Source organism: Gopherus evgoodei, chromosome 4 (genome assembly GCF_007399415.2).
Source record: "Gopherus evgoodei ecotype Sinaloan lineage chromosome 4, rGopEvg1_v1.p, whole genome shotgun sequence".
NCBI lineage: Eukaryota > Metazoa > Chordata > Testudines > Testudinidae > Gopherus > Gopherus evgoodei.
The window spans coordinates 140529927-140673177 of record NC_044325.1 but is presented as its reverse complement, the minus strand read 5'-3'; the positions used below and the strand labels follow the sequence as shown (position 1 = coordinate 140673177).

Here is a 143251-nt window from a genome sequence, read left to right as displayed (position 1 = left end):
ATGTAACTACCAGAGGAGCTGTTCTACAGGATCTGCTAGCAGCAAGCACTGCTTTATAGACCAACTCATCTATCCTAAAATGGCTACAGCACAGAACCTCCAAAATTCCTAATCCAGATTGAGCCACTTTCTCATTCAGTGAGACCTTAAAAAAATATCACTTGTTTGTGCCTCACTTTGTCCATCAGGAAACCTGGGCATTAAGCAGAAAATACCATGGAAAACAGCCCCAATACCTGAGCTGTGCTCTCCTGGATAAGTACACATGGCTAGCCAATGTTTAAATTGTGGATTATTTTATTCACTGTGATTTACTTAAACACCCAATAGATGGCACCATTGCTATAGGGGAAAATAACAGAGTGCTTCTCATACATATTTCCAACTGGCAAACTGGATGATTGCATCGGACTGAGCTAAGGTGAGATAATATCTTTTATTGGACCAACTTCCATTGGAGAGAAAAAGATATTACCTCACCCACCTTGTCTCGCTAATATCCTAGGACCAACATGGCTACAACATATAGTATTGGACAGAGCTGTCACTTATTCCAATTTAAATATCCTGTTGTAGTAATTCATACACAGTCCCCGAGGTAGAAGACTGGATAGCAGAGGCAGTGAACTGCAACTGTTTTTTTTTTTTTTTTAGAGTGGTCCCTGGTTTCATTTATTTCATCACACAGATTAAATTAGGCAATAGCCTTTTCCTCTTTTAGAACATTGGTTCATAGACATATTGCATTAACTAAGAGTCTGGTATTGCAAATAGCAAGAAACTGCAAACAGTGATAAGTCATCCACAACACAGTGCGCCTCTGCTTCAAGGCATTTTGCATATATGAACTAAAATCTTCTGAAGAATCCAATGTTGTGTTATTTATTTGCATTTATTTCACACACAGGGTCCTATCATTAAATCTTATTCTATTTTGTAATTATATAATTCAACACTGAAGACAGCAGATTAGAAAATACATCTGCTATGGTCAAGTTAATGCTATAAATATTTAAGAAAAATCTATAATCAAGTGCAAATACTCTGTTATTTATACATATTAGAACTTGGCATTAAAAAATTGGGTCAACAAATGGTCTTTTTTATCCAATGAAATTTTTAAGAACTTTGCTTTCAAACTTGAACAGTTTTGACAAAATCTGAATCTTTTTTCCCTTCCTTTTCTTGTTTTTACCCTTTTCCTTTCTGCCCTTCTCCCTTCTTTTTCTTTCAAAAATGGCTAAAGTTTTATTTTCCAGTCTTCTCGTTTTGTTAAAAAAAAATTAAAATCACAAAAAATTCCAAGTGGTGACAAACTGGTCAATTTTGAACCCTGCAAAAACCAATTTCAAGGGATTTTTGGTGAAACTAGGTTCCCCTTCACAGACAAGCTTTAGTACAGATTTTTCCTACAACAGCGTTTTGTTTTCTCCAAGTAGTATTTGAATTCCCTTCTCCATTAATGCTACCACTGCTGCTAAATCTATTTTTTAATCCAGAAGTGCTTTAGACACAAATTGATATACAAATTATACAAACAGGATCAGATTGCTTCACCTTTCACTGAAAATTAGCCACTTCCAGTTGACAACAGCCATTTAACAGCAAACAGCAACACTACACAACAGAAAGTGTGTAAAGATATTGTTTCCCGCTGAACCTGCAGAGGAAGTTTAGGAAGGCAAAATGGAAGGCACCAAAACTGGAGTTAGGTCAAGACACTGGGGTTAGTACTCAGTCTGGTGGAAAGAGCAATGAAATACTTAATGACCATGTGTGGTCAGGAGATATATTTTATGGCTCATCTATGATGATTTTTGAGTTATGAATGTCAAAGTCACAGACTTGTGAGTTCTCAGTGAGTTCTGAATTTATGGAAGTTTTCCTGCAAATTCAAAATCCAAGGAAAAGTGAACATCTTGTGGATATGGACTTATACTGAAGCTACAGTCCAAAGCCTACAGAGGCTTCTGCCCTTGAGTCCAGGCAGGCTGATCACATGGCACTGGTCCCTGGTGCTCTGGTTTGCTATGAACCAATATCTAGGAAGAAAAATCACAGATGCTCAGATTCTGCAATAAAGGAGGCCATAGATAAATCTGATACTTTGCTTTCCTCAAAAATTAAGTTCTCTTTTGCCCTGACAGGCTGCAAGACACTCATTGCTTAGCTATATCCAAGACAATCCAAATCACTGTTCTCCATTAACTGGGTTTTTTCCTAGGTTCGTATACATTCCTGGTGCTATATGGTGCAAAAAGGTTTATTTGATGCATTCAGTGACAAGGTCTCCAGGCTTTGTAAGTCAACTGCTTTCTTGCCTTTGAGCAAAGATATGGTAATTATCTTTTGTCCGAAACAGATTTCCACTTTCCAGACTTGCTTTAGGGCTTTATTTTCTTTCACAACCTGGTTACAGACCTGCCTTTAGCAGAGTCACTAGTGTAATAACAGCAAAGGGCCTGAAAAGGCCACTGTCTTAAACCATAGCTGCTCCTTGTGGGTCTTAAAAGTCACATCTGCTGGCCTTACTGACAGCTGTTTGCTCTCTCCTCCCGCAGAACGGTTGCAGCGAGTGATCCAGATTTTATTCTGTCTTGTACATCATTCAACAGAATGGTCAGCTAAGTTCCGCCTGCAGAATGCTTATTCCCTGTGATGTCAGACAGCAGGAATCCGGCCGGATTTCTAGATTCAAGAGTGAGTTTGTGACCCCAGAAGTCAGTAAAAGTATCTTTTCAAGTGTAAACTGAGCAAGATTGATCTGGAAGTGATTGAGGCACAATAAATAGGTGACCTCATGGTGTCATTTTACAGGTGGGAGCATACGTGCTAGAGCACAGCACAGCCCACCACTGAAATGCAGCCACCTCTGTGGTGAACGGCAGCATTGGCCCACAGCACTACAAATTTTAGTTTGGAACACTGTGGCAGACTCCTATCCCCCCTTATGAAAAGAGCTATGGGATCAATAGGTCCTGGTTCTTAGCCAAGTCTTTACATGGTTTCCAATATTTTGAGAGCGCTTGACTTAATTGTAGGGAGCTGAGGGGCACTGATCATTTTGTCTTTATCTGACACAAGGGTGAGTTCCCTCAGAGAATGTACTGTAGGAACTCGTTAAGCCACATCATCTACTAGTGTTACAGGAGTGCTCTGTACTAGAGAGATGTCTGTAGTTATGCAAATAATTACTAGATAACATGCCAGTAGGTAGCACGCAAGATTATGTGGCATCATTTCTGGATCTTATAGGGCTAACCAACTTCTTTCTGTTGTGCACCATATTCTGCAGTTCTTTACAGGCTGATCTTAACTACAACAGGGCTCCTGCCAAGGATCAGTGAATTAAAAGTATAATTAGTCAAACAGAACATGTGCCTCAAGAAATGACTTTAGATCCTCAAAATCTTGTGATTCTGTGATCACCAGTGCAATTGCAAAACCTGCCCTTGAAAATTTAGGAAATTGAGTAAAATTCCTCAACGTGGCAAAATCCTTTAACTGCACAGACTGGCAGCATGCACTCCTCTCAGTTCAACACAGATGTCCTGCGTGGGTGTGATCAAAAATAAAGAGAAAGACTGAGCCCAGGCCAATGCTGAGCATCAATCTGCAGCCAGAGGCACATCCTAGGTCTACAGAACCCAGTCCAGACCATCTGCAGCCACCATGGGCCGGGCGTTTGTTTGGGTTGGTAAGTTTGCAACTGGAGATGAATTTATGTGGGATGTTATTGAACAGGATTGATGAGTTTTATGGGATTTGGATGTGAGACTGTATAATGTATTCTTCGCCCATAACATGGATAATGGCAGACATTGGGTTAGGCCAGTTGCATCCTGCAAAACACCCACTACTAAAAAGTGGCTTAAAGAAAAGTTTCAACCGTCTAAACTGAAACCCAACATGTCTTGGGTTAACCAATGCTGGGATGCTTAACTTCAGTGGTGCTGGTGGAAAAGAGGAACAATATCACCCCTCTAAGGCAAGTTTGCAGCTAGGAAAACTTTAAGGGACTTTCTGAAGGCTGTAGAGGCAGATGGTTAGAGCTAGTATTAGAACTCAGTTGTTCCTGGCTCTCAGTTTTGTGCTCTTAATCCACCTCTCCCTGCACACTAGTTAATTTACTTTTCAGGGTAGTTCTCCTGGGTAAGATTCTTGAGCAGAACCTAAGCTCTGCTCAACTATAACATGCAACTGTCTTTGCTGCCACATGCAGAGACTGGAGACTGAGAGCAGCTGTGTCTTTGGAACTGACTTTGCAGCATGTGGGTCTCTCTGGCTTTGACTTTATTTGCATTGCAGTAGCGCTTAAGTACCTCAGTCAGGAGCCAAGGTCCCATGATAACAAGTAAGGCAAGACACAACCCCTTCCCCAGGTGGAGAACAAGGAAGCAGAACAGAGGTGCAGCGGCATACGTTAGATAGTCACAGTGGTCTCAGCAATAATGGGTCCACGAGAATGTGTGTGGTCATTAGTTATGCAATGGACTTTAAACTTCTTTCTGGTAGGAGAATTTCTGCACATTTTAACCTTGTAACAGTTACTGCTAATGAACATGAGGCTGGATCTAGACTGTTCTCAGTGACAGCAGATGACAGAACAAGGAGTAATGGTCTCAAGTTGCAGTGGGGGATGTTTAGGTTAGATATTAGGGAAAACTTTTTCACTAGGAGGGTGGTGAAACACTGGAATGGGTTACCTATGGAGGTGGTGGAATCTCCTTCCTTAGAGGTTTTTAAGGTCAGGCTTGACAAAGCCCTGGCTGGGATGATTTAGTTGGGAATTGGTCCTGCTTTGAGCAGGGGGTTGGACTAGATGACCTCCTGAGGTCCCTTCCAACCCTGATATTCTATGATATTCTAGGCCCGAGGGAGGGATTTTTAAATAATTTTCTCTTCTGTTTTTATTTTGCTGTAGGTTTAGCTGTCTTGCTGTTTCTCCAATGCAGTAAGTCACCTTTTCCATGATCATCCAGTTATTAAAAGAGTCATAGGTAGTAGAAAAGAAATCCCTGTGGGTAACAGAATAAGGCCCAGTGTTTAGCTGGGATTCATTGAGCCATTTCCTTGTTCAGGGGTTTAATTTTTGAAGTGGTCTCTGTGAGCCTGATCCAAAGCCTCCTGAAGTTTCATTAACTTCAGTGGGGTTTAGATGCTACTAAAAAACTCGAGGCAGTTACCTACATGAAAGCTCTGTGAGCCCATCCCCAGCCTGCATGTGTGTAACTTAGCTGCGTTCAGATTGCAATGCTGCTTGCAGAGCAGTGGCAAACAGCTGCCCTCCCATACTGTTCCATATGAGCACAAGTGGCCCGTAGGCCGTGGGACACATTCACTTTGAGAACCGAGGCAATGGAAGTTGTTCCTACTTAGCCAACTCTTGTCCTGTCTCCATTCAAGGACCGGGCACAACAGACCCTCTTCTGGAGCATGTTTTAGATGGTCAAAGCCCTGTATCACTGCTGTACCACAATCCTCAGTGGGGCGGCCACAGGCCACCACTGTGGGACAAAGTACAAAGCGAAACAGCAGTGAGGCCTAGCACGGCCATTTCTACACCCAGGTGTGCAACTCAGCTTTTCTCAAAGCTTTCATCACGTCAGTACCAAAGCACAACCAGTCCCATTCCCCAGAGACAGGGAAGGAACTTAAAGGGCATTCCAAGTCCTTCTGGGTTTGGGGAACCATGCTAGAAGGAGCACGGTAATGGCCCACGTGGACTCGAGAGCTTGAATACTGTTCAATGAACTCGAGAGAGTCTGTGAGGCCCCATGCTATCAGCCAGCTGAAGGGGTGCGTAGCATTTTGATTCCTTGCCTCAGTCCTCATCGCATCTTGACACCTCTTTCCTATTTCCACAGGCTCTGCTTGCAAATTGGTCTGTTACTTTACCAACTGGTCCCAGTACAGACCAGCCCAGGGGCGCTTCCTTCCTGAGAACATTGACCCCAACCTGTGCACTCATCTCATTTATGCCTTTGCTGGCTTGGATGACAACCAGATCACCACTGTGGAGTGGAACGATGAGCAGCATTACAAGACTTTCAACGGACTCAAAAGGAAGTGAGTCAAAGGGGAGAAGGGCCTATCTGGGTTTATCCTGAAGGAGGAGGCAGACCTGGGATTTAAGCTAAGGCTGTTTCTAGCTTCACCGAGGGAGAAAACTCCTTTGGAATCATTCTTTACCATGTGCTCAGCTGTGTACAAGACCAAGTCAGTCCCTGGCCTAAAGACTTTAGAATTTAACCTATCCTCTCCACGAGAAGAAGAGCGGATGTGACAGTTTGAAGACTCATGTTGACATCACTATAGGTGTTAAAAAGCCCAACTGCTTCCATCTGAGAGGGACAGAATGTACATGAACAGATTTTCAGTAGGGTTATAGCAAAATTGCATTATCAAGCGTTGGGGCAGGAGCTAAACTAGAGGGGGGAAAACCCACCATTCAGTATCAGAGCATAATCTGGAGACAGTTCCTTAAACTTCAGGGAGGTCCCAACTTCTCCTTCCTCCCATTTATCTATAGGAAGGTTTGAGGGTGTTTACATTGTAGAAGTATGGAAGCTTTCCCCCAGATTAAGCCTCCAGATTATGGTTGTGTTTATTAAGATCGGAGAACACTTGCAAGTCCAAGTGCAAAGGATACAATGAAAGTGAGCTTTTTCAGCTGCTTTTAATGCCACCTTTTTTCCCACCCAGGAATCCTGGGCTGAAGACCCTCTTGGCCATTGGTGGTTGGAATTTTGGCTCTGAAAAGTAAGATGAGAAGATATCTTTTCTTCTGCATGCAAAGCATGGGGGGGGGGTAGTGAATTATGCTAAACCTCAAAATCCTGTGACATCCAGGAGAGTCAGAACAGTAGCATTTAGGAAGGAGATTGTGCATTCTATCTACCTACATTAGGCACTTATATGACCACCATTACCATAGTATCTGAGTGCCTCATAACACACCAGTAGTTATCCTCAACTCCTCTATAAGGTAGAGCAGGGCTGTTTTCCCCATTGTGCAGAAGAGGAACCAAGACACAGACACTACGTGACTTTCCCAAGGCGCACCCAGTCTGTGTCAGAGCAGGAACTGAATCTGGGTTTCCTCACTCCTAGACTACTGCCTAGCCCATTAGTATTATATTTCAGAGCTCAGTTTCCAAAGACAATCAGTATCAGCTGAACACCACCTTGTGGTGCCCACATCAATGTTCAGTACAACCTGGAGTTACCGGAGTCGCTCCATCTTGACACTAGTTTAAGAACAAGATCTTGCCTGTAGGTTATTACACCCTTTTTTGACTAAAATTCATCACTGCTGAGGTTGCCTCAGAAATTTTCGTTCTAGGCTTTTTGTCACGAAGAGGTGGTCTTGGAAGGCAGAAACTCAAATACTGTGTTAGGTACTGAGATTTGTGTGGTAACTTTTGAGGAAGTTTCCAAATCTCTCGTTCTCTCTGACAGCAATAGAGTTTCTAGCAGCTGTGAAGTCTTTGATATTGATAACAATTCATCTCATCATTGCTTAGCAACTTAGATTTTTTTTAATTCATTTGTAAAGCTGTAAACCTGAAGCTCTCCCTGAAAGCTGTCTCCAAAGCAAACAATATTCAGAATACTGTTTTGCAGACAGTCTCCTTCCTTCTCTGGATGGGACATGGGCTGGAATTTAAAGTGAACTGAGGCTGAATATGACCCTGCGAGGACCAGTGGCCTTTCCTCCCAGCTGTATGTAGCCCTCTGTGCTGCTGAGTTTACCTTCTGGACACAAACTCTAAACTAGCCCCCAAATCTGCAGTGGATGGTTAGCATAACGGACAGAGTAGTTAACGTCAGTGGCGGCTCCAGGCACCAGCGCTCCAAGTGGATGCCTGGAGTGGCAAGCTTTGGGAGGCAGCCTGCCAGTCCCCATGAGGGCAGCTGTCAGGCTGCCTTTGGAGGCTTGCCTGTGGGAGGTCCACCGGTTCTGCGGATTCGGTGGCAATTCAGCAGCGGGTACACCGAAGTCGCAGGACCGGCAGACCTCCCACGGGCAAGTCACCAAAGGCAGCCTGCCTGCCATGCTTGGGAAGGCAAAAAAGCTAGAGCTGCCCCTGGTTAATATGTCACTTCCATGCTAGGTTCTCCAGCATGGTGTCCACGCCTGGTAATCGGCGGACATTCATCCTCTCTGTGGTTGAGTTCCTGCGCAAGTATGAATTTGATGGTCTGGACCTAGACTGGGAATATCCAGGTGTAAGGGGAAGCCCACCTGAGGATAAACAGCGTTTCACTGCTCTGGTCCAGGTACAGTAAGACCGAGGAGTACAGCCCCCTTCTTCCATTGCCAAGGCAAAGATATAAGGATGCAGGATGTGTGCTTTGTCCTCATATTTCACCTGCAAACACTACCCAATCTGCAAAGTCAAAGTCAAAGCTAGGGCACTCTCTAAGGTAGAGACAGCTTACATCTGAAAGGGTCAGACAAGTGACGGAATCAAGTCAGCAGACTGTTTTGACCATCTGAACCATGCTTTTTTGGATCCAAGGTTTGGGCTCATCTCTAGCTCAGAGATCTCCAAAGAGTGGGGGAAGAGTGCATCCAAGGTGCATATAGGTAAGGTCAGGGATTGGACTTCCTTGTTTGCTGGCGCCTGGCTCAAGGAATCCCCACCAGATGAGGAGACACATAATGCCCCCAATGTCGGAAGATGCTGATCAGCCACTTTGATTATTTGCTTCCTGGAATCTACCATCAAGTCATGTGCCTTCCCAGAATCAAATCATTCACAGCATCAGCCCTGAATACGTTAATAAATTGATCAAATACGTGATCTAATTGGCATGACCCACAGCTACTAGAATGCTCAGGACCTTACTCTGTGTTTATCAGACATGTGTGCAGTCTCTCCTTTAGTTTAGATTTGCTTTTTCTGAAAGAAAAAAAAGATGGAAGGCACAATTAAAAAGAGCATAATTGATGGTTGTTTGGGGCTTTTATTATTTCCCCTCAGGAAATGGCTGAAGAATTCAAGGAGGAAGCCAAGAGGACAGAGAAAGAGCGGCTGCTGTTGACTGCTGCTGTGGCAGCTGGGAAGGAAAACATCGATGGAGCCTATGAAATTGAGAACATCTCAAAGTGAGTCTATCCAGCCACGCAGTTTTACAGAGGACAATCAAGCTACAGGACCAAATTCTATTACCCAGGATGCTTTGCAACACTTCTCTTGCAGAGGGAAAATCAATGTCATCTTGGTTCCTTATTCTCCCTTTGTAGAGCCTTAGACTTCATTAACCTCATGACGTATGACTTCCACGGTTCCTGGGAAAAGATCACAGGACACATCAGTCCTCTCTACAAAGGGAAGACCGACACTGGATCTGCTGTGTACAGTAACACTGTAAGTGTCAAAGAACTTTGTAGGTTACCCCTCTTTCTGACAAATAAATGGAGCTCAGCTGCAGGAAATGGTTGAAAAGTCACATTTCCAACTAACCTGCATGTATCATCCTTCCCCCTGGTGCAAGTATCAGAACTTGTGCCACAAGCCCCAGACAACAGACATTCAGTGGCTGTATCACAGTTTGATTGCAAACTCCAAAAGCTGTTCCAGCATCCCAGTTACATGGAGAGACTTCATGTCTGATCCCCTCATACAGGACTATGCTGTGACGTACTGGAGGAACAAGGGTGCTCCAGCTGAGAAGATCATCATGGGAATCCCCACCTATGGACGGTCTTTCACCCTCTCTTCCTCCGAGACAGGGGTTGGTGCCCCTGCCTTTGGGCCTGGATCACTCGGCCCTTTCACTCGAGAGGCAGGATTATGGGCCTATTATGAGGTAGGGAAGAACTCACTTTTCCTGCAAGCAGCTCATTAAATGCCTCTGGGTCTACTGTGATTTAAATATGGTGCCTTGAAACTGCCCCTTTGATCCTTCTATTGCCAAACATGCTAATATTCGTAAGATTATTAATTAATTCAGAGAGGCAGCCAATCTCAATGGTCTCTTCCCATCTCTCCATTTCTGTATTTTTTTCAGATCTGTACTTTCCAGAAAGGTGCCACCACCAAAAGGATCGAGGAACAGAAAGTCCCGTATTCCTTTAAGGAGAACCAGTGGGTGGGGTATGACGACCAGAAGAGCATTAAAACCAAAGTAAGCAGTTCCTATGCATTCTTCTTGCCAAACGTTGTGGAGGGCTGGAGGGGAGCTGTCAGAACCTTCCTGTAGCCCAGAGAGATGGGCTCCACTTTGTGTCATTGTGCGTATCGGCAGACAATGCTTTGTGTGTCCCTAGCACTGTGCATCTGAGAATCTCAATGCACTTCACCAAAGTTAACCTGTTATGCCTCCAGTCCTGCCTACCTTCTGGGAAGCCTAGTGTTATCCCATTTTACAGATGAGGAAATCAAGGCACAGCAAGGTAGGGTGACCAGACAGCAAGTGTGAAAAATCAGGACAGGGGATGGGGTGTAATAGGAGCCTATACAAGAAAAAAACCCAAAAATTGGGACTGTCCCTATAAAATCGGGACATCTGGTCACCTACAGAAAGTGAACATGACTCGCTTGAAGTCACAGCAAAAGAAAGATGACTTATGTGGTGTGCTGTGAATGGAAACATTGGCCCATCAGCAGGTGAATTCAGCAAACAGGCTCCCCACGAGCCCACACAATCTTTTCCTTGCGTGTAAAGTGTAGACGAGAGGATCCAGACAATGTTCTGGGGCAGGAAAGTTTCATAACTTGCAATCTGCTCCACCCTGGCAACAGAATCTTAAGGTCATATGAGATTTCAGACCAAGCAGGAAGCGGCACAGGGCTGTAAACATCCCAGGCGTGAGCACCCTTAACCCAAACAGGATTCCTGCCTGCATGGAGATTCATTGGTTCAAGCATAGGCAAGCTATTAGCATGCACTTGCCCCTTCTCCCATCCACCTCTCAACTTCATGGCAGGTTGTTTTGGACTTGCAAGAGGCTCCTTAGACGAGTAACAGTTGCTGGAGTTCTAACAGAGGCGAGATGTTTTAACTTCAGTCTCCCACCATCACCCAATATCACAGTTTCAGAGATTTTTCCTCTCCCAGGTTCAGTATCTGAAGAAGAAAAATCTGGGAGGGGCCATGGTCTGGGCCATCGACCTGGATGATTTCAGCGACTTATTCTGCGGCCAGGGGAAGTACCCTCTTCTGCAAACTCTGAAGAAAGAGCTGAGATGTGGTAAAGCATGAGTTAAGGGTCTGCCCCATACAGATAATGCAATATGTTTTTGACACATGTATTTTTTTTATTATTGGGCAAGAGAGTTTTAGGGGGCAGGGAGAGAGAATGAATTGCAAACTTGCACCACAGCCTCAGCCTCCTCTGAACGCCCTCACGGTCTCCAGGGAAAGCCCGAACAGCAAAACCATTTATGTAATACATCATTTTTCTTTTAAACACCCATGGCCAGCTTTTGGTTTAGAGCGCAAAGGCTGGAGCTGTATCACTGTTGCAGCCTAAAGAGGGGAGCCTGGGACACAAAACACCCTGATGAAAGTTGTCTGAAATTTTTGCATTAGGCCACGTTGTTATGCCTCCTAAAATTCACTCATGCAAGTCCATTGGGAATACTTGGGGAAAAGCCACGTAACTGGAGAAATATAGAGAATTGGAAGAGTTTGCATCTAAAAAACACTCATGATCTGAGCCACCAAACCTGCCAAAAGCAGGCTGGGAAATTGCACAGCAGAGATCTTTCCCCAGCAGCATAGCTTTGTATCTAATTAGCCCAAAGCTGATTCCTGTAATGTCACACCTCTTGTAATAGCATTATTTATTAGTTTCTCCCCCCAGGCCTGTTTCCATCTTGATCCCCATGTGCCCTGTTCTCTTTGCTCTGCCAGACCACCACCGTCGCACATTTGTATCCCTCTTGGAAACTCATCTCATACAATCCTCCCAATAAACCAATCCACTTTCATCCCCACCCTATTTAGATACATTATGAAAAAGATCAACTAGAAATACTGCCATGATTTGTGCATCTCTAAAGTAAATAGCCACATTGCATTGCTGTAACTTTTTTCTTCACTTATCCCATTCCCTTCTCTTGTTTCCCTCGCCCAGGTCATGGGCAAACTCTTCAGAGCAAGGTCCTAGGAGACTTTGGGGTGCTATCAATAATCTATCCAGCCACCATGTATTTACGCTTCAACATTAAGTCACCTTTAGTTTTACAGGTGTCTTGGACTTTATGCTGAGTCCACTACAACTGCTGTGTATCAAAAGGTTGTCCTATTGTTGGTTTGTTCTGCCCTAGAGAGCCACTGATCTAGCTATCGGCACCTTTACATCATCACTCATTCATATTTCCCAATAAAAAGCCCCATGTCACCTAATGACCATTTAAACCACCACCAAGCTGTCTAAAACCTCTGAGGGATTGGCCACAAAATGTCTCCCTTTGTTACATTTTCTTTCTGACTAGTAGATGCCAATAACATTGTTCTTTCTGCTAATGCCTCCACAGGGCTGGTTCAGACGATGCCTGTTCCAGAAACCACTACCACCAGCTCCACTACATCACCGCCAACTGTTTCATCCTCAACCCTCAGCTTCACTACACTACCATCCATCCCCGCCACAACTACCAACTCCACGACCAGCAGGTTTTGCCTCCATAAGTCCAATGGGATCTACCCTGTCCCCAAGGCTCACGCCATGTTCTACATATGTGCCAACAGGCGCACCTTCCGAATGTCCTGCCCAGAAGGATTGATTTTTGACTACTTATGCAAATGTTGCAACTGGCCGTAAAAGCAAAAAGCCTCAAATTACCCTAATGGAGAATGAAATAAGAGATCAATTTATATCAGCTCAGATAGTTTCGTTTCCTCTGCCATGAAATCCGAGCTTAGGAGATGGTCTACATTGCAAGTGTCCCCAGCAGCCTTCTTCTCTGTCCTGGGTGAATTACTTTCTGGGGCAACAACCATCACAGTAATGCAGGTCAGAGTTAGGGAGGAGAGTGAACAGAAGCAAAATATTGGTACTGACAAGCAGGGCTGATGCATTTTTCGTTTTGCATTGGTCTCTTTTAGAGTCTGGCTTCATCCTCTGTCCTTATTTCATGTTTGTTTGCTCCAAGAAAATAAAGCTTTCATTTCTAAAGGAAGTTGTTGTACTTTTCTTATATTGGGTAGAAGTGTCAGGCCCTATAAGCTACTGAAAAATGGGGTAGGGAGAAGGGAAGGAATCAGGAGATTTATGGCCTTCTTACATCAATACAATATCCTAGAGTTTGATGTGTGGTTCACTAGACAATATAGTAAAGCATCATGCATTATCTCAGCTCCATATTATCCCTCTTGGAGAGCTCAGCAAGATACATTCAAGATGTACTGGAGTGTCTGTAGAAGAACACAACCTGCTATTAGTCCACTCTGCCACAGGTGTCAAAGCTGTTTCTTCATCTTGCATGCTTACTCAGGAAGGTTCGACTCAGACAGGTTATATGGTTTTCAAATCATGCACAAGGTGGTCAAGTGATCTTTCTGATACCAAATAGAGATACCCCCTCTACAAACCTAGGTCTTCCATTGGCCAGGACTTTGCTGTTACCACTGGGCCATTGACCCTCTCAAAAGCAGAAATCCTGAAGAGTCATTAAACTTAGGGATAGATTCACAATATTTTCAATGCCAGATAATAAAGGTGGCCTTACATCTGCTACAGGAATGACTGACTGACTGGGACTCCTAATACATCAAAAGCATCTGATTTCTTCCTCTCCAACGAGTGCAAGGGCTGTGGTTTTTATTTGTCTTTGATATTTGGGAGGCACATAACTTGGTAGCTAATCACGAAGCCTTCACAAATTCACTTACTGAAGAGAACAGAGAGGCATCGACAGACCAGCCTGCAGAATCTAACACAAGTCATCCATCATTGCCCATGTGGACTGACCCAGATGAAATGAAGTTTAGGCCTTACCTACACACAAAGGTGGTCACATTAGTGGGGCAGAGATCTTTCTGAATGATTAGAAATACAGGCAGCAACTGTCAGCAAGTGCTAGAGTAAGTGATTCCAAATGCATTTGGTCCCTATCACTCTAGTGATGATTCATCCAGCGCGTAAATTCATTCCCGGCCTAAGACCATTCAAGCAAACAGAGTTACTCTGTGGACAGACTTGGCTCAGTTGCTGCTCATCTTAAAAACCAAACAGGAATTTTTGGAAGGAATATAAACCTTCCTGCTTCAAAGCACAAGCTGACCTTGAATGGAGAGTTATGGGGAAAAGATAAACAACTTCCCCCAGGGATAGGTTATCCCATAACTGCAGGGTTTCTCACATCTTCCTCTGAAGGAGCAGATGTTGGAGACAGGACACTGAGCTAGATGGACCCATGGTCTGGTCTGGAGCGGCCATTCCTCCATCCTTGGAGAGTCTGGCTCCAAAGGTGCTAAGGGTAGACAAATATAAATGCATTAAAACATTCCCACTGCTCTGTGAAGCAAGATCCCCATTTTACTGTTGGGACCTCAGCAGCACAGAGGAAATGAGCCAAACAGTTTCTCGTAACACCCTCCCTTTGGCGAAGTAGTCACAATAGCAGAAGTGAAAAAAAACTAGGAGGCTTATCAGGGTCTGAGCCCCTTTGGGGCCACCCTCACTGCAATGGGAGCTTGCAGGCAATGATAAGAGAATGAGGCTTAGAGATAACGCAAGTCTATCCAGTACAATGAAACTATTTAAAAAGTCTTTGCTCTACATCTTCAAGAACAGTAATAAACCACAGAAATGTGTACCCAAGGTCTCCCGCTCCTTGCCTCGGCACCATTTGTGTTTGCACATCAGGACAGAGCCAAGTTGATGGTAGGTGTTGCAAAACCTACACAAGCGCACACACGCTAAAATTGCACAAGAATTCCTTCACTAAAAATAACCAGTTGAGTTCTCAGAAAGACAGAGTAAATAAGACTGTTCCTTTGTGAAAAAGAACATGCTGAGTTCTTGTAAATCAGGGTTATTGTGTCAGACAGGTATAAAAAGTGACAATGAAAAGCAGAGACCAACCATTTGGCAGTCAGATACTGTCTCCTCCACACCACAGTGACAGAATCTGGAGCAGAGCTGTATGATCCAGCATGAGACAGGCAATCATTTGGGCTGGTAAGACTGGGGCTGGTGAACTGGTTTAACTCTTGTGATGGGTGTCATTGAATAGTCCCTAAATTGTATGGCAGTTTGGTGAAGTGGACGCAATGGGATTCCCGGCTGGGGAAATCTCAATGAAATAGGCACTTGAGGTGAATGTATTTTGGAGACTCAGTTGTTAATGGCTTGTGACAAGGGCCACCACAAAGCAAATTTTAAAGCAAGACAGTAACTGAAGATGCTTTAAAAAAAATCTAAAATTTTGTGAAAGGCCAAGCAGAAGAGTTCTTAAACATTCAGAAGAGATTTTAAAAAGAGAGATTTCCAAATTCTGCCTTTCATTTTCGCATCTGCAATTTGTGCTTGCAATCAAGTGCTTCGACATTTAAGTGGCCTAAATTGCACCCACAAATAATTGTAGGCACCAAACTGCAGGTGCAAAACGAGGTGTGGTTAAGGCCATTGTGAAGATTTTTTAGACATGTGCATATACCTCTTTGGAAGTAGGGAGGTAGGGCATTTATCATCCAAAGCACCAATATTACTTTACTCTCATACAGTCCACAGATCTCAAAGATAGGTCAATAGTACACTTCACCCTTGTTCTTGTATTTCTCTAGGTTTTGCTCTCTTGCTGTCTCTACAATGCGGTAAGTAGCCAACTTACATTATCACCTGGTTTTACAGAGGCCAATAGAAACATGATCGATCACAGGGGATGGGGAAAAAAAGTTGCTGGGTTTTAGTAAGTGCTCCAGTGCGGGTGGGATTTTTGATGCTTGTACTGGGCCCTGCAATTCAAAAGCAGAAGAGGAAAGTCCTTCTTCAAAACAGCTCCAAAAAAGCTGTGCCAGGCCTGTTCACATCCTGCAAAGGCATCAAGTCATTTGAAAAGGAAGGAGGGAATTTGCAAGATTAGGAGGAACTGCAGGGGTCATTCTGGCTGCACGTCCACTGCCTCCCTGCCTGAGACCACTACCAGCCAAAACTGCCCCTTCTCTGCCTCCTCTTCAATCCCAGCTACACCCATGGCAGAGACACAGAGGCAATCCACTTCTTCCAGTGATTAAGTGTTTTCCTGTAGAGCATGGGCAGCCTAGCGTTCCCACTTGAGTGCTCTGTGGTTAATATCGACTGCTCCATCTTTGGCTTTCGGGTATAAATACCCGATCTCTGCAGGCTACAATCCTGTCTGTTAGCACTGTGCAAAGGTGCACCATGATGCTTAATCATGGAGGAAAGGAATGGATCACAGAGCTGCTTTCATCCTTCAGAACTCAAGTCAAGTCATGATTCCTCCTCCTTCGGCTTTCATTCATCTGGTTCTCGCATTACAGGAGATGCACCTTCTAGCATCGCAAGCTGCCATAGGCACGATAAGGCTCAATATATATTGATTCATCCTGCGGATCACAGCTTGGTTATTTTACCAGGTGGGGCCTGGCTGCCCCCAGGAAGATTCTATCATGGTGCTGCCCTGTAAGGGTCATGCCATGTTACAGCCTCTCATAATAGAGCACTGTCTGCCCGAGGCCCCAAAGTAAACACAACAGAAACGGCAATCCACTCACAAAGCTGTATTGATATTAGAGGACTAAGAGGCCATTTGGGCCCATTAGCTGTTGTCTTGCTGGGAGATCCCCGGGAGGTGGCAGAGACAGCACAGCAATCTCAAGTTTACATGGCACCCAGTCCTCTTGCTGTCTCCCCAGATTCTGCCTCTAAGCTGGTTTGTTACTTCACCAACTGGGCCCAGTACAGGCCTGGGGAGGGGCGCTTCCTCCCCGATGACATCGACCCCCATCTCTGCACCCACCTCATTTATGCCTTTGCCAGCATGAGCGACCACGAGATCACCACCGTGGAGTGGAACGACGTGACACTTTACGAGGCTTTCAATGACCTTAAAGCCAAGTGAGTAACATAGGGGGCACGCCTGCATCCCTGCAGCCGGGGTGTCGCCATCAGGCTGACTGCAGGAGGGAAGGCTCACCCTCAGGTCGAAGGGTGAGAGTTTCCCAGGGAGCATCGTGTCATCCTTGGGGGAAAGAGGGGCAGTGCATGTAGCCAGAAAGCAGCAGGAAGCTTCCAGGGGGATGGAATTAAAGCTCTGCTGCTGAGCATTCATATCAAACCAGTTCCGTGACAGAGGATGAGGGGAGCAGCTGCTTCCCACATTTTGCCAGCAGCCTATTCTGAGCCAGATTCGCAGCTAAGCGGAGCCTGAGAAGGCAAGTCACCCAGCTTTCCACTTATCCTGGGTAGGCCGGGCCTGAAACTGCCCCAAGTTTAGATCAGTGGTCCCCAACCTTTTCCAGGTGGCGGGCGCCCGACGACGAGCCACCGAGGACCATGGCCGGCAGAAATGCATCCGCCAAAATGCTGCTGAAAATCAGTGGCATTTTGGCGGCAATGCCTCTTGATGACACCGCTTTATGGCAGCATTTCGGTGGATGCTTGTCCACCAGCCAGTACGCTGGCACACATAGATGCCCCGCACCGCATTGGGGACCACTGGTTTAGATAATCCTAAGCTCTCCAAACTACATTAGCTATGGCAGTCCCACAGGGCCCACTGTGCTAGCTGGATCCGAGTGCCATGCTCTCCCTTCCTTTCCCCCAACACCCACCTCCATGCAGACAGGAGGAGTGGGTGGGAAGGGAACTAAGTCTGTCAAGTGAAAGATTTCCCATAGGACAGCCAAGCCAAGCCAACCATCCTTCATTTAAATGCACTTTTCTCCCCTCAGGAATCAGAGTCTGAAGACCCTGTTGTCCATTGGAGGATCAAGCATGGGAACTGAACGGTAATACTGGGATCTGCAATACTGTTCCACTTCTGAGTGTGGAAGTTAATATACCCTTGTGACACACCTGCTTTGAACAGTGACAGGCTTGAACCCACCACCTCCAGCTCTGGGAAATCTTTTAGCTTATAAACATGGAGGTTGAGGAAGGGGGAAATTGGTTCCCGCAAGAGCAGAAGTAAAGGAGCATGGGCACGTCTCATGTGCTTCACTGCTGCGTTATTACTGTCTCTGTAATGGACAGTTTGCAGCTGTGAAGTCTGCATATTGAGAGTAGCCAATATAAAAAGTACTGAGAATCTATACTACGATATATGTGATACACGAAGCATGTCACTTCCATTCCAGCTTCTCCCACATGGCTGCTTCGGCTGCTAATCGCTGGACATTTGTCCGCTCTGTGGTACAGTTCCTCCGGACGCATGACTTTGATGGACTAGATGTAGCCTGGATTTACCCAGGGACGAAGGATAAGAGACATTTCACTTCTCTGATTCAGGTACAATAAAACCAGGGGATGTGGTCACAATTGAAAAAGGGCTACCCAACAATGGCAGAACATACATATCAAGCTCACAGCCTACTGCAGCCAGCACATCTCACCCTCAATGGAGCTAGATCTCTGGGGAGGTGAATTCTGTCTGTCTTTCATAAAGATGGAACCACTTTCAGAAAGATTTTGGACATAAGGGAAATTCAGAGGCACATGAACATTTAGGAAGTATCACCTGGGAGAGCAACAACACAGTCATGCTGTGTCAGACTTTGGAAGATCTGAACAATGCCCATGAGATCCTGCTGCACAGGATCATAGCTCAATTCCTTTCCCTCCAGGCACACTGTTGCAGGAACCCTCCCGTGTCTCATTTTCACTACAACCCATGTGCTTCAGCCTGGGGAGATGGAGAAACATGGACTTAGTACAAAAGACTTGGCACATTGATCCTGATCCTAAGAACATCCAGAAGTAAACAAATCAGGTTTAAAAGAACCCACCAGGAGTTTCAGAAAAGATCTAAACACTCCTAACTTCAAATCAGAAACTAAGCTCTGAGATGCTAGATAGGAACACCCATGGAACTGTCACTGCAGGGTTCCTTGCACATTCCTCTGCAGCAGCTGGTACTGATCAGTGTCAGACAGGATGCTGGGCTGAATGCTCCCCCGGCGTAATCCAGTGTGGGAAGTTCCTATGTTAATTCAGATATTCTTACTTATACCCTCTAGGAACTAGCAACGGCATTTGAGAAGGAAACTCAGAAAACTGGAAAAGAGAAACTTCTACTTAGTATTGCAGTGTCCGCTGGAAGGATAAATATTGACACAGGCTATGATGTCGACAAAATCTCCAAGTAAGTGTACCCAGTAACACTACTTTACAAAGGCTTCTAGAGAAGCTGTAACCAATCAGGAAAAATACCTCAGCATCATCGTGAACAGCTCAATGAAAATATCTGCTCAGATAGCAGCTACCAAAAAAAGCAAAACAACGTTAGGACGAATGAGGAAGAGAATCATCCTGAACCTGGCTTCAGTGATATTATATAATTCAGTGGTACATTCTCATCCACACTACTCTGTTCAATGCAAGTCACCTTCTTTCAAAAAAGGATGCAGCGGAAATAGCAGGGGTTCTGGCAGGTAGTATTGCCTAGTGGGTAGAGCACTGGACGGGGACTCAGGAGAGCTCAGTTCAATTCCCAGCACTGCACCTGGTTTGCTGGGTGACGTTGGGCAAGTCATTGCCTTTCTGTGCCTCAGTTTCCCAATGGGTAAAATGGGCATATAACAATATTGACCTCCTTTGGAAAGTGCTTTGAGATCTATAGATACATATGCATACAAATATTTATATATAAAGAGATAGGCAACAAAAAACTAGACACCTGAAGAGAGTTTCATAGAGAAACATTGGAGACCTGCTTAGAGAGATGAGTAACAGGAGTTATGAAAGAGAAATAAAATAGCGAATGGTATAGAAAAGTTGAAATTGACAGCTCCTATTTACCATCTCATCATGCAACAGAAGGGGAACATGAAATCACATGAATGCCACTGGAAATTTTACAGTATAGATTAGCCTGTGGAACCCATTGCCTCAAGATAAAGGACAAGAATTAGACTACATTAATGTAGCTTTTTATTTTGAGAGCTATAAATCTTCACAGCTCAGGCCATCAACCAGTCATCAATTGACAAGGTTTGACAGAAACTTCCCTTAGAGCAGATTCATTCCACAGAATGTCCCCAATGGATTTTCTGGCAGCTTTCCTTAAAATATCTGGTGCCTACCGCTATCAGACAGGATAGTGACTAGATGGACCCTGAGTCTTATTCAGTATGACAGTTCTTAAGGTACATAGTCAATATACTTGGCCGTGTACAGTTACCCAGAATGTTTCATATCATTGTCTGCTGTTAGAGGCGTTAAAACTAGAACCTGGATTTTGAAACTCAATCACGTATCAGGAATGCTCCTGCCACAAGAGTTTTGTTTCCATGTTCAGTGAACGTGGAACAATGGAGCAGACTCCCAAGGGTCAGTCCTAGGACCAATCCTATTCAACTTATTCAGAAATGATCTGGAGAAAGGGGTAAACAGCAAGGTGGCAAAGTTTGCAGATGATACTAAACTGCTCAAGATAGTCAAGACCAAAGCAGACTGTGAAGAACTTCAAAACAATCTCACAAAACTAAGTGATTGGACAACAAAATAGCAAATGAAATATAATGTGGATAAATGTAAAGTAATGCACATTGGAAAAAATAACCCCAACTATACATACAATATGATGGGGGCTAATTTAGCTACAACTAATCAGGAAAGAGATCTTGGAGTCATCATGGATAGTTCTCTGAAGACGTCCACGCAGTGTGCAGCAGCAGTCAAAAAAAGAAACAGGATGTTAGGAATCATTAAAAAAGGGAGAGAGAATAAGACAGAATATCATATTGCCCTTTTATAAATCCATGGTACGCCTGCATCCTGAATACTGCATACAGATGTGGTCTCCTCATCTCAAAAAAGATATATTGATACTAGAAAAAGTTCAGAAAAGGGCAACTAAAATGATTAGGGTTTGGAATGGGTCCTATATGAGGAGAGATTAAAGAGGCTAGGATTTTTCAGCTTAGAAAAGAGGAGACTAAGGGGAGATATGATAGAGATATATAAAATCATGAGTGATGTAGAGAAAGTGAATAAGGAAAAGTTATTTACTTGTTCCTATAATATAAGAACTAAGGTCCACCAAATGAAATTAATGGGCAGTAGGTTTAAAACAAATAAAAGGAAGTTCTTCTTCACACAGCGCACAGTCAACTTGTGGAACTCCTGGCCTGAGGAGGTTGTGAAGGCTAGGACTATAACAGAGTTTAAAAGAGAACTAGATAAATTCATGGAGGTTAAGTCTATTAATGGCTATTAGCCAGGATGGGTAAGGAAAGGTATCCCTAGCCTCTATTTGTCAGAAGGTGGAGATGGATGGCAGGAGAGAGATCACTTGATAATTGCCTGTTAGGTTCACTCCCTCTGGGGCATCTGGCATTGGCCACTGTTAGTAAACAGGATACTGGGCTGGATGAACCTTTAGTCAAACCCAGTATGGCCATTCTTATGTTCCAAGCCAGAACCAGAAAGGGTCCATGTTCTTTTTTTCTTTTGAGTACAGCTGAGTTCGTGGCAGAATGACCTCACACTATTTCTACCTCTCAAGATAGCAGAAGTCTCAACAGCAGAGAAAGTCAGCAGATCTTGTTAGATGAGACATGTTGGGCTGAAATCTTATGAGAACAGTTTGCAAAAGTTTCCACTTTATCAGTGAATCCAAACCCACACACTCATTGTGTGAGAGGCTCATGGAACTGGGCTTATTTAGTCTGCAGAAGAGAAGAGTGAGGGGGGGAGCTGATAGCAGCCTTCAACTACCTGAAAGGGGGTTCCAAAGAGGATGGAGCCAGGCTGTTCTCAGTGGTAGCAGATGACAGAACAAGGAGCAATGGTCTCAAGTTGCAGTAGGGGAGGTTTAGGTTGGATATTAGGAAACACTATTTCACTAGGAAGGTGATGAAGCACTGGAATGGGTTACCTAGGGAGGTGGTGGAATCACCATCCTTACAGGTTTTTAAGGTCAGGCTTGACAAAGCCCTGGCTGGGATGATTTAGTTGGGGTTGGTCCTGCTTTGAGCAGGGCGTTGGAGTAGATGACCTCCTGAGGTCTCTTACAACTCTAATCTTCTATTATTCCAGTTCAGCCTCAAAACAATTAAACTTAATGCAGATCCAAATGTAAATATTAGGTTGTCGATCTCTCTCCACATATTATTCCTGTGTGCCATTTTGGGGATGTTTATTTTGGATTATGTAATTTAGCTCATTCTCTTTTTCCTTTCCTGCAGGATTGTGGATTTTATTAACCTCATGAGCTATGACTTCCATGGGGCCTCCTGGGAGAAGACTACAGGACACGTCAGTCCTCTTAGCAAGGGAAAGAAAGACCTTAGAACTGCTGCATACAACAACGTTGTAAGTGACAAAGATCCTTTGTCTCTCCTCCCTTCATCCACCTAAAGTTTTAAAAGCAACACAAGTTCTGAAAGCGAGGAAGTGACTTGCTTTGGAACTGTTTCCACAGTAACTGAGCTAGCTACCAAGTAGTTAGAGAAACTCGTGACTGTGAGCGATGCTCGACAGACACCACTCCCCAACTCCTCCACATGCCTCAGTACAAACAGCCCTGTACTTTGCCAACATTCCTACAATGTGGTAAGGCAGGTCAAGGGGTATTCAGTGTTGACAGATGACTGGGCACATGAGATGAGGTTCATCAACAGTATGACCACATCCTTCCAGCTCTCCTGAAGACATTCGGACGCCGGTGTTGGGCTAAAACCTGCTGCCCAAAGTTATGTGATGGCAGATAGCGTAGGACAGCAGTGTGTCTTTTTTAAAAACTGTATTTAGTGTCTCCAGGTAAGTCTGGTGTGGTCTGGGGTTTAAGTCTGACTTGGATCACACCGGAGAGGAGTTTGACAGTCCCAGCATAGATGCGAGCTGAAAGTCATGAGTAACTCCGTTGAAGCCCAAGAGTGGCAGTTGTCTCAAAACAGCTTTAAGAAAGAGAAGAAATCTGGCCCCTTTGTTCTAATACAGTTTTTCTTAGACTGGGGTCCATGAGGGTATTCCAGGGGGTCCCCGGGCCCTGCTATACAACTCCTCCCCCTCCCTCCTAAGAGGCATTGGGAGGAAGGGAGAGGAGTGGGGACAGGGTGCGCTCGGGGAGGGGGTGGAAAGAGGTGGGGAAGAGGACTTGGAGGAGCAGAGGTGGAGCAAGCATGGGAAGAGGTGGAGCGGGGGCAGGGCCTGGGGCTGAGCAGGAAACTTGGGGATCCAAGTAGGGTTGCCAACTGTTTAATCGCACAAACCCAAATAAATACCCTTGCCTGGCCCCTGCCCTGCCCCTTCCCCCAAGGCTCCACCATGCCCTGCTCCTTCTCTGAGCTCCGGCCCACTCACTCCATCCCCGCTCCCTCCGTTGTTCACTTTCCTCCACCCTCACTCACTTTCACTGGGCTTGGGCAGGGGGTTGAGGTACTGGAGGGGGTGAGGTGTAGGCTCTGGGAGAGATTTTGGGTGCAGACGGGGGGTCATGGCTAGGGAAGGGAGTTGGGGTGCAGGGTCTGGCCAGAAGGCACTTACCTTGGGCAGCTCCCAGGCGGTGACACAGTGGGGCTAAGGCAGGCTCCCTGCCTGTCCTGGTCCCATGCCACTCCTAGAAGTGGCTGGCACATTCATGCAGCGCCAGAGGGAACGGTTGGGTGCTCTGCGCACTTCCCGTGCCCACAAGCACCACCCCCGCAGTTCCCATTGGCTGCAGTTCCTGGCCAATGGGAGATGCAGAGTCGGCATTGGGGATGGGGGCAGCACACAGAGCCCCCGGCCCTCTGCTAGGGGCCACAAGAATGTGCCAACTGCTTCTAGGAGCAGCGTGGGGCCAGGGCAGGCAGGGAGCCTGCCTTAGCCCCACTGTGCTGCCAGAGTTTCAGTGCCTAAAATCTCCCAGTTTGTCTTCAGTAGCCTCCGGGAGATAGGGCCTGATTCCAGGAGACTTCCGGTAAAACTGGGAGGGTTGGCAACCCTAGGTCCAAGAAAATTTTTAAATCAAAATGGGGGTCCTCAGATTGCTAAAGTTTGAGAACCACTGTTCTAATACACAAAATTATCATATGATGTAGCAGCCCAAATGGTGAGGCCAGAAAGAGGAGATGACAGGGTGGCAAGAAAGAACATTCTCATCTCCCATCAATAAGATCCAGGAGCAATTCCATTACTGAATGTAAACTAATGTAGAAGTCTCCGAGGCAAGATCAGGACCCTAATGGCTGATTCTTCAGTAGAGCGGTGTCACTCTGGCTGACACAGCTCCGGCCTGCATCTTTTGGGGGGACCCTTGTTAGTTTTTATCAGTCCTCTCAGCAAAAAGACACTAACTAATAGAACTGAGCCCAGGTCTTTGTCTCCCCCTTCAGAAGTTCTATCTTAGGTTTGTCACCCTAACGACAGAAATAACAGGGGAAACGGATGCGTCTTAGCCTGACTGTGAAGAGCCCCATATTTCCTACAACCTTTAACAGCTGTCACCCATTTCTGGCCCACTGTAGGACCAGCCTAGTAGCTCGTGAAATGTCTGATCACTTGGAAAATTGAGGTTCCTTGTGCCCTCTTCTCAGTGGCTATCATGCCATCTGCAGGATGGTTTCCAGTCCCCGGGAATGGAGTCCACTATAGCCATGGAGCAGGCTGGAACTGACACAGACCCTTTGCATGGAGATGTTCAATGTCCAGAAGCATGTTGCTGGAAAAACAGAGATGTGTAGGCAGCCACATCTTGGGAAGCCTTAGAATTTGTACCAAAGCACCGCAGGGCAGTATAAAAACCAGGTCTCAGTTTAAGCTGCCAAATACACGTTTAATATTTTCCTTCGAACAGGACAATGCCGTGAGACACTGGAAGAGAAAGGGCGCCCCAGGGGAGAAGATCATCATGGGAATCCCAGCCTATGGGCGGAGCTTCACCCTTGACACGCTGGATACAGGAGTCGGGGCCCAGGCTTCCAAGGCAGGACTCCCAGGCCCTTTCACTTCCGAAGCAGGATTTTTAGCCTATTATGAGGTAAGGAGCGTATTTGTTCCATCCGGGCTTACTTGGGGGGAAGCAGTCGTAAGAATAATCTGTGATTTTGCATAATCAAAGGGTATCCGTGCTCAGTTTTCTAACATGAAAATGGTTTCAGTCTGCATGCCAAAGAAGAAAAGGCTACTTTTCATTTCCTCCCCATCACACTGGCTCTTACCAATACCCACAGCCTCATCCTGCCTCCAATATATTTTGTTTTAGATCTGCACCTTTAAACAAGGTGCCACCATGGAGATGATTGAGGAGCAGAAGGTCCCTTACTCCTATAAAGGGAACCAGTGGGTAGGGTACGATGACATGGAGAGCATTAAAACCAAGGTAAGGAGGGTCCCAACCATTTGCTTTGGGCCGAGAGTGACCCAACGTCTGGCACCAATAAGCACAGGGGTGGCTCCATGTATTTTGCTGCCCCAAGCACAGCAGTCAGGCGGCTTTCAGTGGCACGCCTGCAGGAGGTCTGCTGGTAACGCAGATTCGGCGGTGCACCTGCAGGAGGTCTGCCGGTTCCACGCTTTTGGCATAGCCACTGCCGAATTGCCGTCAAAACCGTGGGACCAGTGGACCTCCCACAGGCACACCGCCAAAGGCTGTCTGACTGCCACCCTCACGGTGACTGGCAGGCCGCCCCCTGAGGCTTGCCGCCCCAGGCACGCACTTGGTGCACTGGTGCCTTGAGCCGCCTCTGAATAAGCAAGACACCTACTTTCCACTGAGAAGTATGGCCACTCACCCAAGTCACATGGCAAGACTAACAGCTTCATTTTGGGCAACGTGCATAGGGTTTCATCCACCTTATCTGGCTCCCATCACCACTCAGGCTGAAGTTCTCCCAGCCAATTCCATATGGGAACATTAAACAAAAGTAGCTGGAGGAATGTGACTATTTGAACAGCTGTATTATCATAGCTCTATTGCTACGACAAGCAAACACCATTGGGGCGGTGGAAGCTGCCTGGTCCTACTTTTCCATTCTAAGCTTTCATATACTTACAAAGCATTTCAGGGAAAATATTGTTCTTCTGGACTACAGCTTCTTGTGTCCTCAGCCCAAAAGGCAGCATAAAAAACAAACAGAAATCAGGAGTTTACCTGTTTGAATTCTGCAGAGGGTAGAAAGAATTGTCACCACCCTCCTCCCCAAAATATTGTAACAATTGTGCAGGTGCTCGCAGGCCTGGATACTTCTAAATCTTCCAACTTGCCTTGGATCAAGTATTCAAATCAGAACTGAGGAAACAAGTTCTAAGCATCTGGGGCTGGGGACCAGTGGGGGTGGCTGTGTGCATGACACACAGTGCAACATGAGGAGGACTGTCAGTATCAAGTATGAGGCCATACGGCTCTCTAAGGACAGGCAACAAAAAACAGCCTGGCTTGATGAAAAGTCGGATAAACCTACAACAGATAGGTCAGCTGGTTGCTCTGTATGAGAGTCATGTGGGGAGGAAGGTCATGCTTTTCTTGTTGTCTTGAGAGAAAGCAAGTCTCCACTGAATGAGGAGTTAGTCTCCCACCCCACACACACACACTGCAGCTGTGACTGCTTAGGATCAGTGTCAGACTGAGCTACATATTTCTGCCCATCATGTTTAGGGGGAATATTCTTTTCCCCAGTCAGTTAAACCTGGATCACACCGCAGACTGCACTTTGGAGCTCTTGTTGCTTTTTGACAAGGGATGTTGTGCTGTAGCCAGGCCCCACCACCACACTGGCATCTGGGACCAGAAGCCCTATTTTACAAGATAAATTGCCAGGGAAATAATGCAGCTCTCAGAGCCGGTATTTAAGTGTAAAAAGCAGATGCTGGAGAGAGCTCCCAATACCCGCTGCACCATGTGGGTACCAGACAGGACCCAGCCAAGATGGTCAGGGATGCAACCCCATGCTCTGGGTGTCCCTAAGCCTGACTGCCAGAGGCTGGGACTGAGCAACAGGGGGCTCACTTGATAATTGCCCTGTTCTGTTCATTCTCTCGGAAGCATCTGGCACTGTCTGCTGTCAGAAGGCAGGATACTGGGCTGGATGGACCATTGGTCTGATCCAGTATGGCCATTCTTATGCTGAGTACTCACTAACACAGGGGTTCTCAAACTGTGGGTCAGGACCCCAAAGTGGGTCATGACCCTGTTTTAATGGGGTTGCCAAGGCTGGCTTAGATATGCTGCAGCCCAGGGCTGAAGCCAAAGCCTGAGCCCCACTGCCCGGGGCCAAAGCCAAAACCCTTGGGTTTCAGCCCTGGGTGGTGGGGCTCAGGTTACAGGCCCCCTGGCTGGGGCTGAGGCCCTTGGGCTTAAGCCCAGCCCCCACATATACACACTTGGGGGGCTTGGGCTTTGGTCCCCCCTTCTGGGGTCATGTAGTAATTTTTGTTGTCAGAAAGGGGTCATGGTGCAGTCACATTTGAGAATCCCTGCACTAACACAATGAAATCCCTCCCTTAGATCCCAGAGGAAGGTCAACCAGGGAACAGGTGTGAAATACAATTCACAAGAAAGCCTATTTCAACAGGCTTTTGCCCAAATGGAAAGAGAGTTCAGGATCTTAGAAAAAGTTTGGAGAGAGAGAGGCTGTCCCATTCACCCCTCTTGCCTCGTCAGGGCTATTTCTCACTTTAGTAACATGTTGAAAGGAGATGCCCACCTGATGGAGCTGAAATAGCACAGGGGCATCTAAATGTCCGTTTCTCATTTCACATCGTCTGTTTTTTCCCCTTTCCCTCACTTAGGTTAAATATCTGAAGCAACATGCTTTGGGAGGGGCCATGCTTTGGGCCCTCGATCTGGATGATTTCAGCGGCTCTTTCTGCCATGAAGGAGCTTACCCTCTCACACAGACACTGAAGAGTGCGCTGAACGCTGGTAGACAATGAGTGATTGCACTGGAGTGCAAAAGTTTCCAATATATACAAGGGAAGTGATCACTGTAGGTTTTGATTTACTTTGACAGTAAATCTGAGCTTTGCTTGGGTGTCTTTAAGATAACAATTGTATAAAATTTGAACGGCAGCAGCAGTCTCCTTGGGACATGAGGAAAAACTGTTAATCAGAGACAGTAACATTTGTTATTAAATCTGTGCATGAGTGGCTTCTTCTTTTCATATTTTTAAGTGATAAGCGGCTGCTTTACTGCTAAAACTGTCCACCATAAAGAGAAAGGTAGGGACCACAAACACTGTATCTGGGTTTAAATTTTCCTACTTATATAGAATAAACTATATGCCAAGAAGCCCAAAGATCTATACTTGCTTAACACAGAATCACTTGAGTAAAAATCAGCATCTGAAGGCCACACCCACAAAATGGGATCAGAGGCAGAGACTTTGCCTCTTATCTGATCTGATCAGCTGAGCACAATTTCCCATAGGACAAAATTTCCTTTGGGGGATTAAAAATTTAACTCATGATGGATGCAGCTGTCAAAGATTTAATGTGGCCAGAGGAGCCTTCTCAACAGCAAGCCCTAGGTGCTGAACTCACTAATAGGAGATAGGATGATCCTTGCACACTCACAAGGTGACCCTTGCACTTTGAACTGAAGGTTACAAGAATGAGACACACACCCCCCTCCTCAAACCATTATTCCATGAAACAGAATATCTTGCAATGCACTCTAAGGTGGAGACCAATGACCATGTCACAAAGCAGGATAAAGAGAAAACTGACTGTCCCTTCTGTCTGACTTTCACTGCTCCTTCATATTGCACAGATAGGATGATAGGTACTTTACAAACATTGGTAGATTAAGAGGTGAGACATGCCACAAAAGACACTTTTTTATGGCTCACAGGAAACATGACACAGATGTCAGTGTTTGTAATAATCTGATGCTATTGCAATTGACAATCTCCCCATCACAAACTTTGTCCATTATATCAAAGGAGTGATTGTCCAAAGGAAAACCTTTTCTTTCCGAACCAGTGCAATTGGCTGTGAATACAGTCGGTTATTCCAATGATCAGTTTATTAGGCCATGCAGTTTTCCTGTCTGTACCTGCATTTCCTCAAACGCATTTTGAGGATCTAGCCTAGAAAGAGAAACTTTCTGGGACTACAAAGAAGTCCAGCCCTTATCACGGCTGCTAAAACTAACAACTTAGCTGAATATTTCAAGATTTGTGTCTCATCTCTAGTCAATGGCTTAGCATAGCTATTTTCCAGAGTTTTCATTCTGCAGGCCATTTTATGAGAGAAATTAATTTAAGTATAAACATTAGGGGCCTTATATCATGGATTGTATTTCTGAAAGAGCCAAAACTCAGGATCTGGCTGGAAGATAAGGTCCATTTGGTAGCTCTTTGTTTTCCTTATCTCAACTATGGATAAAGATCATATGGTTCTATAGCTGCCTACTGACACTGCATTCTAGTCACTGCCTAGATGTGACTTGCATTTGTCATGTCCCACTGATCTTTTATAAAGACTAATATACACAGCATGGCATTGTAAATCTACAGAAGGCTCTGGACAAGTTCAGGGTCTTGATTTGCTTTGGAACAATGAATGGTTAGCAACCTCTAGAGGCGCAGCTTCCAAGGAGCCAAAGCTGGGACTTGAACCACTGTTTCTAGTTGTACAGAATATTTCTTCTACCTGCTAGGGAAGGTCTCTTTGCCACATTGATATAGAAGAGCAAGCAACACTAACACCTACTGGTTGATGATTTGAATTGCACAGACACGCCCATTTCTTTCAATCCATAGCAAAAGCCAGGCAGGAGGGGACTGAGGAGGGTTGAAGGCAGAAAGTCTACAGTTAAGTGAGAGAAAAAGAAAAATAAGTCTCTAGGAATAATACTGTTTTCCTTATCCCAGTAAGTGTGTCTGTTTAAGGTTATAAAAAAGTGGCTTTATGATTCATCATCATTGTGGCAACATCACCCTGTTCACAGGCTTGTTGGTAGATAGTTTACTTCCCCATATGCACAGAGAAACATTCCTTTTCCTTGCTTCTTTCTCTAAGTGTTCACAGGAGTCTTAAATCCTCCCTCTGGCAGGGAGTCCCCCCTGTTTTATCCAGTTATTTCCCCCCTTCCCTAGCTTTTAAAAGACACCCCTTTAAAAACAAAGTCAATTTAAAAATTTGTGTAATTTAGGAAAATGTGGGGTCCCTTGACACAGATTCTGGGGATGCCCCTCAAGAGCAGAATCACATTCTGCAAGAGTGTTTTATGGATTGCTTATATTTTTAGAGTCAAGTTGTTTATCTCCACACCCTACAACTTCAAAGCCACCATCCTCCTCTCACCCCACGCACCCCTCTCCAGATTCAAACTGCATTTCTACACTTGTGCTTTCATTTTGTCTCCTGTAGTGATAGATCAGTAAGCATTTCAAATGCAAACCCAGGAAGCACACAGCCAAAGGAACTTTCCCTTTCCCCTTACAATTAGGTGGACCCTGAGATTGTTATTTGCAGTAATGCTGAGTTTATTTTGCAAGCGGACCGATAAAATAGAGTAAAGCTGGATACTTGTTTTGTTTGTACAGACCACCAACTCAGCCAAACCTGGGTTTTAGATCAGGTGATAGATCACGGTGGGTTTTCAGGGCATTCAATACCCCTCTGGCTACAAATGAGATTAGTTTTCTATAGCTGGTTTTCCTCACAAACATCCCTGGTGAATGGAGGAAGGAAAATCTTTGAATCAAGAAGTAACTGTCAAGTTGCCTCCAGCATCTGAAACATCCCCTAGTGACAGTATAGGACAATGATTTAAAGAGAAAGGAGAGTCATATTTTGCAATCTGAGTGGTCTCCTCTATCTGATGAAATCAAAGTACTATCCACAGATGACTTAAGCCTCACAGCCACTCTATGTTAGTTCCTTATTTTTTCAATGACCTTAAATAGACTTAGATTCTTACTCTCCACCCTGAGTATTAGCCCCCTGCCATCCTTGTTCTCTTTGTTACAAACTTTATATGTATTGGTCTCCAGTGATTTTACAAGAATCTGAGTTTTGCCTCCAGTTCCCCACCTCCTGACTTAAGAGATAAGAGGAGAAAGGCCTCTAGCCAACCAGTGAGCAAGCATGTAGACTTACAAATCAGTCCATAACATTTAGAAAGAGAACACCTGTTGGCAGTGCAGAGAATAAAAATAAGCTTGCTTTCTCCTACATTAAACTACATTCCATTTTGCTGTGCACAACACAGCTCTAACCTCTCATCCTAAGCTTCCCTAACAGGCCACCTATGTGGAGGAAGGAGGAAGAAAAGACACACATACCCCACATGCAGTCTTTAAAGCCTTCTGATTTCACACACCCACCTTCTCCACCAATCACTGCTTGCAAGCTGCTTCCTCACCCTTCCCTTTGCAGCCAGGGAATGAGACTTACCCCAGGTGTCTTCCATTAGGGTCTCTGGTACTCACTTCAATCCTGTGGGTACACACAGAGACACACACACAAGTGAAAAGTAAATTAGAGAAAATAGTATTTTCTAAGTTAGCGGATCTTAACCTTTCCAGACTTCTGTACTGCCGTCAGGAGTCTGATTTGTCTTGCATACCTCTAAGTTTCACCTCAATTAAAAACTACTTGCTTACAAAATCAGACATAAAAATACAAAAGTGCCGCAGCCACTATTACTGAAAAATTGCTGACTTTTGGATTTTTACCATATAATTATAAAATAAATAATTTGGAACATAAATATTGTACTTATCTGTATGAAATTTTAGCTTGGCTGACTTCACTTGTGCTTTTCATGTAGCCTGTGGTAAAACTAAGCAAATATCTAGATGAAGTGAAGTACCCCCTGGAAGACCTCTGCGTACCCCAGGGGTACATGTACCCTTGGTTGAAAACCACTGTTCTAAGTGACAGATGAGAGTAGATATGGGCCAGAGCCACAACATGGGGGCAGATATGAATTTCAGAGGGGAGAGTATTGGATCAAATGATCTGATTCAGATCTGTCTCCCATTCAGAGGGCAGATTCCCACACACGACTGTATCAGCAAGCTGATGCCTGTTCTCCCGCATATCAGCAGACCTCAATCTACATCACCAAGTCATGCCCCCAATGAAGCACAGACAATGACATGGTTCTATTCCCTGCCCTGCCACAGTGCCACTGGGCTGCTGGGTGAGGCTGGGCAAGTCACTTAACTGATCTGTGCCTTGGTTTCCCCATCTGAAAATTGAAGTACTTGATGCCAATAACTTCCTTTGTAAAGTGCTGTAAGGCCTAAGCAGGATGTGGGGCATGTGGAATTTTGGCTGCGATATGTGGGGTCACATGCACACAATACACACACACACAAAACAAACAATTTTTGGCTTGACATTTTTCACGTTTTGATTGTCTTAGGACTGAAGAGAATCTCTTTGGGAATGCATGAGGTTAATCAGACAAACAAGCTGTTCCTGATTTCTGAACACTTAGGGTGTGTCTACATTGCATTTAAAAACCTGCCGTTGGCCCACATCAGCTGACTCTGGCTCACAGTGTTCGGGCTGCAGCCCAAACTCTGGGACCGTCCCACCTCACAGGGTCCAGCAGTCAAAGCTCCAGCCCGAGCCCGGAAGGCTACACGGCAGTTAAACAGCCCCTTAGTCTGAGCCCCGTGAACCCAAGTCAGCTGGCACGAGCCAGTCACGGGTGTCTAAATGCACTGTAGACATAGCCTTGGTGGCCTTTCACTTTTTGATAACTATTCTATAGACTCTAGCCACTAGCTCTAATAATACGGAAAATACCATACTTCTTTATGTACATGATCAGATACACAACCACAGCTGATCAATTTCCATGACCATAACAGGATTAATACCTGCCCATTATCCACATGTGGCATTCCAGCTTTCCATTGCTATGCCTTTAATCTTGAATATTGATAAACTACATCACTCATTTCTTAATGACTCCTAGAAGTTATTGTGGTCTAACTACCTAGTTACTGCCTTGTGACCAGATTGCTAAAGCCTTCCTACCCCCTGACACTCCCTCCTTACAGAATTCTGTGGGGTACTGTATTTTCGTGCTTACTTGTTTGCGTCTCATAATGAAAGTTCAGAATTTGTGATCTGGGCTTATCTTCTTGGGCCTACCAGCTTTTAGCTAAGATTCAGCCTTTGGTATGACTACAGCCACAAGGCCTCTCACTAAAAAAACCAAGCCTTTAACCATAGAAAAGTCTAAAAACCCAATTATGTGTGTTCTCTTACTTGCTGTCACAGACTTCATAACATGCTAAGCACGCTTAGCAAAAAAATTATATGTTACCCAAAACTATAAACCCTCCAAGATCAGGTCAGGGATCAATAGTCAACAGGCAGATACTCACAGGGAAATTATAAATGCTTTCAGTAGGGTGTGACAGAGTGGACAGATATGGGATTCCAGGCCTACTTTCCTCTGTAATTTCTTAAAGGTGTCTAGCCCTGTCATTTGCAGGACCCGGTATAGTGCTCTGTTCAGTTCCCTCTCCAGATGAGCTCTCAAGCTAAGTAAACAAGCACAGCTCCTTAGTTAGTTATTAAAAGGTCTGAGAACAGTAGACTTGATTTAGCTGCTGAAGGTCTCCATGGACTCCTGAATACAAGAGAACTAGAATTACTGTAACTCTTTGAAATCTGCAAACTGAAGCTGTTCCTTGAGAAGGTAACACAACCAGCATTCTCAGTCTCATCCTACAAGTTGCAGATAAAAGATTTCTCTTTCTAAGCACCCACCCCTTGAGAAGATGGAGCGGTGACTTTCTGTCTAATACTGGATCCCCTAAAGCAGTGGTTCCCAAACTTGTTCCACTGCTTGTGCAGGGAACGCCCCTGGCCGGCCGGGCCAGTATGTTTACCTGCTGCATCCGCAGGTTCAGCTGATCGCAGCTCCCAGTGGCCGCAGTTCTCTGTTCCAGGCCAATGGGAGCTGCAGGAAGCGGCGCGGGCCAAGGGACTTACTGGTTGCCGCTTCCAGCAGCTCCCACTGGCCTAGAGCAGTGAACCGCGGCCACTGGGAGCCACGATCGGCCAAACCTGCAGATGCAGCAGGTAAACAAACCGGCCCGGCCCTCCAGGGGCTTTCCTTGTGCAAGCAGTGGAACAAGTTTGGGAACCACTGCCCCAAAGGCTTTGCAGACAAAATTCCTGGTTCCACAGGCTGGCAGTGTAGAATGGTGAGAAGAAACTTCCAATCCTTTCTCTCAAGAAACAAGCCGAGTCTTCAAATGAACCAAACCACTCAGTGATTATTGTCTGATATTTTAGATTGCATGCTCTGCAGTCTAGTCATGTTGCATAGACATATGAAATTCTGGGCCAGATTTCCAGAAAAGTTGGTGCATAATTGCACTAGCTGAAGTGTGTGTGAGCGTGTACACCTAATTTGCATATGTCATTGCATAACCACTCCCAGCGTGGTTATGTATGCATACAGATAGCCAGTTAGATGAGAAGGGCCAGATTCTCAGCTGGCAAACAGCAGCGGTGCTCCATTGACTTCAATGTAGCTGTGTCCATTTACACCAGCAGAGGAAATGATCTGAAAATAATCTAGTTTTGTTGTTTCATTATTCCCGGAGAACTGGAATTATTGCAGTGTTTTAACAGCTGTCAATTGGCACTGGGACGTGAGAGGGCAGCAGCTCCTGACTTCAGGATCGTACCCTAAGATCTCAGCAGTAAAGATTGCCCTTGGTGAATAATCCACAACAGATTTAACAAGGAAACAGTCTCTAACTTCATTTTCCCAAGGGATCTTACTAATATGCCCCTATATGGTTTGGAGTAAAGAAAATACCATGTGAAGACCATCAGTGCTTTTGGCATTCGCTGACAGCAGTTTGGATTTGCAAAGGTCCTAACAGGGGACTCTCTTAGGGTGGCATTAATAAATATCTATGTTATGGTATTGTGCTAGGAGCTGTACTACAGGAGACATAAACATAGTCCCTACTACAGCTGGCCCAGGGATGTAGGGCATCTGGGGTCTACTGAGCACTGGTTCTCCAGCAGCTGGTCACATGGGCTGCAGGAGAATCCGGGAGCTAGCTGGCTAGACATAATTTTTTTTAAATATCCATTCCATGAAAATTTTTGCATATCTGATGTTTTGTTACAGTTCCGGGCAAGCCTTCTTTGATTCGCCCACAGTACAGAAATGCTGGTTCCTGCTCAGCTCTAGTTCCTACTCCAAAGACGTTACAGTCTAAATTACTTAACAGTGATGACCCCTGGGATTTTCAAGGCTCCATTATACTTCTCCATGGTCAGAGACCGTCATTGCAACCTTAATTTGGCCTCCTTGTATGTATGATAAGTCTTTAATGACATGATCACCTATTATATTTTCCACAGGACCTCTGCCTCATTCAGTGCACAGGATGGATCTGCTCTGGGGGTGGTGTAGTGAAAGGGGCTGATGCCTGGAGAAACCCTCCCTCATTTGTCATAGAAGTCAGAAGGTGTGTGTGAATGAGGCAGGGGACTGCAGGACGAGAAAAGAGGGTCTCATGAGGAAGGCAACTGTATACTGCCCTGCAGAATTGAGCTTTATCCCTGCTTCTGCCACAGAGTTCCCATATGTTGCTGGGCAACTCCCTTAAACTGAACTTTTCACACCTCCGTTAACAATGCCCATCTCAAGACCCTGGGAGTGAGCATTCCCAGCTGCCACTGACGACACTGGGAGCTGTGCTTTGAGCATGCACCATGCTATTTAATGCTAAGTCCTCTGACGTATCAGGTGTGACGTGCCTCAAGTAGATCATCCAGAATTAGTGGCCACTTTTGACCTTAATTTCTCTGTGCCGCATTTCCAGACCTGTAAATCAGGGGTAATAGTATCACCTCGCTGCATAGGGTATTGTGAAAATCAATCAGTTAATGTTTGTGACATTCTCAGCTGATGAACACCATAGAAAAGGCCGTGAGGAAATTAATAATTCTCTATTCAGACCAAGGTAAGTAAATAAGGCTTCAGGCCACACGCTGAGTAAGGAGGAGAAAACAAAATATTGAATAGCTGGGCATTCAGTGAGCACCATTCATCTTGTGCACTCAATGAGGCAGGCAGGGGAAAAAATAGTATGTGATCATGTCATTGAGGACTATATGTAATGCATATACACAAGAGGGCAGAGTTAAGGTTGTCAGGTCCACCTTAATTCTGGCATTTCCTAACTTTTGAGTGCTTGCCTTTGAAACCTTAGGATTCCATTATGTATTTTTTGCTGTATGTATCATATACAGTGAAAAGTGTTGATGCTAACAATGAACAAATGCATCCTGTGCAGGGAATCTTGTGTAGTGGTTACAGCAGGGGACTGTGGAATCCGCACTCCTGGCTTCTGTTTGTAGCTCTGCTACTGATTAACAATGTGACCTCAAGGCAAGGTGCTGATCTGCAAGATAACCAATGTTCTGTTTCAGTTTTTCCATATGGGAGTGACTTCCCAAAAGGCATGTGGAGAATGGAAACAAAACAAGATGGCGACATCTCCACCTGTCCTGAAAGGAGATTGCGCAGTCCTTCCCATATTGGAAAATCCCTTCATGACAAAGAGGAAGAACTTGTCTCTCCTATTTTATTTCATGGCTTCTGAGTTCCTGTAAACTGAGGTGGGTGTAACAGCCACAAAGGAACGTCAAAGAACCCAGATCCATTCTCTGGGCCACCACAAGCAGAGCAATTGCAACCAGCATGGATCACACCTTCGTTTGGGCTGGTAAGTCTGGTGAGGGTGAACTAGGGTTTGGAACTGTTGCGGGTTTTACTGGAGAGTTCTTGACGTGCAGGATATTTAGATAAGTCAGATGTTATGGAGGGATTCTGTGCTGGTGATGTTGCTAAGGGTGAAATGGGAGCAGGGAATGAACAGTAACTTGGAAACCAATAGTGCACCCTCTTGTACAGGTGAAAGTGACGACTCAAGATGCAGGGCTGTGAAGAATCAGTCCCAGTCCCTTTTCGTAGGGAAAGAGACGCATGTTGAAAAAGATGTCTGTTTCTCAAATTACCCAGATGTCAGGCACATTTGGAAGGGAGATGTCTCCTTAGTACATGGCTGGATCTCATTCTCCTGTATCACCTGTTTGACACAGTAGCTCCATTCATTCCAGTGGAATTAATCCAGGTTAAAACTGGTGTAAAAACAAAGGCAGAATCTGTCCCTGAGAATGAAACTCCCCAGTCCAGGAGCAGCTGGGGGCTGAACAAAATTATATTTTTTTCCATCTCTAGTCAGATCAATATTGAGTAAAGCTGGTTGGAAAATGGGTTTTGCTTCTGCAGAATGTGTCAACAAATCCAAACAAAAATAATTTTGTTGGACTTCTCGATGGAAAATTTTGACTTTTCAGCAAAAAAAAAAAAAAAAAATTAAAGAAAATCTACAACTGAAAAGCTTGCAGGCTTTTGACAAAAAGTGGGGGGGGGATCCAAGGACAGCAGACAGTTGAGTGAAAAATTTCATTTAACCAAAAACCCAGTTTTCCACTGGAAAAAAAAGTTTGGATGGAACTTTTTTGGCCAGCTCCATTCTGAAAGCTCCACTCTCATGGGTATGGAATTGTTGGCCAAAACACATTGCTAGCTGCTAGGAGCATATCTGACCTGAGATCTCATGCATGGCAGCATCTCGCCAAGGTGCAGATCTGCTGGAGCCAGCAAATTAGAGATTCAGAGACCTCAGAGGATTAGATTATCACTTACTTCTCTCCTGTTGTTTTGCCTTAGGTTTAGCTGCCTTCCTTTTTCTTCAGTGTGGTGAGTTGCTATGTCCTTCTCAACTGCATTGTAAAAGCTCAGGCTGGATTGAAAGAGAATGCTTGTTCTGAAGAAACACACTGGGACCTTGGAAGTCATTGCTCCTACCCAGTTTGGAGACAGACCTGTTGCCGAATGCTTTGATTCAGGCCCTAAACCAGGGATAATCAATTACTTTTTGTCAATGTCCAAATTCCTCAGTCAAGGTATAGTCAAGGTCCAGACTTCAGAGAAAATACAGAAACAACAATAATGATAATAATACGTCAATAAAAAGATGTCAGAGTCCGTTCAAAAGTGTCTGGCAGTCTGGATTCGGCCCACAGTCCAGCTCTTAACAACCCCTGCCCTAAACAATGTCTGAGTCTGTTCTCACTGCAGAATTAACACAGATGATTGGCAGCCAGATCTAAACACAGAGGTTAGCCTAGCCCAGGTCTGAACAGTCACACCACAAAGCCCTGCCCAAGTGTTTATGTCCCCACAACACGCATCGCCAGGACATGGCCCTTTGTGCTGCACTAAGCTGAACTGCTCTCTGAGTCTTTCCAGCAAACCATAGGAGAAGCCGCCTGTCCTTCTGAGCACATGGGGAGAATTGTGGGAAGGCATTGGAGGACTATGAGCACTCAGATGGTTTAGCCGGCATCCTCACTGCAAAGTGGGAGAGTGACCCACTCAAGTGAAAGTAGCACCCAAGCTGTGGGGTGTACCAGCAGCCAGGCCAGTTAGCCTGGGTAAAAAGCACCACTAAACTCACGTGAGAAGGTTGTGGGTGTGTGGATGGGAGCAGGGTTCCATGCGACACCCAGGTAAGAGTCTGAGCTAACTCTGCTGTGAAGACAGACCCTTGGACTGACTCCCTCTCTGCTTCCTTCCTATCTGTCTGAACAGATTCTGCCTATAAACTGGTTTGTTACTTCACAAACTGGGCCCAGGACAGGCCAAGTGAGGGGCACTTTGTCCCTGATGGCATCGATCCACATCTCTGCACCCACTTCATTTATGCCTTTGCCAACATAAGCAAAGATGAGCTCACTACATCCAAATGGAATGATGCCACACACTATGAAACTTTCAATGGACTGAAAAGCAGGTGAGTCCGGTAACGGAGGAGATTCCTGCTTCCTGACTGCAATGTTCTTCCAACCACAGCAACTTTTGTGGATATATAGAGGGACTTATTTTGAATTGGGAATACTGCCATTGAGCCATATCCAGCACTCAGATACATCCAAAAGGCAGGAGTAAGTCCATTGGATATAGGAGCCAAGATGGTCATGTCTGCAGCATTGTTAAAGGGGAGGCCGCCTTTGAAAAAATCTGTCATTCCAGAAGATGAGCGTAATTAGAGACAGGCCAAAACTGGAATGATTTATCTGAATGGCCTCACATTTTTGAGGTTCATCAAATAAATAAGTCCTGGATGAGAAACAACCCTTCTTATATTATTGCAACACAAAACTACCCGAGATGGATGAGAAACAGATATGCACAGAAATACTAGATCAGAGACAGTCAGTGACAGAGAAAAGTTGGCAAACACAATAATAAAATTCAGGACCTCAGTCTCTTCCTTTTGCTTTTGTTTGACTAGAAAGCGCAGCACAAAATAATCGGTTGTGCTGACAGCAGTGCCGAATTCTCCTCTGTGTAGGCCCTGCCATCGATAACTGAGCAGGCTTGGCCCAGCATTAGACTCCACTAGCTGATTATTGGAAGTGGAAGCCAGACAGTGTAACCAACTTCTGCTCCTTTCATGCACTTTTCTCCTCAGGAGTCCTAGCCTCAAGACTCTCCTGTCCATTGATAGAGGAAAAATGGGTCCCGGCAGGTAAGACTAGGGGTATGTCTACACTATGGAATTATTCTGATTTTACAGAAACCAGTTTCTTAAAACAGATTGTATAGTCGAGTGCACTCGGCCACACTAAGCACATTAATTTGGTGGTTTGCATCCATGTATCGTGGCTAGTGTCGATTTTGGGAGCGTTGCACTGTGGGTAGCTATCCCATAGCTATCCCATAGTTCCCGCAGTCTCCCCTGCTCCTTGGAATTCTGGGTTGAGATCCCAGTGCCTGTGGGGCAAAAAACATTGTCGCGGGTGGTTCTGGGTACAGCCTCACCCCTCCCTCCATGAAAGCAGCAGACAACCATTTCGTGCCTTTTTTCCTGGGTTAACTGTGCAAACACCATAGCACAGCAAGCATGGACCCTGTTCAGCTCAAGACAGCAATCATGGACATTGTAAACACCTTGCACATTATCATGCAGTCTATGCTGAACCAGGACCTGCAAAATCAGGTGAGGAGGAGGTGGCTACGGCAACACAGTGACGAGAGTGATGAGGACGTGGACACAGAATTCTCTCAAACTGCGGGCCCCTGCATTTTGGAGATCCTGCTGGTAATGTGGCAGGTTCTAGCCACTGAACGCCGATTTTGGGCCTGGGAAACAAGCACAGACTGGTGGGACTGCATAGTTTTGAAGGTTTGGGACGATTCCCAGTGGCTGCGCACTTTCATGGAACTTTGTGACTTGCTTTCCCCTGCCCTGAAACGCCAGAATACCAAGATGAGAGCACCCTTCACAGTTGAGAAGCAAGTGGCAATAGCCTTGTGGAAGCTTGCAACGCCAGACAGCTACCGGTCAGTCGGGAATCAATTTGGAATGGGCAAATCTACTGTGGGGGCTGCTGTGATGCAAGTAGCCAAAGCAATCATTAAGCTGCTGCTACGAAAGATTGTGACTCTGGGAAATGTGCAAGTCATAGTGGATGGCTTTGCTGCAATGGGATTCCCTAACTGTGGTGGGGTGATAGATGGAACACATATCCCTATCTTGGCACTGGAGCACCAAGGCAACCACTACATAAACCGCAAGGGGTACTTTACAATGGTGCTGCAAGCACTGGTGGATCACAAGGGATGTTTCACCAACATCTATGTGGGATGGCCGGGAAGGGTTCATGATGCTCGTGTCTTCAGGAACACTACTCTGTTTAAACAGCTGCAGCAAGGGAATTACTTCCCAGACCAGAAAATAACAGTTGGGGATATTGAAATGCTTGTAGTTATCCTGGGGGACCCAGCCTACCCCTTGATGCCATGGCTCATGAAGCCATATGCAGGCAGCCTGGACAGTAGTCAGGAGTTGTTCAACTACAGGCTGAGCAAGTGCAGAATGGTGGTAGAAAGTGCATTTGGCCGTTTAAAGGCGTGCTGGCGCACATTACTGACTCGCTCAGACTTCAGCCAAACCAATGTCCCCTTTGTTATTGCTGCTTGCTGTGTGCTCCACAATCTCTGTGAGAGTAAGGGGGAGACCTTTATGGCAGGGTGAGAGGCTGAGGCAAATCACCTGGCCACTGATTATGCGCAGCCAGACACCAGGGCGATTAGAAGATCACACCAGGAAGCGGTGCGCATTAGAGAAGCTTTGAAAACAAGTTTCATCAAGGGCCAGGGTACAGTCTGACTGCTGAGTTTGTTTCCCCTTCATGACCCCCCCCCCTTGATTAACTCATTCCCTGTAAGCAACCCACCCTCCCACTTCGATTACAGCTTGCTTAAGGAAATAAAGTCACTATCGTTTAAAAATCATGTATTCTTTATTAATTCATTATAAAAAGAGGGAGAGAACTGACAAGGTAGCCCGGGTGTGGTTTGGGAGGAGGATAGGAGGGAAGGAAAAGCCACTAAAAAAATTTCAAAGTAATGACAGCCTTTTGGTTGGGCTGTCCACTGGCGTGGAGTGGGCGGGTGCACGGAGCCTCCCCCCACGCGTTCTTACACGTCTGGGAGGATATGGAACATGGTGAGGGGTGAGGGTGGTTACACAGGGGCTGCAGTGGCACTCTGTGACCCTGCTGCTGTCCCTGAAGCTCCACCAGACACCGGAACATGTCAGTCTGATCATGCAGCAGCCCGAGCGTTGCATCCCGCCACTGCTGATCTTTCTGCCTACAGCTCTTATCTCGAGCGTCTCTCCTGTCCTCACGTTCACTGGCATCTTTCCTGTACTTTGCTACCACGTCCTTCCACTCCTTCAGATGAGCTCTTTCATTGCGGGTCACTTCTATGATTTCCGAGAACATTTCATCTCGCGTCTTTTTTTTCCGCCGCCTTATCTGAGATAGCCTTCGGGATGGAGTAGGGAGGCTTGAAAAATTTGCAGCTGCATGAGGGAGGGAAAAAAGGGAGAGAAGTATTTAAAAAGATACATTTTACAGAACAATGCTTATACTCTTTCACGGTGAACAACACTATTCACCTTACATAGCACATGTGATTTCACTACAAGGCCGCATTTTGCATCTTAATATTGAGTGCCTGCGGTTCTGGTTTTAGAGAGATCACAGACGCAGGTCCAGGCATCAGAATTTAGCTTGCATTCATCCATGGTAAGCCATTGTCTTTCGGCTTCTGCGGCCTTCATATACACAGTGCCCTCCTTTCCCAAATACCAAGCAAAGCTGTTCAGTGCTGCTACTTTCCTGTTAACATGCTGCAGCAGCAGAAACCACGCCCCCATCCAATTCTCTGGGATGATCGCTTTATCCCTCCCCCCACCACGTGGCTGGTATCATGGAAGATCACTGCTAGCCAAACACGAAAAAGCTCAGAGCCAATCACCCCCCATCCCTCTGCTTGGCTACCTGCAAGGAAGGATTTCTTTTAAGCAACAGGCAAACAGCCCAGTAGGAATGGCCATCTCTGTCCCCTTAATTAAATTCCTGAATTTCAACTAGGTTACCATGAACAATATCACTGAGGATAACAGCGAGATAAAGAATGGATGTTGCTTGAATGCTAGCAAACATCGGGACCATACGCAGCTATGCTTTGTCATGCAATGATACCAGGTTACTTGCTACATGCATGGCATGGTCAAGTGTCCTACCATGGAGGACGGAATAAGGCTGCCCTGCCCAGAAACCTTCTGCAAAGGCTTTTGGAGTATCTCCAGGAGAGCTTCATGGAGATGTCCCTGGAGGATTTCCGCTCCATCTCCAGACATATTAACAGACTTTTCCAATAACTGTACTGGCCGCGAATGCATCCCAAGTCCTCAAGGCAAATTAATCATTAAAAAACACTTGCTTTTAAACTATGTTTTATATTTACAAAGGTACACTCACCAAAGGTCCCTTCCATGGCTTCATTGTGTAGGATAGTGGCATGGGAAGGCCGGGAGGGTAATTCCGTCAGGGTGAGAAAAAGCTCCTGGCCGTTGGGGAGAACGGAGTGCTGTGTGCTCTCTGCAAGCTCGTCCTCCTCTTCCTCCTACTCATCTTCCCTGTCCACAGAATCCTCAGCCATGGCTGAGATTACCACCCCTACCTCGGAATCCACGGACAGGGATGGAGTAGTGGTGGTGGACCCCCCTAGAATTTCATGCAGCTCAGCGTAGAAGCAGCATGTTTTCGGCTCTGCCCCGGAATTTCTGTTTGCGTCTTTGGTTTTCTGGCAGGCTTGTCTGAGCTCCTTAATTTTCACACGGCACTGTACTGGGTCCTTGGTGTGGCCTTTCTGCATCATGGCCTTGGAAATTTTTTCAAATGTTTTTTCATTTCGTCTTTCGGAACAGAGTTCTGTTATCATGGAATCCTCTCCGCATATAGCGATCAGATCCAGTACTTCCCGTGCAATCCATGCTGGAGCTCTTTTTTGATTCTCAGGAGACTGCATTGTTACCTGTGCTGGTGAGCTCTCCACATTAGCCAAACAGGAAATGAAATTCAAAAGTTCGTGGAGCTTTTCCTGTTTACCTGGCCAGTGCATCTGAGTTCAGATGGCTTTCCAGAGTGGTTACAATGGTGCACTGTGGGATACCGCCCAGAGGCCAATACCATCGATTTGTGGCCACACTAACCCTAATCCGACATGGCAATACCGATTTCAGCGCTACTCCTCCTGTTGGGGAGGAGTACAGAAACCGGTTTAAAAAGCCCTTTATATCAATATAAAGGGCCTCTTTGTGTGGATGGATGCAGGGTTAAATCGGTTTAACACTGCTAAATTTGGTTTAAACGCGTAGTGTAGACCAGGCTTAGGATTGTCCTTCCTGTTTGGTTCAAGACCATGCTAGTGAAACACAAATCAGTCTAAGAGTAGTCAAGAGGCGCAGAAAAGGAAGATGACGGTGTTGTTGATAGATCCCCTATGACTGTTCAAATGATCTGTCTCTGCTGGGGGAGATGCTCCAAAGAAACCTGGCCATGGGATTATAAAGGCCAAATGCTGCTGCAGCAGGCAGGAGGCATATGTCCCACAATTAAAAGAGTTATTGCCATCTCTGGTCAAAATGTGTCAAGGGACAATTTGGATCCTTATGTTTAAGAGAGATTGGTGAGTCAAGTATTTAGAACTGCTATGTCCAGATGGCCATCTTTCCATGACAGATAGCAACTTGTATTGTCCAAATGCTGCTGGTATTATCTGAGGCAGATGTGGATTATCTGGTTTAAAATAATCATTGTAGGGAGGATCCTATGAGCTTCCACTGTTGCTGAGATAGAAAACACTTGCAGAACAAGGCTTTGCTGACAGGTGGTTTGATCAAGCTGGGAACTTCCTGGAAATGTTATCAGGTTATTCTAGAACTGTTGTGGGTGACTAACTTCCCCCCTCTAACCACACTTCATAGCTCTCAGGCTCCCGGTTTCCCAATAGCAGATGCTATTCTAAGGGTGGTTCACACCTGAATGCATCAGCACATGCAGAAAAGTGAATGGGCTTGATTCTCTTCTCGCTCTAACCAGTTCTGCAGCAGTATAATTCCACTGATGTCAGGAGATACTAAGGCAAGTGAGAGGAAAATCAACTCTGAGATGGCTGTACTATGATAGTTTGAGCTGGTGTGTTTATATTCTGATTGCAGAAAATATAAACTGTGACATGGTCCTGGCCTTGTAAACTTCTTTTCACCTAAGGAAGGTCTTCTGTGCTTGATGAATTCTATTGAATAGCACTGCGTTCCTTTAAGAGCCACTCCTGTTCCTGTCGGAGAGGAGGAATGCTAACGGGACAGGACTGGTTTTTTTGAATCTGGGAGGGTCAAAACATTCCTTTAACTCTGACAATATCTCGTATGTGTACCAGCTTTTCCAGAATGGTGTCTTCTCCAGCCAATCGCAGGACATTTATCTGCTCAGTGATAGAATTCCGGAAGATGAACAAATTTGATGGCTTCAGTCTCTGTTGGATCTACCCAGAAGGGAAGAATAAAGGACATTTCACTAGCTTGATCCAGGTGTCTTAAAATTGAGGGATGAAATCCTCTTTATTCAACTATGCTCATACTTGGTAGGGGTAACGACACAGGAACAGAAGAGCTGGAGCAATTGACTTCATTAAAATGCACTATACTGAGATACTAGACTTTACTGCTGCATTTGCAAAATCTGCTATACTCGGAAATACCACAAATGCTGGGATCATTTTAACTATCACAGGTAGGGTGACCAGATGTCCTGATTTTATTGGGACAGTACCAATATTTGGGGCTTTGTTTTATATGGGCTCCTATTACCCCCCCCCCTTCCTGATTTTTCACACTTGCTATCTGGTCACCCTAATCACGGGTTATTAAAGAGACACGGTGGGTGAGGTAATATCTTGTATTGGACCAACTTCTGTTGGTGAGAGACACAAGCTCGGTCGAATAAAAGGTATTACCTCTCCTCACCTTGTCTCTCTAATATTCTGGGACTGACACAGCTACAACTACACTGCACACAACAACGGGTGATGAATGCTGTTTTTGCTTTAAATTATGCTTATCTTAGGCTCCCCTCTCTTCCAGTAGAATCACATTGGGCTTCCTGATTCTTCAGACTCCTCCACCTTCTCATTTTGGAAGTGCAACTGGCTGTCTTCCCCTTCCTCTTTTAAAAAGCTTCCTCCCCACCATGACATATCAGGGCACAGTCCAGACTGATAAGCAACTGTGTCACCCCTGCCCTGTAACTTTGGGTGTCTTAAGGTGCTTTGCTGAAGTAGCTGCCACCTGGGCCACTCACAAACAGCCTGCCAACATGAACGCCATACTCTGAGTTTATGTGTAACTGCAGCCTGCCAGCCACACTTGGGTTACACTCTGGCTCTCACTAGCCTTGGTTATACTGCAGGGTGACCTCAACAAATCCCAGTCTTAGATTTCCCACCAGAAATGTATGTCCTGTACTGCCCAGCCCGCTCCTGGACAATACAAGTTATATAAAGTCCATTGTTTCTTTAATAGAAATAATATGCACACAACTTGCCATATCAAATGGGGTTTCCCAGACACTTCAATTTAAGCACACTGAATTGGATAGCTACCAAGAGACAGATGTTCAGTGAGTATAAGTAATTAGGCATAAAAGTAAAAAATGGCTACAAGAAAAATAAAGATAAAACTCTACTGGTGCCTAACTTAACAAACTATATTAAATTCAAAGCAAGTGTTATCACCACATGGTTCCAGCAGTCTTACTGACAACATTTCTTAGGTCAAGACTTTTCTCCCCATCCAACAGCTATTTCTTTTATCCCTTCAGGTGCAGTGAATCCCTGGGCAGATGGGTGGGGGCCTTACGGTGTTTCTTCCTCCTTTTTATAGTTTCCGTCCCCCTCATGAAAAACATTTCCAGCTGGGTACCGGGAGAAAAAATGTCTATGTGGAAAGATGTCCCCTGCTGCTTTTTACTCACCTTTCTGAGCTTTTTTTGTTTTTCTTCCTGCTTGATAACTCTGTTTACTGCTTAAATGCAAAGTAAGCAGAGCCCACAATCTTTTGTTTGAAATAGACTTGTTTATCAAGCTGAGTTTGGAACATGTGGTAATAACCTCATACAGTAGAATCTTATAACTTCACAAACAATGTTGCCACACATATGTTATCAAGATGAGACTGATCAGCAAATTACGAGTTTTCAAATTATACCTTAACAAGGTTTTTACTTTGTTAAAAAATGATGACACTAGTGTGTAGGGTGTGAATACAGAAGTACATTATCTCACATACCCCACACACACAGACAGATTTTAGTTGATTTTTCAGACATAGATGATTGCTAGAGATAGACAAAATTTTCTGGATTTTTTCTTCTTTTTTTAGTTAAAAAGTGGCTTTTTAAAAATGAAGCTCGTTGAAAAAAGTTGTTGACATTTTCTGGTTTGGGCAAAATTTTGCATAATATTTTACCCAAGATTTTATCAAATTGCTTTCAAAATTGTTACTGAAATTTTTCTTATTGAAAACTAGGTTTTTGTTAAACATATTTTCAGAAAGTCTTGTGGCACCTTATAGACTAACAGACATATTGGATGCATCTGACAAAGTGAGTGTTCACCCACGAAAGCTCATGCTCCAATACGTCTGTTAGTCTATAAGATGCCACAGGACTCTTTGCTGCTTTTACAGATCCAGACTAACAGGGCTACATATTTGATACATATTTTCAGAAAGGATTTAAAAAATGATTTCAATAAATTCTTTGGTACATGGTATCACAAAACATTTTGCAAAAAATGACGAATCCAATTCGAACCCTGTGATACTTTTTGTTCAAAAATGGATAATTTCAAGCGAAATTAGGCTAATTATTCAGCAAAGATAGATGTGCAATGAAACATTTTTAATGCAAAAATCCCACATCATGAAATTTCACAGAAAAAAATAAATGTTTGCAGGTGCAAAAGCACCATTGTTTGTAATTCCCCAAAGTCTAGGGCAGGAATATAGCTGTAAGGCATTTTGGATATTCAAGTGAGATATTTGTCAATGTCTTGTCGGAGATGGCAAAAGCGTTTCAGGAGAAAGCTCAAAAAACAGGGAAGCAGAAGCTCATATTGAGTGCAACAGTGAGAGCTGTGAGAGAACTAGTCCATGCCAGCTATGAAATCGACAAAATCTCAGAGTGAGTATACGCAGCCACATATGGATTCTGCACAGAGTAATTAATCCACATGGTCAGCCATTATCCAAGATGCTTTGCATTTGCACTGTTCCCCAGGCTACCTTCTCATTCTGTGCTCTTCTCTTCAGGGCTGTAGATTTCCTTAACCTCTTGACCTTTGACTTCCATGGTTCCTGGCAAAAAGTCACAGGACATGTCAGCCCTTTCTCCAGGATAAAGAAGACTCCAAATCCTCTTACTATAATGTTGTAAGTTATGAATTTCTTGGGAGATTTCTGGTACCATAACAAATGGATCAGGGTGTTGTGGGATCAGGAATGTGAGTGATCAGTGTTCCAACAATAAATCAACATTTATGAGCCTATCCCTTTCTAAAATCCTTAGGAGTTTGTGTGTCACAACCCCAAGCAAATAGAAATGAATGAGGAAATTCTGCATTTGTTTGTGCCATCTCTGTGGGTGCAGACACCCCTCTGCAGAATAGTTTTTTATCTCCAGTAACCAGAAATCCCATTAACATTACAGAGTGGAATTAACATCTAGGGGCAAGTTATCAAGTGGCCCATCAAGAAGGCACGTGCAAAATTTGCAGATGCAAAGTTGATGAGTTTGCACATGCTGGCTGAGTAATTAGCCATGCAAATACACAGCACAAAGAGACCAAACTGGCACACAGAGACAGTGGGATTCTCTCTGCACAGGAAACCCTTTGCCACTTCAACCTGTAGGGAGTGTGCTCCCTGACCACAGAACCATTTGTCACCATGAAGAGGATCCATGCCCAGAAATATTAAGATGCAAGTGGTCATAGAGCTCTGATTAGGATCTGTAAGAGGTTTTTCATAGCGGAACAAGAAGCCAATCATTAAGCAAATGCCAGTAATGCTACCTTACTGTAAAATCAGCTTACAGTGCAAAATATATTATAAACTACATGTAATACCCCCTCCTACAGGACTATGCTGTGAGATACTGGATTTTTGCCATTGCTCCCAGGAAATCACCCTTATACACTATGAATATGGCATAATGACTATCGTTTCCAGGTGACCATCAGGTTTTCCAACAACACCTTGAGAGAGACCCAGCATTGACATTCCTCTCTGATCTCCAACTGGTGGTGTGGTTTTGTTTGTTTTTTAGATCTGTACCTTTACATCAGGTGCCACCACCGAGCGAATTGTGGAGCAAGAGGTCCTGTATTCCTACAAAGGAAACCAGTAGGTAGGGTATGACGACGAGCAAAGCATTACAACCAAAGTATGTTTAAGGAGGAGCAGGGCAAAGTCTGCTCTTCTTACGGTTGTGACCCCTCCTCCCCCATTGCCCTCTCTACATAATCTATTCCAGGCTCTGGTTAAAAACCCATCACCAAATGGAAGGGAGGGTTGGGTTGGTTTTTCTAGCTGCTAATGGAGTCAGACACACCTGGATCCACATCTGGATCCTACCAAGGTGCTCCCTGCCACGTCTAAAAATACAGTGGGAGAACAGTTGTGGAATGCATCAGCCTGAGGGGCGCAAAATGCTGATTTGTCCCCAGCCCACCAAGGACCCACTGCCAAACCCAACATCTCTTTCTAGGCACAGTTTTCTTTACCAAACAAAGGTGACAAGCACAAAAAGCAATTTCTCAGCCCATACAGCATCCAGGGGCTTTTCCCCTTTGCCTTTCCCAGTCCTTCCTGCTTCATGGCCTTTTGCAGGATTCTTCCCTGCCAACCTTCTCATCCCTGGGCTTCCTCCCCAGAGGCCCTTTTCCCCTAACCGGGTCCCACTGCCTCCCATCCCAGGGAACTCCATGCTGCTCCTAATCCTCCTTCCTCACTGACATCCCAGCTTTTTCTAGGGAACATCTGTCCCCTCTGCAGCTGCACCTGCTTAATGAGAAGTGCTGACTAGCCCCAGGCCTCCAGCTCTTCAAGGGGCAGGATACCCTTTGACACAGGAATTCACTAGAAAAGTGCTCATGGAGGAGATTACTCCATCACTCCTTCACCTCCCCACCCCACACAGTGAGACACGCTATACCCTGTGCAACAATATACATTGCCCGTGAAGTGCCGCCAGTGGCGCAGCTTCCTTCCTTGGTAAAGAGAAAAGGTTAGTGTTCAAAGAGGAAAATGGAGGTGAGTGGAGGAGATGCTGCCCAGTGCACAAAGCTAGCATGAGGCTTAACATTTAACTCCATTGAAGCTTCCAAAATAAGACTGAAGTAGGACTTGACAGCAGCGATGTCATTTCAGAAAAATTCAGGGCGGGGGGAGGGCAGTAAGGCTGGGGGATGGGAAGAGTTGTGTCAGCCTATAGAGCATTATATGTGATTGTATTATATCCAGCAAGGGCAGGGGGAATGGATTATGGACCTATGATAAGTCTGGGAGGTGGGCAAACCAAGATCTGGGGAGAGGGCAACAGCCCTCGTTGCCCCATAGCAAATGATGCCCCTGCTTGAGACTGAATAGGCCTGAGGCTGATGGATTTTACCCATAGTGCAGAGGGGTCCAAATATTGTGTATCGCCTGCACCTAATCAGGTTCTTTGTGGGTTTTCTCCCTGCCCCCTCTGTTAGGTTCAGTATTTGAAGAACAACAAGTTGGGAGGTGCCATGATTTGGGCAGTGGACCTGAATGAATGAATCCACTTTCTTTCACCAGCACATCCACTGGTGGTTTCCTCTCCTCTCATTTTGTAATAAAGCCATGGACAACAGGGCCCCTTCACCTCAGAATTGCCCAAGGCAGAGAGCATCACAAACACCCTCCTCACCCCTTTTCACCTTACTGTGTATTGTGTCACCCAAGGGCAGGGCCGGCTCCAGGGGTTTTGCCGCCCCAAGCAGCCAAAAAAAAAAAAAACAGCAGCGATCGCAATCTGCGGCAATTCAGCAGGAGGTCCTTTGCTCCGAGTGGGAGTGAGAGACCCTCCGCCGAATTGCCGCGGAATATCTGAAAGTGCTGCCACCCCAAGCACCTGCTTGATAAGCTGGTGCCTGGAGCTGGCCCTGCCCAAGGGACCCAAAACAGCGGGAGTGAAAACTGTTTAAATGAAGAAATAGGAAAGGAGATGGACTGGCTCCCTCCCTGCCTACCTCTGCTTCTTCCTCAGAAATGATGGTGGGTAAAATGTCCACCTCAAGCCTCCAACACAGAAAAGCACAAGAATCAGTTGTAAATGGTGCAGGAACCTCCAGCTCTGTAAACACGAGCTCATTAACAGCTGAAACAGTCTGATTACCACATCCCAAGCCCCATTATTATTCCCCCTGCCCCCCTGCAGATAAGCTTCATCACCTTTCTGCAATTTGGGGTTACTCCACAGCTGGCCCATAACTATATCTTGTCAAGGTCTTCAGCACAGTCTTAGCCTGGTCGATTCAGTGAATGCTTGGGGAGAGATTTCCAAAGGCAAAGGAATGCTGGCAGTTCCCGTTCCCCAGTACCAATTCCATTGAAAGCAGTGGCTAATCAGTCTTCTTTTAGAGCTCAGAAGGTAAGCAGCTAGCAGGATACAGGTAAAAGCAGGGATATGGTTCAGTATATCAAAGATCTATGGAGCAGTCACCCACTAGTAAACTATAATTCAGCTAGGGGAAACTATGTGTCATATTAACCTCTTCTGGTTGCCAATGGATCTGCTGAGTGGGAGGTATGCCATGTGTGCCCCTTAGACTTTCAATGGACAGTCTCCATCTACCCAGCTATACTCACTACTCCAGGCTTGGAGAAAAACAATGTATTGCAACACTAATTTAAATGGAAAATGCCACCACCCTAGTATTCAGCATCAGTAATTATTGTCTGACCTGCCCATAACTTCCCACAACTGTGAACATTTAAACCAATAACAATAAAAAATGCTCAAACCTCATCATTTTACACTACTGTGAAAATGTAAATAGATTAAAACAGAAAAAAAACGCTTACAAATAAAAGTTGATATATATATCAAAATGATTTTAAAAATATCAAATTCTGCCAAGGATTGTGATATTGCACTGAGAGGCTCTTTAGAAGTAAATGGACAACATGTTTTATTTTCTTGTAAAGTGAGAGAGAGATTCACATACATACATTGGACAAAAAGGTTGGATATTAGGAAAAACTTTTTCACTAGGAGGGTGGTGAAGCACTGGAATGGGTTACCTAGGGAGGTGGTGGAATCTCCTTCCTTAGAGGTTTTTGAGGTCAGGCTTGACAAAGCCCTGTCTGGGATGATTTAGTTGGGGATTGGTCCTGTTTTGAGCAGGGGGTTGGACTAGATGACCTCCTGAGGTCCCTGATATTCTGTGATTCTGTGAAAAGACGAGGAACCATGTTTCTGGAATAACTCCTGTTAGCATTTGCTGTTTTAGCTGTGAGCCAGGTTGAAATTCACCCCATTTCCTGTACCAGGCACGTGAAAACCCTTACACAAGCTCACTGAAAGTAAGTGATAACCATGGCTGAAGGACATAGCTGGTCAAACTCAGAATTTCCATTTTGCAGGAAATTCTGGCATTTTTATATTTGTTTTCATTCTGAATTGTGGAGGAAAAAATAAAAAGGAAATTGAAATTTCCCGTGAAATAAATTTTTTTTAAAAAATTTTGTTAGGTCACTCGAAACATTGCATTTTAAATAAAATTTTGTTCTATTTTTGACTGTTTTCAGTCATTTTGAAATGAAAAACTGAAACATTCCCATTCTGATACGCTCAAAACATGACTTTTCCAGATGGAATTTCACCAAAATTGATATGTTCCCACAGAAAGCTTTGATTTTGATGAAATGGCATGATCGGAGAGAAAAATGTTCCATCTGAAAAATTCTGACCAGTGTTATTGTAGAGTTGGTTATTCCCCCATTTCCTGCCTTCCATCCTTCCCCCACCCCTGTGTAGGAGTCCTGGGAATCTTCCAACCACCAGGAGCCAACCATCATCTTCTGTCTGGGTCTCCCTTCAGAACCTACTAATGGCTCATAGCTAGTGGTCCCTGGGGCCAATGAGCCCCACAAAATAATGGGAAAAGGGATAGACACAGAGTAAATTCAGCAGAGGGCAAATGTGTTTGCCAGGCTGCTCTGTTATCTGTCGTCTCTGAAAATAGGCTTACGGAGCCCCTTGCAATATCATTCCTCCTGAGTTGCATGATATTCTGACCTCTATAATTACATTGGCAAGCTCCCTGTTGTAACATATATTTGTGAGGTTATTGCGGTTTCCTTACATAATACCCAGCATGTTGAGATCTCCAGTGGTGGGATTTAACCTTTTGTGGCGGTGCGGGGGAGGCCTCCAGCACTTCACTTTCAAACCAGACTGCCTTATCCATCAAGCTTGATTACTGGAAATTAGAAATAAAGGGACTACTCAGAGTGAGAGGCAGCTGGTGGTGTGAGGTAACTACTTCAGTTTAGTCCACCTGGAGTTACAGATTAACCTTTTGTTTAACGTATTGGATGGGGACACATACTGGTGTCACGCGTGTAGCTGAGGAGGAGCGGAGAACATCTTGTAAAAGGAAGGCAAGTGCTCAACAGAGCTAGTACACAGGCAACAAAATGGGCAAGCTATTTCTTCTGATGGGTGAGTATCCTGAGAGACTCAGTTACACAGTGAGTCTAGGGAAAGACGACTTCTTCTCTTTGTTATTTATAGAAACAGAATAATTCTGGTAATGAAACAGATTTCCTTCTCATCCATGTCTGTCTGTCTAGCTAGCTATTATCTCCCTCAATAGTCTCACAAAGCTAGCTCTGAGAGGCAGTGGGGCCTAGTGGATAAAATAGAACACTCCTCTGGAACTCGGGTAGACTTGGGTTCTAGTCCCATCTGTGCTGCTGGATGATGTTAGGCAAGTCACATCACCTCTCTGTGCCTTGGTATCCCCATCTGTAAAATGGGGCTATTGATACTGACCTTCTTGGTAAAGCTCTTTGAGATCTTCTGTTAAGAAGTGCTGTACAAGAGCTAGGTATTATCACCTATCTGTTTAGTTACTTACTCCTCATTGCTGTAGATTTAAGAGCATATGTTCTTCTAGAAAGCAGATGAAATAGAGAAAATACGTTGGACTGGAGTAAACTCTTTCTTGGTTGGGAGAGGCCTGGGGAGGACATAACACTTGATGAATAAAATTATTGTTATTGATTATTATAGAAAAGTCTTGCACTAATATGGGTCAGTAACATGGTGCAGTGGATAATGACATGAGAAACAGAGAGGTGATTAAATGAGAGAGATATATAAGATCTAGCATCAGTTTAATATTGGATATTTCTTCTGTCAGGCCAAATTCAGAGGTGATATATAAGGTAGCTTAGACTTCCTAGACCCCATTCTTCCCTTGTTTAAATGAATGCAATTCCTATTGACAAAGATAAGCCTTGTTACATTAAAAGTCCATTTGATTCCCTGGGCCAAACTGAAGAGTGATTAGGGAGAGATGAAAATTACACCCCGGTAATTAGGTGCAAGTCTAGGGCAGCCTGACTCCTCTCGCTGTTGCCGACAGTTAAGTCAGGAGTAATGGGGTTAGACTGCTCAGTGCCAAGGAGTCTAGAGAGAGACAAAAATGGTGGAACTCTAGGAGGCTGGAAGAATAAGTTAGACAAACTTCGACTCGTCTCTGGTCTTAGCCCTAGATCTGGCTCTAACTAGGGGAATAAACCTGATTATCTAGTAGGCCTTGTCCATCACTAACTCCTGTGACCCTATCCTGACTTACAGTACCACCCTTCCCTACCTCCTGTAAGTAGCAAGCAAGGCAAGCATTCTGAGATCTCAGCATACGGTGGCAAGTGTTCAGCACCGCAGGAGGTTTGATAGTGGGATGGATCTTTATATCCCAAAGAGCTGAAAAGAACTGGAAATTAGTAGGCCGTCTATCATCTCAGCAGCACAGTACACAGGGGAAAGACCACAGGCAGCTGAAAATGCTGAAAATTGATGGAATTCTTATCTTGTCTGTCTCTAACTTAACTCTGAAGGGCCCCAGCTTGCTCCCTGGGGTAAGAGCAGGCTGCTAGAGAATCACATGCCTTGGGTTTGAGTCTGAGCAATTCATTATGGAACTTCTCCTTTCCTTCACTAGGTCTGGCCCTTCTGCTGAACGTGCAGCTGGGTAAGTGCACATGTGTGTTTTTACTCATAATTTTCACGTCTGATTCACAGGGGGCTGAAAGACATAGCCCCACCTGCTCTCCCTGCATGTTATCTAATAACCAAGACACATGCCCCGATCTTCTTCTTCTAAATTCCAGGCTCACCTACCAACATTGTCTGCTACTTCACCAACTGGTGCCAGTACAGATCTGGAATTGCACGTTACATGCCCGAAAATCTTGACCCATGCCTATGCACTCACATGATCTATGCCTTTGCTGGCATGGCCAACAACCAGATCCAGACCATCGAATGGAATGATGTGGCACTCTATGCTGGCATCAATGGACTCAAGATCTAGTAAGCACTATTTTATTCAATGAGTTTGTGAGTTCTCAGTGATGACAATAATTAGCAGTTACACAGTGTTTTCACACACCCCACCCCCAAAGGATCCCACAGAGCTCTGCAGATTGTATAGCAGTTTAAGTCGAACGATACACAGGGATCACTGCATCCACCACTGAAATGAAGCCAAAGGTAGGGTGGGATGGGATGAAACAACTGTTCAACACTGGACAACAGATTAGGAGAGGAAGTGGAAAGAAAATGCTATTCTGAATTTGCTCTCAGATACCCCTGTGTAATTCCATTCGTTTTTGGGGGGATTCATAGCTGTAACTGAAGCGGAATCTGGTCCATTATGTCCAAAGGAATTTGAGTAACAACTACCATAATCTCTGTTGCTATTCAATGTCCTTTAAAATGATTTGTTCACAGTAATCCTGACCTGAAAACCCTGCTGTCTGTTGGAGGCTGGAGTTTCGGGACCCAAAAGTAAGGACCCTGTATCCAGCCTGAATTTATGTTTTTCCCCTTCTTTCTTTTTCTTTTGCACCTCAGTCCCTTCCTTCTTGCCACTAATTTCTACTTCCTGACCTGCATATTTACACAGCACATACCTCTAGCCAGGTCCTTCCTACCTTCTGCTCCGTAGTGGAGTGCCACGTGAGAAACACTGGTTGGGAGTGAGGTCATTCAGGAGATGACCTTTCACTGCATTATCTGCAACCAGACTGCACAGTGGTTCTGTATCCAACCCATGTTCTGCATCCAATCCATGTTCTGCTAAATTTCCATTTCTCCTGTAGTGAGAAGGAGAGGGATTAGGCAGAAGCAATCAGAGAAGCCTCAACGTTAAATAATGATGCTCTTCACCCACTCTTTACTGGACTCTGTAATATGCCAAGCAATGTGAAGCCCCTATCTTACTTTAACAATCTTCACTATGGGCTTTCTGCATGGTCAGAATCTCGGACCTTCAGCACCAAATCTTTAACCTCTACCACGTCAGCTAAATGAGTAGCTCTGTTAACTGGTGACAGTAGCAGCCTGTTATCCTCTCTGTAGACTAGCCACTAGCATGCTTTACAAGCATGTTACACTGTCACTTGCTGTTTCACATGTTTGAAATTCACCATTTAGCCATTGTCTTTTTGTCTTTTCAGGTTTTCTGACATGGTTTCCTCTGCTCAGAACCGCCAGACCTTCATCCAATCTGCCATCACCTTCCTGCTCAAGTACGACTTTGACAGGCTGGACATTGACTGGGAATGCCCTGGCAACAGAGGCAGCCCTGCCGATACCCAGCAGCTTTTCACTGTCTTGCTGCAGGTCAGCTTTTCTTTTTGCTAGCATTTCATCACAATTCCCAGGCCATCCAAGCTAGCAAATGATACAGCATGTACACACACAAATCCATTCCTCTGATAAATATTGAATGACTTGGGAAATCTTTTCCTCCAAAATCATTCAGTTCTTTATCGCAGCCTTCAGCATGTGAAAGCTAGTGATGTTCAACCTCTCCTTAGAGCTAAGACCCTTGTGTGGTGTATTCCAGGAAATGTATGAAGCTTTCGAGCAAGAGGCTGCTCAGAGCAACAACCCCAGGCTGTTGATTTCCACAGCTGTGTCGAGTGGCACAGGCACTATCGAAACTGCTTACCAGATCCCACAGATGTCCAAGTAAGTGTCTCATTAATTCCTAAGCCCAGTGGGAAACCACTCAGCCAAGACCAAACAATGAAGGGAAACTGGTGCAGTGGAAATCAAGAGAAAAGCACCTGGCACAGGTAACGTGTGCTTTGTCACAATGTGTTTCCGGCAGAGAGTTCCATCCAGCTCTTGCAGACAGAAGAAAGTAGCAATAACACTGGACAGCAGGGAAGATTCTACATAAGGTTTAAGTGGGAGATTCTAATAGGGCATGTGGGGCTAGAATTGGCCAATGGTAAAAGTTCACATGTGCTCTTTCACCTCTCGCTTCAAGTTCCTGTTGTTCTATCAATTGCAAACTTCTGCTTTTTTTAGCCAGCACAAGTGCTCCCTTTTCTTCTATAAGGTTACACAGTAAAATGCAGAGCTGCACAATCAGGTTCCAGCAGCTCCCACCCATGCAATCTGTGACACACACAGTTGTGCTCTGTCATTTCTTAGGCCCACTCTGTGACAGATTTCACCAATGATGAAAATCCACTAGCTTGAGCAGAGTTACACACAGGGGGAGTTTGACTTCTGACTCAGCAATGCACTGTTTATAATTTTAAAATTCAACTGGCTGGGAGCCCTGAAGCTATCCATCCTGGCTGACGGCATTAGATGGGGTCATTGTTCAGTGCACAATCTTCAAAGGTGGGGAAATAAATCCCTAGAATGATATTTCTGTTCACTTGCTTTTCCTCAAAAGGTACATGGACTTGATCAATGTGATGACCTATGACATGAGGGGCTCCTGGGAAGGGTTCACAGGGGAAACAGCCCTCTCTTTGCAGGGCCTGCTGACCAAGGCTCTTACATTTACTTCAACGTGGTGAGTAATGACACAGAAAAGCAGATGCTGTTTTCTTCCTCCCATCACATCATTCCACTAGGGGAGGAGGTTAGTTCCCATGGCTTGGGAACATCTCCCTGACAGCCCTGGCTGGGATGATTTAGTTAGGAACTGGTCCTGCTTCAAGCAGGGGATTGGACTAGAGGACCTCCTGAGGTCCCTTCCAACCCTGATATTCTATGATTCTATGATTCCCATGGCTTGGGAACATCTTTCTGACTGGATCACTGTGCCGTCTCCTCTAAGACTGTGCCATGAACTACTGGAAGGACAATGGTGCCCCAGCGGAGAAGCTGATGGTTGGATTCGGAGCCTATGCCAACACCTTCACCCTCAGTGACCCTTCCAACCATGGCCTGGATGCCTCAACCTCTGGCCCAGGTGCCCCGGGAGCTTACACTAAGTCAGCCGGGTCCCTGGCCTATTTTGAGGTAAAACTATAAAAATAGATGCAGCAAATCGGAATGGTTGTTAGCTATGGGAGTTCACACAGTATTTTTACTGGAGGATGTGTTTACAAAAACAATGTTTCTGACAGAGACTCTCGGGAACAGAACAACACAGCCTCGTTTTATAACACACATGAGCTTAGGCCATCATCGCAAAAATTTAACTTAGCTGCTTGAGGGGTTGTTTGCTCTGGTGAGTTCAGAAAGTTTTGCCAGCAGACTGGTAACCCCTTCATTGGGTGGAACCATGATCACATTTACTTTGGCTGTAAGTTGTTTAGGGCAGGGACCATCTTTGTGTTTATACAGCACCTAGCACAATGGGGCCCTGGTCCATGAATGTGCTCCTAGGCTCTACCACAAATCAACTACTAAATAATAATGTTCAGTTTTGATTCACACTGTCAGCAGTGCAATTCCACCAGAGACTGCAGAATTGTCGCCCTGTCACAACCAGGTTGTGAGCGGTCAGGCCTAATGACTGGGACAGGAGTCAGGCCTAGTGGTTGGAGCAGGACTCAGGGAACCGGAGACAGGAAGCACTGCCCAGGGTTTTTAAGAGACCCTCTCCTTTTCCTAATGCAATGTAAGTGACATGAGGTTCTGAATCACAGTGGCCTCTTGCCAGCAGCAGGGAGACCTCCAGTGGATGTCTGCAGCTGAAGGTATCCCTAAACATTAAAACTAGCCTGGTCGGACCTACAGGATGCAGTGTGCTGGGTCAGTCCAAAGAGTCTAAGGAGTTGGAAGAACAGTCAGATATAGACCTCTAGATCAGTTAAGATAGAATCACAGACCTTCCTGGACCACATTACAAACATCTTTGATGTCCCAGGTCTGTACCTTCTTGAAGAATGGAGCCACCGTCATGTGGAATGCTCCTCAGGAAGTCCCTTAAGCCTACAAAGGAAATCAGTGGATCGGCTATGACAACTCTAAGAGCTACGCCATTAAGGTAAACCTGTTGTCTATCATCTCTTTGTGCTCTGGGTCAAGGCTTTCACCCCTGTATCGGGCTACAGAGCTACACTGCTCTCTGGAGGGTGCGACAGAGGCCACTATTCCATACTGATCCTTCCCAGTTAACGTCTTACAGGATCTCCACATTGCTTCTTCCTCAGCCTAGAGGATCCCACTATTGACTGAGATAAGAGTGAATTCCCCTCTGTTTAGTCACACTTCTCAGGACTGGATGGGAATCGAGACACCTTGATATTCCTTACAGGTTCCTAGGATCAGGGAGAAAATGACTGGGATGCCAGCACTGTAGGGTGTTAACACCTTGGGATAAAATACACAATTTACATCCGATACATATTGCTCTAGTTCGCAGTGAACCGGACTCAAAGCCCACTGAAGTCAATGGGAGTCTTGAATAGACTTTGCATCAGGTTAGATGCCAGCTCTGTTGCTATTTAAAGACTTAGCTTGCAGCCCTTATTCTATTCTCATTGACTTCCAGTCTTTTTAATGTGAGCAAAGACTGTTGGCTCAGGCCCTGAAACTTGCAGATAAGAGATACTTCACCACAAGGGAAGGCATGGTTTAGAGTAGCTTTACTGATGCGTTTACAACTCTGCTTAAAAATCTTCCCTCACAGGCAAAGTGGCTGTTGGAGAACAATTTTGGAGGCGCCATGGTTTGGGCTATTGATCTGGACGACTTCACTGGCACATTCTGTGGAGAAGGCAAATACCCTCTGATGAACTCCTTGAAATCTGCCTTGGGCGTCACCACTCCTAGTAAGTGCCACCCCAGTGCATGGAGTGAGATGACCAGCACTCATCTGAACTCTTCTCCAGGCCTGCATCTCCTCCTGTATTACCTGTTGCAATCTGCTCCTCTCTGGCCATGCTGACACCCACCTCTCCCTCTCAGATCTACTCAAACAGCTGCTGTTGAGACCATCTTCCTGGCATGTCATTCTGACCACGCCAGCCCCCCGCTCTGAATCCCTCCTCTAGTTCTTCTCTCCACCACACCAAATTCAAGCTTTTTGTCCTCCCCTTGAAGGCCCTTTACAGCTCTGTTCCTCATCTTATCTGCTCTCGCATCCTGTTGTGTTGCTCCCTCTGCTCGGCCAGTGAAACCAGCCTTCAGTGCCAGCTTGCTGCCTTATCCCACATGCACTTTTGCACTTGCTTCCACATCCCCCATGCAAGGAAAAACCTACCCAAACACCTCTGGGAAGCTGCTACCCTGCCCTCCTTCAACTCCTTCCTCAAGAGGCACATCTATCGCCATGCCTCAGATGCTTAGAAGAAAGCACATTCTAATGCCTCCCTTTGCATTTATTTCTTTCAGACTGCAAGATTCCAGCAACCACCCTGGGTACTAGTGCTAACCAACCAGACACGGCTGCCCCTTCCAAAGACAGTGGGAGCTCCAGCGGAGGCAGAAGCAGCAGCAACTTCTGCTCCGGCAGAGCCAATGGCCTCTACCCAGATCCCAGTAATAACAACGCGTTCTACCACTGCGCGAGCGGGAAAACCTACCTGCAGTTCTGCCAGGCCAGCCTCGTCTTCGACTCCAGCTGCTCCTGCTGCAACTGGGCATGAAAAGAACCCCCACTAGGTTCGCAGACCTCACAGCAATAGGTGCAGACCTCAGACGATAGAATGATCAATAAACGTGCATTGCATTACAATAACAATGTGTGGTCTCTGTCACTGCATACCACAAGGGTAGCGCTGGGGTAACAGAGCAGAGTTTGGCCTCTTGGGCAACATAGATTAAACAGCCATTAGATAAACAGTTTTGTGATACACATTCCCACTAATATGGAATCTGAAATGAAAGAGGAAGACTGCTGCCCTTTCCTGGCTTGCTGAGAAGGGAGCTTAAAGGAGACACTCTGGCCTACTGGATAGAACACTGGCCAGGGAAGCTGGACTTGTAGGCTCTGTTTCCAGCTCTGCCACTGACTCATTGTGTGGCCTTAGGCAAGTCACCCCAGTTCCCCTGGCCTCCATTTCACCATCTGTAAAATGGGGATAATGATCCTGGCCTCCTTTGTAAAATGCTTTGAGATCTACAGATGAAAAGTGCAATGTAAGAGCTAGGTGTTGTTTTGTATTATGGCATTAAGATTCAGCCCAGAACACATAGACACCCTCTTTGCACACAATAACATTATATCTTTAAAGCCTCCTTGGAAATAGACAATAAAAGTAATTCCACTAGTCCTTCTTCACTTACTCCTCGTATGTTCCAGACTGAATTAAAGCCTTCATGAAATCTCCATGCGACACTACCTGCATAAAGAACTGGAACACTAGGAATACTGGCAGGCTTCACCATTATATGGTTAGACCAGGGAATGAACAGAGAAAGCTTTATTATTAATAATGTTGTCACTTTTGGCCCAAGCAGTTAGCCAAAATTCAGGGTCTGACAAGTTGTTTTGGTTAGGAGGAGAAATTGATGACAGAGTCAGGTACCTGTCATGCCATCACCGCTTATTTACAAACAATGTACAAAGTTTTGTTTCCTTAAACAGAGTAGGACCCAAAACAGCATGAGTCAGTTTCTCTGCTCCCAGTCCCAAGCCCCTTTCCAGCAAGTACTCTGCCCAAAAGCTGTCTGATCTTTTCCCACAGTCACAACACACATGTGTCTCTGGCTGTATTTTTGCTTCTTTCTCTGTCTGCTCCACTGGTATTTCTGCTGCTTCTCTCTCACACACAACTGCAATCCAAGTAATCTCCAACTCTTTGTTTGTTCTCAGATCCATGAGAAAGCCCTTGGACCATAGGGCCCAGCCACTGCCCAGGGTAGCATGCAGTGTAGTCATTGGTGTTGGTTTTCCATTGTTTCTTCTACCACCAAACAAAGGGACATTTGTTCCCTGGTTTAGCCTGAATGGAAGCCTGCTATCACACCCACAAGTGGTGCCCAAACCCCAGCATAACAATAATATTGATTACATGTTATTAATATAGTGCCCTATGTATCCATGGCATGGTATATTTGCTTATGAAAATCTAGGCTTGACATCTACTATATATAAAAATGAAGCAAAAATTCAGCAGACAATGGATAAAACTAAGAAATATTGATGGGAGAAAGCAGAGAGTGGCAGAATGGGCAAGAAGTACAAAAGAGAAAGAGGAATTCTAATCTCCAAAAGTACATCACAAAGCCATACCAGACTCTAGTTATGCAGATTACAATTGTCTTTAGACCAAGAACACAGAAAATCATCAGGAAACCAACTTTGGCTCCTCCCCCACGAGGGCAGCTAGCCGTCGGACCAAGCAGTATTTCAATCATGTCAATAATTTTTTAACTTGGTTCTATGAAGATACATTGATAGACACCATGTGCTCCCTGGCTGACTTGGAGCATCTGCTCCATGGCTTGATTATTCTCAGTGGAAAGAAGCATCACTTTCATTCCATGAAGTCTGGCCCTTGTATAGAATCAGTGTGTAACCCTTGCTCTAATACTCAATGCACAATCAAACAGTCCTGTGGCATCTCTCCTCTTTTTCCCTTCAGAATTGTCTATACCTCAGTAGGGCCAACACCTTATTGTTTCTCTTCCTCACTGTTTTGGAGCCGTGGGGAAAGTCTGCCTGACGGATCTGAAATGAAGCGAACACCAGAGCAAAGCAAAAGGATTTGTTAGTGGAGTGGCATATTGCACAGCAAAATGTTGGTTCGTTCCAGGCCGTCCAGCACAGTCACTGGCCCCTGTAATGCAGTTGGGCAGATGAAAGGTAACTGCAGTGCAGGAAGCTGAATACTTTGCACACTCTGCAGTGACCTATTTTGCAAGTGAAGCGGTGTATTTTGAGTGTGTGCAATTTCAGATCTGAACACTCTTTGAGCACAGGGGAAGTTGGAATTTAGATTCGGACCCAGACTTTATTTCAGCTCTTGCTAGGCTGGGCTTGGACATCTCCAAAGATCATCTAAACCTTGGGGAGATTTAGATTGGGTTACTGAACTCTGCAGCTTGGACCCATCTCTACTAACTACTGTGGATGCATTCTTAATAAGACTCCACATTACTTGTTCTCTGTCTGTTACCATTTATTTTTGGAAGGGGAAAAAAGGATTAAAGTTAAATACTGATTCAAGCGTTGCCTTTTTTTCTTTGTCCTCAGTGTGCAACTGGTGCCTAAGTCCTGACTGAGTCCTCTAAGCATTATTGTTAGTAGAAGCCATGCTTCACATTTCCACCTTCCTCTGCAGCATGGGGTGTGGATCGCCTGCTGGGAACAGCAAGGCATGTCTCATTGCAGAAATCACAGGCATCGGTGATGCTTTCGTCTCTGCCTGTGGCACACCACAGTTTCATTTCCCAAGGATTAAAAAGTTTTAGTTTAACTAAAGTCATTGAGCTCAACATAGGGGCATTGGGGTAAAAATTCTGGTCTGTGCTATATCTGTTTGATAGCATCTGTATCAGCACCACCTTCAAATGCATAGATTGGCTTTGAATTCTGACCTATCCAAGCCTGAAGAACAATATTTCATATACCTCTGTATCCTTCATTGTACAAAGCCACTGCTGCCTTCATTGACCTTCACATCTCTCCTCATTTACCTTCCTATAATCATAAAATCCTAGAAATACAGGGCTGGAAGGGACCTCAAGATGTCATCTAGTCCAGCCTGCTGCGCTGACGCAGGACCAAATAAACCTAGACCACCCCGACAGGTGTTTGTCCAACCTGTTCTTAACCTCCAATGTCAGAGATTCCACAACCTCCCTTGGAAGCTTATTCCAAAGCTTAACTACCCTGATAGTTAGAAAGCTTTGCTTAATATCTAACCTCAGTCTCCCTTGCTGGAGATTAAGGCCATTACTTCTTGTTCTACCTGCAGTGGTCGTGGAAAACAATTGATTACCAGACTAATCTCAGTAACAAGGGCAGATGGAACAAAAGACTTACATAAAGCAACAGACCTTATACATTAAAGTTACTGGTATTTTCCCCAATACTTCTTTTTGCACACTGCTGATGTTACTGCACTGCCTGAGAAGCATGATGGGAAAAATTTCCCAGGAGGCTCTGTCCTCTCACCGCCATTAGATAAAAATAATTTGAAAGGATTGCCTACATCTTATTCATCTGCTCTTGGGTGAGTTCAGACTCAGCATGTGATATGGTCCTTTGTGGGTTTTTCCAGAGTCTTGTGAAACTAAATCTAGATGACCTGGTGGAAATTCTGTCATTTCATTTTACAGGTAGTTACAAAATGTTTCAGGGCACATGGACTTGGGGGTCTCTGTGCTATGCTTTTATAACACTATTTTCACTACCATTGCAAGTGTTTCACGCTCCCAGTGTCTAAACTTGGCCAGAAAACAAAGACCAATGGTGCCATCTGGTCTAATAGTGGGATGTTGGGAAACGCATGGAGTAGGGGACAAGGAGTCAAACTCCAAATTCTTTGCTGGGGCAAATGAGCAAAACTTCACTGAAGTCAATAGAGATGCACTTGTAACACCAGCTGAAAATTGGGCTCCTAGACTTCTGGTTCTGTTTCCAGCTCTGGCACTGATTTGCTGGGTGATATCGAGTAAGTCATATGACCTCTCTAACAGCTTTCTGGTGGCCTGTGTGAAATGAATTAGCAGGTCTCAGCCTAGTTCCTATCACAAAAGCACCCTCTTAACTGGCACTTGTAAGAGATCGGGACATAGGTGGTGTGGGCTGGCCTAGCAGTCATAGCTGGGCCGGTGTCCACACATAGTCAAGGGTAGCCACAAGACAGTAGGGGCAGGAATCAGAGTAATTACTAGAGCCAGGATCAACAGGTAAGGGTTGGGGTCAGAAACCAGAGGGGGTTACCGTGCTCAAATCAGGAGGCAAGAGTCAGGGTCAGAGTCAGGCTGGACCAGAAATCAGAAAACAAGGTGAACTCTGAAGTCAAAGCAAGCCCATGATCTGAATGGTTGCCCAAACAGCTTCCTGGAGTACTTTGCAGGGTTAAATAGTGTGCATGGGCCAATTAGAAGGCTGCAGGGTGCTGTCTCTCTCAACCCTTTGGGCGAGACCTCTACAGTGCTCTATGTAGTCTCCTTATGGCAATGTAGGAATATCAGCTGGTCTAGGCTTTTAAAGACCCGGGTTCTAGTCCTGTGGATTTTTACAGCACCCTCTGAAACATTAACTAGCCAAGGGTTGACTGGGCCATAATGAAGCTGGAAATAAGCTACAGGTGTTGAGCGGTAAATCTTTGTTCATATGGCATAGCAGGGAAGGGGCATGTCTTCCACAGATGCTGCAAATACATACACCCATTATGAACACAAGACATAAAAATGGACACAAAGTATGGTGAAATATACCCACAGCTGAGACTTGGTCAGCAGGACACAGGAGGAATACAGGCCAAGTGACCAACAGGTATTGGAACAGACTCTTAAAACACCACTCCACCAGAAGAACCAAGTGCAGGGCAGTCTCTTGTTATCACAAGACACACTCTGACTCTAACATCAAACTGCCTGCAAGTATACACAGGACTTTGTGCAATAAGAGGAAACTACCTTAGTTCCCAAGCTAAGAGAAAAGGAGTTGTTTTAAGTTATATATATGATGAGAGAGATTTTAAGAAAGCATAATATGCATCGATATTTAACATTCTATTATGGTGTTCACGTTGAATGTTGCTATCTCAGAGGTGAGAAAAGGGCTATTTCCATAGCTTTCCAACAGGGATATTGTGGTAAGACTGTATGCATATGTCTAGGAACTTGGAGAACTTTAAGAAAATGCTCTATGAGAAAAATAGTACATGTGGAGAAAGGAATAAAGCCTGAAAGTTGCACTGTCTTAGCTCTCTTTTTTTATGCTCCATCACTGAACATGGTGCCAGAAATGAGATGGCTACTGCAGGCACACAAAATCAGAGGGGGTCAAACAAAGAGAAAGTCATCATAATCCTCATGGCAGCATATCAGATTCCTGTCCCTGAGCATAGGAACATAAAAGGAGATGTATTTAGCAATGGACTAGCCTGGTAAGGTAGTTAATACAAATGTTCTTTTTACTAGAGTGACCAGACAGCAAATGTGAAAAATCAGGACAGGAGGTGAGGGGTAATAGGAGCCTATATAAGAAAAAGACACTAAAATCAGGACTGCTCCTATAAAATTGGGACATGTGGTCATCCTACTTTATACTCACTTTAAGGTCCTTTTACACTGGTCATGTGGTATCAAGTGGGCTTAGTGTCAATGAGAATCTGGCCCATCTAGCTTCCAATAAATCAAGCAAAAGTCACATCTCTCTACAATAAGCTTCTGTGTTGCAAACGTGAAACGTTCCTATTTCAACACCACCTTCAAATGCAACGTTGGCTTTTCATTCTGACCTTTTCAAGTCTGAAAAACAACACTCCCTATCACTCCGTCTTATTCATAGAACAAAGCCATTGCTATGCTGATTGAGCTTTACATTTCTCTGCATTTACCTTCCCACAATGTCCAGGCTAATATCAGTAACAAGGGCAGGTAAAACAAAGGATTTCTATAAAGAAACAGACCTTATATGCTAAGGTTACTGGTATTTTCCCAATTTTTGTTTTTGAATCGCTTTTGTTATCACACTACTTGAAAAGCATGTTGGAAAAAATTTCGCAGGCCACTCTGCTCTCTTAGCTCCATTACATAAAAATAACTTCATCTTATGAATGTGCTTTTGAGTGAGTTCAGAATCAGCACGTGATAGGGGATGGTTTGAAAATTCCTTTGTGTTTTTTCCCCAGGGTCTCAACCTAAGTCTGGGTGACCTGGTGAAAATTCTCTGTCACTTCATTTTATTACAAAACAGTGCATAGTACAGTGTTGAGAGTGTCTATGCTCAGGGCTGGCTCCAGGCCCCAGCGCGCTAAGCGCGTGCTTGGGGCAGCATGTCGCAGGGGGTGCACTACCAGTCGTCGGGAGGGCGGCAGGTGGCTCCGCTGGACCTCCAGCAGGCATGCCTGCGGAGGGTCCGCTAGTCCCGCTGCTCCGGTGGAGCATCCGCAGGCACGCCAGCGGGAGGTCCACGGGAGCCGCAGGACCGGCAAGCGGCAGAGTGCCCCTAGTGGCGTGCTGCCGTGCTTGGGGCAGCGAAATGGCTAGAGCTGGCCCTGTCTATGCTGGTTTTTTATGCCACTATTTTCACTAATATTGCTTGTGTTTCATGTTCCAGTGTTTGAGCTTGGACATTGGTGGCTATTGGGCAAGGAGGCTATATGGACCTGGCTACTGCAGTCACCACAAGGAGCTGGTGACTAGTTATCCCATCCTGAAATACCCCGGTGTGAATGAAGAGGCAACCATATAATGTGAGGCCAGTGAGATGAGGCTTGGAACAGCACACATATAAAAGGGACAACTGGTAGTTCTGTGTCATGGTCAGTATCACCAACTGAGCAGAGAGATGCCTAAATTGAAAAGCAATGTTTTGCAATAGTATTATCTTGTCAAGAGTTTGACCAGTATGTTCAAGGATGGGAAACCATTCAAGTAGAAAATGACCTGAAGAGCATTTTTAAAAAATCATCTCTAGTGGCTTTAAAATACCTTCACCGCTTCTACTGAAAATACATGTAAATTGTAGCATTGCAAGCCACAAGAAAGGGACTTCTTATCCAGAGCAAGCCTTCTAGCATGAAAATATGATCACTGAACAAGAATGTGAAAGCCTCAATCTGATAGCAATACAAAAATCATGGAAAGACACACAAAGCATTGACCAAGCAAGGCATGTGTTAGTTTCAAGGCAAACAAACTTTACAAGACTTGGAAGTACTCATGTCTGCTTTCTGTCAGGATGGCCAGACACCAGGGGAGAAGTGCCACCTACAACCCAAGAATACTAGAGCTAGGGATCTGAGCTGAGCATCCAAGATAGCATCATAATGCCCAGATTTCTGAGAACAGACACTCTGTCAAGAATCCAGAGCCACTCTAAAACAGCAGCCTGTATCTGGGATGCCAAAGATATCATGTACCAGCCAAACACGACGAAGGATATCTGACACTTGGGGAGCAGTTGTGATACATCTAGGGAAATGCAGGCCAAGCACCAAAAAGGGACCATTAAAATACACTGCATCCCCCACAGACCTTGGAGCAAAGTAGGAATAGACTTCTTCACTGCAAACCACACTCAGAGCAAACTAGGGCAAGTGGTCTAGATGAAATTACTATGAGATGGGTTCAAAACTGGTCCATACTTACAGAATAGTTATCACTGACTCACTGACAAACTGGGAGAGTGTATCTACTGGAGTCCTGCAGGGGTCAGTCCTGGATCCAGTACTATTCTATATTTTCATAAATGACTTGGATAATGGAGCAAAGAAAGTGCTTATAAAATTTGTGAATGACCCCAAGCTGAGAGGAAGTGGCAAGCACTTTAGAGGGCAGGATAAGAATTCAAAACTACCTTGACAAATTGGAGAATTGGTCTGAAATCAATAAGATGAAATTCAGTAAAGACAAATGCAAAGTTCTACACTTAGGAAGGACAAATCAAATGCACAAAGTGGGGAATAGCTGGCTAGGTGCTAGCACTGCTGAAAAGGATCTGGGGGTTATAAATTACAAATTGAACATGAGTCAGCAATGTCATCCAGTTGTAAAAAAGACTAATATCATTCTGGAGTGTATTAACAGGTAAGACATGGGAAGTAATTGTCCGGCTCTACTTCACACTGGTGAGGTCTCAGCTAGGCTATTGTGTCCTGTATGGGGCACCACACCTTAAAAAAAGATGTGGACAAAATCAGAAAGAGTTCAGAGGCCAGCAACCCAAATGATTAAAACAAACGAACAAACAAACAAGTTAAAAAACCTGACTTATGAGGAAAGGGTAAAAATACTGGGTATATTTAGTCTTGAGAAAAGAAGACTATGGGGGGATCTGACAGTCAAACAAGTTACGGGCTGTTATAAAGAGAACAGCAAGCAATTGCTCTCCATGTACGCTGAAGGTGGGACTAGTAGTAAAATTGGCACAATCTTCAGCAAGGAAGACTGAAGATAGATATTAGGAAAATCTTTCTATTATAAGTATAGTTTAGTACTGGAATAGGCTTCCAAGGGAGGGTTTGGAATTCCCAACATTGGAGGTTTTTAAAAACAGGTTGGACAAACTTGTCAGGGATGGTCTATGTTCACTTGGTCATGCCTCCGTGCAGAGGGCTGGACTAGATGACTTTGAAGTCCCTTCCAGCCCTACTTGATGCCCAAGCTATGGCAGAAAACTAGGGCAATAGCTATGCCAAAAACTAGGAAAGGACCACTCCCTCCCAGCTAACTCCTGGCAGATATAAATTCTGAGCTGTGCTTACAAACTTCTCGAGAGACTAATTCTGCAATGAATCTTTCCCACAGCAGAGCAGACTCTGAGTGATGACCAAGCAGGATTTACACCTAATGGGAACACTTGTGACCAAGTTCTTGCTCTTGCCACCTGTATAGAAACAGCTTCCAGAAAAAGGAAAAGACAGGCCTGTGTTTTTTGATTTGCCAGCCGCATATGATACCACCTGGCACACTGACTTGCTGGTCAAGACGTCATAGATGGGTTGTTACACTTATGAAAATGATGCTTCAAAAACAGACAATTCCAAGAGATGCTTGATAATAAATTGAGTACACGGAGGATCCAGAAGAAGGGACTCCCTCCGGGACCTGTCCTTGCTCCAACTTTTTTCAACATATTGACTAATGAGGGGCCCTCAACAATCTCATGGCCATTCAAGTATGCAGATGACATCTGCCTAGCTTCAAGAGACAGAGCCTTTAAGAAGATTGAAGATAACCTGAACCAAGACATAGCTACCATCAGTGGCTGTTGTAAGAAGCAGAGACTTAAGTTCAGTGTGTCAAAGACAGTGTTGTCATGCTTCCGTCTGAGTCACGCCAATGCTCCATGAGAATTCATCATCTTCTAAAATAGAGAATAACTGGTACATGATCCAAAGCCAGTATATTTAAGAGTGATCTAGCTCATACACTTAACAAAGAATACTTCACCAAGGTAGCTCAGAATATTAAGAGCAGAAATGGCCTTTTAAATAAACTTGCAGGCTCAACTCGGGGAGCTAATGTGCAAACATTGCACAGCTTGGCGCTTCCTTTTGGGTGCTCATCTCATGTTAGTTTATCAGGAGGACTTCCTAGACTCCACACTGCTGACCCCAATGCTGTCGTGTGTGATGTCTACTTATGGCCTTCTAATTATGGCCTTTATCGTATCACTTGTGTATTCACAAAATAAAAAATAGCCTCTTTTTTTATTCTTGAACACTACCCTGTCACTGCTGAAGATGGTCCATCCAGTACAGCTCTAAGGCATTCTGGTGGGTCATGTGGTTAAATCTTGTCCTGCCGCTTCCCATGTCCTGGTCTGTGGACCAATATAGGACTTCAGTCTCCAGACCTGCCAATCGGTCCCTATTCCTCCAGCAAGAAATTGATCATGTAAAGAAATATTTTCAGGGATTTTTTTAATGCATTTTTTTTAATGTCTGCAGTAGAGGGCCTGATTCTGCTGACATTTCTACCAGTTTGACACCAGGGTAGCTCTATTTATATCAATGAAGTCATTGTTGCCCCTTTTTGACCCAAGTGGCTAATCAGATTTCCAGGCCGTGGGGATGTTCCCATTGGAAGTCTGGTATTCTTTTTGATGCAATCTTATTTTTTAACAAGGTGTCATGGGGGCCTCTACTCACCACTCGTCAGAACCTCCTCCTGGCCACAGTGGGGATTTTCTCTTTCAGCCTGCCTTCTCCTTGTAGTTCCTCAGCCTGTCGTCTCGTTTTCTCGGTCTGTGGACCCTCTCTTGATCCTCAGGAGCTGCAGCATCTCATCTTCATGGCTTAGCCCTCTAGACAAGTCACAAGATTCCTCCCCTTCCAGGGTAACATCAACATCTTTCTTGCCATCCCAGGGAGTCCTTAAGCCCACTGCCCTGGCCAGGCCACTCCCGCAGCAGCTAGAAAGCATGGCCCCAGACAGCATCCAAGTTCACTGGCCAGATTGTGCCACTCACTCAGTGGCTGATAGGGGAACCCAGGCCCATTCTCTACTCAGGGTTCCAGTCCAGAGCCCTATCTCCAGCAGCAAAGGTCTGGGCAACCACAAACCTTCCTGCACCTCCCCTAGACTACGTCCAACCTTGCTTACCCCAGGCTCTCATTCTCCACCATTCTAGCCAGTCCCCTTTCCTCTGGGTCTGCTAGACAAACCCCTTCTTTTGGATCCAAATCCCTTTCTTTTGCTTTGTTGTAGGAAAAGTAATTGCAGCCCCTTTCCTCCTACCAGTTCCCTGCTTTCACAGCAGCCCCCCCATGTGCCTGCATAGATGAGCTTCAATTAATTAGGGCTCAACTCTCAGCCTAAATGTCCCCGAGCTTGCAGCCTAATAGGTTAATTGGCCCCTCTGGCCTACGTTAACCCCTCCATGGTGAGTGTGGGGAGCACACCCCCTCATACGAGGAATGGACAAAGTCCTGCTTCTCTGAGTGCAGGAGGAACCACGAACAAAAGGAGCAATTTCTGAGCTCACAGGCTCAAGCCTCTTTAGCCAACAGACCCCAAAGCGTTCTCTCTAGCTTTTTCTAGGGTCACATTGGAAAAGATCTATGGCATGGCTGCTGCTGGCCTGGGTCAGCTGACACAGGCTGGAGGGGCTTGAGCAGTGGGGCTAGAAATAGCTGTGTGGATGTTCAGGCTCAGGCTAGAGCCTGAACTCTTGGGACCCTCTATCTGAGTCGGGCCAGCTGCAGGGCCACCCAGAGGATTGAGGGGGCCTGGGGCAAAGCAATTTCAGGGCCCCCTTCCATTAAAAAAAAAGTTGCAATATTATAGAATACTATATTCTCGTGGGGGCCCCTGTGGGGTCTGGGGCCTGTGGCAAATTGCCCCACTTGCCCTCCACTCCCCCCAGGGCGGCCCTGGCCAGCTGCGGGTTTATTATCCCAGTGTAGACATATCCACTGTGCTCACGAGCTACTGCTTGGCTTTCTTGCTTTTTGCCTCTTTCCGTTCTTGTATGTGGTGTAGTTGTAGCCTTGACGGTCCCAGGATATTAAACATACAAAGTGGATGAAGTAATAACTTTTACTTGACCAACTTCTGTGGATGAGAGAGACAAGCTTTCGAACCACACAGAGCTCTCCCTCAGCTCTGGGACCTGAAGAATCAAGGACTGAACAGAGACACTGGATTTACAGCTTATTACAACCGTCTGTAACCCCCTAACCCTCTACTGACTGAAGAGGTATTAATGTGCCACTCTACCTTGAATGGTCCTTTAGAATATGGGCTAACTAGGTATGCTCAACAATCTGTTCCACCTTGCATTTAGCTGTGACCCTCAGGGTATCTTTTCCAGACCTAACAAAGAGCTCTGTCTCTCTCACCAACAGAAGCTGGTCCAATAAAAGATATTACCCCTCACCCACCTTGTCTCTCTCTCTTCTGGTCTGTTCTCAGTTTCTGTGTGTTCTCGCACACCTCCCGCACGCCCAGTCCTGCTGACAACTGCTTGCCTACATGGAGGTAGCTTCTGGGTCTTGTTTTAGCTGTGCCAGCCCCCAAAGCTTTCTTACAACTATCTTAAATGAATGGCGCAATCACACATCAGTTTGAGCAAGGCTTTAACTCAACCCACAACAAAGTGTCACCCAGCTCATAACATTATTCTTGTCTTAAATAGATTTAACTGAAAGCAGAATTAGACCCTAAGTGCCTTTAGTTGGCAAAAATGGTTCAGGTGAGCTGGTTAACTAAATTGTGTATAAAAATCCTACACTTTCTTGATTCCAGCCAGACTAGAACCAAGACTAGAAAATTCTTTGATACGCAGATTATATAACACAATATCTACTACCTACACACAATGTGGTTGTACAGTAACTATTTAGTACTGTGTAATCTATTATATAATCTAAAATCAATCAGTAGAATAAGAATTCCAAACAATGGTAACACTGTAATCTATTTCTACCAGGGTCCAGCAGCTCTGTTAAATATAAAGACTGATAACACTGTTTTCTTAGACTCAGATTCTCACACGGGGCCATTGTACCGCAGATACTGGTTTCCATTTTAGAATGTGTTACATGTGGCTAATCATCAAGTGCCACAATCTTCCCCTGGCTTTGGTGATAGTAAGATAACACAGCCCAGAGGGAAGCATGACCTAAAAGCCAGAGAGAGGCAAGGCTGGATCAGTACAGAGGCAAGATGGCCAAGTTGATGCTTCTTACCAGTAAGTCCAGCTCTGTAACTTCTCTTATAGTGGGATGTACTTGGGGCAGCTAATCACTCCCACCGCTCATGATAGAGCTAGTGCTGTTTTTAGTGCGTTCGCTCTATCAAAGTGAACACGAGCGTGTCTTTTCCAGCTGGGAATCACACTCTCAGCTCGAAGTGCAGACACACCCAAAATGACCTGAGATGCAAAGGGAGGAAAGGTGAGTGAGGTAATATCTTTTATTGGACCAGCTGCTGTTAGAGAGAGAGAAAAGCTTTCCTTTCATAGAATATCAGGGATGGAAGGGACCTCAGGAGGTCATCTAGTCCAACCCCCTGCTCAAAGCAGGACCAATCCCCAGACAGATTTTTGCCCCAGATCCCTAAATGGCCCCCTCAAGGATTGAACTCACAAATCCTAGTCCTGAAGAAGAGCAATGTGTAAGCTCAAAAGCTTGGCTCTCTCACCAACAGCAGTTGGTCCAATAAACGATATTACTTCACCCACGTTGTCTCTCTAATAGCCAACACAGCTACAACACTGTATACTGAGATGCAAAGGACAACAGTCTGATAGGATTTTGAGAGAAGGCTCAGGGGTCTTTCCTGCAAAGTTAAAGAGTGGGATGGAGTAACCATAGGTGCCTAGCTAGCTGAGTTCCTGTGAAATGATTAATTTAATACCGCTGGGATTTTACTGTATTATTATGTGAGTAGTATATTGACCTCCCCCTAAATGACCAGGAGATTGGTGGAAGAGACAATGAGCATGATGTCATTAGAAGCACCTCAGCCGGAAGTCCTGCCTCACCTTGATGTCACAGGCAGTGACAATGCACTGGAAATGATGATGTTACCTGCCATGATATTATGGTCTAAGCCTTTGCCTTTCTGCAGTCTGCCCCTTTTGACACCTGACTAGCGTGACCAGGCATCCTGACATTAGAGGGTTTGTCTTATCTACCTATACCCCTACCCTTCCGGGAAAAAAAAGCGTCCCAATTTTTCACACTGGCTATCTGGTCATCCCTGTCCCCCAACCAGAGGGTCTACCTGACCTGGGGAGGGAAACTCACATGATTTGATGTATGGCCCAGAACCCCTGTATCAGGGAATGATAAGTAGCACTGCCCCTACAATTTAAAAACAAGTGCAGCAAAAATTCTGAGCAAAGCTAAAATGTGAAAAGAGAGAGATGTTTTAAAAGACTTACAAAGAGACTAGTTAAAGGGAAATGGAAGTTTGTAAATATAAGTGTTAATTAAAAACACAACAAGATGTTTTCCCACATGCATAATTGTCTATTGCAAGGGACAATGAGGGAGGCAGTGTTTCCTAATGGATAGAGCACCAGCAAGGCATTCGAGAGACCTGGGTTCCATTCATAGCCCTGCCATGGCCAGCTGAGTGACCCTGAGCAAGTCACCTCCTCGCTCTGTGCTCTGATACTGACCACCTTCATAAAGCACTTTGAGCTCTATGGACGAAAAGTGCTTTATAAGAGCTAGGTTTTAACAATAATGATATCATATAATAATCTGTGATATGAGTTATATATATTTTATTAAACACTTGCTGTTAGAAAGCAAACATTAGAAAGCAAAAATAAACACAATTATTGATATTCCCATTGTTTTATTTGCATTACCAGTGTTGTTTACTCAGCTGCTGAATTGTAAGATACTCTTCAAAAGACTCAAAAGTTGTCAATGAACCAAAAGGAGTTGCTTTCTTTACCACTCACATACTTTAAAATGCACAGTAATGGGATACAGGAGATATTTTAGGTGCAGCCCTGATACCAGTCAAGTAGTTGCATATTCCCAGGTCTAATGTTGTAATTATTCTCTTTTTCTTTAAAGGTTTGGCATTCCTGCTGAATGCACAGATAGGTATAAGGTGTTTTTTTTCTGAAAACACATTATGATTTTTGTTTCCCCTTTGGGAAAAGAGGATATTTTAATATATTCTGTATTCTTTTAGTTTACTCTTTCAGGTGCCTTTAGATAGATAGATAGATAGATAGATAGATAGATAGATAGATCATACAATCAATGTATGCCCTTTTTATCTATTGAAGTTAATGTATTTAACTTATTAAAGCATTATGTATGGCTCATACTAGAATCTGGTTGGTTGTCAGCTTTGAATAAAACACTAGAGTGCTGAGTAGCTTTCTTTCTAAGGCAGATTAAGAAAAGGTATAAAAGAAACAGGTACCATTAACAAACTAAGGGAGCTTCCCCGAATCTCTGCAGGCTTCAGTAGTGTCCCATCAGGGATGAATGTGGCCTGTTATGTTGTAGAACAAAAAGAGGAATCCACCATTTAAATAAAAACAAAGAAAATTGGCATTTTGCTAAGCCACTCAGCAGCAGCCTCATAGAAACAAGGTCAACCACAAATCCCAAACCAACACTCTTAATTTCTGACAAGGGTGTGATGAAAGAAGGGTGTGATGAAAGAAAAGTAGAAGGAAGATGAAATCAAAACTTTTTCTCAGAGTCTCGATTCTCGTGTAAGGTTGAACACCCTAGTTTAGCCTGTGAGTGATGTCTTAGACCGCAAAGAAATTTCCCATCAGTCAGTTTAGATAATCTGCAGCTAGGACTGTTTATCTTTATTTACTAAATTCTTAATACAACCTACCTCAGTGGCATTGTCTCTGAGTACAACATAAAATGACCCTGGAAGATTTGCAACATACACTAAGGCCTAGTTGGTACTTCCTGTCTAGTATAGTGAAGAAGAACCAACTACAATTTTTTGCAGGGTTGGGTTTTCTCATATTATTTTGTTCTGCTCTTCATGGCAAACTCCCCTATGACATCTCCCCCCTGCTCTTCAGGCTCTGCTTATCTGCTGACATGTTATTTCACCAACTGGGGCCAATATAGACCAGGCCTTGGGAAGTTCAAACCTGACAACATTGACCCATGCCTGTGTACTCACCTGATCTATGCCTTGGCTGGAATGTCCAACAACCAGATCACCACCATTGAATGGAATGATGTGACACTCTACAAATCCTTCAATGGCTTGAAAAACCAGTAGGTATTTAGTATAAAGAGGAATCCCTTGTCTTGCTTCTTAGGGGCAAGTAAGTCACAGACCAGCTCTACAGTGGACAACAATAATACTCACCCACAGATGTACTGAGATGTTCATGTAGCGACCTCCCTGTTCCAAAACGGTCCAAGTCTAGAGGACCATAGGCAACAAATCACTCTCCATATAGACAGAGAGAGCAGCTTGATCAAATGCAGATCAGTGACATTTCTAGCTCAGGCGCTGGTTGAGAGAATACAAATAAAAAAAGCAGACAGCAAAGATGAGAGTACATGTCAGCTCACAATTATCGAGCCACTGTGGATTTAAACGTGAGCCTAAATCTAGTCTCCGTTTAGTCATCAGACCATGTAACAAGGGAATAAAGCTGAAGACGGCAAATAGGTCACTCATTATTAAGAGTGGCAAGAGGGCAATTGTTTAAATTGGCCCTTCCTTTATGACTAGAAATAGGCTTAAATATTTTTACCTGTTTTGAAACTCTTTTTTTTAAACCCTCCCTTTGTACGAATGGACAACTGAAGACTCTCCTGGCTATCGGAGGCTGGAATTTCGGAACAGCACTGTAAGTCCAACCCATTCACTTTCTGTGGCAGCATCATGGTATTGCAAAGATAGATGGAAACAATCAGCAGCTTCTTCCACTGACTCTTTTCTTCTCTGCTTCCCTAGATTTAGTGCAATGGTTTCCACACCTCAAAACTGTCAGACCTTCATCAACTCTGTCATCACATTCCTGCGCCAGTATGAATTTGATGGACTAGACTTTGACTGGGAATACCCTGGCTCCAGAGGCACAGGACAAGGCTCTCTTCACCATCCTGGCCAGGTAAGGTGGAAATCAGACATTAGCTAATGAGAAGCCAGAAGGAAATTAACGTGGAATGACATTCAGGGTAAGGCAGAGCAGATCAGAATATCAGTGAACCAGATTCTGTGTTAATTCAGAAGAAACCTTGGATGAGTTAGATTTATTGATTTAAGACAAGGTACACATCTGCTTTTCATAAGGAAGACCACTGAGACAATCTCATTGCAGCTATCTCCACCACAATACAAATAACATATCCTCACCTGATGTTTCCATTAGCTGACTATCTGGTCATTAGTGTAAGAGACTCCAATGAAAATAGCTGAAAACACCGAGAGTCACAATTTCAGTATATTTGACAGTAACAAGGTTCTTTCACCTAATAGATTAAAAGTTCCTAAAAGCAGACAAATGACTTTAATTCCATCCCTGAATATCACAGTGTGAAGCAGGCTTTCCTTTGGTTGCACTGGATGGGAGGGTCTCAAGAACACAAACTAGAGACAGAAAGGGGGTTGTAGGCTGTTTGAGCACTTCTATGTTCAGAACTTTGAGGGCCATGAGGACTCAGCCTTGGTGGTGGTAGGGAATCACTAACCTTTTCCTTGCCATCTCCTAGGAAATGCTGGAAGCCTTTGAGCAGGAAGCAAAGCAGATTAACAAACCCAGGCTCCTGGTGACTGCTGCTGTGGCTGCTGGGCTCTCTAACATTGAGTCAGGCTACCAGGTTCCTCAGCTCGGCCAGTGAGCACAACACTCTCAGATGGCTGGGTTGTCTCCTTTTTAAATCTTCTTTAAAAAACATTTGATAAAGGCAAATACCCATCCTATGGCTGCTCCCCAGGAGGGGTAAGTAGGTCAGAACTTGACCTCTATCTTAGTCATTACCAACACTTGGATACTGTTATGGGGACAGTTCCACTTCAGAAGATAAATTGACATCCTAGACATCGGCACAAGGATCTGATGTTCAGATGTTGAATAGCAGGGCAAGTCATTAGGTCACCCCTGATCTGGTATGTGCACTGAGCCTACAATGGGTTTCTTCGGAACACACAACTGCACCTACCACCTAGTTCTAAGCACTCATTGGCACTGTGGGTTAAATCCTTATCCCATCCTAAGGGCACACAAGACCCAAAGAGGAGTAGAACCACTGTGCAGGAGAAGCGGGGTAGGCTGTTGGGAAGCCATGCATGCAGGAAGTGGGAGCATGACCAGTGGCACCACTGTGGAGCCAGCAGTAATAGGACAATGAACCATTCAGTGGGGTTAAAAAGGATTGGAGATAAAGGGGGGATAGTTAAAAAGGTGGGAGGGATAGCTCAGTGGTTTGAGCATTGGCCTGCTAAATCCAGGGTTGTGAGTTCAGTCCTTGAGAGGGCCATTTAGGGAACTGGGGTAAAAATCTGTCTGGGGATCATTTCTGCTTTGAGCAGGGGGTTGGACTAGATGACCTTCTGAGGTCCCTTCCAACCCTAATCTTCTATGATCCCCACAGGTATCTGGACTACTTCCATGGCTCGTGAGAAGGATATACTGGAGAAAACAGCCCTCTCTACAAAGGCACGGCTGACACTGGTAGCTATGTCTGCTTCAATGTTGTAAGTATATCTTGAAAGCTTAGGGCCAGGGTCCTTTCTGTCTGTAATGACATCAGACTTTACAATTGTAGAGATATAAGAATTAACATTGCAGTCTGCAATTCCCTGGAGAGACTAACTTGTTTGTTGCCTATAGGACTATGCCCTGAATTACTGGAAGAACAATTTGCCCCAGCTGAGAAGCTCATTGTTGGATTCCCAACCTACAGACACACCTTCATCCTGAGCAATCCATCCAACACTGCTGTCAGTGCTTCAACCTCAGGAGCGGGGCCTGCTGGACCTTACACAAGACAATCTGGGTTCTGGGCTTACTATGAGGCATGTGTGCTCGCTCATCTCACACAAATATTAAATCACTAATAGACACAGAGAACTGTTAGCCAGTGAGTCATAGGCTGAAATGAATTCTAACAAAAGATCCTATTGACTAACTGCAACTAGCTAACTAATTCATAAAAAATTATAGTTTGTTCATGGACAAAGAGAAGAGAAACAAGGATCTAGATTCACAGAATACCTTATTTTTAGTGATTTATTCTACTTGATTTAAAAATAGACTATATTACTCTAGCTAATTTCAGCTGAATGTGTCAGAAACAGAATAAAATGCACCCTCATCCTTGCACACCATAAATGCCTTATTAAACACAATGGGTGAATTAACTGATTATTAATTACTGAGTCCACAAGGTAAAGCAATCAGGGAGCCTACTCTAATTCTTTTCCCTGTAGTGTGTCTAATTCTTCCACATCACCTCTTGGTGTTATTTAAATTAATGTAAATGAAGCTGATTAAGGAGTACAAATCCTTAGAGATGATACTTAGGGTCATAATTAATGAGTAAGTCAAAGAAATTGTCACAGTTTGGACTTGTCTTTTTTACAGGACGCTTGTTAAAATTCTCACTTCTACTTTACTTATGTAACCCTTCTGCTCCTCTGAGTTGGCAGCAACAGGGCCGTGTTCAGTATCCAGGGGTTCCGTTTCAATAACCCAATGCCAAACCAGCTCGTGCCCTCACCCAGTGACCTGGGAAAATCTTACACACACCCCTAGGTGCCTCAAAGAGGCAATGCTTCCCCTCTCACAAGCACAGAGTTTCGGTGTAGCAGAAAAGGTTTAATTACATGAGATAAACAACAAGCACTAAATTGGGAAAACACCTCAACTAGAGTTCCTAGACCAAACCATGAGCAAAGACCCACCCCAGGAAATTGGGCTATGTCCTTTTCACTGGGCTCTTGAGTCCAGCAACCCCCAAATCACCCACAGTCCCAAAAGTCCCACAATCCAAAAGTCTCTGTCCTGGGTCAGTGCAGCCCCAAAATTCAAGAGTCTGTCTGCAGAGGTCCCTCCCCCCAGCCTGGGTAGAAAGGGGCACCTTACGTGGTCCGCGGCCAACTGCCCTGCCTCTCCGTGGGTTCTGCTTCCACCATCTCCACAAACTGCTCCGCTTTACCAGCCACTCCACTCTGCTCCTCCAGCCATCCCCACAAACTGCTCTGCTCCACCAGCTGTCCAGTGAGCTGCTCCAGTTGTCCCTGCAAACTGCTCGGCTCCGCTCGCTCTGTGGGATGCTCCACCTGTCCCACAGCTACTCCACTCTGCCAGCCGCTCTGCTCCATCAGCTGTCCCGTGATCCGCTCCAGCTGTCCTCACAAACAGCTCGACTCTGCCAGCTGCTCTGTTCCGCAGTATAGCTTCAGGCTCCCCCACTAGTTAGCACAGTACTCAGTGCTCTCGGCTCAGTAATTTCAGCTCTTTAATGATTTCAACTCTTAGTGATCTCAGCTCATAGTAGGGGAGCCCCAGTGCTAGTGCACCAAAGTGAGTTCAGCTCAGTAACCTTTATCTAGATTCTTAAGGGAATAAAAAATCAACTCTGACATTCCACAGTGGAGAGAGGAGGGGGTGGAACTGGTGCTTCTGGCTCCACAAGGAGCCTGCACCACCAGGCACAGTTACCTGTCCCCAGCCTCTCTCATTTCACTGGGTTTTGGAACCCATGTCCCTTGTCTAGCAAGTACCATCCAACTGAGATTGAGTCATTTCTGTCACAAAGCAGTCCCACAGCTGGGCAGCCTGGGATGGGGTAGGCGTGCCTATGCAAATACACACTCTGAAATTCTTTCCACCAGATGTCAGGGTAGAGCTTATCCTGACTCTGCTTACACTTAGATCTGCACTTTCCTGAAGAATGGAGCCACCCAGGCTTGGGATACCCCTCAGGATGTCCCCTATGCCTACAAGGGCAACGAGTGGCTTGGATATGACAACATCAAGAGCTTCAATATCAAGGTATGGTGACACCTTCTGGTGTAACTAGTGCCAGATAAGGCTTCCATTCAGCATTAGCAGCTGGGCTGATTTTAGCTTCTTTCCTGGCACTTAACAGGCTCAGTGGCTGATGAAGAATAACTTTGGAGGCGCTATGGTTTGGTCTCTGGACCTGGATGACTTCACTGGCACTTTCTGCAACCAGGTCAAATACCCTCTGATCAACACTCTGAAGACCGCTCTTGGACTGCAGAGCACTAGTGAGTGATACCAGCAGGACGGGCTCCCAGAATTAACTCCCTGGTTGCACAGAGAGATGAGAATCTGCACGCTAACAGGGGTGTATAATATTGCTTTCGGCCTGATTCAATGTACCCCCAAATAACCACTCTCTCAAGAGTAATAAGATATAGAAAAGTGACTATCCACAACTCCTTATTGTAGAACATTTCTACCCTTTCCCCTTTGCGGGAATGCCACAGAGTTAGGTGCAAAGTCAGATGGTAAGTGACACAGGGGACTAACTCCTAAGCTTTTCATCTCCCTGAGACTTAGCTCAATCCACGTCATGATTAATTATATGAAAACATGGCTGTCAGTCTTCTGCGATGTGGTCCCAAGGCAAAAACAGGTCACGGTTCAGTACGATTGATAATATCTGCCTGCGATTAGACAGGGGCTGGAACAGCAGGATTGAGACTGAGCTCTACTAACAGACCTGTGGGGAGGACATAGGACTGGGGAAGACGGAGCTGATGCAAATCAGAAGTGAATACACTTGAACTTTGGGAAGCTGAAACTGAATCCAGATCTGAACTTAATGGTTTAGTTTCCTGTTTATAATGAAGCAATCAGAAGCCCAGATCTGATTTTAACCTAACTTCAGCAAATGTGAATTCAGGAACTAAAATGTATTTCTTGGGACTCCTTCGCGGCTGAAATGGTGGGGCCATGAGAATGGGTGGGTCGATAGACAGCTCATCCTGAATGAAGTGCAAACCTGGCCCATTTCATGGTAGAATCATCAGGGGATCCTAATGATCTGCTTTTCTGTCAGGCTGCACGGCCCCTGCTCAGCCCATTTCTCCAATCACAGAAGCTCCCGGTAACGGAAGTGGAAGCGGGAGTGGCAGTTTCGGTAGCAACCCCAGCAGCGGTTCAGGCAGCAGTTCTGGGGGCACTGGCTTCTGCGCTAGCAAGGCCAATGGCCTTTACCCAGATCCATCTAACAGTAACAGCTTCTACAGCTGTGTGAATGGGAGAACCTACCTGGAAAATTGCCAGGCTGGCCTGGTCTTTGACTCCAGCTGCTCCTGCTGCAACTGGGCATGAACCAATCAGGTTATCATAACTAACTAGCCATCCTAATCTGACCAAAATTCCACAAATTCATTATGATGAAATAAAGCATTCAGCAAAAACAATAGCCGCACCCTCTGTGGTTTGTTAACTCCTCTAGCACTTTCAGTGCTTCTATAGTGCTATGTGGTCTGGTTGAAATTACCCCTGACACAAGGATGGTCATGAATCCATCCATGGGATCTCCACAGTCAGACATCAGCAGTATTTGGATCCCAGACCCAGTTCAGAAGCTGGACGTCTCCTATATTTATTTATATGGCACCCAAAGTTGGGCTGGCGCTTTACAAGCAGGTAGACAGACAGTCACACCGAGGGCATGAAACTATTACAATAAAACGAAGTGGATCTCCCCTGCAAACACCTTCCTTGTCACTTGCCTTCCCTTTGCACATAGAGACCAGGGATGAAACACCTCTGACCAACAGGTCTGGAAAGTCCTTCAGTTTGACCAAACATATACAATCGAAAGAAAATTGCTGACTTCTTATGCTGGTTGCATTCTTACTGATAACATAACAAAACCAGCTCAGCATTCCAACAGCTCAGAAGAGCTGCATTCATGAGCAAGACTGTTCAAACAGTCCTATAAATTATTTATTATTATGTATAATAAAAAGCAAGTATAGAGGGATATAAATTTACATTTATACACAGGGTGATGCATTTGTAGACTTACCATCATGTGACTAGGTTCCCATATCACTATGCAATGCTTTGAAAAGGGCTTTTAAAGGTACTGTGCAACTGAGCTGCATAAATACTGTAACCTGGTAAGACAAGATTAATGAGAGCAGACAAAGATCAGTAGCGCGGAAAAAAACCCAGTTCCTGCCTGGGATGAAAAAGTCAATAACTGGAGCCAAGGAGAAAGAGGCTGTGACATACCAAGGTACAATGCAGAGTAATGAGTAGCAGTGTCACCCCTGCCCTGCAACCTTGGGTGCTTTACAATGCCTTGCTGAAGTAACTCCCACCTGGGCCTCTCATAAACAGCCTTCCAGCAAGCCATGCCCTGAGAGTCTGCGTGTAACAGCAGCCTGCCAGCCACGCTTGGACTACACTTTGGCTCTCACCAGCCTTAGTTCTACCCACCAGTCGCAGATTTCCCCCCAGAAACATGTGTCCTGCATGGCCCAGCCGTCTCCTACACAATACAAATATTGTAAGTCTGTTATTCCTTCATGGAATAATACACCAGTTTATTATCTGAAATACTTCTTCAGATACTTCCGTTTAAACATACTGGATTAGATAAAACAGTAAAATAAGTTTATTAACTACCAAGGGATAGATTTTAAATGAGCACAAGCAATGAGGCATAAAAATCAGAAATAGTTAAAAGAAAAATAAAGATAAAATGCTTACTAATGCCTAGCTTAATAAATTTTATCAGATTCAAGCAAAGTTTCTCACCACATGCTTTCAGCAGTCTTACTGACCAAACTCTCCAGTCAGGGCACCTCCCTGAGTGTCCAACATACGCTTCCTTTGCTTCTTCAGGTGGTGCCTTGGGTGTTTGCCCCTCCTTTTTATTATTTCAGTGCCCTTCTTGAAAAACATTTCCAGCTGGGCACTTAGAGACAGAGTCTGTGTGGAAGGATGTTCCCTACTTTTTTTTTTCACCAGTCTGAACTTCCGTTGTCTTCCCTTCCTGCTTGATGACCCTATTTACTGCTTAAATGTAAAATAAGCAGAGCACACACTCCTTTGTTTAGAACAGACCTGTTTGCCATCTTCTGTTTGGGCAAGGCTGTGGGGTTCAGAACACAAGAGAAATTTTATAACTTCACATACAATGTTGCCACACATATTTTACCAGGACAATAATGATCAGCAAATTATGAGTTTTCAAATGATCCCTTAAAAGGCATACTTTGTACAAAGATTATTAGAATACTGTGTAGGGTATGAATACAGTGGTGTACTCTGTCACAGAGAGCTAGAATCTAAACACAATTAAATTATTACTGTGCATTCCCTGAATGTTGTCTCTTCAGTAAATATTCTCACAGGCCCTGACACACTCCTGAGTCCTGCAGAATGGGCAATAAAGCCAGTCACAGTCCCTACATAGGCTGCCCCTTCTGAGACCCTTTTCTAGTCCCAAGTGTACCTCTTTCAAATGACAAGTCCATGCTTCCACTTCTTTTTGGGGTGGGACCCCTTGATTCAGCCACTCTCCAGCTGAGTGTCCAGGTTACATCTGCTAGTTGCCAAATATATTCCCAACAGACTCAAGAGGCTTGGCACCTGCAAGAGTTTCCTTTCAGGGGTCTGGGAACAGTAATAGTTTTCGATGACAAATTAGCAGCTCGTTCAAAACCAAGTATGATTTATTGGCCAAAAGGTGCAAAGCTCCCAGAAATAAAACAAGCTAGATGCATACTGTGTTACCTATACTTGGCGTTCCCCTCAAACCTCTAGGGAGGCATCATTTAGGCTTGGTGTGATGCCCCCTGTTTTCTTGAGGGCCAAGTTACAGCCTGCTTGCTGCAGACTAGATAGCTCTGATGAAGAGTCTTGAGCTCCAGCTTCTGAGCCCTGGCAAAACAGCTATGATATAACCAGTGTTGGGGCCCAGAAGTTGCCTCTTAAAAACTATTCACCTGGTGATTGTGCTTGAGTGTTTGTTGGGATGCTCCTTCTCTAGCCCACTGTGTTGCCTTTCCTGCTTGGTCTCTTTAACCAGCTCCCCTTTTGATCTCACTCCAGAGAGCGAGTAACCCCCTCTTCCCAAACAAATACACCAATACCTGCACAATATTCATAAACCATCTGACAGATATTTCCCAGTTCTCCATAAAACTCAAAGAAGCTTTCATCGTCGGAAGTAAAAAAGAACAGAAGGATTTTCTGGGCATGAAGAGATCGATTGGCCCAATGAGCAATTCCCCTTTTCTCACTCCCAAATCCCTGCTTTCTCACCTTTCGTCCCTTTTCTTTCCATAACAGTACCCAACATTTAAATACGCTTATAGCCATGGCCTTGGTCTGCCCCTCTTGCTGGGAAGAATTTGTACCCAAATTCCAGTTTCACTCTTATTTTTCTAAGTCTTCGCTGTCTCAGCCTCTCGTTTCTTTTAGCATTTAGGCTATGTCTACACGAGGAGCGAAGGTGTGATTCCCCTCCCTTCTTCATCAAGCTAGCCTGACTATTAATAGCAGTGTGTCCTTAGTAGCAGCGATAGCACGGCTGAGCTGTGCCAAGTACACAAACCCACATGACACAGGTGCGTACTCAGCTGCCAACCCCGGAGCTACTGGGGCTACAGTGATGTTGATACTCAGGCTAGCTTGATGAGAGCTAGCACAAATATGTGCACATGAGCAGTGTCATCGCACCTCTTACTCGTAGTGTAGATGTAGCCTTAGAGTCAGTTTCAGCATTATGAAATACCTTGTTATGTACTATTTGTGTCACTGTAATACCCAGAGACACCATCACAGATGAGGGCCTCATTGCACTGGGTGCTGTATATACACAGAGTAAGAGACAGATCCTGCCCCAGAGAGCTTACAATCTAAAAGGGCAAGAGAGAGAAAGTGAGACGTACAGAGAGAGGTGAAGTGACTTGCCCAAGTCACAGAAGCCGGTCAGTAGCAGAGTTAGGAATAGAATCCATGGACCATGCAGCCGCTCTCTCTTTTTCTTGGCTTTCATTAGAGGAAGACTTTTTCTCCTTTACTGTACACGGCTTCAAATGTCCACTTTTTAAAATAGACAGCAACAATCTTGTGCAGTGTTTGGTCCCATTCACGGAGGCTGAATTCCTGTGAAAAGGAGCCCCGGCACAAGTTTATGCATCACTGCAATCCTCAAAATATGGCTTACGTGGGGCTTGTCAGAGGCCTTGTGCTGGCCTTCTGCACAGGAGTGAATTTCACACAGGGAGCACTTCACCAGCACTGGTAAAATACTTCCTCCATGGTAAAGCACTGTGTGGAATTTTCCTTAGCTGTGTGGGACCTTCGATTAATGGATACTAGGAAGCTGTAATGCCTGAGCTCGGGGTTCAGGCACTGCTGTAACAACGTCCGTGCTTTGTGGATTTGCACATTTGCTTTAAAGCCCCATTGTGTGACTAACTGCATCTTCTTTAAGAGCAGTGGGGTCTCCTCAAGCAATCTGCCTGCATTACTGTAATATCCAAGTGCCTCACAACCTTTAATGTAGCTAGCCTCACAACACCCCTGTGAGGCAGGGTGGGGCTATTGTCCCTGTTTTATAGATGGGAAACTGAGGCACAGAAAGATTAAATGACTTGCCCCAGATCATACAAGAAATCTGTGGTGGAGCAGAAATTGAACCCAGATCTCCCAAGACCCAAGCAAGCATTCTCACCAAGCTCACGTTAAACCACTGAACCTCCAGCTATGCAATGCCAGTATACCACATATGTCGTGGTAGCGGACTGCACATTGGTCACATTCATGACATTATCTCCATAGACATGCAGGGACATCTTTTTGATGGGACCTTCAAATAATTCAGGGATTATTATTGTTTAACAGATTGCTACGGGTGCTAAGCAATTTATTTTAATACTTCAACTACCTCAGTCAAATCAAATCATCAGTAGAAGACCTTGGTCTAGTCCCAAAGAAATTCTATGTGTGTCCTGTTCTGCTTGCTCTGCAGGTAATCCATCACCACTCAGTGTGGTACTCTGTCCCCCTCTAGTGGTGTCTGGGCCACAGTTAGGGAAGCACAATACAGCATACACACAATGATCAAATCATGCACTTTCAAAGGATTTTTATTATGGGTTAAAAAAAACCCACCAATGAAGAAAGAACAACAAAAATCGCCACATGTGACAGAAGGCAGAGTGTCTCACTCTGCAGGATCCTCTGCCTTCAGTTGCCTTGCAGCCCCGTCCCCACCCCCCACAACCACCTCTCTGGCATATGGGCTGACACAGTTAAGTTTAAAGGTGGAGTCTAACAAGGAGATCAAAGCTTTATACAGCACATATTGCTCTGCAGGTAAAATACACACACAACAAGCTCACCAACAGATACTATAGTGATGGAAGATAGACAGGCAGGTAGGTAGGTAGAGAAAATCCGTTAATTTAAAGGTTGACAGAGACCTTCCCATCTGAAAATCCAAGTGATCCACCACACCACATCCATCATTCCCCACAACAGACGTATTTAAGCAGTGGGGTCTATTATAATATGACAAAGAGCCATGGCCCTGCAGTGAACAACATTAAGTTGGCTGCTTGCTGGCAGAACCGCGGTTCACAGAAGTTCAAGGGAATCCTTTCTTTGATTTTAGTTAACATGGGTGTGACAGATAGGGCAATTTCCTGAAGTATCTTTGGGCGGTCTTATCATATTAAGTTTGTGTTTCATTGTGGGCCAGGGTTTGTATATAATTCCATGGGGGAGAGGAAAACACAGCTATCCAGGAACTCGGGCTGTAACCTCTCCTGAGAGGTCCCACACCTGAGAAGGCTCACCTATATTGGCTCAAACTGGATTCTCCAGAGGCCAACAGAATGGATAAACAGCCTGAGTTTAAACTGACTCTGGGCCTGCTTTCTGACCCAGCAAACAGACAGGACCTTGTGACCAAGGAGAGGACCTTTATTTTTAGGGAAGGGTTGGAAGGACCGACATTGACCAGAGCTCTTATGGAGACTGAGGGGGTGATCTCTGGGAAGCTTATTAGCATCCATATAGGTTATTTAGTTGTTTTAATAGGTTTTTCTCTGCAATGCTCTCACCTTAACAATAGATGTGCTTGCTTAGAAAAAGGTGTGTGGTAACTTAGAACCCTGGGTTGTTTATAGAGTTGCCAACTTTGGTTGGATGAATTCCTGGAGATTTTATCACATGACATAATCTTTAATTAAAGATTAATCTCTAATTCCTGGAGACTCCAGGACAATCCTGGATGGCTGGCAACCCTAGCTGTTTATGGGCTCTGAGGAGAATACAAGTGCAGGAACAAGGCCTCTTTGGACTGTCTGTCTTGCTGAGGGAACTGATAGTGTACGCCAAGGACTGTGCAGCATGGGAAAATCCTAGTCAGATGTCTCCACTCAAGATAGGTGACGGCTGAGGAGATGGGAGCCTAGCATGGCATGGGTGCCCTTGCTGGTTTTGCTTGCTTCCTAACTTTTTTACAAAAGTTTCATCCAAATTCAGTACATACACACGTCAGTGAATATTCGTATTCCTGCTAACTGGAAAATATCAGTATCTGGAGATATGTAGGCAGTGTTGTTGTAGCCATGTTGGTCCCAGGATATTAGAGAGTCAAGGTAGGTGAGGTAATGTCTTTTATTGGACCAACTTCTGTTGGTGAGAGATACAAGCTTTGTGTAAGCTCAAAAGCTTGTCTCTCTCACCAACAAGAGTTGGCCCAATAAAAGATATTACCTCCCCCACTTTGTCTCTCTAGTATCTGGAGAATTAATTGTCAGGGAAATAAGTGATTTGGGCTATCAAGAAAGGCCTATCACTCTAAGGGTATGTCTACACTACGAAATTAGGTTGAATTTATAGAAGTCATTTTTTTAGAAATCGTTTTTATACAGTCGATTGTATGTGTCCCCACACAAAATGGTCTAAGCGCATTAAGTCGGCAGACTGCATCCACAGTACCGAGGCTAGCATCGACTTCCAGAGCGCTGCACTGTGGGTAACTATCCCACAGTTCCCGCAGTCTCCGCTGCCCATTAGAATTCTCGGTTGAGATCCCAATGCCTGATGGGTCAAAAATAGTGCCGAGGGTTGTTCTAGTACATGTCTCCTTCCTCTCTCCTTTCCTCCCTCCCTCCATGAAAGCAACGGCAGATAATCATTTCAAGCCTTTTTTCCTGGGTTACCTGAGCAGACGCATACCACACCAAGTATGGAGCTCGCTCAGCTCACCATCACAGTACTTCTCCTGGGTGCTGGCAGACGTGGGACTGCATTGCTACATAGCAGCAGCTCATTGCCTTTTGGCAGAAGACGGTGCATTACGATTGGTAGCCGTCGTCATCATATTCCTGGGTGCTCTTTTAGCTCTCGGTGAGGTCGGTCAGGGGCAGCTGGGCAGACATGAGAGTGACTCAGCCAGGTCATTCCCATCTTCTGCCGAGCACCCAGGACATGACGATAGCTAGCACTCATACTGCACCATCTTCTGCTGAGCACCCAGGAGATGACGATAGCTAGCAGTCATACTGCACCATCTGCTACCAGCCTAAGATGTAAAAGATAGATGGAGTGGATCAAAACAATAAATTGACCCGATTCGTTTTATGAAATCAACGGCCTGCTAAACACAGGATTTTGAGTTCAATCCTTGAGGGGGCCATTCTGTGTGACAGTTGTTTGTGTTTCTCCTTGATTCAAAGCCACCCGTTTTGTTGATTTTAATTCCCTGTAAACCATGTTGTCAGTCACCCCTCCCTCCATCAGAGCAACGGCAGACAATTGTTTCGTGCAAAACCAGGGGAGGAGGCGATGGCAGCATGGTGATGAGAGTGATGAGGACATAGACATGGTCATAGACTTCTCACAAAGTACAGGCCGGGCAATGTGCTCCAGCAATGTGAACATCATGCTGATGAGCTCTGCATGGTCACCTGTGCTGACCAGCTCACCATGCTGCCCAAACAAGAAATGAAATTCAAAAGTTTGCAGGCTTTTTCCTGTCTACCTGGCCAGTGCATCTGAGTTGAGAGCACTGTCCAGAGCAGTCACAGTGGAGCACTCTGGGATAGCTCCGAGAGGGCAATACCATCAAATTGCATCCACACTATCCCAAATTCGACCCAGCAAGGCCGATGTCAGTGCTAATCCCCTTGTCAGAGGTGGAGTAAAGAAATCGATTTAAAGAGCCCTTTAAGTAAAAAAAATAGGGCTTCGTCATGTGGACAGGTCCAGGGTTAAATCAATGTAATGCTACTAAATTCGACCTACAGTCATAGTGTAGACCAGGCCTAATTGTATTGACTTGCTGACAGGAGTTTCAATGAGGCTGCAATCCCAGCCTTTGAAATGCTGAGGCTCGTCTGTCAATACCTCTACCTGACTTTCTGTAGGGCAGCACTCTGACCTGACACGGAATAAATAGAAAGAGAAGAAAATGTACATCTGACCAGGAGCCTGCCTGGTGCATATCGACCAAGTAAATCAATTTTATAGCTCAATAAATCATCAACCCTATGGCAAAATGGGCTCCAAATTGGAATGCAGATAGATCAATAGAGTTAGACTGGGCTTGACTTTTGTGTGGGTGTGCCCAGCAAAAAGCCTCCTGTCCTTACACCTTGTGTTCTGTAGCCAGGGACAACTGCAGTCCCCATGCTCCATAGAGCACAGAATTCACTCACTCCTAGCACCACAGAGAGCCCAAGTCAGACCAAATGGGCAGACAGTGGACAGGACCAATACCTCACCCCAATTCCTCTGTATTGGCCAGTAGAACTGGCAAGCACAGAGAGGGGAGCATGTTGCCATACTAACAGGTATGTCCCACCTCGATTCTGGGAGCTCCAGGAGGGATCAAAGCGACAGGTTGGCTCCACTCTACCCTCAGTGCTGGGCTGGGCCTATCATGCACAGCAGAGTCCTTAACTATTAGCAGATGTCACCCTAAGCTCTTGGAACTCCAAGCCTCCTTTTTCACCCATTAAAACAGAACCCAGAGAAGCTACTGCTAACCCTCCAGAGCTTTGGGGGCTCAGGAAATTGTAAGGTCTGGTTGTGGAAAACATCACTCCTACCTCGCCCATCTGGAGAGGGAGAATGAAAGTCAGTGGCTAGTTTTTTTAATAAATCAGAAATAAGTCTAAGTGGTTAAAATCCAGGAGCAGAATTAACTATACTATATTATGCTGTAACAACAACTCTGTTCAGTATATCTAACAAATTTAATGCAGAAGAGTGTGTCTCTCTCTCTTCGCTCCTCCCCTTTTCCCCATCACCTTAGTGTCTAGGCACAAACATGATCTTTGCCTCCATGAATGTATGAAACACTATGAAGACAAATTCTGAGCACCAGAGGATTAATGTTTATCACTTATGGAGCATGGTGGGCCAGATCCTCGGCTAGTGTAAATGGGCTTAACTCCACTGACTTAAATGGAACCACACAGATTTACACCAATTGAAGATATGGCCCTGAAAGCATACGCTTAACAGATTATATAAAAATACAAGGCTCTAGGCATGACAAACTTTAAGTCCAAGACAGATGTGTTGAGACCCTGAAATTCAGGTCCGATCTAGATTTCAAAAACCCTCTGCTGATATCATTTTCTGATGACATTACAAATTGGGTTGATAAAGGAGGTAGTGTTAATATAAGATCCTTAGACTTCTATAAGGCTTTTGACTTCGTACTGCACCACATTTTGATTAAGAAACTAGAATCAACATGGATTAAAAACTGGCTAACTGATATGTCTCAAAATTTAACTATAAACAGGGAATCATCGAGCCGGTGTGTTTCTTGTAAGGTGCCACCAGGATCAGTTCTTGGCCCTACACTATTTAACATTTGTATCAGTGACCTGGAAGGAAACACCAAATTATCACTGATGAAGTTTACAGACGACACAAAGACTGAGGGAGTGGTCAGGGCTGCCTGTGGGGGGTGGGGGGGCAAGTGGGACAATTTGCCCCAGGCCCTGGGCCCCACAGGGGCCCCCATGAGAATATAGTATTCTATAGTATTGAAACTTTTTTTTATGGAAGGGGACCCCGAAATTGCTTTGCCCCAGGCCTCCTGAATCCTTTGGGCAGCCCTGGGAGTGGTAAATAAACAGGATGAGAGGTCACTGATTCAGAGTGATCTGGATCTCTTGGTAAACTGGGAGCTAGCAAACAATCTGCACTTCAGTATGGCCAAGTGTAAAGTGAAACATCTAGGAACAAAGAATGCAGACCATACTTACTGGATGGGGCACTCTCTCCTGGGAAGCTATGACTCCGGAAAAGACTTGGGGGTCATAGTGGATAATCAGCTAAACATGAGCTCCCAGTACAACACTATGACCAATGTGATCCTTGGATGTATAAACAGGGGACTATCAAGTAAGAGTAGAGAAGTTATATTATCTCTGCATTTGGCACTGGTGCAACTGCTACTGGAATACTGAGGCCAATTCTGGTGTCCACAATTCAAGAAGGATGTTGAAAAATTGGAGAGGGTTCAGAGAAGAGCCACAAGACCGATTAAAGGATTGGAATATATGTCATATAGTGAAAGACTCATGGAGCTCGATCTATTTAACTTATCAACAAGAAAGTTAAGGAGTCACTTAACCACAGTTTATAAATACCAGAGCAGCAAACAACGTTATAACAAGGGCAAATGGCTGGAGGTTGAAGCCAGACAAATTCAGATTAGAAATAATGGTGCAAATTTTTAACGTTGAGGGTAATTAACCATTTTAACAATGTATGCAGGGCTGTGATAGATTCTTCATCACTGGCAAAATTTAAATCAAGACTGGATGTTTTTCTAGAAGATCTGCTCTAGTTCAAACAGGAATTAATTCAAGATAGTGTAATGGCCTGTGTGAGACAGGAAGTCAGACTAATCACAATGGTCCCTTGTAGGTTTATAATCTATTAATCCAATTCACATTTTGGTTTCTGCCTATTTCTACAATCTAACTCAGCCAAATATAATACATGGGGAGACCATTCACTTTGCACAAGAGATGGAGATACTGGGCCCAATTCTGATCTCATTTTACAGTTAGTAAATTGCTTAACTCCATTGATTTCTGGGCTGAAGTGGGATTCGGGTCCCACTCCCACTTAAAGGAAGCAGGGTGGCTTGGTGGATGTCATAGCATACACGCAGAGAAGTTATATGAAAACGTAAGTACTCTTGCTGGAAGGTTGCAACATAACATGACTTTATTTTTTAGAATTCAGAACAATAACACACAAGAACCCAACACTAGAGAGAGACAAAGCAGGCTGCTCCCTAAAACAGCGATGTACAGCTCACTCCACCTTACTTTAGGATGACTGGTTTCAAACTGACTGCTGCCAGACCTACTTTGCACACTTCCCTACAGAGCCCCCTAGCTTGTAAGCAGGACTAGGGAAAAACCCCTGACATTTAGAGTGACAGCCTATGATTTTAACAGTGTTTAAATACACCACAATAGTTATGTAAAGTCTTTGGTTCTCTTGGCATCCTCACTCTCATTTAAATAACCATATTTACAGTTGTTTTATCTAATACCATTCAACAACCTTATTAAAAGGTTATTTGCATTGCAAATAATACATTACAATACATTTTAATTAGGGACATTAAAATAGTATAAGAACCAGCACATTGGAAACTTGATGCTTATCTTTTATATCTCCTTAGGTCTGCCCTTTCCACATTGGCAGGACTATTATACAAGATAGGTTACCTAGAAAATGGCATCTATTGTATTACAAAGGGAGGTTGGAAAGTTTTGTTGATTTATCCATTAACTAACCATTAAACTTTGTTAGATACCGCATCGTTCAGGTCTCTTTGGTTACAAGGTGACCATGTGATAAAGAAGGAGGCACATGGTATAAAAAGACGAGAGAAATGTCATTGGATCAGTACAGAAGTAAATCATGGCCAAGCTGATCCTCCTCACCGGTAAGTCCATGCATATTATTTTACATTGGTACGTAACCTTATTTTCACAAGAACTGTGCAGCTATATTTTTGATCTCTTTAAGCTGCAGTTCTATTCTGCAAAGCGACTTAGCACATCAGTAGGTCCTTACAGAGCACTCATTCTGTGCTGCATACAAACATGTGCGAAGATCAGATTCACCATACTAAATTAAGCCATTTGGTCCATCTAGACCAGTGGTTTTCAACCTGTGGTCAGCAGATCCCTGGAGGTTCACAGACTAGGTCTAAGGGATCTGCAAAAGGTTGTCATTACCTTAAAACAGTGTTTTTCAATCTGTGGTGCACAGACTACGTCTAAGATTTCCAAAGGCGTCCACACCTCCATTCAAATTTTTTTAGGGTTCCGCAAATGCAAAAGGGTTGAAAACCACTGATCTAGACTGGTACTTTGCCCATAGCAGTGGACAATGCCTGTGCTTGGAAGAAGGTCAAAGAACTTCCCAATGACGTACCAACCAATTGCGCAATGCTGTGCATAGGATGGAAAATTCCTTCCTGACCACCTAAGGCATCAATTTAACAGCCTGAGACATGATATTTGATCACTCCTATCCTCAGGACTTATTGTCAATTATCTGACCTTCTTTATAAATACAGCTACAGTATTTGATTCAATCTTCCGTGAATGATGCATGCTAAATTCAGTCCCTGAATAGCTACAACTTCCATTGATATTACTTATTCATAGGCAGGATTTGACCACTTGTTTGCAAGGTAAGTCCTTGGGAAGGTCTTATTCATGAGTGCAATAGGGTATCTTATGACTGGAACCAATTGGCGGTATTTGAGCCCTAGGCTTGTGAACTGTTTGTGCATTTTGCATTTTATTCAGATAGTTTCTTTACTTTTGCTTTTCTTGACAGGTCTGGCACTTTTGCTGAATGCTCAGCTTGGTGAGTATTTTTCTTAAATGACTTTGCTCTTTCTTTGGTGTTTACCGTATCTTACTTGTATTATATCCCACCCATGAATTAAGCCCTATATAACTATTTTCAATGTCTGAGGCTCATTTAAAATGGATCCAGACAAAACAGTGATGTCCCATCTACATCCCACTCACGTAGCCCCTCTGCAGGAGATAGCAGTCAAACAGATAGAGATACATAGAGCATGGTGAACAAACAATTCTGTGAAGCTGGGAATGGGCTACAGGGGATGGATCACTTGATGATTACCTGGTCTGTTAATTCCCTCTGGGGTACCTGTTTTGGCCGCTGTTGGAAAACAGGATACTGGGCTAGAAGGACCCATTGGTCTGACCCAGTATGGCCATGTTTATGTTCTTAGGATAGCTCATCCACAAAGGCAAGTATAGAAAAACAGGAAAGCATAAAATAAATATAAACACTTAGATATATCCCATCCCGTGGTTTCTTACAGACTTAAATTGTATGAGGAGCAAGATGGGCTTTAAGGAGAGCTCAAAATTCAAATGCATGGCATTCATAATTTAATCAGTGCACTCAGAACAGTGCATTAAACCATCACATTCAGTCAGTGACCAAGCTCCATTTTCCTCCTCCACCGGACAAAACTAATGAGCTGTTCTGTTGTTTTAAAGGTATGAAGGTATAAAATGGACATAAAATTGAGAAGCTCTGATTCTCCTGTCACTTACCCTAGTTTTACTAATAGTGTAACACTACTGACTTCAGTGGCATCACTCCTGATTTACACCCTTATGAGTGAGTGGAGAATAGGGCCCATAAATGATATTGACTAGAACTGGTTGAAATTTTTAAGTTTTGTTTTTGGGGTGGTTGTTTTTTTTAAATCACCCAAACAGCTGGTGACACTTTTTGAAATTGAAAATGTTGACTTTTCAAAATGATAAATGTTCAGATTTGAATAAAGGGGAGAAACTGTTTTTTGGTTTTTTTTTTAATTCCCTCCTTTTTCATCAGCTCTCATATTAATAGAATAGACCAATGCCTAAGAATTCAAATAATACTGTTTGCCTGTCATAATAAGCAATGTTATCCAACCTTGCCATTAGGAGCTTGGTTGCTTCCATCATTAGTATCCTCAGTGGGTTAATCAGGATATCTGGATTATATCATCAAGACATTAACTGGACATTCATGGGCTCATTCATAGCTTCTACATTTTATGAATTGTGGTTCCACAGATGCTGGCACCAGGCCTAAATGGGGGAGTCTGAAGGAACTATGCAGCATCCTTCCTTGTCTTCTATTCCTATGTTTCTGCACTGTGCAAAAATGCTGCATTTTTCCTGAGAGTCTATTTTGTCAGCATTGACTTTACTGAAACTAAAGCAGCAACCACTGTGTTTGGTTTTCAGAGTTAGGACTTAAAGGATTAGAATGCTCCCCTTTAGAAGATCATCATCATCATCTCTATCCTGAGGTTCTATTTGGTGTAGCCAGAAAGAGTCCTATCTGTGGCGATGCTTCATTTTCATGAACCGGGGTAGTTGATTATGACAAATATCCCTGTAACATCTCCCCCTCCTCTCAGCCAAAAACAGGTTCTTCCTATCTGCTGACATGCTACTTCACCAACTGGGCTCAGTACAGACCAGGCCTTGGGCGCTTCATGCCTGATAACATCGACACATGCCTCTGTACTCACCTGATCTATGCCTTTGCGGTTATGAAGAACAACCAGATCACTACCATTGAATGGAATGACCTGACTCTCTACAAATCCTTCAATGGTTTGAAAAACCAGTGAGTAACCCAAATGGTATGAGACTAAAGATAGATTTGTGCGTTAACTAACACCTGACTGTGTGTACTAGAGATGCTTAAAAACCTCTACCATATTATGAACAAGGCACTGAGACTCCAGAGTGAAGCACAGATGACTTCTAGTTTTATGGATCATGTCTGCACTGCAGGGGCATCTGCACAATGCAGGCTGAGCCCCCACAGTCCTGACCAGCCTGCACTGGGCTCAGCATGAAACCTAGAGACAGTGTCTTCTTTGGCTGCTGCAAAGTGCTAGGCATAGTCCCAAAACACCATAGTAAACACCCTTGAAGATCTGAGGTATTGTTGTAGAGGGAGATGGTACAGCAGCTCAAGAGAATCCATGTCTAGATCATTATTTACCTTCAGTTACTATGATCCTATATCCAAAATAGATTTCTGGGAACTTCAAGCAATATACCCTAGTGTATATTCTATTTATGTATATTATATATAATATGTTCTCATTAAATACAGATCAAAATCAAACTGAGCTAATTTCAGCAATGAGTGATCAATTGGGAGATGACCTATCAATTTCTAAGGCTCACTTAGGGGTGAAATGTGACACAGTAGATAGGAATCAGACCTAGGGGTCCTTTCCTGGCTCTGCCACTAATGTGCTATATGACCTTGGGCAAGTCACTTCCACTCTCTTTGCCTCATTGTCTCCATCTGTAAAATAGGGATAATTAGATGCTTATCCCTCTGTAAAGTGTGTTGAGCTCTATGGCTCTAAAAGAACCACTATAAAGAGCTAAGTATTACTGAGTAAGGCAAGGCAACACAATGAATCTCAGAGCACACTAGTCTGTCTTCTGTCTCAGGACAGCAATTACAATACAGTGGGAAACACCAAACCAGACTTCCTCCGTTTGTTCTTTATTCATAACCCCCATCTCAATCTTTGTAGGAACGGACAACTGAAGACCCTCCTGGCTATCGGAGGATGGAATTTTGGAACAGCTCCGTAAGTCCAACCCATCCCTTTCTCTCTGACTGCATCCTGGTATTTTGAACATTTGAGAGAGGGAGCCATGCAGCAACCTGACTCCTTTCCCCTTTTTCCTCCCTAGATTTACTGCAATGGTTTCCACTCCCGAGACTCACCAGACCTTCATCAGCTCCGTCATCACATTCCTGCCTCAGTATGAATTTGATGGGATAGACTTTGATTGGGAATACCCTGGCTCCAGAGGCAGCACAGCTCAGGATAAGGGCCTCTTCACTGTCCTTGTTCAGGTAAGAGGAAGCCAGCTACTCGGAGCTGAAAGAAGCCTCAGTAAGAAGAAGAAAAACATCACATTGTTTGTACAATGCACTACAAATGCTCCAGTGATACATGTAAAATGTAAAAGCATATATGATACCAACTACTGGTGATATTAGCACAATTATGTATTTATTAATTAATATTCAGCTCAGCAAATGTGCATGGGATTCTATAGGCTAGATAAGAATGCAGGATCGGACCATAAATCAGATGTAGGTTTATGATCGTATGGAAGAGCCCTTAGTACTTGTAATTTCACAGCTGATGAATATTAAAGGGGGGATGGCATTTTCAAAAGTGTGTAAGTGACTTAGAAGCTAAAGCCCCATTTTCAAAGGTGACCTAAACACTTACATCCAAATTTTCAGAAGTGTCTAGGTGTGACTAGTATGATTTTCATAAACACCTGAGCACATTAAACACCTAATTCCTCTTAATTTAAATGGGAATTATGCACCTAACCCACTTAGGTGCTTTTGAAAATCTGGCTAGGCAACTATCTGCATTTTTAGGTGCTCAAGTGCCTTTGAAAATCTGTCCTTAGGAGTCTAAATATCATTGAACAATCAATGGGACTCGGGCTTTCAAGTGCCTAAGTCACTTTTGAAAGTGAAACTTAGGAGCCTAACTCACTTAAATGCTTTCGAAAATTTTACCCATCTTCTTCGCATTGCCAGACAGAATTAAGAAAACATGGGTGGACAAAACTGAGCAGTCTAATGGACCTAGTCTTTACAGTAAGAATTCTCAAGGAGGGAACGGGGCCATTTCTAACTCACCAGGTGCATATTGAGGGCGACCAGTGCTGAGTGTTGCTGCTCCTAACCAATTACTGGGTCTTTTTTTTAATCTGCCTTAGGAAATGCTGGAAGCCTTCGAGCAGGAAGCCAAGCAGGTTAACAAATCCAGGCTCCTGGTCACCGCTGCTGTGGCTGCTGGGCTCTCTAACATTGAGTCAGGCTACCAGATTCCTCAGCTCGGCCAGTGAGTACCTTGCTTTCAGAAATACTCATCATCCCTAGCTTAAAGCACAGGCCACATTCGAGACAATAAATATATTTCACTGTGAAAACCAGCTTCATGTCCAAAAGCTTCAAGCCTATCTGCCAAATTAGGCACCTAAATAATGAAAGCCCTGATTTTCAAAGGTGCTGGGCACCCACTAAAACCTATGGGAGCTCTGGGGCTCAGCACCTCTGAAAACTCAGACCAATAAGGATTTAGGTGCTTGACTTGAGGCACTGAAGTTTGAAAAATTTGCTATCTGTAGTGAACTTCTGGCAGGCACTTAAAGCAGAATCCATCCTTTATCTACAGAGAATCTTTAAAGTAGATGCTAAAAATACAGGGGCTGTTTATATAACTGCTTCTTATTAGGCTTTGAAAAGCCACCATTGATGAGAAAATGAACCATTCCAAGATTAAGACAATAGTGACAGTAATTTTATCTCCTCAGGTATCTAGACTACTTCCACGTGATGACCTATGACTTCCATGGCTCTTGGGAGGGATATACTGGAGAGAATAGTCCCCTGTTTCAAGGCCCCGCTGACACTGGCAGCAATATCTACCTCAATATTGTAAGTATATCTTGACCAAGATCCTTTAATGCCTATATTGACATAACTGAACTAAGCCCAAAACCCAACATTTTAATTAAATGGATCCAAAGGTTTCTGATAGGAAATTAATAACAAAGAACTGATCCTTGAAAACTTCAGTGATGGAAGAATTTACCTGCCACTTGTGATCCAGAGTCCATAACTCACTGACTATTTTTATAGGAATATGCCATGAATTACTGGAAGAACAATGGTGCCCCAGTTGAGAAGCTCATTGTTGGATTCCCAACCTACGGACACACCTTCATCCTGACCGACCCATCCAACACTGCTGTCGGCGCTCCAACCTCAGGACCGGGGCCTGCTGGAGCTTACACGAAACAGTGTGGGTTCTGGGCTTACTATGAGGTTTGTGTGCTATGCAGTTGCAGTGCACAAGTGAACAAAAATATCTGCTTGTTAAAACAATCTCAGGCCATCACAATGCATATAAATCAGAGTATAAATATTTCTCTGAATAATTGTAACTGAGTACACAGAAAAGCAATGGTGACATCTAATATTAATGAATACTTAATCAAATCCCATCATGGATTAACTGTTTTTCCTCTTTCTACTTAGTTACTGCTAGAATTAGGCCCAAACCAAAACTCAGGAACCATACACCCCATACTTCTGGAAGCAGAGTGTGAAACATGAATTTAAATTTCATAGCTTAGCTCCTCAGTGATTGACAATAAAAAGCTGACATCTGTTTACTGTGTGCTAGAGAACAGGCACCAGAGTATAGGAGCCCACAAGGCCGCCAATAAAGTATGAGATGAAAACAAGTGAATCTACTTTGTACAAGAGTTGTTGCTTCAAAACTGCTGTTCCGTTTTCTGTCCATTGGCTATGTGGTTGCAGCAGTGATGGAAGATTTTGTTTCTGTTTCACTCTCACTGTTTTTAGATCTGCACCTTCCTGAAGAACGGAGCCACTCAAGCGTGGGATACCCCTCAGGATGTCCCTTATGCATACCAAAGCACTGAGTGGGTAGGATATGACAACATCAAGAGCTTCAACCTCAAGATATGATGGGACCTTCTGACCTATCAAAACCAGTGGGATCCCATTCTGCATCACTGTAGTTCCCTGAGTTCCCTTTTTGTAGGGTTTGGACTGAACTTGGCTTCTTTCCTGGCCCTTAACAGGCTCAGTGGTTAACGAAGAACAACTTTGGCAGTGCAATGGTGTGGACAATTGACCTGGATGACTTCACTGGCACGTTCTGCAACCAGGGCAAATTCCCCTTGATCAGTACCCTGAAGACTGCTCTTGGACTGCAGAGCACTAGTGAGTGACTCCAGCAGGACGGGCTCCCAGAATTAACACCTTTCCCTCAGATGTAGATGAGAATTTGAATACTCCCACTGGTGTATATAATGCTGAGCTACACCCTCTCAAGAGAAGCAACTTTATATCCCTGCCCACAAATCACCTTCCATTATGTTCTCCTTTTGTGACTCTGCACCCCACCTTCCTGTCAATGCATGGCTCTTTAGAGAGACCAAATTTGCTGGGATACAAACAAACTGGTTTACTAAGGGGACTCACTGTTGTTTTTAATCTAGCCTGAGCTAGTTTACAGATGCCCCTGCTATCTGGCAGTCCCTTTCAAAGATATGTGTTCTAAACAACATCCCACTCTGGAAAAAATTAACAGCTGTTCTAGTGGGTCCCCTTGGAGATCAAGCTCCTTTTACTTCAAGCTTGATTATTTTACATTTCTGGGCCTTGATTGCCCAGTAATTCCACTGATTGCAACAGGTTTACAACAGAGGTGAGTCTGAACCTCTGAATCCATCACAGAGGTACCCACTTATCACCCGATCCAAAATCTGCTTACGCCAATGAAAAGATTCCCATGGATCTCAGTGGGAATTGAATCAGGTCCTTCTTCTTCCAGTTTTTGATGCAGTCATCATGAGGCTCAGCCAGAACACTGTACCTCTCAATGACATCAGGCTGTACATGGTAGTTCCCTGCTTCTAAGCACTGCATCTAATACCATGGTCAGATACTAGAGTGATTGGGCATGTTACAAAATAATGGATTGTTATAGACTGATCTGTATTAAGTATCATCATGTTCTGTTTCAGGCTGCACTGCTCCTGCTCAGCCCATTTCTCCAATCACAGAGGCTACCAGTGGTGGAGGAAGTGGCAGTGGAAGCTCTGGTAGTGGCAGCAGCTCCTCCGGTGGCAGTGGGTTCTGTGCTGGCAAAGCAAATGGCCTCTACTCTGTTGCCAACAACAGGAATGCTTTCTGGAACTGTGTGAATGGCATCACTTATGAGCAGTACTGCCAAACCGGCCTGGTCTTTGATACAAGCTGCAGCTGCTGCAACTGGGCATAAACCAGGATCTCCAACCAGATGAACTTGATCCAAATTCCCTATTGCTTTATATATATCCCCGAAGCCCCAAAACTCTGAAATAAAAGCCTGTAGCATAAGCACTTGTGTGTTTGTCTGTTTTGCTAGACAGTGACTTCAGCATCACTTTTTATTGTTTTAGATTGCTTCTTAGATAATGTGGCATTTTTAATTTGCCCCCAGGGACAGAAATTCTATTCTTTGTATTAATGGATCACCAGCTGAGATCGGGGCCCTATTGTGGTAGGCGCTGTACATGTACACAATAAGAGACAGTCCTTGCCCCCAAAGAGTTTAAAATCAAGCTGACAAGCACATAAGACAAGATAAAGGAAGGCTTATTATCCCTGTTTTGGGGTGTTTAGAGAGACAGAATGACATGCCCAAGGTCACACAGTGGGGTCTATAGCAAAGTCAGGAATGAACTCCTAAATACCAAACCAATTGGTTAATCACAAACCAATCAAGCAATATTGTTCTCAAGGAACAATGTGTGTGTCCCAAAGTGTGAAATGTGTCATTTAAAACAGAGTTTTTAATCATACTGTTAGCCAGACCTTTGCTGAGCAGAACAAAACACAACAGTAAAAACAGCAGAGGCCATGAGAGTCTTGTCTAGCACTCCCATAGTTGCTCCCAGCAATGGAGCAGCACTCATATTAACAACAGTGAGAAATTTCTGGCTAGTAAGTCGAGTGAAGAAATCCTCCCAAAAGGAGCCAAATCCAGCATTCTGCCCACTAGTGCCAATTGCACACTTTGACAACCACGACAGCAGCTCCTACTGCCTCAAACATAGGTGAGGTAAGAAGTAAGATGTTGGTAGAGTTAACTCAGACTAAGATGGATTTTTAAGCATGGGGCAGGGGAAAACATGAGAAATTTTGAAAGAGCTGAGATTTATTTTGGTGTTTTGGAAAAAAAGACATGCTGGAGGTGTTGCTAGTCTATTCTGCTCTGCTTTTATCATTGTTTTTTGTATTGTGATAGTACCTAGAACTCCTGGGCATGGACCAGGACCCTATTGTGCTAGGAGCTGTCAAAGTTAGACTCAGGACTCACAGTTTGTCAGACCACTCTGTTTTATTAGCACAGCGCTCTGCTAATAACACCCAGATAATGTGAGCACCATGCAAGGCATAAACTATCTTACTTATACAGATAAAAGGGCAAGCACGTAACAAGATAACAAAGGAAGCAGAATCTGATAAGTTTACTTGGGCTAGGCATGCATATCTTATTTCCTTACTAACTATTACCGATCCTCTGTTAATGTTTTGCCATTAGCACCCTTGTTTATGCCTAACGTTTCTTTTCCTGGCACCTGTATTTCAACATTTCTTATTTCTGCTTAAAGGTACATACAACATTTCTTTAATCCATTCTTATTTTTACAAAGTAATTCATTCTACTTTCACAGAGTTGTACGAACACACACAGAACCAAAAGACGATTCTTGCCCCCCTCCCCTGAGAGATGACCATCTAATAAAACAAGAGACAGCAGCTGGAGATAAAACCAGATGGGGGAAGCACAAGAAAACAATGAGACAATATTGGTCGCAATGATAAGCAGTGGTCTTAGTATGCCAGCTGCCTAACTACTGCCAATTATAAGACATCTAACCAGAAAGCATCTACAGCACTGTGTGCTAGGGTATTAGGAGTGTAGGACAGGAACGCTTATAAACATAGCTGCTGCATCTCCTGGCTTGAAGGGGTTTCCATTCCCTTACACATAGGCTTTACAGTTTGGTTCAATGGCTCTCAGCACCTACTCCTCCCACCACACTATGCACATTGTTCCAGGACCCCTGCTTTTAAACATTGCAATAAGTTGATAGAAAATGGCTCCATGTAGTATTTCTCATCTGAACTTTCTGTGACTTGGATGCATATTATTCAGACCCTTTACTGAGAGTCCCTTTTTGCTAGCTAACCTCAGCCTAACACTGCTGCGGACTGGAGATCCGAATGGGTCAGATCACAGCAGCCTCCCATCATCTCCAGCCTCACTGCGAGCGCGAGACAGGAGAGCGGGGCCACAAAACAGCTGTCACGAGCCACGCCTTGCCTCAGCTCAGAACCTGCACCAGTGCCCCAAGGGCGGGCAGCCCCCGCACTGCACGGCTCCGCCGGGGCTGCTGCTGTTTTTGGCTCCGGCAGAGAGTGAATGACCCGGCATCCCCTGCAAATATCTGCTCTCTGCGGTGCATCCCGGCGGGACGGATCTGCTGCGAGCAGGGCGCCGCGGCCAGTTGCCCCCGCCCTCACCGCCCTGGTCCCTGGGGCTGCAGCGCGCCGCTGAGTAGAGACGTTAGGCGCCCGCTTGCAGGAGCGCAGAGGGCGCGCGCGGCCCCGGCCGATCGGGTATCCCGGGATTCTCCGCCCACCGGCTCGCGCGGGCCCCGCCCCCTCCCGTGTCCATGGTAACGGGCCGTACACACGGGCAGGCGGCATGATCTGGCAGTGGGAGCTGACAGGTGAGCAGAGCCGTGTCCAGCCGGGGCACCTCCGGGCGGGCTCCCCCGCCCACCTCCTCCCCGGGCACCTCTCGGGGGGCTCCCCTGCCCGCCCCGAGCCCTGGCCCCTCCCGGGGGGCTCCCCTGCCCGCCCCGAGCCCTGGCACCTCCCGGGGGGCTCCTCTGGCCGTGCGCAGTGCGGGCTCCCTTCTCAGTGCTGAGCAGATCCACCTCCTGTGGATAAATAACACCCCATGCAGTGGAGGCAGGTCCCCACGTGCTTGTTCTAACTACAGCTTTGTTGTTTCTCGCATCTGTAGCGGTGCAGAAGCGAAACTCGTTTGGATCATGTCAAGGGAGGAAAATTTTCCCCTTTCACCATGCCCCAGACAGACTGGGGAACCAGCTGGTCCCTATCCTTGGGGACCCCTATCGTGGGCCCGGGAGTTACAACAATGACGAGGTGAGTCATTCTGAAATGGAGCTCCTATCCCAGGGTACTGGGATGAAGTAGCAGCTTGTGTCACCAACCAAGATTGAGGCTCACCTGGACTGGAGGCTGCACATATATTTCATTAGACAGTCCTGGCGCTGGAAAACTGTCTATAGAGACGAGGGGAATTTTTTTCAAGACCACATAATTGACTTAGATTCCAAGCCCCATTTTCAAATTAAATGTGACTTAAGGAGCCTAAGTCTCACTTGAAAGTCAAACACTTTTAAAAATTGTACCCAATAGAAACAAAAGAAGGCATTATTATCCCTCATTTTCCAGCTGAGGCACAGAAAGAATTAAGTGACTTCCTCTGAGCCACACACAGAGGCTGTGACACACCCAGGAATTGAATCCACATCTGATTCCCTGCCTCCTGCTTTAATCACAAGGCCTTCCCACCCGTGACAGTGAAAATTGAAAAAAGGCCTTTTCTTGAGATAAGAGACTTTAACAACAATTTGGTCTCTAGCTGCTCGAACGCATTAAACCTTAAACTGATGTGAATGACATCATAACTAGCACTAAGCACACCTCTGCTTTTTACATACAGAGGAGTAGCATGGTATATGCCTTGACTCATAAACCAGAGAGCATCAAAGGTTACATACTGGGAGCAAGAACATCCCTACGTTTCCCACCAGATTGTAAGGTAAGGAAAGCACTCTCTATTGTGTGTCATGGCTGCTGCATGTTCCTGTGGGTGCTTAAAAAAAATGAATGCACTGTAATTCCATCACAAGTACCTGCAATATGTATGTCCAATTTCCATTCACTTTCCTGGCTCCTGCAGATATTTGATGACAGAATTAAGCATGTAGGGCCAGATTTTCCAAAGCATCCCTCAATCCATTTAAGCACCTAAATAAGTGGCCCAATTTTCAGAATCACTGAACATGCTGGGTGCGCATTGGATGCTGAGCTCTTTGGCAATTCTGGTCCCTGGTTCACACAAATTTAAAAGGAGTCTCTGAAATTCTGGGGGGAAAAATACTTTTCCATTTACTAGTCACAACTCTATAAAAATAAGAGAGTTCTGCAAGGATTGCTAGTTAGAAATTTATTCACTCTGGGTGAAATTCTCCCTTGTGCTGAAGGCTAGCTCCATTCACCGCTTAAATTCCACCTAAGGGTATGTCTACATCTACAATTTTGCAGCGCTGGTTGTTACAGCTGTATTAGTACAGCTGTATAGGGCCAGCGCTGCAGAGTGGCCACACTTACAGCAACCAGCGCTGCAAGTGGTGTCAGATGTGGCCACACTGCAGCGCTGTTGGGCGGCTTCAAGGGGGGTTCGGGGAACGCGAGAGCAAACCGGGGAAGGAGACCAGCTTCGCCGCGGTTTGCTCTCGCGTTCCCCGAACCCCCCTGCAAACCGCAGGGAAGGAGACCTGCTTGCTCGGGGATTCGGGGAACGCGAGAGCAAACCGCAGGGAAGGAGACCTGCTTGCATGGGGGTTCGGGGAACGCGAGAGCAAACCGCAGGGAAGGAGACCTGCTTGCTCGGGGGTTCGGGGAACGCGAGAGCAAACCGGGGAAGGAGACCTGCTTGATTACCAGAGGCTTCCTCAGGTATGCTGGGATACCTGCTTATTCCACGGAGGTCAAGAAAAGTGCTGGTAAGTGTCTACACTTGATTACCAGCGCTGGATCACCAGCGCTGGATCCTCTACACCCGAGACAAAACGGGAGTACGGCCAGCGCTGCAAACAGGGAGTTGCAGCGCTGGTGATGCCCTGCAGATGTGTACACCTCCTAAGTTGCAGCGCTGTAACCCCCTCACCAGCGCTGCAACTTTGTGATGTAGACAAGCCCTAAGAAACAGAAATTAAGTGATGCATGGATCTTATGCTGATCCTCTGCCCAGTGTTGAATTTCTCCCTCAGTCGCATATACATATTTCATTATAGATTACTCTGATATGCTGAAGTGTGGGGAAATTATTCAACTATCCCCTCTCTACAGCTGATAAAGTAATCAAATACAAGGAAACCTTCTGTCCCCTTCATTGCATGAACTTCTTAACCTGCTGAAGTAGCTCTGTGTTATTAAACATCCTCTTGGTTGAGGAAGGTATCAGAAATAGATGCTGTTTATGAATTACAGATGGTGCCTAGAAACAATGGTGATGGGCATTTCAGAAATAGAGTGGATCTGTTAAAGGGACAAACACAGACTAAACTCTCAATGCTCAGTAACTGCAGGTTTCCACAGAAAGATCCTGCATACCTTCAGATCTCTTCATTGCTCACAGAAGATAATAATTTTAGGAGCGATAGGGCACATACAGATATAAGATTAGTAGGAAAGTTTCATAGACGCCTGCAAGAAAATCACCCGGCTTTAAGATTTGTGCTTTTTGGCCAAAGCATCTCTAGCAATCCCAAATTACAGAATTACCAAAATATATGGGTCCTGCCCTGATTCTTATTTACAGTCAAACCACTTTAAACTGCTTTAGCAACATGCGTACATTTACATTTGCAATCACTTCAAGGCCCCTTGACATTGTCAGAGCAGCTAGATTGCAAATGAGCATCAGGCCCCCGGTGCTAACTTTTTTTTTTCTTTTTCTTTTCTTTTTTAATCTGCTGCTTTATAAATAGACTGAGACTCCTGGCCCTGGAATACACCAATCAGCATGGGGCAAAGACCGAAAGTTCCAGCCTGCCTATGCCCCATTTTCCATCAAGTCATCACGATTTCCACAGAAGGCTCTGGATAGAGAGCTTTTCCCTGGGTACCATAAATCTGTTTCTCACTCTTTTCGTAGCAAGGTAAAAGCCCGCCTAGACATTAAGGGATAGCATTGCAGAGGCACAAATGGGAGGTATGCAACTGTGTACTCAAACTGCCTTGTGTTGTGTACCTTGAATATCTCACAAGGAGAAAAGCAGTGGAGAATCAGACCCAAAATCCTGCTTTCATAAAATAGAATTTGAATTTGTTGCAGGGATCTCTCATTTTTTTTCATCTTTTCACATGTTTGCAGTGGAAGGACTGGATCAAATACATAGAGGTCAAATACATAGAGGAGAGATGTAACCAGGGACTGCCCCAACAGCAATGCCTAATCTATTTCATAAATGATCTGGAAAAAGGGGTAAACAGTGACGTGGCAAAATTTGCAGATGATACAAAACTACTCAAGATGGTTAAGTCCCAAGCAGACTGTGAAGAGTTACAAAAGGACCTCACAAAACTGGGTGACTGGGCAACAAAATGGCAGATGAAATTCAATGTTGATAAATGCAAAATAATGCACATTGAAAAACATCATCCCAACTATACATATAAAATGATAGGGTCTAAATTAGCTATTACCACTCGAGAGAGATATTGGAGTCATTGTGTATAGTTCGCTGAAAACATCCACTCATCCATCTGTGGCAGTCAAAAAAAATGAACAGAATGTTGGGAATCATTAAGAAAGTGATACAGAAAATATCATATTGCCTGTATATAAATCCATAGTACACCCACATCTTGAATACTGCGTGCAGATGTGGTCACCCCATCTCAAAAAAGATATATTGGAATTGGAAATGGTTCAGAAAAAGGCAACAAAAATTATTAGGGATATGGAACGGATTCTGTATGAGGAGAGATTAATAAAACTGGGACTTTTCAGCTTGGAAAAGAGATGACTAAAGGGGGATATAATAGGAGTCTATAAAATCATGACTGATGTGGAGAAAGTAAATAAGGAAGTGTTATTTACTCCTCATAACACAAGAACTAGGGGTCACCAAATTAAATTAATAGTCAGAAGGTTTAAAACAAACAAAAGGAAGTATTTTTTCACACAACACACAGTCAATCTGTGGAACTCCTTGCCAGAGTATGTTGTGAAGGCCAAGACTATAACAGGGTTCAAAAAAGAACTAGATAAGTTCATGGAGAATAGGTCCATTAATGACTATTAGCCAGGATGGACAAGGATGGTGTCCCTAGCCTCTGTTTGCCAGAAGCTGGGAGTGGACAACGGGGTGGATCATTTGATGATTACCTGCTCTGTTCATTCTCTCTAAAGCACCTAGCATTGGCCACTGTCAGAAGACAAGATCTTGAGCTAGATGGATCTTTGATCTGACCCAGTATGGCTGTTCTTATGTAATGACTACTCAAGATTTAGAATCCCAGTATGATGAACCAAAGACCGTATCATACACATCTGCCAGTGGATCAGTGTGGCGCTTGTAAATCAGCAGAGTATAAACTCCATGTCTAAATCAGTTGCAGATATGAGATTTTGTGTTCGTCTTCCTTTAGACCTGGAACTTATGAAGCAGACAAGCTGCCACATAAGAAAATCACCTGGCCAATGAAGTTTGGGTCTCCAGATTGGTCTTTAGTACCGATGCCAGAGAGGAGGACTCTGAGAACAGAGGTATGGAATTTATGTATAGGTATCCACATAGTTATTCTTTACTCTTGAGATGGGACTTGGTTGATCAAGACATCAGACAAAGGAAATCATATGGATACCCAGAGGGACTAATATCATTCTCCTTGTGCAGCATGCTGTACATACAGAAAGAGAGGAAATTTGCTAGAAATCCAAGGGGCTTGGAAGCAATGGGAAGGAAACATGACAATGAAGTTACAACTGGGCATGCAGGGACTAATTTATGAAGAACAGGTCTGCAGAGAGGGCTGAAACAGTAAACTGTAAGTTATCTAGGACAGGACAATTCCAGGCTAAGGACATAAGGAACCTCATAAAGGGGGGGAGGGATAGCTCAGTGGTTTGAGCATTGGCCTGCTAAACCCAGGATTGTGAGTTCAGTCCTTGAGGGGACCATTCAGGGATCTGGGGCAAAATCAGTACTTGGTCCTGCTAGTGAAGGAGGGGACTGGACTCCATGACCTTTCACTAGTCCCTTCTAGCTCTATGAGATAGGTGTATATATTTTATTATAGGCTAGCGCAGGGGTAGGCAACCTATAGCACATGTGCCAAAGGCGGCACGCAAGCTGATTTTCAGTGGCACTCACACTGCCTGGGTCCTGGCCACCGGTCTGGGGACGCTCTGCATTTTAATTTAATTTTAAATGCATCTGCTTAAACATTTTAAAAACCTTATTTACTTTATATATGACAATAGTTTAGTTATATATTATAGACTTATAGAAAGAGCCTTTCTAAAAATGTTAAAATGTATGACCGGCACGCCAAACCTTAACTTAAAGTGAATAAATGAAGATTCGGCACACCACTTCCAAAAGGTTGCTGACCCCTGGGCTAGTGCAATGTCTCATGTTTTTTCTAATGCTAATCCACATAGAGGCTAATACTGCTAGCAGCTAATGAGAGTTAGGCCATGTCTACATCTAAAATTTTGCAGCGCTGGTTGTTACAGCTGTATTAGTACAGCTGTATAGGGCCAGCGCTGCAGAGTGGCCACACTTACAGCAACCAGCGCTGCAAGTGGTGTTAGATGTGGCCACACTGCAGCGCTGTTGGGCAGCTTCAAGGGGGGTTCCGGGAACGCGAGAGCAAACCGGGAAAGGAGACCAGCTTCGCCGCGGTTTGCTCTCGCGTTCCCGGAGCCACCCAGCAAACCGCAGGGAAGGAGACCTGCTTGCTCGGGGTTCCGGGAACGCGAGAGCAAACCGGGAAAGGAGACCCGCTTCGCCGCGGTTTGCTCTCGCGTTCCCGGAGCCACCCAGCAAACCGCAGGGAAGGAGACCTGCTTGCTCGGGGTTCCGGGAACGAGAGAGCAAACCGGGAAAGGAGACCCGCTTCGCCGCGGTTTGCTCTCGCGTTCCCGGAGCCACCCAGCAAACCGCAGGGAAGGAGACCTGCTTGCTCGGGGTTCCGGGAACGAGAGAGCAAACCGGGAAAGGAGACCCGCTTCGCCGCGGTTTGCTCTCGCGTTCCCGGAGCCACCCAGCAAACCGCAGGGAAGGAGACCTGCTTGCTCGGGGTTCCGGGAACGAGAGAGCAAACCGGGAAAGGAGACCAGCTTCGCTGCGGTTTGCTCTCGCGTTCCCGGAGCCACCCTGCAAACCGCAGGGAAGGAGACCTGCTTGCTCGGGGTTCCGGGAACGAGAGAGCAAACCGGGAAAGGAGACCAGCTTGATTACCAGAGGCTTCCTCCTTCCACAGAGGTCAAGAAAAGCGCTGGTAAGTGTCTACATTGGATTACCAGCGCTGGATCACCAGCGCTGGATCCTCTACACCCGAGACAAAACGGGAGTACGGCCAGCGCTGCAAACAGGGAGTTGCAGCGCTGGTGATGCCCTGCAGATGTGTACACCTTCAAAGTTGCAACGCTGTAACTCCCTCACCAGCGCTGCAACTTTCTGATGTAGACAAGCCCTTAGTCCTGTAACTCAAGTGGTAGAGATTAAATGTTCAAACTGCACTCACGACCCACATTGGGGCTTCTTAAACTTGCCCATTGCTTTCAACGCTGTTTTACAATGTGCTCTACTTTTAAAAGCTGTTACGTCCATCAATATTTATTTCTATTTTAGCTGATTACAGATAAAGAATTCAGGAAACATCGGAATCGATTGGCCTACTTGAGCTTATACTACAGCTGAATAGTTCTACCCATCAGAGCGCATCTTTTCCTTTCCAGTTAAGTTTCTCAGTTCTGTTTTTAGCGGCACCAAAAATCGGGGTGTGTGCTACGCTATGCATGCTCTGCTATGCTATTCTGACTCCAAAATTAGGCTGCTTCATAAAGAACTGATCAGTGTTTACATTAGGGTTTAATTGGTGTCATTTCATTAAAAAAAAAAAAGTCAGGTTTAGAACATGCTCCAGTGTCGAAGTGTATGTCTTCAGTATGTGTGTGGGCGGAGTTTAAATAACAGTATGGCTTTTGATGCTAGTGGGTTTGATTCTCTATTGGGTCTTGCACTGTGATTGATAGTAGTGAAAGGTGGGTGTGAAAGGCTGGCAAATCAGAATGTGCAGGAATAAGCAAAGTAGTGGCGGATCAGGCCCAGAGGCTGTATTTGGAATGGCAGTAATAGTGTTGGTGCTGCGTTTCCGGCCAGCAGCAGGTGGTTATGTTCACCTAATAAGCCTGAGGCTCCTAGTCATGTAGATTGAAATCAAGAGGAGTTAGGCTCCTAAATGCCTTTTAGGTTCTAGCTCATATCACCTGTTGCTCTTTCACAGAGATTGTGATGGAAGTCAGATGCTACCAGAAGGTCACATTGGCTGTGGATCTAGAAAGTCTGCTTAGAGTTAATGAAAAATAGAAGGTGGGTGTTTTTCTAGCAGTGTCCTGCATATTGGAGGACCCTAGAGATGCAAGCTGCCCCAGGGTGTATCTACCGTACAAGTTGGAATTCATGACATTTAGGTGTTCTGGGGGGAAAGTTAGGAAGAGGATGAAGATGCACTTTTGTCCATTTCCTGTATTCTTTCTTCCCCGACTTCCTTGCATACTTGCAAGTCTCTCAAAGAATAAATGGATTTTGAAACTAGTAATTCCACCACTGGGATGATCCTCCAACATTGTTACCCCCTTCTAGCCACAAGCCCTCCTGCCGCTTCCCCAAAGGAAATTAATAAAATCTAGCACACAAAAAAACACAAACTCAGTCCCAAGCAGACCTTTTACCCAAACAGGGAAAAGTGCCATAAAGTCCACTGGAGTCTTTGTTATTGATACTGATTTTACATGGAAGGTGCTCTGATGCTACAATGAGGGACAGTAGTATAAAACCCTAGGATGGATAGATAATTTCCATGCCAAGCCTGTATTACTTTCTGAAACCATTATAATACAAGGGTAGTCCCTTATCACGCTAAAGCTGGCAGGTTATAGCTCTGAACGCAGAGGCTTTAGTGGCAGTTGCAGATATTTCTTAAGCAAATTATCATCAGTCCTCATAGTAACTGTGCTTCCTCTTATTACAACATCACACTCAGAAATGCGTAGTTTTTCTTGACAGCATAATTTAACTAAATTCATTCTAGGAAATCAGGGACAAGGAGGTAACGTTTGTGCATAGTGTGGGAAGTTCCATTACGCCGGTCATTATATTGTTTTCATACATTTATTCGGAAGCCACAGACTTCAGTGCATTTTCATTTGTGCAACAGCTGCAGTACAGCATTCATGGGATTGCTACTCTTCAGTAAAGTTACTGGAATTCACCTGGAAGTTTGTGCACAGGTCACATTACTGAGAGCCTTCACTGTCATAGGGAAAAAACTCAGCTAGTGAACGTACCAAGTCAGCTACATAAAATCTTTCAGATATTCTCTCAATGGAGGAAGCTTTCCAGAGGGTTAGATTGATTTATTTCAGTGTGTTAGATTTCTTTGGGACTTGTGGAATTAAAATTACACACTATTTTAGCTTTAATCTTTCTTCAGAACCTAGGGATTTATGACATTATTATTTAATATTTACCTCACTCAAGGGCCACTTGCAAAGCAGAGCCCCATTGTGTTAGGCACATTAACACTGGCATCTCACCTGGACCAAGATGGTGAAGTGATGCTTGTCCTCAGGGGGGCATCCCCTAAAACATGTTGAAAATCCAGGTCGATCCCATCAAACCCATATTGACGGAGGTACCCGATGACAGAGTCAATGAAAGTTTTGTGGCTAGTGACTGTGGTCACCATGGCAGTGAACCTGGGAAGAACAGATTTCTTAGTTGGGCTGGAAAACCATCCTCACTTTGACTGTCAACCCTACTATTCATCAGCAGCGACGACTCTGTCTATTTTCCTGGTCACCCCTTTTGTAAATGTAGCTCCCTGCCTTCACAGCCCAAGTCAGTCTCTGCCATCATCTTCTGTCATCAGAACTGCATATGGTACACAAGTGCCTCTTTCACCATCATCATCACCTTTAAAGTTCCCTTTGTGCCAAGCCCTATGCATCCCATTTAGGCCCCCAAAAAGAGGGCTTATTTGGTTCTGGCCCTCTGGACAGGGGTAGATTTCATCTTTGGAACATAAGTGCCACATGAAGACTCTTTTATTCATCACTATTCTAATCTTCATTCCCACCCCCCCCGACTCTCTTCATCACCATAGCTATCGTCCTCTTTATCACCTCCTCCTTATCCCCTCTTCCTCCATCACCTATCATTCTCTCTATCATTATCCCCATCAACACCACCCGCTCTGGGGCTGCTCTTGATCAGGGGACCATCAACAGCCATCACTAACGTATCACCAGAATGTTCATTTCCATCCCTACCCATCACACACAACTCAGGGAATTCACGGCTGGATCCCAAAGTTCCATCCTCCAATGGCTAGCATGGTGACCATTTTCTTGTTGCTATGGGAAAGAGTAGGTAAAACAGTGAAATATATTTAGAGAGAGCAAGTCATTGTTTGTTTGTTTTAAATCAAGCTTTTCCTTCTAGAAGAGTAGATCCTCAGCTGGTGTAAATAAGTGTCACTCCATTACAGCCAATGGAATGACGTCACTTCACACCAGCTGGGGAGCTGGCCCAGAGATGTAGGAACTATGAGTTACTGACCATTGAACCGTGGGCACAGGACATCACTGTTCTATTCGTACAGGGCAATCTCAATGTTGCTCATGATGGCAAAGGCATAAGTCACATAGGTGCAGAAGCATAGGTCCACATTTGCTGGCTTACACATGGCAGGAGCAGGCCTGTCCTGAGAACAGTTAGTGAAATAACAGACCAGCTTGTAGGCAGAGCCTGATAGGAAAGAACGTTGAGGGTAGTATCAGGTGTTATTGCTCACTGCTGAATGGGGAGAGACTGTTCAGCTACCTGGCTGTCTAACCAACCACCACCCTGAAAACAACATTAATCTCTGGCTTACTGATCAGAACTACAGATGGTCTTGAATCAGATCTCCAGCTGCTGGGTCCTAGCTGGTGTGAATTGATGTGACTCCATCTAACTACAGTGGGGCTATGCTGCTTTACACTGGCTAAGGGTTTGGCCCCAGACTGAGAATACTTCCACACTGTGGGAAAATGTGAAACTAGATCCAGATTCCATGCTTGCAGCTCAGGCCCTGTCCAACCCAAACCCAAGAATTGTATCCTCATTGATAAAGACAGCAGGGTTTCAGATCCGTCTACACTTGACTTAAAGATCTAGAGCTTGATTCTCCCTGCTTTGCACCTGGTGCTGTCATTTCCACTTGTGGGAAGAGGGCATGCCATGAGAGCATGGCTTTTGCACTCACTTTGCACAGCAAAATGACTCCTTGAGGTTTAGTGTCTGTGCAGTATCAGGCCTGATTAGTCATTCTACCAATAGAAGGGATAATCAAACAGCAAATCTGGAAAAAAAATATTCCCCATCCCCAAGTATGCCAAGGAAGGAGAGAGTCCTTCTTACCTAGCTGCAACTGCAGCAAAATGGCCAGACCTGCAAAGCAAATGAGAATACATTACACACACTTCACCTGATTTCTTTTTATCAGATTCAACAGTTCACCCTGTTCCAGGATCATTAGGACTGAACACTTAGATGTGCTGCCCCCAAACCCTCGAGAGACAATTCAGTGACCCCACCCCTTTCTCCATGTGAGACACTTGGATCACTCACCAGCCCACAGCAACATCTTCCCCATGCTTTCTCCAAAGGAAACACTCAGCCTAGGGGCTTCAGCATTATTTTAGATATGGCTGGTTCATCACTGTGGAATCCACAGGGCAGGCATGGCCCCTCAGCCAAACTACGCAAACTCCAGGAAAATAAAAACAGAGACAAGGTGTCACGGAGTCACCGGGCGATGCTCTGGAACTGCTCCCCACCAAGCCAGTTAGGACTTTGGGGAGCCTCCTTTCCCTTGGAGCAGACTTGTTCAGGGCAAGAAGCTCACACGTCTTCACCTCCTGGGTCTCTCCTTGGAGCATTCAGCATCCTCTGCCCCTCCGTGTGCTTCCCACAGCGAGTCCACCCCAGCGGGGTCCTGGGGAAGCCACTGGGTTCTGCACCCCCACTTTGCAGTCAGACGTGACTCTCAGCCAGCCAGTAAAACAGAGGTTTATTTGATGACAGGAACAGGGTCTAAAACAGAGCTTGTAGATACAGCGAACCGGACCCCTCGGCTGGGTCCATTCTGGGGGGCAGTGAGCCAGACCCCCAGGTCTGCCCTCCACCCTTGACCCCAGCCAGCTCCAGACTAACAACCCCTCCCAGCCCCTCCTCTCTCCTCAGCCCCTTTCCCGGGCCAGGAGGTCACCTGATCCCTTTGTCTCCAACACCTTCAGCTGGCACCTTTGCAGGGGAGGGGCCCAGGCCATCAGTTGCTAGGAGACAGAGTGTCAGGCATTTAGGTGCACTGGCCCTTTGCTCTGCCAGATACTTAAAAACTGCCATGGGGACACTGAGGCACCAATACAGTATTCAGAGAAAACATTAAGAACTTTCCCAGTTCGTCACACAAGGAAACTGGATGTTTTTGATTTTTGGAACAGCGGTTGTCAGTTTTAAAACACATTATGCATGGCAAAATCTTTCCTTCTGTCCTGTGGAAAGCCAGCTCCATGAGCCATCCTCTCCCAGCCTACAGCTAGACTGGGATGCAGGAGATCTTTGTTCAATTCCCTGCTCTGCCACAGATTCCATGTGTGACCTCGGGCAAATTATGTGATCTCCCTATGCCTCAGTTTCCCCATCTGTGCAATGAGGATGATCGTCTTGTCCATTTTCTCAGGTCTTCAGGACAGGGACTGTCCCTTACTATGGATATGTGTTGCAGAGCCCCGATCTCAGCTCGGCCCTCTCGGTGCTATCGTAATATAAATAATAAACTAAAAACTCCAAAAAATTTGCACCTTATTTCTAGTCTGCATTTGTCTAGCTTCAGCTTCCATCCATTGGTTCTCGTTATGCCCTTTTTGACCATACCCGACCTCCGTGAGCCTTAGCCTAACAGCTCTCTGTTCTCTAACAGTGTTTACTTCTTGGGGCTTCCACTGCGGAGCTCTCCATCAACACGTGGCCAAGCAGTTGTGATGGCCCCTGGAGCGTGGAAGCTACTTCCACCAGAGCATGGTCCCTCCCTGCTTTTAGAGGGCTCTGAAAAAACTCCCTTTCAGATATGTTTTCTGTTTGTATCATTGCTAGCCTCTGTGTTGAGCTCTCTTTCTATCTCCTTGTAATGATGATGCCACATCAATTTGATCTTTAGTATATTTTGGATTGCATGAAATTTCAGTTGTGTTCTTAATCTTCTCCCTTCCATTAATTCCATCACATGGGGTCCGTCCTACAAACCCCCTCCTGCCAGAGTGCTCTGTTCAATGACAGATCCTCAGTCACACCATATGCTAACATGTCTTCTCTATGACATTCCATCACTACTTCGTGGGTTGCCCTCTGGTCTTTTTCCTTTGGTCTTGAACTGTTGGATTCTCTTACCCACACAATTGTCAGGACAGCACATTCCATGACCAAGTCATCTGACCCTGCACTCCCTCATTCTTGAGGACTCATAGTTTCAGTTTATGGCAGATTTTTATAGCCAGCTGACAAGATGATGCCACCATCCTCCTTTTTCAATTGGGCTTGGGACCAGGTATGGTGGAGTTATATTATTAATGATTATAGGTATTACTGGCTTGCAATTATCTCTTCAGTATCCCAGGCTACTGGACAGAGGAAACTTTATAAATCCACAGAGATCGGTGGGGGAGAGGAAATGGGAGAAAATGTCATAAAATTGTTTCCCAAAATATTTTCGCTGATTTGTTTTTTAAAAATTCATAAATTCTAAATTTTGAAATTTTAGAAATTTCTTGACCAGCTTGTCAGAAGAAATAAGGGGAAAATTCCTGGGACATTTTGTCAAACATTGAAATTTTTTTTTGAAGTTTTGAATTTAATTTTGAAAATTGAAAAAGAAATTGTCAGTTCTATAAATCAGAGTAATAAAATAAATAATAATAGTAAATCAACCAGTGACAGAAACATCACATAAGACATAACAGACAAATATCGTCAAAAAACAGCGTGACATTTTGCCATCATGTAGCCAGAAAGATGGTATCAAGCCATCATTTTCCTCCCACTCCAGTTCTCCTGCAAAAGTAGGTCTCGACTGGTGATTTTGTCCCTCCCCTTTTGCCTACCATTGGAGAGGGATATACAGGTGGCCTGTGAGTTGCAGAACTTGTATGGGATGTGTGGGCCCCAAAGCAATGGTACCCCTATCTGCCTCTATTTGCTTGTGCTGAATATGTGTATCTGAGCAAGTTATATAAGAAAGAGCTGAAGGTTTTCTATAGAGGGGTGATCAATACAGTATCACCATAATGCACAGGATGCCAAAAACTAATGCAAGTGACCTTCACGGGAATAGTAAACTGTTACCTTGAGATTACATATGGCCCAATCTCTACAGCCACTGGACTCTCCCTTAGCTGCTCTCTCAACCACTCCTCCTTGGCACAGACACTGTGCCAGCACTGTGCAAATGCTGTTATCTGAAAGGCCCAGGTTCCCTCTTGTGTATTTGAACTTGATTTAGAAAATGATTGATGAATTCACTGGAGAAGAACTAGCCAGCCATTGGGAGACAAGGTAGTGTGCTAAAAAGCCGCTCAGATTTTCTTCCAAGCTAACAACACTCCAGAGCCCCGAAGAAATAGCTACAGAAGCAAGGCTGGAATTTGCATTGTATCAGTAATGTTCATGAACCCAATGTATTCTTCTCCATTCTCCCCATAAGCTATTATTCCTGACTGACAGGGCACAGAACCAACCCTCCAGCACCACTATTCTCACCTATCACTCATCCCAGCATTAGCTTCTTATAAGTCTTATTTCCCCACACTAGGCTTAGTTGTGTCCTTCAGGTGAGGAGGAAACCAATTTTTTTTTCAGAATAATTGCTTCTCATTCAAATCAGCTGGCTTTACAGCTGCATAAAGGTGACTCATCCTCTTTGGGCTTGGGAACTTGATCTCCCAAAGCCTGCTGACCTGGGAAGTGAAAGTCAGACGTAAGCAACGGCCCGTCTAGTCCAATATCCTGTCCCCAACAATGACCAGTACCAGCAGGTGCTTCAGAGGAAGGTGCAAGACACCCTGCAATAGGCATTGATGAAATCATAAAATAGCTCATCTTTGTAGTATTGAAGGAAAACTGAAGGGAATTCATATGGTGCCGCAAACACAAAGCAAATCACTCTCATGAATAAGGCAATATTGTCTTGCTTTTGGTTGCATTTATTTATAACCGAGGGGACTCCAAGAGTGGTTACTATAGGAATGCTACAGCATTTTGAAACACATTAAATGGGGGTTCCAAAGCAAAATGTGCACAGCATATTTTATGCAATCCCAAGATTCAGAATCAATGCAGTACTGAAATGGGCTAGCCAGACTATGTGATCTATTGAAAGCCTGGACCTGAACTCTTTCTGGAACATGGTCCCACCTCTGGATATCCCAAATTTCTGGGCTGTTGATAGGTTTGGTTTGACCCACTACAGAGATATGGGCTAAATCTAAATGTTGAATTTCACCAGAGTTTGGAGGTTTGGGGACAAAGAGGCTTGGCGCTAGGTCTCTCTTGGTATATTTCACACATAATTAGAATGATCTCTAGTATTTCATGAGAGGGTTCATACGTAGACTATGGCAGCATATGGAGTGGGTCTGAAGGACCAGACTGAATGCAGTAACTTCTGCTCCACAGCCAGAATGTCGGCTTGGCCCTTGCATCCTGGTACACAGTGGCAGCTTTTTCAGCACAGAATTTATTTACAGATGTCTGAATCAAAAAAAAAAAAACAGATTAGGGAAAACAGATTTTAGTCGTTTCTGCAACTAGGGCCTGATCCAAAACCCATTGAAGTCAATAGAAAAACTCCCCTTGACTTCAGTGGACATTGGATCAGGTCCCTGGACAATAAATATGATGTTTCCCTCCCTGCTAGGCTCCTTCCTTGTCCAATGATTTGGCTCTCAGTTTCCAAGGAGAGCCTTCAGCTTCCCTACAAGAGGGTTGGCTCCTTCACCGCAGAAAGAGCCAGTGAAGTCATCCATGCCAAGAGCCCAAACCATGGCTCCTCCATAGTGCTTCTCCTTCAGGAACTGGGTCTGCAGAAAAAAGGACAGACAGCTATGTGCAACGTCCCTTGCTATTTAAAACTGGCATGTAGTAATGTGCTTTAGGGAACAACACTGAATTGGGAGGGGGGTGGCTCAGATGACCTTTCAGAGGTATTTTCCATCTCTAACTTTGTCTCCATTGATATCAGATAACCAGAAATTGTTTCAGAGGAAGCATAGTATCTGCTAAGCAGATAGCCCATGCAAATACATTGACAGTCATAAACAAAAAGGCCCCAATGTGTGCTGCATATGTGCCCAGCGCAGCAAGAATGTACCGAGCAGACTTCAGTGGAATATATATAGGATCATCCTTGTGTGGTGGAGCCACCTGGGATTGTTAAGAACAGGTGAATCTTACTCTAAGCTCCTTATTTCCAGTTGTGCCTGTCTAACCAATCACAGTGCAGGCCTTGCCAGTGCAGAAATTCATTTCTCCATAGAGGTTTCTATAGTATTTTAGTGCAATTTCAATTATATAAACTTTAGAAAGAAACGTAATGTCTCCACTTGAGCTCTCAGTTTTCTTCGTGAGCCGTACCACTCCGTTCCTAACAAGGTCTGCTCAGAGGGCCACATCCGCAGCTGGTGTAGACTTGCCTCATTCCACTGACATCTAGGGGGCTACGCTAATTTACATCGTCTGAGGATTTGGCCCCATGCCTCTGCCCAGAAGTTGGCTTTGTCTCATCTACTAAGGCACACTTGTATGTTCCTGTTTCCAAGGCTCTCTAATGAGGGTCTCATGAAAATGACAAGAACCCACCTTGATCTCAAAGCTTCTCACATTGTCATATCCGACCCACTCTCTGCCTTTGAAGGCATATGGGACCTTCTGTGCTTCAATCCATCTGGTGGTGACTCCTTTTAAGAACATGCAAACCTGTGTAAATGAAAGTCATTAACAGCCAGTGAGCCAGATTCACTACATATGAGGATACATTCTAGTTTAAACAGAAAGTCTGGGGGGAAGAGATGACTTTTAAACAATCTGTAGTCCTGTCCATTACAACAAATGTCTGTCACATACAAGAAACGTATAAAATAAAAAGCAAGTTTTCTCTATAAATCTTGTAGGGAGGAAGGATGGTACAGGGGTTAGCACACTGGCTTGGGACCCAGGTTCAAGTCTCTGCTCCACCACAGACTCCCCGGCGTGACCTTGGCAAATCTCTCTGTGCTTCAGTTTCCAATGTGTAAAACAGGGATAATATCCCTGCCCTGCCTCACAGGGTGGTCAAATACATTAAAGATAGGCGCTCGGACACTACGGTAATTGGGGCCATGGAAGAACCAGCAATAGATATGACTTGCTTGAAATGCTTACCTCAAAGTAAGCCAAGATGCCAGATTCACCAGTATAGGCCCCAGGAGATCCACCCCCGGAAGCCGGAGCCCCAACCCCAGTATTTGTAGTAGAAAGCTTGAAAGTTCGTCCGTACGTTGGGAATCCCATAATGAGTTTCTCAGCTGGGGCACCATTGTCTTGCCAGTATTTCATAGCATATTCCTGTAGGGAGAAAACCCTTCACAGTGACATGAATTTTACCCCACACAAATACCCAACCCCGGGCCTGATCCATTGAAGTTGGTGGAAAGATTCCTACTGACTTTAATGGCCCTTGGATCTAGCCCTGTATTGTTATTTGTTTTCTTACACAGTTGTAGAAGGGAACTTTGTCATAGTCATCCGAGCCCTTGTGCAAGGGGCTGTTGTGTCCTGTGACAGATGCCCAACTTCCATGGAAGTCGTAGGTCATCACATTGATAAAATCAAGACTCCTAAATACAAACAAAACAAATGCCACAGTAATGAATCAATCTCCTAAAAGACTAAGACCTCTTCACTCTGAAGGGCTTAAGAACACCCACACTAAAGAAGTACAGGACAAGCTAGGCTGTGATAAAGATAGCAAGTCCTTCAGGATCATCCTTAGATATTGGATTATACCATTTGATGTAGAGAGGGGCCTAAACTGAAACCTTTCATCCAAGCTCCCAAACTTTGGTGGTTTGGATAAAATTGGACTAGGATCCGAATTAACCCTGGGGTTGATTTCATTGGATTATTCTTTAATGTGGATAGGAAAGAAGAGCAAGACAGACAAACCTTCAGGATTATTATCGAATGACATCTACTGGGACTGTATTAGTAAATCTAAAATCAAGCCAACGGACCCTACAGAGCACAGCCTTTTTCTTATGTTCTTGCTAGCCACCTTGCAGAAATCATTTTGACTTACCTCCCCAGTGCAGCAACTTCATATGCAGCATCCATGGTGTCCTTACTGGAAGACACAGCTGCTGAAACCAACAGCCTTGCACGTCTTGTTCTTTGTCCTTCTTCAACAAAAGCTGCTACGATTTCCTACAAGTATAAAACAAAGAGCAATGGTCAGTCTTGTTCACTTGAGATAAAGAACCATCTCATGGGAATTAGACCGTTTTTTTTAATTTGCAAACATCTGCAAATAATTTGAATAACCCTAATGTTGTCTGTGATCACCCTTTATTTCATGTCAAAACAAGCACTTTTCAGGCACAACTGATAAGTTACAGGGCTACACATCAGCAATTAGCTAAAACATTTCAATTACTTTGATGAGCTTTGGATCAGGGTCTCGATAGTACTCTTGTACCTGAACCAAAATGGTGAAGTGACGCTTGTCCTCTGGAGGGCTTTCCCTGGAACCAGGATATTCCCAGTCAAGATCTAGCCCGTCAAACTTATACTTGCGGAGAAAATCAATCACCGAGTTGATGAATGTTTTGCGATTAGCAGACGAGGAAACCATGGCAGTAAATCTGGAAGAAATAATTTTTGTCTGACGATTGCATTATTAGCCCCATCCACCTTTGGTCCTCCAGTCTTTCCAGACAGCCAGATCCTGAGTTGGTGTAAATCAAGGTAGCTCCACTGACTTCAATGGTGTTATGTTGTTTTCCGCCAGCTGAGGACCTGGCCCATAGTTTCCATCATGCCATCTATTACCTCGACAGCCTTATCTCTCTGATAATGCCTAATGCTTTTTATAATTGTTTTTGTAATCAGATTTCTCTTCTCTAACGCTTTTTCCTTCATCTCTTCCCCCTCCATATCATTGCAACATTACCCTCCTCTTTTCATCATCTAACAATTCCATGCTTTGTGTGTCCCTAAATCTTTGACTGCCAGAAGCTGGTACTAGACACCAAGAAATGGATCACTCAATAATTGCCCTGTTCTTTTCATTCCCTCTGAAGCATTTGGCACTGGTCACAGGTGGAACACAGGATACTGGGCTAGATGGACCATTGGTCTGACCCAGTACGGCCATTCTTACAATTTCACCATACACACACAAATTGATGAAAAAATGTTTCCAGCAATAATAATCAAAATTTACAGCTAGACCAAGAAAGAAAAATGCTGCCGGAGAACTTCTTAAAAGTCAAAATCCAGTGATTCAGACTTCTGAATTAGGTTTGTTACAAATGTACTAGCCAATGAATAGTCCAAACAGGTATGACTTGTTGATATAAGGACATGTGATGTTGACAATTTGTGTTTTAAGAGTTAATAAAGCTTTAACATTTTGAATTTCAGCATCTACTGTCATTAAATAATTGTCTGACCCCCCCGCCCCATAATTTCATGCAACTCTGAAATTTTAAATAGATAAAAATCTTTAAAGTCTTAAAAATAAACATTGATGTTATCCATCAAAATTATTTTAAAAAATATATCAAATTCTGCCTAGTCCAAATATAGCCCATTATCTAGACTCCAGAATAATAATAATTATTATTATTTGTGTTGCAGTAGCACCTAGAGGCTCAAGACTGGTGCTCCATTGTACTGGGCACTGTATAAACACATAGTAAAAGTCAGTCATTGCCCCAAAGAATTTACAAGTCAAATAGACAAGACAGACCAAGAGTATTAAGGGAAACTGAGGCACAGAGAGGGCAGTGACTTGCCCAGATCACATAGCAGGTCAGTGGCAGAGCTAGGAATAGAACCCAAATCTCCTGAGTCCCAGCCCAATGTTCTGTCCAGCCAATCACCCTTCCTCTTCATGCAGTAAGAAATTACATGCTCTTATGGATAAAGCACTGGATTGGGACTCAGAAGAGCTGGGTTCTATTCCTGACTCTACCATTGCTCTGTTGTGTGACCTTGAGCAAATCACTTCATGGTTCTTTGTCTCGGTTTCCCCATCTGTACAGTGGGAATAATGATACTCACCTCTTTTGTAAAACATTTTGAAATTTTCTGATGAGCTAAGCATTATTATTATTGTTATTACTATTGTTCCCCTTGTCCTCTATCCCACATTGTGCGATATACTTTCTCATTTTGATTGCCACTGTCTTCGTTAAACAATCAACACAACTGTTAAAGGGATATAGGACCCTCTTCCTTGCCATCACCACTGCCATCTTAAAAAATGAAGGGAAAAGTTCTTACTTTTGGGTACCAAAGCTTCCACCTCCAACAGCCAGGAGTGTGACAAGTTTCTTATTTCTAGAAAGCAAGAAAAAGTGTTGGGGGGAAAAAAGATTAAGTGAACAAAATATATAAGATGATATTAATTTATTTTTAAAATCTATTGGCAGTTTGTAAACAATCTTCTCTATTCACACCTCCTTAGTGGAGTTACTCCAGGTTTACACCCCTCTGACTGAGGTCAGAACCTTGCCCATTATCCTTTGCTCATGACACTGAAGTCTACTGGCATGAAATTGATTTGGATTCACAGATTCAACAATGACACATCTAGAGATGGGTTTGAATAAAGGCCTGAAACTCAAAAAGCCCCTCCAAAATTTCTGAAGGGTTGAAGTCTGGATCTGAATATCATAATAAGGGCCTTTCTGGAACTCCTGATTTGAACACCTCTTTGGTGAGGGTTGCAATGCAAATCCAGTTCTAAATTTTGCAGAGCAAACCTCTCTCTGTTTACTGTGTAACTTCAGGGTATGATGAGGCAACCAGAATAATCTAAACCTGCCTTAAGCAGAATTTTAAACAACAATTATCAAGGGAATTGTAAAGAAAACAGCCCGTTTATGTCCTGCTATACTACTTGTTGATGAACAAAGACCAAAACTCTTGGGAAAGGTTTACATTTTGATTGGTTTTGTTTGTTTTTCTTGGTTGTTGGGGCCCTTGTCTATCCTAGGAAACTCTGTGGACAGCAGGGTTATAATATGAAAGATATCAGGGAAGACTAATTTTTCAATTGGCTGGGAAAGTGATTTGTACTCAGACTGTATAAAACTCTGGATTTGGTTTGATTTTACTAACAGCTGCTTTAACTAAATTCTCTTTTTAAAAAAAGATTTTACAAACCCATTTCCCAATCCACATTTCTGAGTGACTCAAAAGTCCTTCAACTAAAAACTAAGGGAATGTATGATTTTGACATCCTGGTTATTTCTAAGAATAAAAAACAAGCAGGAAAAAAAACTTGAAACACAAGAAAACAAAAAGGGGCACAAAACCTCACGTTATTCATATATAGGTCAACTTTAAATGAACTAGTTTTTAAAATCCTCTACACATTAGACGTTACTTACTTCTCCTTTAGGGCATTGAACTGCCTGTAGAAGGTTTCATCATTCCATTCCACAGTAGTGATCTTATGGTTATCCATCCCAGCAAAAGCATAGATCAAGTGGGTACACAAGAATGGGTCCACATTTTCTGGAGTGTACTTGACTGGTCCAGTCCTGTACTGAGACCAGTTAGTAAAGTAGCACACAAGTTTGTAGGCAGAGCCTGGTTTAAAAAAAATTAAAAAGAGCACACAGTGGCACCAGTGGTGTTAGTAATACATCATAGGTGGGATAAATCTAGTGGTCTCATGGGCTGACAGCCACCCCAGAAACATGGCATGGCTACACAATCAACTGGTTAGAATTCGTGAGCCATGATCTCACCTGTATATGCTGTATTAACGGCTGATGTCGGGGGTGGGGGTAGATTTTTAAAATATTTAAGTGTCTAGTAAGATTTTCAAAAGCTCCAAAGTGCCCAACTCCCGGGAAGTCAGACACCTCTCTACATCTTTAGGCACTGGCTTAAATACCTTTAAAAATCTGGCCCAACATTCCTTGGCTACTAAGTACCAAACTATAAATGGAGACAATAGTCCAGATTCCCATCAGTGCTTCTGCATGGTTTTCTTGCTTCCCACCTAATAGCAGATAATATAAGTTGAAAGGAAAGGACGCACGTTTCATCCTCATAGACACTATGACATCTGTTACTTTATTACAGGCGTGTGTGGCTGGCAATATAGACAAATGACACCATTTTCATTTTGCCCTTATATAAATTCATGGTACGCCCACATCTCAAATACTGTGTACAGATGTGGTCTCCTCACCTCAAAAAAGATATACTGACACTAGAAAAGGTTCAGAAAAGGTCAACTAAAATGATTAGGGATTTGAAGAGGGTCCCATATGAGGAAAGATTACAGAGGCTAGGACTCTTCAGCTTGGAAAAGAGGAGACTAAGGGGGGATATGATAGAGATATATAAAATCATGAGCGATGTGGAGAAAGTAGATAAGGAAAAGTTATTTACTTATTCCCATAATACAAGAACTAGGAGTCACCAAATGAAATTAATAGGCAGCAGGTTTAAAACAAATAAAAGGAAGTTCTGCTTCACTCAGCGCACAGTCAACTTGTGGAATTCCTTACCTGAGGAGGTTGTGAAGGCTCGGACTATAACAGCGTTTAAAAGAGAACTGGATAAATTCATGATGGTTAAGTCCATAAATGGCTATTAGCCAGGATGTGTAAGGAACGATGTCCTTATCCTCTGTTTGTCAGAGGATAGAGATGGATGGCAGGAGAGAGATCACTTGATCATTTCCTGTTACGTTCACTTCCCCATGGCCCCTGGCATTGGCCACTGTTGGTAGACAGATACTGGGCTAGATGGACCTTTGGTCTGACCTGGTACGGCCATTCTTATGTTCTTATGATCAGGGGCTGGCACAATTTTTATAGTAGGGGAGCTGATGATGGAAACCATGGAATGTTTGGGTTATTACTGCTACTTCAAGTCGGGGGTGTGGCACCCTGTATTAGATCATATATAATCCAATAAAAAGCCTCATGTGAGTCCAACATGTAAAACATACACCAGTTGCCCTAAGTTATACATACATTCGTTCCATGTGGGAACACTGGGTTATTTTAAAAGCTTCCCCACCCTTTGTCAAGACCATGCAACACCTTCTCATCTTTTGCCAGTCCTAAAGTCTATATTCAGCACCTGATTTTACTCTCGCACTGGTGTAAATCAGGGGTAGCTTCTTTGAAGGCAAAGGAGTTGCACCACTGGGAAAAGAGAATCATGTCATCAGTCTTTACTTAGGCAAAATTCTCATGGACTTCAGTGACAGTTTTGCCTGTATTAGGAATGGGTGAAAACTGAACAGGGACTTGGGGATTTGACCCATTGTTTCTATTTATATTATCGGCCCCCAGACACCCAAACAGGGAACAAGACATTCTTACCCAGCTGCAACTGCACAAGAATGGCCAAGCCTGCAAACCAAATGAAAATGCATTAGAAAAAAAATCAGTCTGGTACTTTGTACTCTTGGCACCCATTCACTTAGGGTGAAATTCATTCCTGCGCAGAGGGGCCAGCACCATTTAACCCCCCCATTTGTGCCCTCAAAGTACTACATGGGCCTTCTGCACATGGGTAAATCTTACCAATTAAGCATAAGGTAGCCAAAATCCATTAGAGCAAAGTCTGTGCTGAAACATCCCTATGTAGGATGCTGCTGTTTCATAGATTTTGAAGGCTAGAAGGGGTCATTAGAAAATCTAGTCTGACCTCCCGCATAACACAATGTTAGAAAGGCTACAGATTTGTTTGAGTCTCAGCTGCACCTTTCAATTTCTAGGCAAGGATTTCCCAAACTATAATGGTTCAAATGTCATTGGGAAAGGATCAGATTTACTCACCAGCCCATAGCAGCATCTTCCCCATCTCAGCTTCAGCTTTTGGCTTCAGGAATTACCTATAAATGAAAAAAAAGACAGAAGACTTATATAGGAAACATGGGAGCAACAATGGAAGTTGCTGAGTAGACAGGGTTCCAGGCAGCTGCCCGTGTTTCATGCAACTCTTCTCAATACTGTATAAGTGTAGGTGACCCCGCAGCTGAGATTCCAGTGATCCTCGGTACAACTGCTCCCAGTGTTGGAGCTGAACTGGACATAATGGAGTAAAGTTTTAGAACGTGGTCCTAGTGCGGACAGGACTGAAACAGAGAAGAACAAATATTAGTGCTCTGCTAACAATTGTTTAAAAACACATGGGAATAACTGCAGCATCTATGTGTAAGGGGACTGTTATCCCCTTACTAACATTCAGTGGGGGTGTTTTGGTTGCTAGCTCCCAGCACTAAAAGGGGAGGGATCAATGGCAAATCAGGACCCTGAGACTGACAGTCCCCAGGAACAATGGCGAGAGGCCAATGCTCCAGGTCAGCCTGATTGACAGGGCGGGCAGGCTAATCAAAGAGACAGAAGGCCAGGATGGGTCCTGTCCTCCGTGTGAGCTGAAATTGCCTGGGTCAGACAGAGTGGGGCCGAGCTAAGGTGAGAGTAGGGGCCCAAGGTAAGCTGCTGGGAGCAGAGCTGCAGCCCAAAAAGCCAGAGCACAGCAGACCTGCCCTGGGAGGAGAGCTGCAGCAACCAGAGCCAGAGGGGCCAGACAAGCAGCCCAGGAAGCAGGTGAAAGCTGAGAGAGAGCCACAGAAGCAGCCTGCAGAGCAGACCTGCTCCGGGAGCGGAGCTGTAACAACCGGAGCCAGAGAGGCCAGAGAAGCAGCCCAGGAAGCAGGTGAAAGCAGAGAGAGAGCCACAGAAGCAGCCTGCAGAGCAGACCTGCTCCGGGAGCGGAGCTGTAACAACCGGAGCCAGAGAGGCCAGAGAAGCAGCCCAGGGAGCTGCAGGCAGAGCAGCAGCAGCAGCGTCGCTGAGGCAGTGTGGAGCTGGGTGTGGAGCAGTCCGGAGCTGGGTGTGGTGAGCAGCTGGGGAAAGCGAGGGGGACTCTGGGCAGTGGGCCCAGCACAGGGGGATGCCTCAGCCAAGAGGCTCTGCAGGCCAGACTTGGAGGGGGATCGTAACCCTGACAGAGCAGAGATGACACTGGGGTGAAGGGTCCTGCCACCCAGAGCCTGGAGAGCATGGCCACCACCAGAGCAACTGTCTGACCCGCAGCGTCCCTACAGCACAGCCAGGGCCTGAGGAGGAGGCCTGGGACCTACAAGGAACAGACTGTGAAGTGCCCTGATGTCCAGAGACACTGTTTGTGATGGTCCCTGCCACAGAGCGGGCTGATGTGTTTTCCTTTAACCTTTCCCATTTTTCCTTATTCTTTTTTAAAATTAATTGTTAATTAAACAACTTGTATTTGCTTTAAATTGTATGATGTGATCAGTGGGTCAGGGAGGTGCGCAGTGCAAAGAGAGTACCCCGGAGTGGGGACACTCTAGCCCCTGTCCTGGGTGACCACAGCAGGGTTGGGGGTTCAGCCACCCAGGAATCCTGGGCCCAGCCTTGTTCGGGTTACGAGGACTCTGCCAGACAGGAGAGTGGAAAGGGAGTCCTCAAGGTAAGGGAGGCCTTTGGGTAAAGGAAGTGGGAGCGAGGACTCAGATCCTTTCACCAGCCCACTTCACCGAGGTAGTGCAGAAGCCCGGAAAGTTCCCCACAATAGCGGGACCATTCCCCCGCTTACATATGTACACACAAAATTAAGTGCATAATGTGCAGTTATCAGAAACATACATGGACTTTCTCAAAGCACTTGATAAAAAATCTTTTTAAAACGAAACCTATAAAATAAATCATGCATTTTAAGTTAACTTTCCAGAGTCTCCTGTATCCCCAACATAGACCCATTGCCACAACTTACAATTCAACTCACAAAACAAAGCTAAAATTAAATGAACCCCACCTTGATATGCCCTGCACACAACCACTGACCTGGCAAATCCCTGCAGTGTAATCCAGGGCAGCGCTCTGTGTCTTACTGCCACCTTCCTCTGCCTATTATATATACAGGATGATTATCCACTCCCATACCAATATACATACTGAGCTCGCATTTGTTAACTCTCCACTTCCTGAATTTTTTCCTCATAAACCTCCGGCTCAGACCAATGTGTTCAGGAAATAATCATAACAGAACTGCGCCATAAGAAGGCAGCTGGTAAAACTTGTTCTAAAACAGTCACCAGCTTAGGTAAGAGCAGCAGTAATGATCAATATTACCCCAGTTACCAGGCCAGCCAGCAGCCCACTCACTCCTCCACAGCTTTACATTGCATAAGGCAACTAGAAGGAGCACAAAGCGCTCGCCAGGCATCATAGAGCATGGTGAAATGTACCATGGGGCCATTAGTAATTAATGCATGGGTAAAGTGCAAACTATTATTAAATTACCATAACAGCTAACCCATTGTGCTGGGTGCATAGTAAGAGAGTCGCTGGCCTGGAAACCACTGTATAAACAGACAAGACAGAGAAAGAGGCAGAATGGAACCGTGTGTCTTGCTACTTGCTGGTTAAGTGCCCCACTTACTAATTATCTGCCTCCTTTCATTTACAGAAGTAGAGTGGCATGAAGTTTGTCCTGATATTCATTTTCCCTTTCTTCATTTCATCCCACTGCTTCTAGCATAACCCACTGGGTATCGCACTAAATCATTCCACTCCCTCCCTCAGGGTTTACATCTTTCAAATGTTTGTAGGCTGGTAAGCTCCCTCCTTTTAAACACTGTAGAGCTACGCTGCAGTAGAACATTGTTTAGCTCATTTAATCTTTTCTCATAGACCAATATCTCCAGCTCCCTGATCTTGTCCGAGATCCGTCTAATGTTGCCACCGTGTTCTGTGTCATGTTCTAAACACACACCTTTGTCCAGTGTGATTGTATCTCACCCCTCTCAACTATTTCTCTCTCAGCTTTACCAAGAATAAAATTCATGGATGAGTAGGATATAGCAAGATGTTAGAGACAAAGGCGGCTCCTGGTCAAGTTCTGACCCATTGGACCTAACTGAGCCTCATTTATACTCATGCAACCTGAATGACATCTTGAGCCAGATCCTGAGCTGGTGTAAACTGACATAGCTCCACTGAAGTCAATGGAGCTGGACCCATTTATACCCACATGGGATCTGGCCCAAATCTCTGTTGAACAGGTTTATATAGCAGGTCATGATAAATCCCACGGATTTTTTTCCCTTTGCCACTCTCAGGAGAGAATATGGGGTAAAACAAACAATGCTTCCTCTGAGCTATCTCCTCTGCAGCCTACACTGTGACTGTCTAAAGAAGCGAAAGATACCAGACGCCTACTCCCTGCCACAGTGATGGAACCGCAAGTGGAAATAACCAGACAATGAACCCGCCATTCCTGAAACTCATGCGAAGTGACTGTCTGGTTCCTGTGCTCAGTTCCAGCCTCCCAGGGAAGACAGGCAATGGGGAGGCCTTCAAAGAAAATACGGAGATCACTTCTAAATCAGGGGGCCAGATCCTAAGATGGTGTAAAAGGTAAATGGTTCTGTTGATCTGAAGCAGCGTTTCACCCATTTATGCCAGCTGAGGATTTGGATTGAAAGGATTACGTCTGATTTTTTCAGCCCCAGTTCCAACCCTCAGTTACACACATGACACACTACCCCATCAACCTGTGATTTCTCTGTTTCATTAGAAACCTTGAACGGGAAGAGCAATGGGCTAAATGAGACCTTACTCCTTAGGAAGCTGGTATTTTACAGCCAGCCAGCTGGCAAAAGCTAATGCAATCAACCTGCAGTGGCAGGGTAATCTCCTGGCGATTATGTTCCATGAACTGCTCTGAAAAGCCGAGGTAGCAGGTGCTAAGATGTCTTACTGTTAGACCCCTTTCTGTGAATTAAAAATACCCTAAACTAGAGTCTACGACATAAGGACACAGCATAAGAATGGAATAAAATAGAGTTTATCACCTTTCTGAGAAGGCTGTCAAGAACCCCCCTAGACAGGGGGCCTGAGTCTCTGCTCCTTTACACCAATTTTACCACTGCGCCACTCCTGTTATCTTTATTATTATTATTTTGCCTAGTGAAGTTGCTCTTGCATTTACACCAGTGTCAGTGAGAGAATTAGGGCCAAGCTGTGCTTTTTATGTCCGTTAGGTAGCTAGTGTCATTATGAAAGGTACATGTACGCTTCAAGGTACCCACTTGAATTCAATGAGATTAGCTCCGATGATTTGTCTTCCCAATGTATTGTGACTTAAGGCTGCAGGAACTTTCATTATCTTGAAGTCTTCTAACGCTTAAAGAGGCACCCTGAGATAATTTAACATACATTAGGTGCGATAGATTGTAGTAGGCCGTGCAAGCGGGTGCAAGGCTGTGCTGTACAACAACCGCAGCTATTCATTTCCCACATTTCTCCAAGCAGGGTAGACCACTGCATGAAGATGTCTTGTGTAACCTTCACCAGCAGAAGCGGGAAGTAAATCCCAAAATAAGGACTTGGTCGGCCCAGGGGATAGGGCACTGTACTGGGTATCAGGAGATCCAGGTTGTGTTTTCAGCTAGGACACTCATTTGCTACATGTCACCTTGGGCAAATCACTTCCACTCTCTATTCACCAGTCTCCATCTGTAAGATGGGTATAAGGGTATTTACTTTCCTTTGAGACTGAGGGAAGAAAAATGAGATAACAATTATTATTATTAGAAATGATATGAACTGAGATGGAGGAGGACACAAATCTGAACCACAGAAAGATGTCTTAGGAAATGTCTGACTAAGCCAGGCTCAGCCTGCGTTGAATATCTAGCCTATGCAATTTTGTGATTCATTGGTAGAGAAGACACTATATAAAAGAGATTATTTATTACTGTTACAAGCAGGGTCACCAATCATACAGCAGACAGACAACACACACATTAATGCCTTATCACCACCACTTGGCTTTTTTAATAGGGCAAGAGGGATTCTGCCAGAGATGATTCAAGTTACAGTTTGTTACTAATCCGTGTTTGTTCTGAGCCAGGGGTGAGGGTTAATATTTTGGATAGATACAGCACTTGCAGCTCTCATCAAAGACTAGGCCAGCTGAACAGGTGAAGCGGTAAGTCCTGCCTCCAGCACATACGTAGAATTTTGTATTATCTTTGGGGTCGGCATAGATTCCATCTTGTCTGTCAGCACAAAATGTATCATCTTCTCCAGTTGGGGGAATAACTGGAGAGCTAGTTGTATTGTCATCTGGAGGAAGTGTGGGTTCTGGTGGAGGGATGTCTGAAGGGCAGTTGGGCACAATTGGATCTAAAATGAATAATTAACAATTCATTAAAAGTACATGGATTCAGACAGATTTCATCTACACGTGTACTCCTGTATGCTTGTCTATATTTCTGGACTCTACACTTCATGATTTGTAATGACTGTTACTTTGTTTATCACCTGGGACTCCTGGACTAAGAGCACGATCCTGTACAACTTGAGCTCAAGGACTGACCCCACTCTTACAGGTAAAAGCTGTAGCAGATTCACGTCCTCAGCAGAATGGACATGGTTCACACACACAGACAAGCATGTTTCAGAGATATGGTCTAGACGTCTAATCCTGCCTCTGGATTAACATGGCCTTGGTGAAGTCACGCAACAATTCAGTGCCTCAATTTCCCCATCTGCAAAACAGGGCAAGTAATATTTATCTGCCTTATATATGTTGTGAGGATTAACTATCTTACAAAGCTCTTCCAAAATGTAAAGTGCTATATAATGGCTCAGTGTTGTTAAGACACCACACATGGCAAAATGCTGAATTTTGCCTCATCAATAGTTTTCTAAAGCTCATATTTACCACATGACCAGCCCTTGCATTTCCATAGGTGTGCAAATGGAAACAGGAGATCCAGTTTCAAATATGTGTTTTCCGATTGACACTCACCTCTGTGCAGAGGGCTAGCACAAAACCAAAAATCCAGGCAGTGCTTATGTTTTACTTACCTATATTGAGAACTAGTCCTTGTTCGGCCCTCTGCGGAAGGGGGAATTTCACCCAGGCAGGTGAGAAAGATGTACTGACCCTCCTAATTATATAGGCCTGAAATACTCATTAGCACCGTCTTACCATTTGTTTCAAGGAGTCTCTTCAGCTCATTTATTAGAGGATACTTTCCTTCATTGCAGAAAGAGCCCAGGAAATCATCCAGGTCAATAGCCCACACCATGGCACCTCCAAAATTTTTCTCCTTCAAGTATTTGACCTATCAAAAAAAGTTGTACAACTATCGATAAAATTTCCACAGCAGCTTAAGAATTCCTTTAACAATTTCAGCACACACACAGTGAAACCAGTAACTGGCTAGACAGCCATGGATCACAGAACTGCTAGGCAGTAGAGTATCCCAGCTCAAAAATAAATGCTTTGGTAAACATTCCCATCACATTCAAGGTGCCCTAGTGCAATATGAATGAAGCTGAAAATATCTCCCTTTATCAAGGGACTCTGAAATGCATGGAATTTAAGCCAAGTGCTTTCCAATAGCAGGGATAGAATGTAAGTAAAGCTCACTTTAAAATGTTAAAGGTCTTACTTTGTGTTTATAGCTGCACACGTCATCATATCCAATCCATTCGTTCCCCTTAACGGCATAGGGGACTTTCTGGTCCTCAATCCATCGTACCTGAGCAGTCTTAAGGAATGTGCAGATCTGCCAAAACAGCATGAGGTGAATACACACTGGACCTCATTCAGGAGCCAAAAGGTGAAGTCAATGGGCTAGATCTTGTCCCCCCTTTTAGTCTGCAATCCAGCAGCCTAAGCGGTCAGCGAGGAGTTACTCTGGGGCTGCAGAGTTGGTGTACCCTGTCTTACCACCTCCTTGCAGCCCCTAGGCCACGCAGCGGAGAAGAGAGGAGGTGGCCACATCACAGCTATCCGCCAATCCCCCAGAATAGCCCCTTAGGCTCTGCAGCAGCGAAGAGTACCTTAGAGCAGCCTTACTTTAATTTGCATCAGGAACTGAAGTGGCCTGGGGAATAGGGGAGAAGAAATGGACATAAGGGTGGGGTGATACACCCACCTCCCATTCGGGACCTGAGCTCTTCCAGACCTGAAGATCTAGTCTACCAGTGCCCCTGCAGTACAACACTGGTGTAAGTGGGAAGAGAATCTATCCACTGTACAGGAAGAGAGAGGAGCTTAGACAAGAGATAGAAACTCAGCAACCAGCCTAAGTAAAAACGAAATATGTCACCTATAAAATCATAAAAGTACATACCATAAAACACTAATTATGGGCCAGATTCTCAGCGGCTACAAACTAGCACAGCTCCATTGAACTCAATGGGTCTGATTTTCCTTTACACTGAGGTCCCTCTCCCTCTCCAGCAGTGTAAAGGGGCCCTTCAAGTGAGCATGCAGCCCCTTTGCACTGCCAGAGTAATGTAAAGGCATCTTAGTTTCACATGAGAATCAGGACTAATAGAACTAGCTCAGTTTACACCAGCTCAGGATCTGGCCACAAAATGTAATTTTCTAAAGCTTCTCACCTCATAATAAGCCCAGAAACCAGCTTCCCGGGTGTAAGCCCCAGAAGACCCAGCCCCAGATGCTGGGGCACCAACAGATGTGGCACTGGTGCTAAGCCTAAAGGTACGCCCGTAGGTGGGGAATCCCATCAGGAGCTTCTCAGCTGGGACGCCGTTATCATTCCAGTATTCCATGGCATATTTCTGCAGAGATCCAAATAGAAAACGTTTTTACCACCAGTGCCCGTTACTCTCAGTTCCCTCGTGGGGAAATAAAAATGGAGTTTGCGGTCTGTTCCCTTACACAGTTGAAGTACTTGTAGTCACCATAGTCAGCAGAGCCTTCACAGAGTGGGCTGTTGTGCCCTGTGAAGGAATCCCAGCCTCCATGGAAGTCGTAAGTCATCACGCTGATGAAATCGAGGAGCCTGGTTTAAATTAAATGAAACAAACCAAAAAAAGAAATAACATAGTTAGGAATATGATTTCCTGATGGACAAATATGTCAGCACACAATACATCATCCCACGTTGACCTAAAGGATGTGCAAGACTTTGGGCCTGAATCTCCATTGCCTGGAACCTTATGCTGTCATTTTCACCTGCCCAAAGGGAGTGTAAATGCTATCTTTAGTAGCATTTTGCATCCACCTATTTTGCACGGGGACTAATGATGATGCAAGGGGCAAGGCAACAGAGAACCAAGCCAATAGCACAGTAAGCACAATGTGGGAATCAATCTACTCACTTCCCTATCTCAGCAATTTCATATCCAGCATCAACAGTTCCTTTGCCAGCAGATACCGCTGCGGTAACCAACAGCCTTGGGAGTCCAGTGCTTGCGGCGTCAGCTTTAAAGGCTTCCAGCATTTCCTGAAAATGGAAGTGAGAGTATTGGTAGTGATTCTTGTAAAAATGTTATTCATGTCCAGCTGGGAATATCTACCTAGAAACATCCCAGCAGCCTGATCTTTTCTATAAACTCCTAAAGATCTTCGCAATGTTCCTTCCATGTCTAATTGTCCTCAAAGCCCTTGCAAGATGGAAGAATATCTTAAACAAGGTCTGATACCATATTTCCACAATAGTTGGACTCAAGAAACTAAAAGTGAACTAAAATCATGCAGTGCCAGTGTAAACACTGCTGATACACAGCTTGGTGGTTCAGATCTGACTCACTCCAGCTGACATACAGAATAACTGAGATAGCACACTGGTTACTTACCTGAATCAAGATGGTGTAGCGATATTTGTCCTCAGGGAGGCTGTCTCCAGAACCTGGGTATTCAAAATCCAGGTCAATCCCATCGAAGCCAAACTTACGGAGGTACGCAATCACCGAGTCAATGAACGTTTTACGATTAGCTGGTGAGGCAACCATTTCAGTGAATCTGGAAGAAGATAATTCTTAGACAACTTGCCCCCCTTTTTTTTGGTAACACATGCAACAGCAGACTTGTTCAGTTCCTCCTTTATAAATGTAATTGTCTTCATGCAGAACAGTCTAATTAAAACCCACTTCCATTAATCACCTCTCTTGTTGTCATTAGCAATGTGTACCCAATAATCAACTATTAGTAAGTTCTGTTATTACCAAAGTCGAGAGTATGAAGACCTGTGTATATCTCAATCTGCCCTCATCTTTATCCTCCTCCTTCACCACCATGAAATTATCCTCACCAAAATCCTGTTCTCTACCATTATCGTGTGTTCATTGGTACCACCATCACATTCTCTGCTTGATCTATTTAGTCAGAGCACCCTTAACTGCTTTCCTAGCCATTATCTTCACTATCAGCTTGATCCACTGTCCAATGAAGTCAATGGAAAGACTCCCATTGGATCAGGACCTATCTTCATTATCTCATCATCATTACATTACCATTTTCTGTTTAATACTCCCGTTATCTACTTGGGATTTCCAACCACTGCAGTATCCACCCTAACATTTCATAACCATCCCCTGCTTACCCATTCTGCCATTCGTATCCAGCGGCGGCTCTAAGCACCAGCGCTCCAAGCGCTTACCTGGGGCGGCAAGCCGCGTGGGGACGCCCTGCCAGTCCCTGCGAGGGCAGCAGGCAGGCAGCCTTCAGCAGCTTGCCTGCGGGAGGTCCACTGGTCCTGCAGATTCGGCGGCAATTCAGCAACGGGTACAACAAAGGACCGGTGGACCTCCTACAGACATGCCACCAAATCCGCGGGACTAGGGACCTTCCGCAGGCAAGCCACCAAAGGCAGCCTGCCTGCCGTGCTTGGGGTGGCAAAAAAGCAAGAGCCGCCCCTGTTCATATCATGAATGTCTAATCACCATTAACTATATTTTCATAATTAATCACCATTCTTCTCCTTATTTCTTCAACCCATCCCCATTTTCAGCACCCATGACATCATCAATATCCAGTTCTTCAGCTACTCAGTCACTACTGCCATTTACATCTGGTCATTCACATGATCATCATGGGCCTAATCCTATCCCCAGTGAAGTCAATAGCAAAGCTCCCATTGACTCCAAAGGAGCAGCAAGAGGCTGTGTGTTCTCAAGGTCTCAGCATCATCTTCACCATCTTTGTCATTAAGTCAAGGGAAAAGTTCTCACTTCTGAGTGCCAAAGTTCCACCCTCCGATAGCCAGGCTGGTTACAAGTTTGTCGTTACTGTGACACAAGAAAAGAAAAAGGAAGGTCAGCAAGCAGCAGTCACTTGGTTGTGTTTGAGACTTGGCTCAGTTGTCAACTTTTTGTTGTTGTTGTTGTTGTTGTTATTATTATTTTTCATTCGAGAAAGCCTATTCAGTTCTTTTTGGTTATCATCATTCAGTATTGGTAACAGTGTTGCCTAAAGGCCTCAAGCCAGATTAGAACCCCATGGTGCTAAGTGCTGTATAAACACATAGCAACGGACAGACCCTGCCCTGAAGAGCTTACAGTCTAAACAGACAAGACACAGAAAGGGTGGGAGAAAAAGAAATGCTATCATCCCCATTTTACAGGTGGGAAGAGTGAGGCACAGAGAGACCAAGTCTGGCAGAGCTGGGATTTGAACCTAGATCTCCTAAGTTTCAGTGGAGTGCCCAGCCACAGCTTTCCTCCTCTTTGGTTTAAACTGTTTTTGTAAAAAACATTACACTTGAACTGGACTCCTCTGTCAAACCACATTCCAGCCCTGAGTAACCTAGAGCATCCAAAATATACTAATCTGAAAACAGGGTTGAATACAAAATACAATCGACCCTTAGGACTCGATTGTGGAACCTTGACTCACGCTGGTGCACACTTACATAGTTCCACCAAAATCAGCAGGACTACTTGTGTGAGTCAAGTTCCATGAAGGTTGTGAAATAGAGCCCTTAATGAAAGCATTACTGCTAGATATCTATTAAACTATTCCTGTTCTGTAATAAAGAAATTCTTTATTGTTTCTCTGTCATCTTTCTTTGTTGCTGATCGAAAAATCTCAATTTCACCTGGCAACAAGAAGGACTTTTTAAAGGCAAAATTTGCGTTGTTTGTTTTAAATCTTGTACATTGGAAAGTGCTGACCTTTTCTTTAGTGCTTGAAATTCTGGGAAGAGTCGATCTTCATCATTCCATTCATATGGGGCAATCTTATTTTGGTTCATAGTTGCAAAGGCATAGATCAAGTGGGTGCATAGATTTGGGTCCACATTGTTTGGGAAGTACTTGGCAGGTTCTGGCCTATACTGAGACCAATTACTGAAGTAACACACAAGTTTGTAGGCAGAACCTGGCAGGAGAAAAGCAAATCACAGATATTAAGAAGGGAACATCTGGTTGTTTCTTGATAGTGATGTCAGGTATTATTGAGAGTGGAATCAGACATGCGGTTTCAAGCAGAGTGCCCCAAGGGTCAGTCCTGGGGCCGGTTTTGTTCAATATCTTCATTAATGACCTATAGGATGGTGTGGACTGCACTCTCAGCAAGTTTGCAGATGACACTAAACTGGGAGGAGTGGTAGATATGCTGGAGGGTAGGGATAAGATAAGAGGGACCTAGACAAATTTGAGGACTGGGCCAAAAGAAACCTGATGAGGTTCAATAAGGATAAGGGCAGAGTCCTGCACTTAGGATGGAAGAATCCCATTCACTGTTACAGACAAGGGACCAAATGGCTAGGAAACAGTTCTGCAGAAACAGACCTAGGGGTTACAGTGGATGAGAAGCTGGATATGAGTCAACAGTGTGCCCTTGTTGCCAAGAAGGCTAATGGAATTTTAGGCTGTATAAGTTAGGGTATTGCCAGCAGACCAAGGGACGTGATCATTCCCCTCTATTCGACATTGGTGAGGCCTCATTTGGAGTACTGCGGGGCCCCACAGTACAAGAAGGATGTGAAAAAATTGGAAAAAGTCCAGCGGAGGGCAACAAAAATGATTAGGGGGCTGGAGCACATGACTTATGAGGAGAGGCTGAGGGAACTGGGGTTGTTTAGTCTGCAGAAGAATGAGGGGGGATTTGATAGCTGCTTTCAACTACCTGAAAGGGGGTTCCAAAAAGGATGGATCTAGGCTGTTCTCAGTGGTACCTGATGACAGAACTAGGAGTAATGGTCTCAAGTTGCAGTGAGGGAGGTTTAGGTTGGATATTAGGAAAAACTTTTTCACTCAGAGTAGTAAAGCACTGGAATGGGTTACCTAGGGAGGTGGTGGAATCTCCTTCCTTAGAGGTTTTTAAGGTCCGGCCTGAAAAGCCCTGGCTGGGATGATTTAGTTGGGAATTGGTCCTGTTTTGAGCAGATGGTTGGACTAGATGACCTCCTGAGGTCCCTTCCAACTCGGATATTCTGTGATTCTCCTTTCACCAATGTTGGTGTAGGGGTAAATCCACTGATGTCAATGAAGCAACACTGGGGTAACAAGAAGAAATTCTAGCCTTTTCTTGCGCATCTTCTGATCATACAAATAGATGCACCGGTCCTGCGTGTGAATGGGGATTTCATTTAACAGTAACTTTCTACTCACAAATTCTGTGTATGTAATGCTACCCTGGTATGTATATTTTCTGCATCTGCATTTATATCTAGCAATCAGCCGCATGTCCCATTCAAACAACTTCCCACCACATGTTCCGAATGACAAATATATCAGTAAACTGTGCTTTCTAGATATCACTAAGGTTGGAGCATTCCCTTTCAACCAACCACAACTCAGAGATAAACATTTGGCCCAGAGCAGAACAATTATGTTATGTTAACAGGATAATCTTGCTTAGTTAGAAACCAAGGCCCAGGGTGGTGAGTAGACTCAGCTATCAGTCAGCATTAGAGAAAAGAGTACTAGTTCTATTGCTCCTTGCTCCAATTTAATACCAAGCTGCATGAAAGACACCTGCCTATTCTTCAAGTCAGAAATTGTTTGTTACAAGGAGCAAAAAGGGATGGAACCAATAAAGGGAGACATTAAAGAATAATCAGGAGGGATCAGTGGGCCAGATCCTCAGCTGCTATGAATCAGAACTACACTGAAATCAAGCTACACCGATTGACCCCAGCTGAAGGTCTGGCTAACTGTTCTTTCTAACTGTATTGCAGTTTCATCAGCATCCTGTGCACAAAAAGAAAGGATAAGATGCTCTTACCCAGCTGCACCTGCAGCAGAATGGCCAAACCTGCAAAAAGGAAGGAGAATGCATTAAAAATAAACTTGACTAGAGCCTTTCAATGCTTAAATCAGTCCCACAGCATGTAAAACTATTCCGCGTACACTGTTACCCGGACACCTGCTAGGGAAAGTTCTAGAACACACTGTCCCTGGGCAAACGGCTGCTGCCTCTGAGACCAGCCATCCAGGGGAGTTATATCCTGACGTAGTCAGTAAAGGCAGAGAGAGTTACTCACCGACCCACAGCAACACCTTTCCCATCTTTCCTTCCAAGCGAATGTCTCACCAAGGGAACTCAGAAGTGCTTTATGTGGCAGAGGCAAGGCCTTATCAGTGTGGAACCCACACACCTGTGTTAAAGACACCAGAACGAGGCCCCAACCACAAGCAACTTAAAAACAAACATTTATTCAAGGGCATCAAACACCTCCAATGCCAAGGCTGGGGGGGAGGGTCGGAAGGTGGAACTAGATCCCCTTCCATTTATCTAGGGGAGTGGAGAGCACCAATTCCCTCTGGGCAAAATGCCCCCCGAGGCAGAGGGCCAGCAGAATGTCAGGCCCCGCTTAAGCCCTCAGGATGGTTTTGAAGGAACCAAACTAAAATGTTAACACGCAAAATATTGTTGCCTAGATGCAGTGCTCCAGATGAGGATGCACACACACCAGCCCAGAAGGGTTCAGCAATGGGGTCTCCATCCTCCTTTGCGCATCCCCAGTTCTGGGCTCCAGGCTGCCAAGAGCTTCAGGCGGCTCCAGGCCAAAATGGCAGCCGAGCTCATCAGAGTGCAGGGAAGCCCTGGTCATACCCATTTTTGCCAGACACAGAGGTATTGCTATGTTGGCCTTGAGACATGGGAGAATACCCCTACACTGGGATGATCCTGCCATGGCTAACTATGGCAGCTTTCTGGCTCAAAGGAGCCCCAGAACAGGGGAGAATCTGGACCTCTGTGAGTCTGAACCTACGGTCACTGAAGTTAGTGGGAATGCTGCCGTTAAAGTCAATGGGAGTGCATTTGGGCACTGAATCTGGCCCAATGTGCTTATTTTCCCCCCAAATCTCGCATATTATGTAACTTGTTTATCCATTAACAGCCAGTTCAGACACCCAAGGGAAATCCTGGCCCCACTGAAGTCCCAAGCAAAACTCCCATTGCCTTCACTGGAGCCTGCATGTCAACCAAAGCATTTAGCTTTCAGCAAGGGCCTGTCTTTCTTCTCGGTTTTCTAAGTTGGTTGGCTGGGACGCAGTGAGCTTGCATAACTTCAGTGGCACTGCCTTCCTCAGAAACCTTAATGCCCTTGTCACCCAGGCTACACTGGAACACACGAAAAGAGATGGACCGAGAGGGACAGACACAAGGGGGTGGATACAAGATGTGCCAAGAGAGGGCCCCTGATAAGACCCAAGTATTCCAGGTGCAAAAAACCCCAACACAATTAATCTTCAGAGAGTGACAAATGGCCTGGAGATAGACTTATCGCTAAAGTAAGTCAAGGCTGTTGAGCGGCTACCCATCGCTGCTTGCGTAACAGGTTGGGAGAGCTAGATTATGCATACCTCTAATATACTTCCCCTTTTCTTGCACCTCAGCCTACTTCTGCGTTGAACCACCGGCCAGAGCTCAAGTCTTTTCAGGACCTTAAACAAAAAGAATTAAATTGCCATGATAGAGAGTGAGCTCCCCAGCATTGGATGTTCTGTCCAGTTCCTCCACCAACTGAAGGCAAGCTTTTATGAAAGGCGAGCATCTCTTTTTCATGCCAACATTTCCTCTTCTTCTCAAAGCAATCCAGCTCGATACACCTCACTTCATCCAAGAGTTACATGCAGGAAATGTTTCTCAGTCAACAGTCAGGACCCATACCCTTGCTTCTGAGTGTGGTTGGCAGTGATTCATATCAACCATCTTATAAAATCCTGTCTTGC

General features: G+C 44.7%; 6 protein-coding genes and 2 pseudogenes across 9 annotated transcripts; 6 read left to right on the top strand and 2 right to left on the bottom strand.

Annotated features, from left to right (window-relative positions):
* Positions 1-3519: 3519 nt before the first annotated feature.
* Positions 3520-13119, top strand: LOC115650897 (chitotriosidase-1-like). 3 transcript variants are annotated; one of them, XM_030561473.1, is made up of 11 exons: positions 3520-3697; positions 4925-4954; positions 5868-6069; positions 6706-6762; positions 8118-8283; positions 8991-9115; positions 9254-9377; positions 9637-9819; positions 10021-10137; positions 11071-11203; positions 12495-13119. In XM_030561473.1, the coding sequence occupies exons 1-11, from the start codon at positions 3673-3675 to the stop codon at positions 12779-12781; spliced, it is 1449 nt and encodes a 482-aa protein (XP_030417333.1). In that variant the 5' UTR covers positions 3520-3672; the 3' UTR covers positions 12782-13119. The 3 variants fall into 3 exon arrangements, with proteins under 3 accessions (XP_030417333.1, XP_030417335.1, XP_030417334.1); XM_030561475.1 differs by having other exon boundaries at positions 11071-11214; positions 12495-12577; XM_030561474.1 differs by lacking the exon at positions 11071-11203.
* Positions 13120-15036: 1917 nt separating this feature from the next.
* Positions 15037-28216, top strand: LOC115650895 (chitotriosidase-1-like). The gene is made up of 10 exons (XM_030561472.1): positions 15037-15142; positions 15748-15777; positions 16840-17041; positions 17878-17934; positions 18283-18433; positions 19162-19286; positions 22333-22459; positions 24924-25106; positions 25332-25448; positions 27857-28216. The coding sequence occupies exons 1-10, from the start codon at positions 15118-15120 to the stop codon at positions 27998-28000; spliced, it is 1161 nt and encodes a 386-aa protein (XP_030417332.1). The 5' UTR covers positions 15037-15117; the 3' UTR covers positions 28001-28216.
* A 20700-nt stretch (positions 28217-48916) lies between these two features.
* On the top strand, positions 48917-60783 carry LOC115650896 (annotated as a pseudogene).
* A 12596-nt stretch (positions 60784-73379) lies between these two features.
* Positions 73380-82485, top strand: LOC115651613 (annotated as a pseudogene).
* Positions 82486-94101: 11616 nt separating this feature from the next.
* Positions 94102-102112, top strand: LOC115651612 (acidic mammalian chitinase-like). The gene is made up of 11 exons (XM_030562702.1): positions 94102-94126; positions 95032-95061; positions 96657-96858; positions 97793-97849; positions 97956-98121; positions 99012-99136; positions 99609-99732; positions 99937-100122; positions 100666-100783; positions 100906-101049; positions 101856-102112. Exons 1-11 carry the CDS (start codon positions 94102-94104, stop codon positions 102110-102112), a joined length of 1434 nt encoding a protein of 477 aa, XP_030418562.1.
* A 2414-nt stretch (positions 102113-104526) lies between these two features.
* PIFO (primary cilia formation) lies at positions 104527-111799 on the top strand. Its single transcript, XM_030561471.1, has 6 exons — positions 104527-104612; positions 104912-105054; positions 105638-105736; positions 107691-107824; positions 109357-109474; positions 111567-111799. Exons 1-6 carry the CDS (start codon positions 104588-104590, stop codon positions 111633-111635), a joined length of 588 nt encoding a protein of 195 aa, XP_030417331.1. The 5' UTR covers positions 104527-104587; the 3' UTR covers positions 111636-111799.
* An 8083-nt stretch (positions 111800-119882) lies between these two features.
* LOC115650892 (acidic mammalian chitinase-like) lies at positions 119883-130378 on the bottom strand. Its single transcript, XM_030561468.1, has 11 exons — positions 130139-130378; positions 128108-128163; positions 127649-127678; positions 125690-125891; positions 124578-124634; positions 122767-122932; positions 122371-122495; positions 121786-121909; positions 121455-121637; positions 120894-121010; positions 119883-120115 (listed from the first exon to the last, which is right to left on the bottom strand). Exons 2-11 carry the CDS (start codon positions 128130-128132, stop codon positions 119981-119983), a joined length of 1164 nt encoding a protein of 387 aa, XP_030417328.1. The 5' UTR covers positions 128133-128163; positions 130139-130378; the 3' UTR covers positions 119883-119980.
* Positions 130379-133069: 2691 nt separating this feature from the next.
* Positions 133070-142957, bottom strand: LOC115650891 (acidic mammalian chitinase-like). Of its 2 annotated transcripts, XM_030561466.1 has the most exons (12): positions 142883-142957; positions 141556-141623; positions 141297-141326; positions 139241-139445; positions 138299-138355; positions 136925-137090; positions 136448-136572; positions 136005-136128; positions 135722-135904; positions 134764-134880; positions 134298-134433; positions 133070-133486 (listed from the first exon to the last, which is right to left on the bottom strand). In XM_030561466.1, the coding sequence occupies exons 2-12, from the start codon at positions 141578-141580 to the stop codon at positions 133221-133223; spliced, it is 1434 nt and encodes a 477-aa protein (XP_030417326.1). In that variant the 5' UTR covers positions 141581-141623; positions 142883-142957; the 3' UTR covers positions 133070-133220. The 2 variants fall into 2 exon arrangements, with proteins under 2 accessions (XP_030417326.1, XP_030417327.1); XM_030561467.1 differs by lacking the exon at positions 141556-141623 and having other exon boundaries at positions 142883-142941.
* Between the last annotated feature and the right edge of the window lie 294 nt (positions 142958-143251).

Coding starts and splice junctions, on each gene's coding strand:
- LOC115650897 (XM_030561473.1), top strand. CDS start 3,673: ATGGGCCGGGCGTTTGTTTGGGTTG. Junction 9,378..9,636: donor CTGCTGTGTACAGTAACACT/GTAAGTGTCAAA, acceptor CCCCTCATACAG/GACTATGCTGTGACGTACTG. Junction 10,138..11,070: donor AGAAGAGCATTAAAACCAAA/GTAAGCAGTTCC, acceptor TTCCTCTCCCAG/GTTCAGTATCTGAAGAAGAA.
- LOC115650895 (XM_030561472.1), top strand. CDS start 15,118: ATGAGACAGGCAATCATTTGGGCTG. Junction 17,935..18,282: donor TCAAGCATGGGAACTGAACG/GTAATACTGGGA, acceptor CTTCCATTCCAG/CTTCTCCCACATGGCTGCTT. Junction 19,287..22,332: donor GATGTCGACAAAATCTCCAA/GTAAGTGTACCC, acceptor CCTTTCCTGCAG/GATTGTGGATTTTATTAACC.
- LOC115651612 (XM_030562702.1), top strand. CDS start 94,102: ATGGCCAAGCTGATCCTCCTCACCG. Junction 96,859..97,792: donor TTCAATGGTTTGAAAAACCA/GTGAGTAACCCA, acceptor CAATCTTTGTAG/GAACGGACAACTGAAGACCC. Junction 97,850..97,955: donor TGGAATTTTGGAACAGCTCC/GTAAGTCCAACC, acceptor TTTCCTCCCTAG/ATTTACTGCAATGGTTTCCA.
- PIFO (XM_030561471.1), top strand. CDS start 104,588: ATGATCTGGCAGTGGGAGCTGACAG. Junction 105,055..105,637: donor GGAGTTACAACAATGACGAG/GTGAGTCATTCT, acceptor TTTTACATACAG/AGGAGTAGCATGGTATATGC. Junction 109,475..111,566: donor GGAGGACTCTGAGAACAGAG/GTATGGAATTTA, acceptor TTTCTATTTTAG/CTGATTACAGATAAAGAATT.
- LOC115650892 (XM_030561468.1), bottom strand. CDS start 128,132: ATGGGGAAGATGCTGCTATGGGCTG. Junction 125,892..127,648: donor TCTTGTGCAGTTGCAGCTGG/GTAAGAATGTCT, acceptor TTTTTAAACCAG/GCTCTGCCTACAAACTTGTG. Junction 122,933..124,577: donor GGAAGCTTTGGTACCCAAAA/GTAAGAACTTTT, acceptor TATTTCTTCCAG/ATTTACTGCCATGGTTTCCT.
- LOC115650891 (XM_030561466.1), bottom strand. CDS start 141,580: ATGGGAAAGGTGTTGCTGTGGGTCG. Junction 139,446..141,296: donor TCTGCTGCAGGTGCAGCTGG/GTAAGAGCATCT, acceptor TTCTCCTGCCAG/GTTCTGCCTACAAACTTGTG. Junction 134,881..135,721: donor GTTTCTGGGCTTATTATGAG/GTGAGAAGCTTT, acceptor CTGTTTTGGCAG/ATCTGCACATTCCTTAAGAC.